Source organism: Engystomops pustulosus, chromosome 1 (genome assembly GCF_040894005.1).
Source record: "Engystomops pustulosus chromosome 1, aEngPut4.maternal, whole genome shotgun sequence".
Lineage (NCBI taxonomy): Eukaryota > Metazoa > Chordata > Amphibia > Anura > Leptodactylidae > Engystomops > Engystomops pustulosus.
In genome coordinates this window covers 213,814,276-213,954,549 of record NC_092411.1, presented here as the reverse complement: position 1 = coordinate 213,954,549, position 140,274 = coordinate 213,814,276, and the positions used below count along the sequence as shown (strand labels likewise).

General features: G+C 39.3%; 1 protein-coding gene across 4 annotated transcripts; it reads left to right on the top strand.

Moving 5' to 3' along the window:
* Positions 1-32,252: 32,252 nt before the first annotated feature.
* On the top strand, positions 32,253-126,312 carry PRDM5 (PR/SET domain 5). Of its 4 annotated transcripts, none has more exons than XM_072119335.1 (17): positions 32,253-32,340; positions 32,448-32,553; positions 34,834-34,917; positions 43,963-44,085; positions 51,357-51,543; positions 52,239-52,413; positions 55,464-55,556; positions 55,904-56,022; positions 61,331-61,410; positions 68,395-68,479; positions 68,934-69,091; positions 73,834-73,927; positions 78,912-79,072; positions 79,743-79,836; positions 100,788-100,873; positions 124,348-124,452; positions 125,247-126,312. In XM_072119335.1, the coding sequence occupies exons 2-17, from the start codon at positions 32,461-32,463 to the stop codon at positions 125,409-125,411; spliced, it is 1,902 nt and encodes a 633-aa protein (XP_071975436.1). In that variant the 5' UTR covers positions 32,253-32,340; positions 32,448-32,460; the 3' UTR covers positions 125,412-126,312. The 4 variants fall into 4 exon arrangements, with proteins under 4 accessions (XP_071975436.1, XP_071975439.1, XP_071975438.1 ...); XM_072119337.1 differs by having other exon boundaries at positions 32,259-32,340; positions 32,451-32,553; XM_072119338.1 differs by lacking the exon at positions 55,464-55,556.
* The last annotated feature ends 13,962 nt before the right edge of the window (positions 126,313-140,274 follow it).

The window sequence follows — 140,274 nt, the reverse complement described above, 5'->3', positions numbered from 1 at the left end:
GGTTAAACTGATTATGAATTGGGGAAAGAGAAGGAGCCACAGGGAACCCCACAGGAATAACACCCTGGCAGAGGAGGGAAGGAGAAGGGGCAGATGGAGACCGCTTAACCCCTGCTGCATCTCCCTGCATTAACCCCCAGCAGCCCATACCTCTGAGATCGGAGCTCTCTGACACGCTGAAGACAAGTTTCCTGGGAAGTGTAGCTGGCTTCAACTGTGCACAGGTCTGTCTCCTGCTGGTTATTTTTAGATACTGCATTTGATCCTGCGCCTTATACTCCAGTGCGCCTTATATATGAACCTAGATGTCTTAGCAGGCATTTATTAGAGGTGCGCCTTAAACTCCGGTGCGCCTTATAGGCCGAAAAATACAGTAGTAGTATTCTATATACTGAGATAAAAAATAAAACAGGGTAAGTATATGTAAAGGGGATTTCAAGATTGTCTTTGATATAGATCTCTCTATATATCATAAAGGATCATTTCAGAGTTTTCCCATTAAATGGGTCAAGACTCCATTAACGTTCCTGCTGGAGTTATATGACCTTCTGAATATCTAACGCCGCGGGTGCAGAATCAGGGACTGTACTCTATAAAATCCTTTGGATACCCCTCTTATGCCTTCTCGGGACATCTCCATTCCTCCCCTCTTTTCCTTGTCCTTTCATCCACCCCCTCTGTCCTGCTTCCCTTCTCTCTTATATCCAGAGGCTAACTATTTGTATAGGTTGTTGGTCAAGATTTATGGTATAATGTTTATAATGTTACTGCATGTGAGGATCTGATTGCTGATGCTTATGCCAACAAATCTCATCTTGTTTACTAGACAACTTGTTGATGTTACATCATTATGTTGCCATTACTGTGTTCTTTTGTACAACATATGCTAAATAAAGCTTAGACAAAAAAAGAAAAGAAATATTGATGACCTATAATGAGGCAACAAACAGCGTACATTTTTTTCTGTTTTGTGTTACTAAAAATGTTTTAAAAAGTTTTTCAAAATTAGAAATGATCAAGTTTTTAGGCAGATAGTTTGCTCCTGATGTCCATTGCGTTTATGGTGATTTCCTGTTGTGACCTTGATTCCGTTCCTGACTTCGTTCCTCTGCTGCCAGCCCTGACCTTCTGCTCCTCTACTGACTACAATCCCGTGCTGCCTGTCCTCACCTCCTGCCTGTCCTCCGCTACGATTCTGATTTACGACTCTGTACTTCGCCTTGGCCGTCACCGCGGACAAAGTTGCCCCTGTGGAGCGACCTGGTGATACCACACCACATCAAACCTCTGAATGCTTTAAATGTTCTGACTTGTTCCAAAATACCCTTTAAATGTATGGCAAATCAGGGAGACATAGATTGCCTGCTCTGATAGTTGTAATAAATTTGTGCATAAGGGGCCCCCAAAACTTCATAGTATCATTGTTTATACGGTTGTAAAAAGACACATGTCCATCAAGTTCAACCAAGGAAGGGATTGGATAAGGAAGGGATTTAGGGGGAAAAATTCTCTATAAGATAACCATCATCTGGAACAACTTACCACCATATTTTTTGTATGGACCATTCATATATTTATATAAATTAATCATGTCCCCTCATAATTGTCTCTTTTCCAGACTAAATAAATCTAGTTGTTTTAATCTTTCCTCATAGCTCATTATTTTATGTGGCTCTTCGTTGAACCCTCTCCAGTTCCAGACTATCCTTTTTATTGACCGGTGCCCAGAACTGGACAGCATATTCCAGGTGGGGCTGAACCACTGCCTTGTACAGTAGTAATATTACATCCCTATCCCGAGAGTCCACACCACTTTTGATACATGACAAGATCTTGGCTTTAGAGGCAGCTGATTGACAGTACATGCTGTTATTTAATTTATGATCTACCAGTACCCCAGGTCCTTCTCAACAAGGGACAAATTTTCCCTTTAGATTATTAGCTCCAGGTGCATAACATTAGATTTATCCACATTCAACCTCATTTGCCAAGTGGATGACCAAACACTCAGTTTGTCCCAGTCATCCTGCAGCCTATGAACATCTTCCATAGACTGTATTACACTACACAGCTTGGTGTCATCACATCTTGCTGTAATTCCTACCTCTATATCATTAATAAATATATTAAATAGTAGTGGGCGGAGCACAGAACCCTGGGGTACACCACTCATAACTGGTGACCATTCCGAGTAGGAATCATTGACCACAACTCTCTGGATACGATCCTTTAGCCAGTTTTCAATCCAATTGCAAATGATTCCTGCCAAACCACTAGACCTAAGTTTACCCATCAGGCGTCTACATAACTAAGCTTGGGGCCCGTGAATTGCTCTTGACACACAGGAAAAGTCTCCTCATCAAATCACTGGCCTCAGCGTTGATAAGTCAGTAATAAATATAATTTTGGTTAACTGGGAACCCACTTTAACCCACTACTGACTAAACACTATACAAGTATACAAGTGATACTTCTAAACATACAGGAAGATAAACCATGTTCCAACATTTTCAGCCCGGCTTAGATCAGTGTCAAAACTAATGATTTGGAGTTTAATAATCCACTATTGAGCCAGCTACACATTTTTCCTGTATTTGAGGCATGTCTCATTTTTACCTGTCTGACGCCCAGATGTGTCCTAAGTGCAAGGCTAAGTAAATGCTTCCTTTAAATAGCTGGGGGTAAACTTGACCCTTTTTAGTGCACAATTTCTAACTTTTGATGATGCAAGATTTAATATTTCCTTTGTAGAGTTGGATGTTAGTAATAATGAATTTTCTCTAAGTATGGCAAGAGCATACAGAGAAATGTATATATTGTGTCAGTATTGACAGCATTATAAATTTATCAGGTTTACCAAACAATTCCATATCCTGTAATGAAAGAGGAAAACATTATCCTGTTCTGCTACGAAATATTGCTGCTGACCTGCAGAGTCAATTCCTAATACTATGTAATCTCTGCTGTTGAGAATGACCCTCCTGTTATTATAATGGATTAAATAGCAGAGGGTTTTGCAGGTACACCTGGTTGGAATATGTGTCTTGAGACCTTAAAGTGAAAGGTTACATATTTATATTGACTTATTTCTAAATTCTGTAAACACACAATTGCCATTCCTGCTTTCTGAAACCAAGTCTGCCCACTGACCACAATGAGGCATCTCAACTGACAGAATCCCAGATGGACTCTTCAAGACTAAGGTCATGCACAGAGGCCATGTAAGCCTTTGTGATCATGTTCTTGAAAAAACATATTTGCAGAGGATAGCACATTTATATGTTGTTTATACTGCAAGAAAATCTCTAGAATTCACATGTGTAAAACTTTCCCATGATTTTCCTAAACTAATCTTTAACAGATTTTATGCTAAGACATATGAACCCAAAGGCAAAAAGATAACCTAAATACAAAGGGGGTGATTATGTGCCAGTTACAGGCATAGAAAAGTCATGGTTTTATGAACTAATCTGTGACAGTTTATGATTTTAGGAAAAGGTCACATGTAACAAAAATGCTGCTGAATGTCTGCAAGGTTTCTTTAGTAAAATGAATGTAACAAACTTCTACTGGAATTGGGTGTTTTATGCTGTTTTATCCAAGAATACATAACATACTACATGTTTACACCTGCAGAGCAGAGAACTTTGGGCTAGTGGGCTATATATCAAGACCCCATTTAATTCCTTAAAGACCCTTCTTCATTTTTGCCTTTCCATTTTTCTCCCCCACTTTCAAAATTCTGTTACTTTTTTATATTTCTGTGTACAGAGATGTACAGGGTGTTGTTTTCTACAAAAGAAATTGTACTTCCTAGTGATGGTATTTATTATTCCATCCCACGTACTGGAAAGCTGGAAAAATCCAAATGTGATAAAATTAAAAAAAAAAACAACACATTTTGGACCTTGTTTTTAACAGCTTTAACTGTACACTCCAAATGACACATGCCCTTTATTCTTTGGGTCTGTATGATCACAAGGATACCAAGTTTGTATAGGTTTTATAATGGTATTAGTATGTTATTAGTAGGCCAATAACGTTTTCATACTTCAGTGTACATAACTGTATAAGGTGTATAAGTTTGAAGAATGAGATCACATTTTCATTACTACCATTTTGGGAACTACCACACCATAATGTTGGGGAACGTCATATAAACAATAAAACATTATAGGAGTTGGAATAATAACAAAATTTGTCAGAGTAAGTACAATTCCCCCATAGGGTCATCCATGTTATTCTTAACCTAGTAAAGTTTCTCTTCAGTCTGTAGCAGCTGCGGGTCATGTGACCCACAAACAGCAGGAATTGGGACTTCCTGTGACATTTCATGTCCTGCAGACCTTCGACAGATCAAGGGGTCCATGCACTAAAAATACTTCCCCCTCTGTGAACACCATTCACGCCAGCCACGCTCGCCATTATTACCACTAAAATGTGTGAGGTGTTGGTGGAGAAGTTGTGCATACACTCTGCAGGACATGGAATTCAGTGGGGGAGACATAACCTATATGAAAAGTGACCCTGGAAAGGCGGTGTGGGTTAGGGGGAACAGTTTGTGCATCAATAGTCAATGCTCCAAAATATTAAAGAATTTGGTACATTGAACTAGACCAACTAATAGAAGGCTTGAAAGTCTTATATTGTGCCAGATTTATAATAAAACATTAGACACATTGATAAATGCAGCAGTAGATTGGTCTAGTCCTACTCTGCATGGATCTAATGAACAACTACCGTATATACTCGTGTATAAGCCGAGTTTTTCAGCACAAAAAATGTGCTGAAAATCCTACACTCGGCTTATACACGAGTCAATAGGCAGCCCAGCACTTAAAAAAAAAAAAAAAACTTATATACTCACCCTCCGGTGGCCCCGATGTCCGCGCTGCTCAACCAATGTCCACGCGGGTCCTCTTCTGTCTTCTATCTTCCTCTGTCTTCTGTCTTCTGCAGTGCACCGCCATGTTCTTCTCCGGCCGTTGCATAGTATGACGTCAGCACCGGCCGCGTCATACTATGCGCCTGCCGCCTGGGAAACATGGCGGTGCGCTGCGGAAGACAGAAGACAGAGGAAGATAGAAGATAGAAGAGGACCCGCACGGACATCGGGGGAGCAGCGCGGACATCGGGGCCACCGGAGGGTGAGTATATAAGTTTTTTTTTTTTTGTTAGTGCTGGGCAGGCTGTATACTACTGGGGGCTGGCTGTATACTTAAGGGGGCAGGCTGGGCTGGCTGTATACTTAAGGGGGCATGCTGGGCTGGTTGTATACTTAAGGGGGCAGGCTGGGCAGGCTGTATACTTAAGGGGGCAGGCTGGGCAGGCTGTATACTTAAGGGGGCAGGCTGGGCTGGCTGTATACTTAAGGGGACACCCTGGGCTGGCTGTATACTTAAGGGGGCAGGCTGGGCTGGCTGTATACTACTGGGGGCAAGCTGGGCTGGCTGTATACTACTGGGGGCAGGCTGGGCAGGTTGTATACTACTGGGGGCAGGCTGGGCTGGCTGTATACTACTGGGGGCAGGCTGGGCAGGTTGTATACTACTGGGGGCAGGCTGGGCAGGCTGTATACTTAATGGGGCAGGCTGGGCTGGCTGTATAGTACTGGGGACAGGCTGGGCTGGCTGTATACTACTGGGGGCAGGCTGGGCTGGCTGTATACTACTGGAGGCAGGCTGGCTATATACTGGGAGGCTGTGACCAATGCATTTCCCACCCTCGGCTTATACTCGAGTCAATAGGTTTTCCCAGTTTTTGGTTGTAAAATTAGGGGTCTCGGCTTATACTCGGGTCAGCTTATACTCGAGTATATATGGTAAATAAAAAAGTTATAATTTCATTTTAATTATAGAATGAACATTTTAAGTACAAACGTTCCCAATAGTAATAATGGAATTGTTTCTTATAACTCAAATAACATAGGAATATTCTACATAGTTGATTTCTAAAAATACATTACTGTAAATACATTAATGGTAAAAACAAGTTTCTAATTTGGCTATGTGGAGTGACAAATGTTACATAAATTTTGACTTTTGACATGTGAAAGGAAAAATTTCATTCTGGCGCTTCAGGACCTTTGGAGGACCTGAATGGTCCTAAAATGCCTCTTTTGTACATGTGTTCCCGCGAGTGTGAACAGATGTATGAGGATTTATGGGTGAAGGCCCTTCTCAGTATAAAATTTGGTGTGTAGTTTAGGTGGCCATGGTCCCCTTGAAGGCTTGGGCCCAGGGCTTCCGCCCCCAACCACCTATATTATATTTCACTACTGTTTCTCACGTAGATCTCACTTCTATCTACTATATATCTATGTCTACCTCTCAGAATTCTCAACTGCCTGATAAGTATGACGATAATCATCCCTTCACATACAGCTCTTTATCTTATACATTTTTCTGCATATTTATCTTATCTATCTATATTTACCTATCATCTATTTAGATCTATCTATCTACTGTCAATATATCTATTTATACCTATCTATGTAATGATCTTCCCTGTACCACTCCACCGGCTTACATACACTCACCAGCCACTTTATTAGGTACACCATGCTAGTAACAGGTTGGAACCCCTTTTGCCTTCAGAACTGCCTCAATTCTTCGTGGCATAGATTCATCAAGGTGCTGGAAGCATTCCTCAGAGATTTTGGTCCATATTGACATGATGGCATCACACAGTTGCCGCAGATTTGTCGGCTGAACATCCATGATGCGAATCTCCCGTTCCACCACATCCCAAAGATGCTCTATTGGATTGAGATCTGGTGACTGTGGAGGCCATTTGAGTACAGTGAACTCATTGTCATGTTCAAGAAACCAGTCTGAGATGATTCCAGCTTTATGACATGGCGCATTATCCTGCTGAAAGTAGCCATCAGATGTTGGGTACATTGTGGTCATAAAGGGATGGACATGGTCAGTAACAATACTCAGGTAGGCTGTGGCGTTGCAACGATGCTCAATTGGTACCAAGGGGCCCAAAGAGTGCCAAGAAAATATTCCCCACACCATGACACCACCACCACCAGACTGAACCGTTGATACAAGGCAGGATGGATCCATGCTTTCATGTTGTTGACGCCAAATTCTGACCCTACCATCCGAATGTCGCAGCAGAAATCGAGACTCATCAGACCAGGCAATGTTTTTCCAATCTTCTACTGTCCAATTTCGATGAGCTTGTGCAAATTGTAGCCTCAGTTTCCGGCTCTTAGCTGAAAGGAGTGGCACCCGGTGTGGTCTTCTGCTGCTGTAGCCCATCTGCCTCAAAGTTCGACGTACTGTGCGTTCAGAGATGCTCTTCTGCCTACTTTGGTTGTAACGGGTGACTCACTGTTGCCTTTCTATCAGCTCGAACCAGTCTGCCCATTCTCCTCTGACCTCTGGCATCAAAAAGGCATTTCCGCCCACAGAACTGCCGCTCACTGGATGTTTTTTCTTTGTCGGACAATTCTCTGTAAACCCTAGAGATGGTTGTGCGTGAAAATCCCAGTAGATCAGCAGTTTCTGAAATACTCAGACCAGCCCTTCTGGCACCAACAACCATGCCACGTTCAAAGGCACTCAAATCCCCTTTCTTCCCCATATTGATGCTCGGTTTGAACTGCAAGAGATTGTCTTGACCATGTCTACATGCCTAAATGCACTGAGTTGCCGCCATGTGATTGGCTGATTAGAAATTAAGTGTTAACAAGCAGTTGGACAGGTGTACCTAATAGAGTGGCCGGTGAGTGTATATTCATGTATATTCCATGTTCCTTCAAATCAAATAAGTAACTAGAATATTCTTCAATCTTGTCAGCTTGTTCTTATACAGCAGTTAAAGTTATGTATAGCAACGGAATTAGACATTTCTCTGCTGTGCCAGATTAATCATTGTGTTTGATGCTGGATGATTAATCTGGTGCAGAATAAAACTAGTGAGTTTTGCAGAAACACCCCCTTTTACTGAGGATACACCCCTTTTTCGTGTGCCTAAAACAGCATTTTAGGTGTAATTTACTCCAGTTTTCTGTTGTAGACAGATTGACAATGACATTGACACTGACATTATTGACAAAATTGTCAAGCAATGTGAAACACTGTAACATTTTAGAAGCAGCATAATAAGTTGCATCACATCATAATAACTTTGGACCATTGTTCTATAAACCCAATACAAGATACAGTAGGCCACTAGAACCTGCTGACTAAACAAGCTTCCAATGTATCTACAAACAACTCATATACATTCAAACAAAGCTGCAATGTGTAATAATGCTGAAGGCTTCATCCTATACTTGGACTCTGATAAGGGACAATAAAAATCATTAAGAAGCTTTCAACGAGGCAAGGACACAAGCATTAATATGCAAAGCTAAGGGATCAAGTTCTGCATTAAGCTCATGATGTAAATCTAGTATCATTGTGTCAGCGGATAATGGTAAAGAATATCCTTTATGACATCCTAATTAGTTGGAATAGTTTTTCCAGTCTATATCCAGATCCCGGTGGTAATCTCTCTACCCTAAAAGTAATAAAGGATCATTTTTAGTCATGAATGCCTGAGATAATTTCTACCAATAATGGTGGTAAATCATGAAACGTGCCAAATGTAAAGATTTAGAGAGTATGCTGGTGACATTGTCATTGATCTGACTATGTGGCTTTATGCTGCAGTTCATAGACAGAAATTTAATGGGTTTTATTTTTTTTATCTGGAAGCAATAGGGCCCAACTCACACTGCAGTTCATGGGATTTGCTTTGTAACCATCCTTCTATGGGTTACACTAAAGCTACACATACAAACATTCTGGCCAAGATTTATCAAAAGCACAAAGTGCAGTTTGCCTCACAAATGTGCAGGCTGAGCCGGATTATTGAATATTGGTGACGGTCTTCAATTATTTGGCGCTCCCTGCACTGCTCGGGAAGTGTACACCATCTTATTTTTGGTGCACCTTTATCATACAGTGTGTGACACAATTCTGTCAAGTTGCTGTATTAAATGTGTCACAAACCCCTACTAAGCATTAACACGCCTCTTTTAGTGCACATTTTTCTTTCTTAAATAAATGTGCAAGCTCCCGAGCCATTCTTTTTAGTGCAAAGTACGACAGAAAAGTGGTGCAGCCAGTTTATATTTAGATAGAATCCTTCAGAATTTTTTCTTTTTTTTTTCAGTTTTGTTAAAGTTTGTGGGGAAAATGCATGAAGACTGCTGTTTTAGTAGATCCATAAGTGCACTACACCAAGTAACGTCAGTTTAGAGTAGAATGGTGACTATAGTAATTACGCTAGAGACTATAGTAAATACAATGGACCGGGTTATGATGCCTTCTTCCCTCTTCTGCCATACTCTCTGCTCCATCGAGCCCAAAATGCAGTGCAAACAGAGAACACTTTGGAAATGGGGCTTTTATATCCCTTATCCACCAGAAAACTGCAAAACCAGAATTGTAGTAGACGGCTTACAATATTACACCAATGTATATGTTGCTGTACAGAGACACAATTCATGCAGGGTAAGCTTGCTATACAGGTGGTCCCCTACTTAAGGACACCCGACTTATAGACAACCCATAGTTACAGACAGACCCCTCTGACCTCTGGTGAATCTTTCTGAATGCTTTAATATAGTCCCAGGCTGCAATGATCAGCTGTAAGGTGTCTGTAATGAAGCTTTATTGATAATCCTTGGTCCCATTAGAGCAAAGAATGTTTAAACTCCAATTGTAACTGGGGCCAAAATTTTTTGATCTGGATCTACAATTATAAAATATACAGTTTCGACTTACATACAAATTCAACTTAAGAACAAACCTCCGGACCCTATCTTGTACGTAACCCAGGGACTGCCTGTAATTTAACTTTTCATGCAACTCAATTCAGTACTTTTGTCATTCAGTACCTATATGTCTAACAGATCATGTTCCACCAGTGGGAACTGCTAATTTTTCTTAAAGAAAGAAAGTTGAGCCCAAAGTACATTGTTTCATACTGTTTAGTGTATGAGAGCCATAACTTCACAATCTGATCCTGTTCTAGTGAAGTAGATAGTACTTGCAGATATTTCATTTGCCACTATACAGAGCACCAAGCCAATCACTTTGGATCCAGTTGGTCAAGTGTCAGTCCATCACAATCAGATATTGAGAGAATGGCCACATTTACTAAGCACTGTGTATAGTGCAGAGTGTGCCAGATTCATGATTTCTGGTGCAACACATTTCTGTCGGATTTTGGATGATAAAGATGGCGCATGGTTTGACTGTGCAACAGATCACCAATTTTAGTGCAGAAATTTGTGTCGCATGAAGAATAGGTGCAGCCGTGACACAAAACAGTTGTGTGCAGCACTTCTTAAATACCTGTGCAAGAAGTTTGTACTGAAGAAGAACGTGCAAAGTCAGACAGAAAATAGTACATGTGCCCAAATATCTTTAGTATTGGTCATCAATATAAAATTCTTTACAGTCCCTTCAATAGAGAGGTGGTTGCACACGTGTCACACACATTTACTTCTAGGCTTAGGGGCTTGGGAGGGTTCAATATCGAAATAATACTCTAAATAATCCAACATCTGGTAGACTGGATGTAGACTGCTGGACTCCGGCAAAGCACCACATAATGGATAAAGTCACAGAAAATTTGGAGGATTCTGAGAACAGCCCATTAAGTATGGGATAATAAGGTGTCGTAAATTATATTAGTGATATTAGTGACCTATGCTAAGGATAAAAAAAAACCTATAGGACCCAAACAACTCTTAAGTACTATAATAGATGAAATGGAGTGTATTTTTTTCATTTAACAGAAACAGTAAGTAAAAATTAAGCTTGTTGGAAATATAAATAGAGCCTCAGCTATGTCAAAATAATTCAAAATGTGTCATATAATCACATAGTAATGCGTCAGCATTAACTAAGCCTCCGACCCTCTGAATAACATAAAGCGGGTGGTCTTAACCCTCTTCACTGATGAAACTGATATAACACAATTTAATAAAACACCAGTACTGACATAGTACTACTAATAACACATGAAAACATTCTCACACAGGAAAGCTCTCAGTTCAATTACATTTAATAATAGCAAAATAATTAGTATTGCCCTTGGGAGTATGAACTTAGCAGAATTATGTACATTACTGTTATTGTTTTGTCTTCCTCATCTCACAGATTTATTTTGCCTTATAGGCTGCATAGATACGACACTGTTTTATCCATCTTTTAGTTTCTCAAACAGCTCCTGACTGTCCTGAAATTAAAACCCCCATGCAGCGTAAAGGAAGATTGGTTTTCACATAATTTGGTTATTAGATTTTTTTCCTCTCAGTAGTAACATTTTTTTACTGGTTACTAAGGTAACATTATTGCTTTAATTTGACCTTAATGTTCTCTTTTGTGTAGGATATTTAATATGTTGGCCAGCGGGTATCTGCTTTGATTAACAGTGGAGAGGATAGAACTGGCATATAAAATGAAGTGTTAATCTCAGGAATAAAAAGAAAAGGAGCAAAACCTTGGCTGAAGGGTTTGAAAGAATTTACTTGCTGGTGTGTTGTTACAGCACAATCGGTCTATATGCACTCCCTTTCAAGGTTATAAACCATTTGGAATGACCTATTCTGAAGAGCAGACAAACTAAGAAGAACAATATTAAGTCTAAGTTCATCACTAGTGCTGTCTGATACTCCCCTTATGGAAGAGAATTATACATAATACTTATGGTAAAAGCAGTGGCGTAACTTGATGCTGATGCGCCCCAGTGCAAAGTCTGTGTCAGGCCTCCCAACTATAATGTATGGTTCTTAGTACTAGTATTCTCATATAGGAAAGTGAGACCTTATGGACCCCCAAAACCTCTTGGGCCCGGTTGCGACCGCATCCTCTGCACCCCCTCAAGTTAGGCCTCTGGGTAAAAGGAAACTCCCTAATTATAAGTGTAGTTAATAAGTTCTGTTGCACTCTGGTGAGAACTTAGCACCATGTCTATTTAGGCAAAGCAAGACATATGCACAAGCTTTTGTGGATAGTGTTGCAGCCCTTTACTATTCAAGTGAATGGAATTAAAGCAAACCTGCCACCTGCCACTAGAGGTCTTGTGTCTTAGGTGTCTTGCTGTAGAGGGGGATCCTCAGGAGCATTGAATGGTCTTTTACATATACTCCCAAGACAGAGTCACTGTCAGTGTGCGGTAAACTAAAGAACTGAGAGCATAGGGGTTAATAGTATATAGAAGTGGTGGCATGTGGCTTATATCATGAATGAAATGGGGGCAGGTATGTTATTAGTCTATACAAATTAGGGACAGGGCTTTCATAATGTTTAGGATGGGACCTTTGAGAGTTTAACCCCTTAAGGACGCAGGGTTTTTCCGCTCATTTCTCGCTCTCCAACTTCAAAAATCCATAACTTTTTCATTTTTACGTGTACAGACCTGTGTGAGGGCTTATTTTGTGCGTAACAAATTTTACTTTCCCGTAATGTTATTTATTTTAACATGCCGTGTACTGCGAAGCTGAAAAAAAATTCCAAATGTGGAAAAATTGAAAAAAAAAACGCACGTCACGTTCTTGTGGGCTCAGTTTTTTCGACTTTGACTGTGCACTCAAAATAACACCTCAGCTTTATTCTTTGGTTCGGTGCAATCGCGGTGATACCAAATTTATATAGGTTTTATTGTGTTTTAATACATTTTCAAAAATTAAACGAATGTGTACAAAAAAGAAAAAAAAATTTTTGCCATCTTCTGACGCTAATAACTTTTTCACACTTTGGTGCACGGAGATGTGTGAGGTGTCATTTTTTGCGAAATGAGGCGACGTTTTCATTGCTACCATTTTGAGGTCTGTGCGACTTTTTATTTCATTTTTTATGTGATGTAAAAAGGTGTAAAAGTCGCATTTCGGACATTTGGGCGCCATTTCCCGCCTCGGAGGTCACCGCCGTCCGTAACCGTTTTTATATTTTGATAGATCGGCCATTTTGGGACGCGGAGATACCTAATATGTTTTTGATTTTTACTGTTTATTATGTTTTATATGAGTTCTAGGAAAGGGGGGTGATTTGAATTTTTAATATTTTATTAATTTTTTTTATTTTTTAAACTTTTTTTTTCTTTTTTTTTCCACTATTTCATAGACCATCTAGGGTACATTAACCCTAGATGGTCAGATCGCTCCTACCATATACTGCAATACTTCTGTATTGCAATATATGGCATTTTTGCAGGTCATTCATTACAATGAGCCACTCATTGTAACGAATCTGCAGAAGCCATGTAGCCTCGTGTCAAAAGAAGACCCGAGGCTACCATGGCAACCGATCGCCGCCCCCCGATGACGTTATTAGCGGTGGGGGTTTTCTGCAAAATGCAAAAACCCCCACCTTTGTATGAAGAGGACTCAGCCCGTGAGCCCTCTTTATACACTCCTTATACCTCTGCGCTACGGCGCAGAGCGTTAAGGGGTTAAAGGATATAGGAGTAGGAGAACAGGTGGTAGTAGTCTACAGAAGTGTGGACACAGGAAAAGGGTCTGTGTCAGGGCTGTTGAATCGGAGTTGTGGAGTTTGAAACGGAGATCATTTGGGTTGAGTCAGAGTTGGAATAAAATAGACCGACTCAGACTCCAAAAATATATTTAATAAATTATTAGTTCAGTCCAATATGTGTTGAATATTTTTACATCACAATTTGGAGATATTATGGAATGTCCTATAAATGTCTGTTCTATTAATGATCTAAGGATATAGGCTTTTAGTTAAGATGAATATGGGATAGGGCCTAACTTGCTGATCAGTGCTGAGACCCCCACAGATCGTGAAAACAAGGAGTGAACGCGGCACTCAGCAATTTACGTCAGCTCCATAGAGATTAATGGAGCAGAACAGTCTGCTTCATTACTCTGACGGAGTGATCTGTGGGGGTCTCAACACTGAAACCCCCACTGATCAGCAAGTTAGGCCCTATCCTGTGGAAAGGGCCTAACTTTAGTTTGTGGGAAAACCCCTTTAAGGCAGGATTGTGTAGTGTGTGATCTCTCTGTATACTGCTTTATGTTTTAGTTTTCTTTTCCTGTTTGTAGAGGGTAGCTGCTCTGATTGATACTATATTTTACATAGAATATGAGGGAAAAATATTTTCTAACATCTTAAATTCAGAAATATAGAAACACACACATGAAAAAGTAATATGGTTATATAAGCCACGTCCTATGTTATCTACCACTGCTGGAGTGTGCAGCATTATGATTGAGCTGTTCCTAGAGAAAAGTCTGATATTAAAAGTTCAACTGTTCATCAAAACTGACTGTTCATGAGGCAATTCCTGTGTATCTGGAAATTGTTAGAGATGTTGCCAGTGTGGTTACTCCATTGCCACCAACCCAAGTAGGTGTAGAGAGGCTAGCCTTAAAATAATTAGGTCAGACTTGATGTCTTCTATGAAGGAGGATCTGATAAATAAACAAATATTATCTTTGTGGAAAACAGCTTTATTTCACATAGTGTTTTGCATAATTACAATTTATTAAGGTTATATTTCATTAATATTTTTTAACATGATGGTCATAAAAAGCCTTATTATTACTGTAAATTTATCACTTAAATATGCCTCATGTATACGGGAGTTGGACTCGAAGTCTTAGTTAGGGAAATTGAGGAGTTGGAGTCGAAGGTATGGCTTACCGCCTCCACAGCCCTGCTTGGCATAAAAGGGGAGGACACAGGAAATATGTCTTAGTATATAAGAGGAGGTCACACAGGAAAGGTGTCAAATTCCTCCTACACATTTCAGAAGGACAACACTAGAGGCTTAGTATTAACCTGCACTGGAATTCTGGCTTTAAAAAGTAGCAAAACTGGGAAGTTTGTGACTTTTTCGGCTCCCTTGTGACTTTTCTTTTGCTTGTTTACACCAGTCAATACAGTTTTGGAAAGTGAGTTTATTTAGCCCATTTAGTTTCAATAATTCGTATTGGTTTTAACAAATAACAAATAACAATGGTAAATGTAAGCACTACAGAGACGTCATGCAACATGTTAGAGGAGCTACAAAATCTGATTAGCCATATTTTTTTGGACATTTTAAAACGTAAAGAAACTCTGGTAAAGGGGCGCAATCCATGGGGAGACATCTAAGATCAGATTACAGTTCATAAACTTGGTGTATTTCTAAGTAAACGCAATCTTAAACAAAACCGATGTCAAAAAGTCTCATAATAATAAATCCCCCCGTTGATTCTTGGTAGATTAGCAATGTCTACTTAATGCATTTCTATGTTTTCATCTCAGTCTTCATAAGTCATAATAAGTTAGGGCAAATGTAATTGCTTCAAGTTGTATAACATTAAAAATTTATACAGAAGAAATTCAACATAGTAATAATATCAAAGTTGTTCAATGGACAATGAAAGTGATTAAAGGAAAACATGACTCACCTGCGTCTGTTCAATGTTACATCTCAGAATGATAAGCCTGATTCTTTCTAACATTCAGACTGCCCCTGAGTAATGTGGCTAAACCATCACTTATTATTAAAAACATTTGGTGACCTTCTACTTTCTCATGAGAGATATCGTCTAGACCTTGACACAGTGGCACGGAAATCTATATTGTTATAAAACAGACATTCTCCTGTATGTAGATGCAGAATATTGTAACTGGCTATGGCTTCAGATGAGTGTTTGTTAAAATCATTCCACATGTAAATGTACATATCTTACAATAAATTTACCAATGTTTTGCCACCATAGATGTCATTTAACTATCAGGGTCAGGATTAGGCAAAGACTGTAAAGAAATTTGACAAGTATCCCAAAGTGAATATACACTTTATATGAGAAGGGAAATTTCTTCCAGAGATCTGTCATTGTAAAGAGAATTTGTGTTTGTTCTCTTTATACAAATTAGCTTTTTATGAGTTTGTGAGCTTTTTATGAGTTCACATATTCTCCTGTCTGCAAAAAATGCCATTCATTGTGTAAATTCACAGTTCTGGATGCTTCTGGGCAGCATACAAGACTGGAACAAATGCACCAGCAGAAATGACAACACTTCTGGTGCACAGGGAAGCTGATTTGTAAGAAGTTAAACACTGGATTTTCACAAAAATGGAGGGTAAGATATGACAAGAAAGCTAATAAAGTGCCTCCCATGCCCTCATCATCTACCGCTTGAACAACAGCAACATTCTTCTTTGTGGTCTCTGAGCTAACTCTCTAATACCCCTCCAAACAATCCACAATTCTGCTGCCTGGAAAAACCATCTCTCTTCTTGCTTCTTCTCTACCTCTCCTCTCTTCCAGTTGAATTCAGACTAAAATATTAACCATGACTTACAAAGATGTCCACAGCCTGTCCTCTCCATATATCTCTGACCTTTACAGCCACACATAATATCTGATCCACACAAGACCTTCTGCTTCACTCTTTTCCAACCTACTCTTCTCACAACCGTCTCCAGGACTTCTGTGCATCCTCTATACCCTGAAACTCTGTACCAAAATGTGTGAGATGGTCCCCACCTTTCAAACGTAAACGTAAAATCCATTTATTTAGGACTGACAATGCAATAACTGTACTGCTATGCTCCCTCAACTTATGTATCAAACTACCCTCCGCTATAGACTATGAATTATCTCCCACCACTCCCATAGACATTGAATTGAGTGGCAGGACATGCATCCATGTTTTCTAGAGAGCTGGGAGTCCCTGTCTTGTGATTGGTCCAAGCTGTTGTACCCTGTCCAATCAGCTAGTTTAGAAAAGGGCCTACTCTGATTTTTGTGACACGCACAGTCAGCTCATACTTGTGGCTGTGAGAACCACATGTGAAACAACTGCTAGCTTATGTCCAAAAACAATGGGGGATATTTATTAATCTGTCTACAAAAGAATTATGTCATGATTTGCACTAAAAAAACTGCCTGTGCCATATTTGTAAATGTTTTTTAGGGTCTTCTACGACTAGTACGAAAAAAGGCAAGGCCTAAAAATAATGCTAACCTGACAGAATTTTGTTCCAGTTTACTGGCTTAAAGCCGACAAATAGGCGGTTCAAACTACGACTAGACAGTCTTATACTATGACAGGTTATCATCCAGCATCAGAGACTTATATGAGCAGCATAATACTGTCAAGTCTAACTGTGCACTTTCTTACCTGACAACACATTTTTTAATAAATCTTCCCCAATGTTTCAGTGTGTGAGGCCTATAATCAGCATTTGCAAACTTACCGGAATTTGTCACAGAAGAATGGGGTCAAGGCCACAGTGGGAGAAGTAAGATTTGGTTTTCCACACAAAATGTGATTTAGAGTGATGAGTGCATGAGTAGATCAAGTTGTCCCTTCACCATGACCAATTAAAGGACATCTACCACCAGGATGAAGGTGGGATGATAAACTAAGCACACTTACATGCTGGTGTGTGTCCCCTCTGTCAGGATCCGCTGTTCTTTTAGATACATAAGCCCATCAGGCTAATTTGCATAATTTTTACAACTTTTTTCATCTAAGCCTACAAGTGCTATGTTAATCTGTAATAAGTATGTCCCGTGGAGGTGGAGGTTTTTAGCATGAATCCTGTTCCTACAAAAGAATAAACGATTATTTTTCATTCATTCTTCAACCTAGAAATATGCTAAAAACATAGAAACATATATATCACAAAAGAAAATTCTGTTAAAGGGCTTTAAGGTATATTTACATATATACACAATATAGAGCCTTAAAATCTTTTAAATGAACTTTTCAGCAAATTTTCAGGGACAATAAAGCAAATTTGGGTTGAAATAACTACATAACATGAAGAAATATTTTGGGATCCATATTAGTTTAAATTACAGATGTAAATTTATCAATATCATCCAAAACCTCCTGAGTATAGTTGAACCAGTGAATTGCACATTTCATCATGATATCACAATGTATTATTGGTGTTTTTACATAAGACTGCAACAAACCTGAACTGAAATGATAAATTACACATTCAGCTCTGTGGCATCTGTAGTTCTAACCAGAGAATTAAGAGAAATATCCTTTGATGTCAAAATATCAATTATCCACATTTTGAACTATTCAAGTGTAATATGTTGCGTAAGTCATGATTACATCTGAAAGATGTTCAACAACGCATAACAAAGATATTTTTCTACTTAATCAAGTAACGTAGAGAACCAACACATTGTGTCTGTCTTTGTGCCACTGAGCTATTTTTATAGTGACCAAAGGCAAGTGTAATTGTTTCAGAAAGTAGATTATGGCTTTGATTTTATTAAGAGACCTCAAAGTTCAGCAGTAGGGATCTGACATGTGGTTTGTGTTGAGGTCATGTCAGTATGATTTGTTCTGGGTCTTTACTTGTTTGTAGAAGGGTGGAGAAATTGTTGAGGAAATCTACAATTTGATGACATAGAAAATGCAATGTTTTATTGCTTCTGTAAATCTCGATTCTGAATTGGATTGGCAAGCCTGGCACCACTTAGGCTTTACTCACATATTCTTTTGTAAAGAATATCTATGGACATATTTATTGATGTGCCCCTCACTTCAAGAAGGAGCTTGTGTCATTGTATGAATTTACGTGACTGTTCCAACTGCCCTAATAAAGTGGGATAATTTATGCACAAAATTCATTTTTGGACGAGGATTTGCGGAGCCCTAGTTCTTGGCAACACATTAGGGTTAGTCAGCTTAGAAAAAAGACAACAGAGGGGCACTTTACAAGTACCTAAACAGGCAGTACAAGGATCTCTCCAAAGATCTTTTTATACTTGGACAAAGGGGCATCCTCTACGCCTAGAGGAAAGGAGGTTCTACCATCGCCATAAACAAAGGTTCTTTACTGTAAGAGCAGTGAAACTGTGGACCTCTCTGTTGCAGGAGGTTGAAATGGCAGATAATATGAACACATTCAAGAGGGGCCTTGATGCTTTTCTGGAGAGCAATAATATCACCTCTTATGAGAACTAAACTTTCTGTAAACAGTTTCCATTGATACAGGGAGTTATTCTGATTGCCATATGATATACTTTTATAATTGATATATACACATAGAGGATATATACGAGCATCTAGAGTACATACAGTAAGTAACTACTACAGTAAGACTCCATCTGCAGTTCTTTGACTGAAGTTTTACTAAAACTCAGGAAAATTATGAATGCCCTCCATTACGTATATACCAAATATATATTCTCCAATTACCCAAATATATCTTCTCCATTTACCCAAATATATCTTCTCCATTTACCCATGAGATGCCAACAGAGCTTTGTTTTGGCTTCTGACAGGTTTATATATTTTGACCTGCTTTTTTTACAATATAAGAAATACAAAAAAATGAAAAAAATATTATTATCAAGAGAATGATGATATCAATAATCTGATGAGATATAATAATAATGAGATATGACAATAAAAATTTGTTATTTCATGAACATTTTATTCACTGGTTCACTTAAAGGGAACGTGTCACCAGGAGACCCATTTTTTGCACTCCCCAAGTCCCCACAGAGCATAGTACATACACTGCCAAAGTGTTTTGTATTAAAAATTGGTTTTACAGAAAAGATATGTTATATTGTACCTTTCATTAGCATCTGCTGTGTGACTTGGGCTGGAAAGGAGCAGTTCCCCCCACCCTTGGGGAACAGCTCCTCCATATGACCTTTTCAAATATATGAAAACACCCATCACTTGGCTTAGCGACGCCCCCTGCTCCTCCCGAGTGTGGGGAGTTATTCATATATATGAAAAGGTCACATGTTTCCCAAGGGTGGGGGGGAACTGCTCCTTTCCAGCCCCTCCCATTAGGCAACTGTCTAGTCACACAGCAGATGCTAATGAAAGGAACAATAAAACATATATTTTTTTCTGTAAAACCAATTTTTAATACAAAAACACTTTGGCAGCGTGTGTACTATGCTCTGTGGGGACTGTGGGAGTGGGAGTGCTAAAAATGGGTCTCCAGGTGACAGGTTCCCTTTAAACTCAGGAGGTTGTGGCTAATATTGATGTTTTTTCCGTTTTCTTTTATATTCCTTTATTTAGCTCTAAATTATTATAGAATATGTTTCCACCATATTACAAATATTATAATAATAATTATATAAACTAGCTGACCTGCAACATTGAGTATTGTACAATATGGTATTAATAATTTACATGGAAACTATGGTTCATACTTTTGCATTGCATTAAACTTCTCTATGCAAAGTATTTATATAGAAGACATTAAAAGAAGATAAAAACAAACATTAAAGGAACAAAAATGTGAATTTGATTTGATAAAATGAGTGTTTGCCCATTGACACAGTTGCCCCTATCATTTGCAATTAGTAGGGCAGAAAAGAAAAATCCAATCTCTATCAGTAAAAAGTAATCACGTCCCTTTTCTGATCTAAACTGTGAAGACATGGCTGGACTCCAGAGTTATCAATCAAGTCTGTTGATCTTATTTATGACACATCTGTTTCTTATGCTTTCTTTGTTGTTTTGACCTGATAAGAAGCTACAGATTTCCTGTTTTCTTTCTTCAAGTTTGTTTAGATAACATTATTTTATTTGTGCCTTACTTCAAGTTATAATAGGTATAATCTTCATGTTTACATTTAAATAAAAACCTGTTTTTCATTGAGAAATAATTATTTTATGTCATTATTATTATTTGAATTCAATTCAATTTTTAAAAATAGTGTTATGTGAAATCGTTATTTTTAGATGTGTGGAGGGATACACATATTCTAACAAATTGTCCCATTAGAGTCAGATTTGGCCACTTACCCTTACCACCACCACTATGCTGCTGCACGCTCATTTTAAGGTATTGGTTTTGTGCCCCCATGATGAATTGTGATGTCCTCATGTTCCCCTGACACTAATCCTTTGGAGGTTATTTATCATACGCCAGTACTTGTGCTCCAGCCTCTTGATGTATCTGGCAGGGTTTATCTCACCGCCAGACTACAGCGAGTGTGCAGGCACGGGGACAGGAACGCCCCAGGCCAGCCCACTCCCGGAGAGCCACGCCCACCCCTGGCCGGCTGCGCCCCCCTCCCCTTTCCCCACGTCCCTCCACACCGCCTTTGGCATGAAGGTGGTGGATTGGGGAAAATAATCGCAAGTTTTAATAATAAGCTTGCATTTGTGATTATTTAAGTCTATTATTTTATTGACATCGCACAGAAGTCCTGATAAGTATCCCCCTTTATTTTTATGAAGAAATGTATTATATAAAGCTATTTTTCATATTTTTAAAAATAGTTTTAAATTGGCATGTTTTCAATATAGGTGGTAAGGTATTTCTTATATACCAGATCACATGCATTTTATATGTATGTAAATGAGGGTATAAGCGGTTATATGTGAAGCATACACTAAGTGGTTATAAGTGGCTTACACACAAAGTGGTTGTATGTGACGCTCACTATGTTCCAAATTATTATGCTAAAGATATTTTTCTCTGATTTTCCTAAATGGTCAATGCAAATGACAGTCAGTATAATAAAAGTCATTACATTTTATTGAACAAAGCTTCCAATGATAACAGTATATCCTTTAAAATTAAAAAACTCAAAATGCACAGTTCCAAAGTGAAAATGGTCATTTGTTGAATGTGCAGCATTAGAAGCCCACATTGACTGAAATCAAAAGCTCTTTCAATTCAAAACATCCTAACAGGCCAAGTTACATGTAACATAGGGCCCTTCAATGATATCACATTCACAGTTCTTTCATCAATTGAACTTGTGGGTTATTGGAAAGTTTCTGCTTGAATTTCATTGCATGATGTCATAATATTCTCCCAGAGCTGCTGGTTGGATGTGCGTTGCCTCCTACCCCCATAGATCTTTTGCTTGGCGACACTCCAAAGATTCTTTATAGAGTTGAGGTCAGGAGAAGATGGTGGCCACACCTTGAGATGCTCTCCTTTTATGCCCATAGCAGCCAATAACACAGGGGTATCTCTGCAGCATGAGGTGGTGCATTGCCCTGCATGAAGATGGTTTTGCTCCAGAAGGCACGGTTTTTCTTTTTGTACCATGGAAGAAAGTGGTCAGTCAGAAACTTTATATTCTTTGCCGAGGTAATTGTCACACCTTTAGGTATCCTAAAGGGGCCTACCAGTTCTCCCCCCATGATTATGGCCCAAACATGACTCCACCACCTCCTTGCTGATGTCACAGTGTTGTTGGGACATGGAGGCCATCCACCAACCATCCACTACTCTGGACCATTCAGGGTTGCAGTAAACAAGACTGTTTGAAAATTAGTCTTCATGTATGTCTAGGCCCACTGCTACCGTTTCTGCTTTTGAGCACTGGTGGCCAAATAGTAGGTTTATGCACCACAGCAAGTATTTTAACTATCCTATACCTTGATGTTGTCGGCACTCCAGAGGCACCAGCATCTGTTTGCTGGTTTGTAATGGCATTTTATCAGCTGCTCTCTTACAGTAATGCTGCAAATTAAACAAATGGCCATTTTTAGTTCTTCACAACCTATAAAATGTTTTTAAACTCTGCTGTGCACAATACTTTGGAACTGCATTTTGAGGTTTTTTTAAATTAAGAATATACTGTTATCATTGGGAGTTTTTTTTTATAAAAGTCTATTTGTACTCTAATGGGTGATTACTTTTATTATACTGACTTAATTAGCATCGACCATTTAGGAAAATCATAGATAAATAGCATTTGCATAATAATTTGGAATCGGGTGTAGATATAGGGGCACATTGACTTACCCGGTCCCTGCGCAATCCCCGGTCCGGAATGTCCGATGATAATGCACTCTGCCGCTATTCATGTAGATCGTGAGCCCGATATTCTGCATGTGTTGCTTCCCTGCTCAGGTCTGCCGGAGTTCACCATTTTCTTCCCGATGCATGGAAGTGCATGGCTTGTGACACAATTTCAAAGTTAAATCCTAAGTCCGAATCAGTCGGATTGCGCCCCCCCCCAGATATGTTCGCATGAAAGCCAGCGCCAAGCCGCCAAAATCCGATCACGTGCGCCAAAATCCTTTGCTATATGCACCGGGGATCGGAAATTGTCTGACTATCCGACCAAAGTGCGGCCGCAGGACCCTTAGTAAATGAGCCAGAAGTCCAGGTTCCATGGTCGGGCTCAACCACAATTGGCGCCGGCATTGAGTGCAGGTGTTAACCCTTTGAAAGCCACCAGCAAGTCCACTGGTGGATCATTGGATTGTTGATCTTAGAAAATGTAATGGGGAATGCTGAAAAAATGGTGGTACACACATGACGCTGGTATTTAAATACAACTGTATGCTTTGCAGGTGACATTTAAAGGGTTACCACAAGTGATCAGTGCCAGCACCTATTGCAGGTGTCACTGGTGGTTGTTCAGATTCGGGTACCCGAACTGAACTTATTGTTCAATGTTTGGTCGGTCTATGCAAAACGGAACCTGAACAGGACTGTTCATCACTAATTATGAGGATACAAATAACCTCAAGATATTAAAATGGTAAATTTCTGCCTGTTTGCCACACCAACTGGTCACTGCTATACACACTTCACACAGCTACATACACTGGACTCTGCTACACACACTGAGTTCTGTTACATACACGGGTAACTAATATGTACATGCACATACACACAGGAACACTGACGGGCACTGCTATACACAGAAACACACAAACCTCTTCTTCTTACCCTGTCCCACCTTCTTCTCTGACCCATTCATGACAGCATGAGGACCTTGAGTAATGTAGGAAGCATGTCATCAGTCACATGCATCTGACATCACTTCAGGTCCTATGTGTTACAGTTGGGACGCTGCTAGGAGAGGGAGTGAGGAATTCTGGTGCTCTGCTCTCTGGGAGACCATGAGAAGTGATATGTCAGCACCTCCATTCTCCATTACAGCGGTTAGGATGGTCTGGCAGTGCTGGATGCTGACCTATAACACTAAAAGATGCAGGTACTATTAAGTAAGATTTTGTCTTGCTTAAAAGTCTGAAAAATACAGTCTCTATGTAGTAATCTTAATTCTGGAAAGGTATTTATGTTGTAGGTTTGGTTCTGGAGCTTTATCTATGGAGCAATCTTGATTGTTGTAATGCAGCTATGTAATAATCTTGGTTGTGAAACTAAATCTATTTAGTAAGGTAGGCTCCATTGCTATAGTAAGATAGTTTTGGGTACTTTAGTACATATTAGTAAGGGAACAAAAAAACATCTGTTTCAAATCCCACCCAAGTCAACATCTGCAAAGAGTTTGTATATTCTCTCCGTGTTTGAGTGGGTTTCCTCCAGGTACTCCGGTTTCCTCCCACACTCCAAAACATACTGTTAGGTTGTTTAGATTGTGAGCCCCATGGGGACAGGAACCAATTTGACATGCTTTGTGCAGTGCTGCGTAATCTGTGTCCGCTATATAAATAAAGAGTTATTATTATTATTATTATTATTATTAAAGAGGTTGGCACAACCTCATAATGTCAAGTATCCAATGGCAAAGACAATTATGGGTAACCAGAGATATAGAATAAGAAAAAGCAAGTTGTGCTCAGCGTGAAAGGATGATCCAAATATTTTTATACAATTCTTTTGTTTCTTCTAGTGCACTATACTTTGCAATTTTATTTTATATGCAGTTATGTAGCTCATACATAATAAATAGGAATTACCGTGTATACTTGAGTATAAGTCGACCCGAGTATAAGCCGAGACCACTAATTTAACCCCCAAAACTGGGAAAACCTATTGACATCGAGTATAAGCCGAGAGTGGGAAATGCATTGGTCACAGCCTCCCAGCATAAAGCCAGCAAGCCCCCAGTAGTATATAGCCAGCCCCCAGTAGTATACAGCCAGCCAGCCCCCTGTAGTATACAGCCAGCCTGCCCCTGTAGTATACAGCCAGCCTGCCACTGTAGTATACAGCCATCCTGCCCCCTGTAGTATGCAGCCAGCCCAGCCTGCCCCCAGTAGTATACAGCCAGCGCAGCCTGCCCCCAGTAGTATACAGCCAGCCAGCCTGCCCCCTGTGGTATACAGCCAGCCCAGCTTGCCCCCAGTAGTATACAGCCAGCCCAGCCAGCCCCCAGTAGTATACAGCCAGCCCAGCCTGCCCCCAGTAGTATACAGCCTGCTCAGCCTGCCCCCAGTAGTATACAGCTAGCCCAGCCTGCCCCAAGTAGTATACAGCTAGCGCAGCCTGCCCCCAGTAGTATACAGCTGGCGCAGCTTGCCCCCAGTAGTATACAACTAGCGCAGCCTGTCCGCTTGTAGAATACAGCTAGCGCAGCCTGCCCCCTTGTAGAATATACCCTGCCAGCCAGCACTTGAAAAAATAATAAACTTATAAACTCACCCTCCGGCCGCCCCGATGGTCAGCTCGGCTCCCGATGTCGGCGTGGCTCCTCTTCTATCTTCTGTATCAGCCAGCTGGGCGCGGACATGACATCTCCCGACCGGCAGGCGCATAGTATGACTCAGCAGCGGCCGCGTCATAGTATGCGCCTGCTGGAAGATAACATGGCCGCCCCCAGCCGGCTGTTACAGAAGATAGAAGAGGAGCCGCGGGGAAGAAAGAAGCGGAGACGCGCCGACATCGGGAGCCGCATTGACCATCGGGCCGCCGTGAGTGAGTATATAAGTTTATTATTTTTTATTGACTGGTGTATAAGCCGAAGTGAAGTTTTTCAGCACATTTTTGTGCTGAAAAACTCGGCTTATACACGCGTATATACGGTATAGATATGGCTGATACATCTTGTCATGGGTGCTCGCACGACCCACATCTCGGGTCACGGGTCCACCGATGTCTTAGAGAAAGATTGTCTTATGCACTGTGCAAGTATTCTGAATTCCCATTGTGATCCCGGTTCTGTCATTGACTCTGATTCTGTGCTGCCCATCTTGACCTTCTGCTATGTCGCGACTCTAGTGCTGCCTGTCTCAACCTTCTGCCTGTCCGTGATCATGATCTTACTTTACAACTTTGTACTACACCTTGGCCGCCACCACGGGCAGTTGTGCCTGGGAGCGACCTGGTGGCACAACGCCGCAGCAAGTCCAACGCGCTTTGTGGCAAGTTCTGGTGAAAACCAGATGCCACTTAGACTCTGCTCCCAGGACATAGGACAGGGAGGTAAAAAGCCAGGCAAAGTAACAGAGACGGTTTTGCGCAGTCCTGTGCTTTGTCTAGCCATACGGCAAGAGAAAGCACGGTAGTACTTCTCCTATTCTGCAAATATGGAAAGATCACATTACTACCTACCACATCTATGCTAGATAAATGGGAACAATTCAGACTACTAATCCTATCTTGTACATGTGGACACAGCACAGTACTAATATTCTCGTCCTGTTTATATGGAAATAGCACAGTGCAACTACTCAGCAACTGGTGGGTATACAGTATATAGGAGACTTTTCTTTTTATATCTGCAATCATGGACAACAATTTTTAAACTAAAATGTAAGGCCTCTGACTGGTTTCTTACTTACAGTAGGGTCAGGGAGTAAGAGTACTCCTTAAGGAGACTTTGCCAAGGTCGTATTGCAGTTATGTGGCGACTTATAACCATTGATGCTCCATACGTGGATTCACATAATATCATTAAGATTCCTTGAAGCCATGCTTTATGGTAACAGAGCTGCCTTACAAGATAGCAAAGGTAGCGTGTGTTTTTTCCTTGTTTCTTCTTATAAAAAATTATTTGCATATTTGCTTATGTACTGTGAATATTTACTATAAGAAGTGCTGAGCACTGACCTTACCCAGTACTTACCACTGTATGATTACTGAATGGTAGTAACATTGCTACACCTGGGTTGGGAGGCCTGCTCAGGTTGGTTCTGTCGGCTGCCCCTCCTCCCCCACCCCCCAAGCTTAAACTCTACCAACTTTGCTGGTCTAGATGGATGTAAGATTCATATAATGTTGGTTTAGTGATGTTTACTCTTATAGAAAATGTACTGGGATTAATTATAGACTCCTATCTGTACGTCTCTATAAAATAATGTTAAGATCATTTTTCTAATGACTTAAAAGCACTTACCTTTAAAGTCACTATAAGTTTACAGGTTTTCTTGTGTGAAATGACATTCCAGAGTCATAATTGTTTAAATTACTTTGCTGAGTGGTTTTGATAACATGTTATTCACATCACATCTTTGACCACTATGAGAAGTCCATTTTATGTTCACAAACGTAATGTGCAGACAACACAGTGAAAAGAACATTGCGCTTTCATTGCCTATAATATGAGAGCTTGATATAGGAGCGGTATGGATTGCACTTTGGCTCTTCACATATCATTTCTTTAATATCTTATTTAAGAATGTTGAATGGGCTACTTCAGATGATGAACCCATGCTTTATCCCATAAAAAATGCCTTTCAGAAAGAAAAACATTATTTTGTATTAATCTCCAAATGCTCTGGATTACTATGGTTTTCTCTTACAGTTTTGATGAGAGACAAAGAATTGTGGTGAAAACTACAAAAGCCTACAACAGGTAAATCATTTTTAATGAGACACAGCTTACCGAGTCATTTTCTGTATATTGCTATGGAGCCTTAGATGAGAAATGTCTAAAAATTGTGTGTAATGGCCTAAAATACCATTTGGGCAGGAGGTTACTGTTATCCAAATGCATTTTGAGATGTATTTGTAGAATCAATAATTTTCAATTGTGGTGTAGCTAGAAGAGAGTGCAAAACCTTAGCAAATATCAAAATGGGGTGAGACCATTGTGAGACATTTGTACGGCAGAAAACTGACATAACTACAATGATAAATCCCCCAATGTATAAATGTGTGAGTCAGGGTTTCACCCAACAGTTATCTAATATGTTTATAGGTTGTCCATGGAGAAAAGCTCGTATGTCCCTATGGTACTTCTGATATACAAGCCATGTGACTGGCAGGAAGTTCTAGTTGCTTTATCCAATGGCTGGCCTTAATGGACCAATGGAGAATGAAGGATGTGAAGTCCCCTGGAAAATGGAAGTACATCCTGCGGATGGATCCGGGTCCAAAGCCAGAAGTACTGGGGTTTCATGAGAACTGGGAGCCAGAGAAGGGTTAGTATGTCTTCTTTTTTTTTTCTTACACCGAACCTGGTCACCTAGTGGTTTTCCATATTCATAGAAAAGCTTTTTAAATTATGGGATTAACTTGGGCGAAACTTGCTATAATCAATGGTCCCATATCAGCTACATTTGGAGATATTTATCATACGTAAGTGCTTGTGAGGCAGTGTATGATGGAAGCCCCATCCCTCGGTCAAACCCAAACGGTCAAAACTAAAAAACAAAAAGTTTTTCACAAAAATCATGTGACCGTTCAAGATGAACGTTCGCATGGTCTAGCTCGTGCGCAAGTATACCGGACCCATTTCGCCCCCTTGGCGTGGAGCTGGCATAAAGGGTTTAAAATAATAACCCTCATCCACAAAGCTCTGTATAATGCTGCACCCCCCTACCTCTCCTCTCTTATCTCAGTCTATCGCCCAACTCGTGCTCTTAGATCCGCCAGTGATCTTAGATTAACCTCTACCCTAGTGCGGACCTCCCACTTGCGTCTCCAAGACTTCTCTAGCCTCCAAAGTTTCAAACTCTTTCAAACTTTTTTTTTTACTAACCCGTAATCTGTCATGTTCTATTATATTTGTCCCTTATGATTTGTAAAGCTATGGAATATGATGGCGCTATATAGATAAAGATTATTATTATTATAATTAAAATGCCTGCCAGTTCACAAGGCATTGTGATTATTTAAGGGCTTCGTGTGAAAGGGGCCTAAGTGATAGGACACCTGGTATAGAACATTGGGGCTGGTTCAATAGAAGATTTGGTGTCATGACACTGAAGCAATGTCTGGGAATTTTATGAGATTAATATTGTAAATTATTTTCTTATACTACAGTATTGGCACCTTAGCAAATAACTATTATGCAATTCCCTTTTTATATCAGCCAAGGAGGCTCACTTTGTGGTATACGTAAACCTCTACTTTTAGAAAAGTAATGGAAACCAGAAAACCTGTAGAAATCATTTAAATTCTGAAAATGCATGTTTCATCTTTAGTTGGAAAAATGCACATACCTACATTTATCTAGTGTCATTTTGTTCTTGCCTGTGGCTGCTCCAAGTTGAAAGGGGAACAGCAGTGAAATTCTGTATAGAAGAGCGATGATATCCTCTGATTAATCAGAGACATCTTTAGATGTGATGGCGGACTGACAGCATTCTGCACTATATCTTACATAGCCCAATTACATATGTTTTGCGTATGTGTCTTTAATCAATCAGGTGGTTTGGTAAGTTTACACTGCAGGATACATTTCAAAAGGATCCCATGATGATTTTAGTTTGATACAATTAAAGTCTATAGAAAATGTGCTCTAATCTTGGATGGAAGTAATGTACCACTGATAAATGCTTTTGCTGTCTCATCTTTGTGCTATGTGGGCTAATTCCACAATGCTGTAGTACAGAAGAAGATTATTGAAAATGTCTGTTAACATTAAAGCTGCAGTGTTGCATATGTTTACAGCTGCTGTTTGTTTTTTGTTTTAAACTTTACTCTTTGTTTACGTAAGAGTCCAATGAGCGGTCTCACTCAATTATTAGCAGCTTTGGGTGCATAAGTATACATGTACATATGGCTGCCCATCAATAAGTCTGGTAGCCTATTGGAATCCTATAACCAGAAAGGGCAGAGATATAAAAAAATGTCAATTCTGATAGGACTACAAACAAACCTCCTTCTGCTCTATAAGATACTGCTGGCAGACCAGACTGCTTGTTCAATGGAAGTAAAGACAAAAATGACAGAAGGTGTAAATGAAAGTATAAACAAGTCACACATGGACAATGGACTAATGAGTTTAATGTCTAGAGTATAGATATCAAATATATCTTCACTTATCATTATTGTTTCATCTGACCAGGTTATTGCTCTGTAATGTTTTACATTGTTTGTTTATGTTCCCAATGATCCTTACAGAATATGGTGAAGGTATATACATAAAGATTTACTGTATAGTCACTAATAACCAGGACAAGGGGGCATCTAGACAGTGGTTCTTTACTGTAAGAGCAGTGAGACTATGGAACTCTCTGTTGCAAGAGGTTGTTATGGTGGACTCTATGTACATGTTCAAGAGAGGCCTGGATGACTTTCTGGAGAGAAAAAATATCATGTTATGGGAAGAAAACTTTTTGATAATTTGTTAAAGATTTTTTCCCCTAATTTGAGCCAGTTTGGTATCAGCCTTGTAGGTTTTTTTTCTTCCAGATTAACACATTAGGATTCATAAGTACGTAATCATCTAAGCATTGCATCTGGTCCTCAATGCATTTGACAGGGTTAACTTTCTACATTATGTGCATTAAACCTTCTAAACAAAAGTATGTTTAACAAGTCTAATAGAAGTTGGGGGTGGAAGGAGTTTCCAGTGTTTAGCAATGTTTGTACTGGCTGCCAACAAAGAGGTGTTATAGAGCAGGGTGGGATGGCTTCTGTATTAAAGAAGCATAGCCCTGATCCTATTTTTCTAACACTATGTAGTGCAATTTAATTGAAAATAAATGGTTAACATCAGAATTAGTGAATACAGTATGTCCCTTTCACTCTCAAAATGTACTATTTACATTATATCTTGAAGGATACATAATTTTTATAAATGAAAAAAAGTATTACTATTAATGGCGCAGCCAGACAGATACATATCATGTGACTGTATTAATCATCATATATATATAATTTCTTCAGCTTCCTTCCTGTAAAAAATAAATTAATAAAAAATTAAAAGTATTCATAATGTCTTCCATTAGACAGAACAATAATGTTTCTCACATCAAAGTATTTGCAATACACATAAATACTGATTATTTAATGCTATCCATCAAATCATAGACTGTAAGCTCTTGTGGGCAGGGCCCTGATTCTTATTGTTTAATATGACTTAATCATTACTCTGTAATGTCTAGTTTTATTTGTATATGTACCTCATGATCTATAAAATGCTGCAGAATATGATGGCGCTAGATTAATATAGATTTATTCTTACTTTTTATTATATTTTGATCTAGTATTCCTTCTGATCATGGCCAGAAAATGTGCACAATTATAAGTAAAAACTGATACTGAAAATGGTGTAATAATAAATAATAATAAGGTGCCAGTGTATGAGTTTAGAAATCATCACATCATAGATGTGCACTAATGCCCCTTTCACATTTGCATTTTTACACCCCATACAAGTCTATGTAGTTTTTGCTAGGATTCAGCTTTTTTGTGTGTTTACAATGCATTTTCAATGTGGTTTTCATGCGCATAAAAACACAAGTAAAAAAGACACATGACTGTGGTCTATCTTTTGTATGGCAATTGATCAGTAAAAAACGCATTGCACTTGCATTGGAGTTGCATGTCTCAGGGTGAAATGCATTTCTGATGCGTCTCCATGTACGGTGCGTTTCTCATGAGCGTGATTTGCTGAGATGCGTATGTCTGCCAAAACCCATTGAATACAATGGCCCAGATTTGCTATTGGTGTGTCACTGAGTGCAGTTTGCCTCACTATTGTGCAGCGAGTGACACATTTATGAAGACCGGAGCTCGGTATTCATGAATGTGGCGAGCGCTGCCCGCGTCGAAGTGCAGGAAGTTAGTGCACCAGATTTTTTCTGGTGCGATCAGTTCAAGGGGCGTGCATCATATTTCTGTCGGACTTGCTGACATAAATGCGCCGTGCATAAACGCACTGGAACACCGCTTTCTGTGCATGGGATTGTGTGGCGACGTGCGCAGACACTTCATAAATACATGTGAACCAGTTTGCACACGTATTTATGTGAAGTCTACTTCAGAAGTCATATTAAATCTGGCCCAATGATCAGTGGGCAGTGCGTGTTCTGCACTTCAAAAACACGAACAGAACTCGCGCATGAAGAGCACAAGTGTAAAAGTGGCCAGAGAACATTCTTAGAATGGTGATTTAAGTTAAGTCCATTTTCACATTGAAGTATTCTACTCAGCGACAATAAGATAAGAATACTAAGTACATTAGATGTGCACATCTCTCCACTGTAGCATTACGTCTGCATGATCCGTTCCTAATTTTGCTGCAGTGTGAATGCAGCCGTAACACAGCTATGAATGAAACATTTGCTTCCTCTAGGTTAGCTGGAGGGCGTGTCCTAGCCTCTGGTAGCCCGCCCCCTCCTGCCAGAGGAATGCCGGGAGTTGTAGTTTGGAGAGTGTGAGGAGGGGGAAGGAGCCACACGTCACTACAGGCTGCAGCCTAGGAATGCAGGCATGAAACCCAGAATGAGAAGGCAACTACACAGATAAGTAATAAAATGCAGACAAGCACACTTCTGTAGCGTTACCAGTGACAACCTGAATCACATGTTTTATTAAGTTTTTGTTAATTGTGCCCTGAATTCTTCTTCACATAGCAGAGCCATAAAGATGCTGGGCATGTATGTGCCAGACAGATTCTCTCTCAAGTCTTCCCAAGTCCAAGACGGGATGGGGATATACACCAGCAGGAGAGTGAAAAAGGTTCGTGTCCTTATGAAATCCTGGGAGGGCAGCACAGGGAGGTACCCTGGTGTCACTACTCAGCTTGTGAGCAGCTGCCACATCTACACTCAGAGGAGGCTGCCTCCTGGATATACCTCAGTGTATCAGGGGAATGCATCCCTAGATCGTAAGCTCTTGTGCGCAGGCTCCTAGTAAAGCTCCTTGCCGTATACTTACACATAGAGGTCATCAGGTTACACTTTTATGTTACACTTTGGCTATTGGCTGACACTGGCCACACATAGAAGATCCCAAACAATGCAATTAAAATCTGAGGTTTCGTCACACCATTACCTTTTACATGCACATTTGCTGCAGAGTTTTCTTCATCAGTGTCAGTTTATATCGGACTTCACTCGTGTAGTTTGTCTACAAGAAGCAGCAGCGCAATTCTCTGAGGTACCGCCAGAAATGGGGGCTTGTTTAGCACTGACATATTGTCTAAAAGGATGAGCGCATCTATTCGTTCATCCATTTTTCTAGAGGCAACTTGAATCTCAATCTTTTTCCGATTTGCTGTGGACAAATCTTTGTCATGGAGAATCTGTGTTTTAGAGGACTAGAGATAATTAGATACCAACTTTCAGGACAATTGGAGCAACATCGGTTTGGATTTGATCGATTCGGATATGAACCTAATTTTTTGAAAAAGTTGTCAAAGATTGCTCATCTGTAATCCCCTATATAATCCCAGCGCATACCCTGTGCATTGCAAATATGAGAGATGACTACTTGTTCAGGATAAATTTAAAACTCCGAAGTACGGTAGTTGTCCAGGCTTAATTAATTAAAGGGGTTGTCCAGGCTTTAAAGGAAATCAAAATCAAACATGTTCCCAAAGCCCCTCTGTGCTGCAGGTACAGATTCCCCCTCTTCTCCCGCAGTACTTCCCCATTACTCTGCCTGATGTAATCTCACTGTAGTAGTGATGGGAATTATATCTCTTCTTAGTGAGCTGGCTCATTTGGCTCTGCTCACTTAGAAGAGCCGGCTCTTCTGGCTCCTGAACGGCCAGTGTGTGGCCAATCAATTACCCCACTCCACTTTTAACCCGATTGTATCGAGTGAAAGGGGGCGTGGTGAGCCGGTTAGGAGAGGAGTTAAGTGAGCCATCGGCTCACTGACAAGAGCCGGCTCCAATCGTTCACAAACAAAAGCCGGCTCTTAGAGACGGCTCGTTTGTGAAGGACACATCACTGCACTGCAGCACAGGAAGTTTCAGCACTCAGTGGCAGGGGGGAAGTGCTCCTTGCACACTGCAACAGACTGTGAATCTGCAGCACGGAGGGGCCCTTTTAACACCCCCGTGAGCACTTCTGGGTTAATTTAAAATTGATTTTATATGGAAGGAGGCTATGGATGACAAATATAAGATTGCTGAAGATTGATTTCCCTCAATAATGGACTATTGAACATAGTTCAGTTTACCCTTTTCTTTTTACAGACTCCCAGATTCACATAGTTAGTGGTTAAAACAAGATATAACACTTTCTGTATGTTGGAAAAAATAAAACTGTTAATAAAATATATATCATAGAAAATGCCTTTAGGCTTCATTCACACATACACATGGGAATCAGACTGGAATTTCTTATCACTTAGTGAAAGGCAGATTAAATGTATCGATGGCCTTATGCTGCCCAGAAATAGTTTCCTCGCATATTCCCTACAGTAATAATGCTCTGCCCATGTAACCTTTAGTCTTTATACTGTCCAAAATTTGTACAATTGGCCCATAATTAGGAAGAATAAAAATACTCGGTTCCTGCCATCATATGCTCCGAGGTTTAGCCTTGAGGCTTTTTTCCAGCCTTTGACCTGAGTTTTTGTGACCTGAGGCAGCGCAGTCACATCCTCACTTCACCTGAACAATTGTTCTCCTACATCATCAGCTACAACCCTGATCTATAGTGTATGACAAAGGCAGAGCAGACAATCAAAGATCGCTATAGTTATCTATCTGATGTCTGGGGAAGATGTCCCTGGGGTTCAGTGGACACAAGCTATTATTTCTCCTATATGTGACTCCTGGTGCAGCAGTGTTTACTAGTCTACATTATAGTGGTGTTGACACTGGCATTTACTATATATTGTCATCTCCTAGCACAGAACAATGGCATAAAAGGACCTCTAATGTCACAGCAGGTCTTATACTCACACTGCAGTCCTAATCCAGGAATGACATTTTGACAAATATATATAATACAGATAAACATTTTGTAAAACATACTCACTTTGTCTTCTTTCCTTTATTATTAGGGGGAGAAGTTTGGACCGTTTGCTGGAGAAAAGCGGATTCCAAGTGAAGTGGATGAAATCATGGATAACAGATTAATGTGGGAGGTAGGGGCATAAAACACTTTTTCCCTTTTTTCCCTTTTCCAGATTGAGAAGATTCCATAGTATTTAAAGGAAATCTACCATTAGTTTTTATGTATTGTGAACCAAACATACCTTGAGAACATACCTTGAGAATGCTGTAGCTACAATGATGCAGAAACATATCTTGTTTAATCCCTGATCCGAGTGGTTTTGTTTAAAAAAACAATTATAAAATTCAGGACCTTGGAAAAGCTGGGTTACAAGCTGGATGACTCATACACAGCAGCTAGGGATGGTGCAGTGATTGATTATTTCTGCCTGTCAGGGACAACACATTGAATACATGGTTCTCTGGAGCAGAGCATAACTAGGGTAAGAGGAGAAGTGCCATAGCTGCCAGAGGAGCTACAAAGCCTCATTATCATAATGTATTATTGTTTTTTTTCAGCAAAACCACTCACTGTACAAAAGCAAATGGTAGATTTCCTTTAATCAGGCTCAGAAAACAAAATTCATCATGATAAACCAGTGACACTTACTTATAGATCAAGGCAATGTGACTGTGGTAATCTTCTTATATATATCATCCATGCCCTCCTTCCAGCTAAAAATAAACTTTTATAATTATGCCAATTTAAAAAAAATATATATTTTAGAAGGATGGAGACTATGATTAATGGCATGCAGCTCCTCGCAGCTGCGCACCCTTGTCTGAGAAGTTGGCCACTGTTCCGAAGCCGGAGCCACAATGTGTAGAACTCCGGCTTCTAGGACGAGGACGCGCAGCTACGAGGAGCTGCACACCGAAGATCTCAGATTAGGAAGATCAAAAAGGCTACTGGGGCGTCAGTAGCTGTTTTACAAAATTTACATATTATGGCAATAAAGATTTTAAAAAGATAGTGGGGATGTGAGGATTAGCTCAAAAAGGGCTATCCTCATGTCCCATACATCCACCTACCACCCAATCTACCTTTATCGGTAAGCACTTTATTATTGTATGTATAACATATGGAGATGTTTACATACATTTGTACTACTTATGCACTTTATTGTATATGAATTTTTCATGAAATAACAATGTATGTTTATGATCTCAACTGCACTTGCACTTTAAGGATACACCGCCTTATCTGCATTGCACACCATGTTTCCTTTATATACCCTGTGTGGTTCACTTGTCAAATTGCTTGAAAAAGGTGTCCAACACCAAAACGTCGCTACCCGTTTCAATAAAAATCACTCACGTTTGATTTGAACCTTGGAGTGCTGCCTGCTTTTTCCATTCGTTGACTACAAACCAGGATCAAGCCAAAATCCTTGGAGGCATTGCACCCCTCCTTCTCAGGAGTCACTTTACTGTGCGGACTTGAACTTTTTCCATTTTACCTTTATAGGTAGATTCGTGGTGGTAGGTTCCCTTTAAAGAGAACCCGTCATGCAAAATAACCCCCTAAACTAAATATATTTTCATAAACTGCCATTAGAAAGCATTGCCTCTATCCCTTTATTGTCCCTCTACATGCCTGTAAACTTAAGCAATGAGGTCCTAAAGCTGTATGCAAATAACCTGTGAAATGTCCAATGAGTCATTAGCATATTCAAGCTGTCCAGCTTATGCATGAGTGGGAGGTACAGCCACACCCCCAATGCTTGACTGACAGTTGCTCCATGTAATGGCTGCTCCATGTGCTTGTTGGTGGCCACGCCTCCTGCAGCCTGTGTGTGTATGAGAAAGATACAACAGCTCCAGGATGCAGCCATGTTATAGCAGAACATGTCAGGTACTTGTGTAGCTGATGTCTGTGTCTCTCACCTGTATATTAGGAGGATGCAGCATGTCAGCAGATGCAGCACAGACACTAGCAATGCTTTACTATACATTACACACAGACATGAGCAGGGGGAGGAGAGGGGAGGGGGAACAGGGGTGACATCACTGCCTCTGACCATGTGACCAGCCTCATTTACATAATAAAGAATAGATGATTTTACAATGATTAATGTATGAATTGACTAGATAAAGGCTGTGATGGATCCTTGTGAGCTGCTCCAACAGGTAGAGGTGACAGGACAAGTGGCAGAGACCTGATGACAGGTGTCCTTTAAGTAACCAGAATGGCTGCCATAGGTGTAACTTCCAGGGTAGCAACATTTTACTTAGATGAACTTAATTTTATTACAGAGCTGTGGATATCAATTATCCCTTCGCTTCAGGTACATATTTTGTAATATTCCTGAACTATGTAGTATACATTATTCTTGTGGCATGACTGTTAGTATTGTAACATTATTGAGTAGATCATCTCCTTACTGTGACGTGTGTGTGGTTAATACCTTTGTACTGTGACATCACGGTGTATCTCTGTGTCTTTATTAGTACAGTATCTCAGTGTCTTATTCATCTCTATACTATGACATCACTGTGTATTATGCATATGATGTGACTATTCTGGGTTTATTCACTATGTACTATGACATCACTGTGTATTATCTATATGATGTGACACTACTTGGTTTATTCACTATGTACTATGACATCACTGTGTATTATCCATATAATGTGAGTATTCTGGGTTTATTCACTATGTACTATGACATCACTGTGTATTATCCATATGATGTGACACTATTGGGTTTATTCACTATGTACTATGACAGTGATGGCGAACCTTTTAGACACCGAGTGCCCAAACTGCAACCAAACCCCACATATTTTTCGCAAAGTGCCAATGCGACAAATTAACCAACAACTTATTACTCCCTGCTCTTTCACAGGTTTAAATTGTATAGGCACCGGAGGACACCAATAGAGTAGAAAGAAGGAGAAGAAGTTTGGATTATCATTGTAGCTTCCTTCTAGGGTTCTGGGCTGCCTGGGACTGCAAGAGGCCTTGAGCCCTGTCTGACAAACTCTACCCTGGGGTGATGTCAAGGGTGCCCATAGAGAGGGCTCTGAGTGCCACCTCTGGCACCCGTGCCATAGGTTCGCCACCACTGTACTATGTCATCACTGTGTAGTATCCATATGATATGACACTTCTGGGTTTATTCACTATGTACTTTGACATCACTGTGTAGTATCCACATGATATGACACTATTGGGTTTATTCACTATGTACTATGATATCACTGTGTATTATCCACATGATATGACACTATTGGGTTTATTCACTATGTACTATGACATCACTGTGTATTATGCATATGATATGACACTATTGGGTTTATGTACTATGACATCACTATGTATTATCCATATGATATGACACTATTGGGTTTATTCACTATATACCATGACGTCACTATGTGCATTCTCTAGGACTTTTTTAATGTGCTGAAAGCCTCATGCTGTCTTTGCATCTCCAAATATTGCTCTAAGCCCCATGGTTGGTAATTACGCCCTGATGGCAGTATTACATGATAAATCCAGATACCTTTCCTGTTTCGATTCTTATGCACCCTCTTTGCTTTGTTTAAAATAAGTCAATATAATTTGCAAGTTTTGTATATTTATAGGGGTATTCCAGGAATCAGCATAATTCATATGCAAATGCATACTCAAAATATAAGCTAATGTGTAATTAGTTGTTATTTAAAATTTTGCTCCCCTTAGCAGAAATTCCTGATGACATAGACTGTAATGAAGAAACAAAATGCTTCTGGCCCTTTAATCAGTCCGTTAATTTCCTCCGCGCGGTCCGTCGCAGAACAGAAGATGGCCGCTGGTCACCTGTCCACATCACATGTCCTGCACCTGCCTGGGTAGGTCATGTGATCACCACTATATATGGCTGTAGTCGGTTGGTTGCAGCGCATCCAGTATGGGCAGTGTTTTGGTGATGGCAGTTACACATCATTACTATGGTAACAGAGCAAGAAAACCTGTTACATCATCACTGGGAGCAGAGCCTGAGAGGTAGGAGGAGTTACTGAGAACTAAAGGATCATGGGACTTGTTTTTTCCAGTGGCGGCCATCTTGGTGATAACTCCACCTACTTTAGAGAGGACATAAAATGTTGTGAATCATAAAATCAAACTATTTAAGCTCCATTTTGTGACTAATGACATTGAGTATTGTTGTATTCATTTATTTATAGCATCATGGGTTTTTGTGTCAGACGTTCATATTCCCGGAATACCCCTTTAATCCTTTTCTGAAAAATGTTGTTGCTTCTTACAGTGAGGATAAGATTATTGTTATTTTTATTTTCATGACATTGTACCTGAACATATATTATTTCAGGAGAAAATGAGATCTAATATGGTCAACTTTCACTTAATCTCTCATAATATTGATTTTATTAAATTATTCCAGAGAGAATGAGATTTTCTTTCTCTCAGGGAATCTAGATTCTCCACCAGCATTAAGACCTACTTAGGGTAATTTCACGGTAGCTCTGTTCAAACAAGCAATCATTTCCAGTTTTACACTAAGTAAATATTGTAGAGGAGGAAACATGTACTGTAGTCAACTATAGTATCATAGAATAGAAATTTGTTTATCCCATCGGGAAATAATTTTGTACTGTTCAGCTCCGTGCTAGAGATCTGTTTCAGATTACATTGAACACAAATTTACACAAACAACATAGCATTTACGTAATAGGTGCTAGGTGGGTGCTACCTAGCAATAACAAATGCGTTGGGGGGGGGGGGGTGTTGATGCGCCTAGTACAACGCCTTTTCCTGGATTCAATTGTTTTTGGGATGAATTAATCGCGGAATCTTATAGCGACTCGTCTGGCGGGAGAGGTTACTTAGAGGGCTCTGCATGTGGAGGACTGTGATCTGTAGCAGGTGTGAGTTGCATAGTATAATGGTCTTAAATTTGGCTAGGCTTCTGTTATGCCATAGGGACACAGCGGTACCCCTACTGGCACTGGGTTTCAAAAAAAATTATCTGGCCTATTTGTCTCATTTCCTTTGATGCCTTCTCCCCAGGAGATGACAGTGAAGAAGATTATTTTCGCAATTGTTGATAGGTAGAACATGTGCAGTAACAGCCTGTGGAGCTACAGCCTGCAGGGGCTTTGGTAACACCCACCAGAGCCCTTCTAGCTAATTAGCATAATTTTACATGTTGATTTTATACATCTAAGAAGATTACCACTGTCACAATGCCTGGACCTATAATTAAGTGTTCCTGGTTAATCCATGCTTGCTTTTGATGGTAGATTTCCTTTCAATTCCAAAATCAATTAATACCAAAATCAATTAAAAATGTCCTTCCTTCTAATACTACTACTACTGAAGCATGTTTCTGATATAGAGGGAGAGATGAGCAGCTACAAGACATGGCTTACCCAGGTGACTGGTAACAGAAGATAGTCAGGTTCTCCCCATAGCCCTTCAACAGCTAAATAAGGCCATAGGTATCACTGGGCATCTTAATGCCCTGTCAGTATGCAGCTTATAACAATATACATACACATGAAGATACCCTAAAAGTTAACTATACATTTACCTCTGTCAGCACACTTTCCATGTTCTCTAATAGCAGCTTTATGCAGTACATCGGTGCTATATATAGAATAATGACTATATAAAGTATATATGGAAATCCTGCCTCCATGAAGCATATACTTGTAGTGTGGAGTAAGTACATCGGACTAGTTTTATCTTTGTAAAAAAAGATTAATATTGTTTATATAAGCACATAATGGGGGTCATTTACTAAGGGCCCGATTTGCGGTTTCCCGACATGTTACCCGAATATTTCCGATTTGCGCCGATTTTCCCTGAATTGCCCCGGGATTTTGGCGCACACGATCGGATTGTGGCACATTGGCGCTGGCATGCATGCGGCGGAAATCGGGGGGCGTGGCCGAACGAAAACCCAATGGAAAAACCACCGCATTTTTTTAAAAAATGTGTCGCGGGACTCGCGCTTACCTTCCCTAGGAATAGGACGGTGAACTTCAGTGCATTCTGGCGGGCCTCGACGGACTTCAGCGCAGCAGCGACACCTGGTGGACGTCGGAGGAACTACCTTAGTGAATCCCGGCCGGACCCGAATCCACCGCAGAGAACGCGCCGGTGGATCGCGAATGGACCAGGTAATTAAATCTGCCCCAATGTGTCCAGCGGGAGGATCAAACAACATATGACTAGGCCTGCACCTGTTTGTTTCTTGTATCTGTAATGTTGATATTGCAAGTCACATTTTTGGTATTCTAAGATGCTTCAACTCATGGTTATTTCTTCTTCTTTGATGTGTGCCAGATGCAACAAAAAGCTTAAAACCAGAGCTTAGAGTTTACCCATCTACTCTAACTATCCATTTATGTTATGGCTTATATGATTATTGTTTCAGTTGAAAAAAATGAATTCCGCTAGCGTGATATGAATATTTGATTTGTATTCTTTCCTGTATTATTAAAAAATGTTCCTCTTGAGTAAGGCTTGAAGTGAGTTTGTTCTTGTGGGATTTACCAGCCCGAATGAAGAACTGGTGAACTGACCTCATCATATATAGGTCAGAAACTGTACCTATACACGAAGCAAGTTGTCAAAATAAATGTGCCAATGTTCAACTAATCCTTTTGGCACTAATAACTTTTCCATTCTTTGCTATACCGAGCAGTGGGTGGTGTCATTTTTTGTGACTTTTGATGCCGTTTTCAATGCTTCTATTTTTAGGACTGTAGGACCTTTAATCACTTTTTATAGAATTTTGTATATTTTTCAAAATGGGGAAAAAAGTGTCATTTTCAACTTTGGGTGCTATTTTCCATTAAGGGGTTAAGCGCAGTGAAAAACCGTTATTATATTTTGATAGATCGGGCATTTTCGGACGCTGCAATAACTAATGTGTTTATAATTTTTACTGTTTATTTATAGTTTGTCTGAGTGATCCCACCATATACTGCATTACAGTATGGCAGTGTGACATGTTCTCCTATACACATGTGAGAGACATAGACATTAGCTAAACAAGTACCTGACATGTTCTCCTATACACATGTGTGAAATACAGCATCAACATCATTATACAGGCTGTCAGTCAAGCACTGGGGGTGTGGCTGTGCCTCCCACTCATGAATAAGCTGGACAGCTGAATATGATAATGATTATTTGGATATCTCTCAGGTCATTTGCATACACTATTAGTGCTTGATTGCTTAATTATATAGGCAGGTAGAGGGACAATAAAGAGATAGGCAACACTTTCTAATGGAAGTTTATGAATATATATTAAGTTAATATATTAATTAGCCTGACAGGTTCTCTTTAAAGCTTATGCAAAAATTATTTCCATTATAAAAGTAAGTTTGCTCCCCAAACGCATTGATAATTACCAGGTGACAGGGTCCCAGGTGCTAGATGGTGCAGGGATGTTTCTGGACATAATTCACTATTCTTTCTCTGCTCCTTTCACTGAATGTGGGCAATGTATTCAACATGGGGTTTCTAGGTATCTGTATTTGGTTGGTCAGTTTGTATCAATTTGGCTGATCTAGTCATTTAGACACATGTTCTGTCTTCTGGATCTTCATTGGGACACCCTACCCATCATCAGGGATCCCCAAGTGCAGTGATTGTAAACCTTTTAGAGACCGAGTGCCCAAACTAATACCAATACCACAGAGTGCTACCATGGCAATTTAAACAGTAACTTATTTCTTCCAGCTTTGTCACAGCTTTCAATTGTATTAGCATCCAGTGGACACCAACAATATAGTAGCTTGGGAGGAAGAATCGCAGGGGCTTGAAGAAGGCGCCGCAGTGATGGTCTAGCCCTGTCAACACCTCCTTCCTCCCCCTTAACATCAGGCAGCCAAGGATGAGCCACTTTAAAATAGGGCAGAGCCCAAGCACATCCTGAACTTCTTTGGTTCTTTCTGGGGACTTCTGTGCTGGGTGACATCCTAAATGCCCAATGAGAGGGCTCCAAGTGCCCACACTGGAACTAGTGCCATAGGTTCGCCACCACTGCCCTAGTGCAATCTTTTAGGCCCAATCATGCCTTGTACTTTTAAAGCGGGGGGTATGCATACATTAAAATCTGGCCATATTTAAAGGTCGTTTTAGCAGCAATTATACTGTTTCTTTATGCACTAAAAACTGTTCCGATTAGTGCATGCTCATACACAATGGCCCACATTTACTTAGGACTTTGCATCTATTTTCTGGCGGACATTGCACATTCTTGTCAGTGCAAACTGCTTCCATATGTATTTAAGAAGTGCCTGCGCAACATTAGTGTCGCATGGAACCATTTTGTGGCGCAGCTGCGCTTTTCTTCACGCAACACAAATTTCTCCACTGCTAGAGAGGCATTCCGGTCAGACAGTGCAACACATTTATGATGCAAAAACCGACAGAAGTGTGTTGCATGCCCTATCTTAAAGGTGCACCAAAAAAAAGTTTGTGCACTCTGTCGGGGCAATATTTCCGATTTGCGCCGATTTTCCCTGAATTGCCCCGGGATTTTGGCGCACGCGATCGGATTGTGGCGCATCGGCGCTGGCATGCACGCGATGGAAATCGGGGGGCGTGGCCGAACGAAAGCCCGACAGATTCGGAAAAACCACCGCATTTAAAACAAAAAATGTGTCGCAGAGCTTGCACTTACCTTCACTCAGCCCGGCTCGGTGTATTCCAGTGCGTTCCGATGCTCTCCAGCGCAGCAGCGCCACCTGGTGGACGTCGGAGGTACTGCCTTAATAAATCCCGGCTGGACCCGAATCCAGCGCAGAGAACGCGCCGCTGGATCGCGAATGGACCGGGTAAGTAAATCTGCCCCATTAAGTGAATACTTTTAAAAGCTCTTTTTTTTTGCAGTCTGACGCAGATGAAGTATGAGTAGTGAAGATGTGCTCATGTAGAGGTCCCTAAGGTTTTTATGTAACTTCTTTTCAATACAAAGTGGTTTTGTTTGTCTAATTGAAGAACATAAACCCTTACTTCTGAAATAACCAAATGAGGTCCATATTCTCACGGTGTATCCAAGTGCCATGCAAATTGTAAATAAGTCCTTTAGGAGTTGAGAACATAGTTTGTTTTGTCTATAGTTTTTCCATTTTTTCTTTTTTGAAGGAAATTCTATTTTTCTCCTCAGGTCCGGGGCAACAAAGGAGAAGTACTGTATATTTTAGATGCCACAAATCCACGCCATTCCAATTGGTTACGCTTTGTCCATGAGGCACCGTCCCAGGAGCAAAAGAACTTGGCAGCTATTCAGGTTACTTTTCCTGAACTTGTTGACACAATTGTGTGCATTCTTTCAGTAGCTTGAGAGATATCCTATAGTATTACTACACTGAGTTACAGGTCAATGTTGGAGAGAGGTTATAAATGTAACACTGAGAATATCCTCATTATTTTCTAGGAAATATGCAAATACGTTTTTCAGGATGAGACAAGCTACCTTGTAAGCCCCCTCAACACCAAGCATGACTTTCATGAAGTGTAATAAAATGATGCAGTATATCTATTCCATAGCATATTCCCAACGGTAGACAGAACTGTTTTTTATTGTGGTTGGATCTCGTCAGTACTGTCCTGCATAACATGATTAAGCTTCCCGAAACTCATGCTTGATGTTAGTAGGGCTGTCTTACAAGTTATCCAAAAGGGCAATGTTTTCCATATCCCATCCTGTAAATGTATTTGTATATTTCCCAGAATCCCCTAGTGGAGCATCCATGACTGTAAGTCTCCACACTCCTGTAAGGCGTCGTCCTTAATTGGCAAAGGAGAGCTCTTACTTCCCCAACATTGAGGGATATTTATCACTGCTGCTATGCCAGTTTTCGGTAGTTCAGTAATTCTGCCCGGAAGGACAAATGGGTCTTAGCCTCTTGATGTATGTGTGATGGCACACAGGGGCATGGCTGCTATCTTATGACGGCACAAAAGCAGCGGCGTATGATAAATCTCCCCCATTATATTCTATTCAGTTGGTGTCAGCAGGTGTCTGATTGTACTATATATATATTTGGCTTGTTTTAGACTAGCATATTTACAATCCTTAATAAATTTAATTTTTTGGCATTGTACCCCTTCAATATTCCACCAGTTTACATTCATTAATATTATTTCTGTATGGCAAAACAGATTCAAATACACAACAAATTGGACACACATTGGCATGTTCCCTTAAAGGGAACCTACCACCACAAATCTACCTATAAATGTAGATCGGGTGGTAGGTGGATCAATGGGACGTGAGGATAGCCCTTTTAAGGGCTAATCCTCACGTCCCCACACTTTTTTGTTAACTTTTATTAGACTTTTATGCAAATTTACTTATGCGGCTACTGTGGCGTGGAGTAGCCGCATCTGAGGTTACACGAGGCGGCTACTCCATGCCCCGCTAGCCTCTTTTCCCCTCCTACTCACCATCTTCGGCCCTCGTCCGGCAATCCTACCGTCTGTGCATGCGCAGAAGAGCAGGCCCGCTATAATATAAAGCATCCACATTTTTTTTGTTAATTCCACTATATTAGGAAGTTTTTCAATATCAATATCTGATCGGTGAGAGACTGACACCTGCCTCCCGCACTCATCTATTTGGAAATGTGTTTGGCCCCCACTGAACGGTTCATGGAGATGCAAGGATGTGGTTTTGTGTTCTGTGTAATAGCTGTGCAACATTACTACGCCCTAGGCTCACTAAGGAGCCCAGCAAAGAGCAAGATGCTTCTAGTTCTGTGCACTGTGTTTTGTCAGACTTCAGTGTGGGATCTTAGTGATGGTGTCTCTTCGAAAATGAATGGACATCTTGTTTAGACCAAATTTCCTTTTTGAATATCGTTTCTATTAATTACTAGTGTTCTTACAGGAAATATATCCACAAAATCAAGCATGATGAACCAAGAACACCTACTCACAAATCCAGACACTGTGACTGTGCTTATCTCCTTATATTTGTTATCCATGACCGCCTTTCTTCTAAAATCAACTTTTAAAATTATGCCAATGAGCCTGAGGGGCTCTGGGGGGCATTGCAAGACTGATACACTGTGTTACAGAGTGCCAGGAATACTCCCCCCTCCCCACTGTGTGCCGAAACTTCCTCTGCTGCCCTGAGAATACAGAGGCAGAGGTAGGGTGAAGTGCTGATGGAGAGGAGGAAGGGTTAAACAGTGTAACAACTTGTGAAGCTAGACTGCAGAGTGGCTCTGGTTATACCCCCAGAGCCATGTGGGCTCATTAGCACAATTTTAAAAGTTGATATTAGAAGGAAGGAGGCCATGGATAACAAATATAAGAAGATCACCACAGTCACAGTGCCGGGATCTATGAGTAAGTGCCCCTGATTTATCATGCTTAATTTTGATGGTAGATTTTAATGTGTATTGATATTGATAAATGTTACATACAATTTCATCTGTAGGCCATGCACCTAGTTGGCTACTTTACACAGCAACTGTCATCTAAGCTTCCTTTGTGCTCTTCTATTATATGTACATACTTTAAATAATAATTATGCAAGCATTTAGAATATTTAATATTTAAAGGGAACCTGTCACCACATTTTCACAAGTACAGTAAGGGATAGGTTCACATAGAGCTCTATTAACGAATAGACACCATTTTTTTGCATTAGAAATTGATCCCCTTACACCCCTATAAATCAGCTGTATGTCATATTACCTGGCATCAGAGGTGGGTGTCCTCCCGATGTCCCATGCCTCTTCTCAGCATGCCATTTGCCATGCCTCTATTGACTTCTACTCCTCCCCTCCCTCCATGGAGGCATGTTGTGATTTAATGTGATCAGATACATACAAGGGGTAGACATTACAAATGTAACAGGACCATAGATGATGTCATCATGGCCGTATGACTTTAAGTGCCAAATGATGTAACAGAGTTGTCTCTCAATGTTCTACACAGAAGAATATTATAACACTGTCAATCAGGGACAAGGAGGCTGGGAACTGCAAGTAAATAATAATAATGTGTGACTCACAGAGTGATATGCAACTCTCCCCAATGTGAGTGCATCAAAGTTTACAAACTGATTTTTGTAATATTGCAGCCATGAAAAGGAACATTTAGACATAAGGGTAATGCTTTTTAGTCATAGTTTTTAATTAAGTATTTATTTTGAATGGGTTCATTTACATGACATGTTCTCTTTAAAGGACACCTGTCATCAGGTCTGTGTCACTAGTCCTGTCACCACTACCTGTTGGAGCAGCTCACAAGGATCCCATCCCAGCCTTTATCTAGTTATTTCATACATTATTCATTGTAAAATCATCTATTCTTTATTATGTAAATGAGGCTGGTCACATGGTCAGAGGCAGTGATGTCACCCCTGTTACCCCTGCCCTCTCCTCCCCCTGCTCATGTCTGTGTGTAATGTATAGTAAAGCATAGCTAGTGTGTGTATGTCATCTGCTGACATGCTGCATCCTCCTAATACACATGTGAGAGACACAGACATCAGCTACACATGAATCTGACATGTTCTGCTGTAACATGGCTGCATCCTGGAGCTGCTGTATCTCTCCTAAACACACACACACACATGCACACACAGGCTGCAGGGGGCGTGGCCACCAGCACCAGGAAGCACATCATTATACAGCCTCACATCATTATACAGGCTGTCAGTCATACACTGGGGGTTTGGCTGTGCCTCCCACTCATGAATAGAGTGGACAGCTTGAATATGCTAATGCTTCATTGGACATTTCACAGGTCATTTGCATACAGCTTTAGGACATCATTGCTTAGGTTTACAGGCATGTAGAGGGACAATGAAGGGATAGAGGCAATGCTCTCTAATGGCAGTTTATGAAAATATATTTAGTTTAGGGGGGTTATTTTGCATGACGGGTTCTCTTTAAGATAGATTTTGAATGTGGGAAGATGTTGTGCAACATATTTAACCAACTTGGAAAATCTCTGGTTTATACAATACTTGCAGTCTGCCTCCATGTTTATATAAAATCTTGTCACCCTAATGTTATATAACCATACTATCACAGAATAGCAGACAGAATTGAAAGAACTCTTACAACTTGAGAGGGCACTCGATAAGCTACTTATTTGAATTTCCATATTACTGAACTGTTTGGTGAACACAGCAAATCTAGTAAATTCTTTGTAACTACAAAGGGAAGATTAAATTGTAACAGAACACAAATTGTAAATTGGAGATAGAATTTGTGTCAAGGATACACTGAGGACAGAATTAGGCTGTGTGCTTGATGTTTTTCTTTTAAACTATACAAAATCCAGCTTTTAAAGGTTATCACAAATATGAAGGAACCATTTCTCAGCGCTTTGTTTGATAGTATTAACGTCAGCTAAGTGAAGACATTGATTGAAAATAAAGTCAAATTAAAGGGAATCTGTCAGCAGTTTTGACCCTACAAAGCTGCGTACAGTGTTGGGTAGCAGTGCTGGAAATCTGTGTACCCGAATACCTTTCAAAAATGTATCACATATGAATCCTGCTACTAATAATATATAAAGGAGAGTTGTATAGCCTGTACTGTGCAGCAGTATACAGAAGATATCTCACACATTAGTACATCAGAGTGCAATAGGCAGGCAGCTTGGTGGAAGAAATCAACTGTGGGAGCAATAATTAGAGAATGGAATACATACAAGACCACTGATAATCTCACTTGATCAGGGGTTCTGCACAAGATCTCACCCCGTGGTATCAAAATGATCACAAGAATGATGAGAAAAAATCCCAGATCCACACAGGGGGATCTAGTGAATGATCTGAATAAAGCTGGGACCAACGTAACCCACGTCGCCCCCAGGGACTCAGATACTTCAGTGCCAGATGTGTCCCCCTGCTTCAGCCAGTACATATCCAGGCCCATCTGTAGTTTGCTAGAGAGCATTTGGATGTTCCAGAAGAGTATTGGGACAATGTCATATGGTCAGATAAAACCAAAGTCGGACTGTTTGGTAGAAACACAACTCTTCGTGTTTGGAGGAGAGTGAATGCGGCACTGTGGTGGCACTGTCCCCACACCTTCGCACTTGCTGCAGCCGGCAAATTTTCACATGTGAAAATCTGCCGGCCGCGTTTATTTCTACGCCAGGCAGAACTGCACGGGACCTCTCAGCCTCTTGATGTATGGCACTGTGCAAGAGCAGCGGCAGGGCTATCACACGCCTGCGCACGAGCACCGGCATATGATAACTACGCCCCTGATAGCTGTTAGCAACATGATAAAAATGTTTACTTGTGAGCAACATATAAAGTTTTTGAATCTAAAATGCAGGTGTCGGAGAATTTTAACCATTTAAGGACGCCCATTTCTATTTTTTACTCCCGACCGCTCCAAATTTTTTTTGTATGAGCACTTGTTTTTCAAAGAACAAATTTGGAATATATACAAAGAATATAAATCTACAGATGCAAATTTTTGCAAAATTTTGCTGGGGATAAAAATTATTTTACGGTGTACAAAATATCTGGTGACCCTCAAAAAATGTACTTGTTTAACTGTCTGAAGAGATGGTTCACTTTCATTAAAAATAAAAGCTAAACTCCAATCTGTTAGTCTTCTGGCTTCCACTAATATTAGTAAATTATTTAATTAAATGTGTAGACTACATCTTTAAAGAATGCAGTGGTCACAATACATTCCACGTCCAGGTAGCTTTCCTTTTAGGCAAGTATTTCATGTATTTACTTTATTTTGGTTGTTTTTAGGTTACGCTCTAAACTGCATGGTTGCAAGTCTTGTTATGCATAGAAAACAGGGAGATTTGCCGAGACAGCAGATAATATGTATGACATACTTTAGGCTCTATCAGTGCTCGGCATGCATGAAATTCATCTTTCACTCTGTCTTAGTAATGTGCTAACCAGAGCTATGATTGATGAATGTTGGGAATCTCACTGTATGAAGTTAAGCACAAACATATTGACGGCTTCCATGCACCTTAACATACTTGACAAAAGGTGGTTTAAACCACAGCATAGTTTCTTCATTGTCATGTTGCTGGACGTGAACTTTCCATTGTTATCTAAAATTCTAAGTATGTTTTATTGTTTGAATAGAATTAAAGGCAAATATGGCAAACATCTAGTTATGCATTCACGTCTAAGTAATTGTACAAACCATAAACAAAGACTGCCTCAAACTCGTGTGTGTGCAGTCACAGTGAGATTACGCTTCTACTCCACACACGGTTACATCTATACAACAGGGTAACATCATTTATGGATAATTGTCTTGTGACTAAGACCTAGATGTACGTAGCATGTTGCAATGTACTGCAGTAGATTGTGGTACATTTACTGTGTTGTGGACATTAGTTCAGTTAATGGAATTTTAAAGTACCTCTTGATGGTAAATGTAAATTAGCACTATAGCTGTGATTTAGAATACTATCAGTATGCAGCAAGTGACAAAGTGTTCCCCATTGTAACAAGTAACTTTAATAGTTTTCACATTGTAATTTTAGCCATTTATTAATTGAGATTGATGTATTTTGACCTATTGGTTTGTGACCGCTTCATGGTTTGAAAGGTTATATTTATAATTCTACATTGCATAGACATCTATGAATATTACTGCTTTTGGTAAAATTGCTATATAAGAATTTATTTAACCACTTTCTGACCAGTAATTAAAAGGCTTTAAAGGTAGTTTCATACGAAACAAGTTGTGGATAAGACCTAACTTCCTGATCAGTGGGGGTCTGAGTGATAGGAACTTCACAGATCACAAAAACTGGGTTCTATGGGGTACCCCAATCAGACTTCTCGTTACTCCACGAGATGACTGGAGAAGCCTGTTTATCTCTGTGGAGCTGACAGAGATTGCGGAGCGACGACGAATCTGTCACCAAATGTTACAATGGTGTTCTACTTGATATTTAGCTAATGATTTTATCATTTGTGTGCAGGCGACTTTCGTTATGGATAGAATGTAGTTTAAAATTCATTAGATCACCAAATGTTTCAGTTTATTAGTTATTCACACACAGTGAAAGTGCACTATAGGGACAAAATGGATATCAGAATAAATCACATCAATGGACATCACAGAATAAAAGTGGGGCATTTTGGCACAAGGTCTGCATTTTTGGCATACAAATCATGCTGTAATTTACACTGGGATGTTAAATTGTGGCACAAGGGGTTAGTGAATTAGCGCACACCCGAAAATGTTTAGAATGGTCTCCACATTCATGATGGTGAAGTAGAACTCCATAGACAAGCTTTATGCAGTTACACCAAAAACAGTGTTGGGAAACTAGAAGCGCTGGAAAAGTGTCCAGATTACAAAACTGCACCCCAAATTCTGCACCCAAAAAAGAAAAGGCGTGAGTGTCGGAAAAGGACAAATTGTGGCACTGACATTTTGTAAATAAGGCGCTACAAGCACAGCAAGGGAAAGTCATTAGTAATAGCCCCTAATGTGACATATGTTGGTATGTTATAGCTACAGGCCTTTTACTTGAGCTTTATGTAACTTCTGACTGGTATTTTTTCCTTTTGTTAAATGGTTATTTTAGGAAGGAGAGAACATATTCTATTTGGCTGTTGATGACATAGACACAGACACTGAACTACTTATTGGCTACCTAGACAGTGATATGGAAGAAGCTGAAGAAGAGACCAAAGAAGTTGTAAATGTGGTCACCAAAGAAGAAGAAGAAAATGTTAAAGAAGTTAAGCAGTCTGAGGAGAAAAGTGAAACAGGTTAATGTTACTGTTGTCTGCTCTACCATCTACTATCAAAATCCATCATGATAAACCAGGGACACTTACTCATAAATCCAGACACTGTGACTGTGGTAATCTTCTTATATTTGTTATCCATGGCCTCCTTCCTTTTAAAATCAACTTTAAAATTGTTCTTATGTTGAAGCGCTTTAGGAGTGTTACCAGAACCCATCTATGCTGTAGATTCACAGGCTTTTACACTGTGTAGGAGCACTTCCCCCTCCCATTGTGTGCTGAAACTTCCTCTACTGCAGTGAGAATACTTCAGACTGTGGGAGGGGAAAGTGCTGAGAGAGCATAGAGAGTGGGCAAGACATGCTCTTAAACAGTGTAACAGCTTGGTAACACCCCCAGAGCCCTTCTGGCTCATTAGCATAATTTTAATAGAGGGTTTTAGAAGGAAGGAGGCCATGGATACGAAATATAATAATATTACCACAGTCACAGTGCCTGGATCTGTGAGTAAGCGTCCCTGGTTTATTATGATGGATTTTGATGGTAGATTTCCCTTAGTGGTAGGCCTATATGTGAAGTATTTGTCCATGCCCCTGCTTTATTTTAACACCGATGACCTATCCACTGGATTCACATCATGGATATAAAACTGCATTTGATATGTACCTACGTACTAAGTATACTTATGTCATATACCTTTCTTTTTAACGTTCTAGAGCACAACCATTGTAAAGATGATCACGACTGCCCACTTTGTGAGTCCAGTTTTCCAAGTCAAGAAATACTAGCCGAACACCTTCAAGCTTTGCATCAAAAGCCAAGTGAAGAAAAGGAGTTCAAGTGTCGAAACTGTGGGAAGAAGTTTCCAGTAAAACAAGCTCTCCAACGACAGTATGTAGTTGAGATTTTCTTTTTAGTCCTGGAGGCTTTCAATGTAAACAGATACTGACCCTATATAACAACTGGTGCAAAAGAGTGAACTGTTGCCCCTAGTAACCAGTCACGCTGAAGTCGTCACTTTTCTAGTGACCTGATTGGTTGCTTTGGCAGTAGTTCAATTTTCATTTGCACTGCTTTATATTAGTAACCCTATTGTGTCCAGTGATACTGACCTCATTCTGTCTCTCTGTTTCCTTTTTGTCTGGTGTTCGGTGGGTTATTGCTTTGGATTCTGATTTAATCTGGGTTCACACCAGTTATGTAAGTTATTTTATGCCTCTACTGGGCACAACAAATTGTTCAATTAAACCAAGGTTACAATTATTGCCATAGGAAACTATGCGATCAGTTTGTTATGTAGTGTGAGATTTTTATGCCACACTAGATGTTATAGACTAAAGAGCCGGAGTAATGTGATGTGAACATCGTCTAAATCCAGCATTTACTCATAGAACAAGGCACCGTGACTGTAGTAATCTTATTTTTGTTATCCATGGCCTTCTTCCTTCTAAAACCATCTTCACAGGCTATTACACTGAGCAAGGTGTACTTCCCCCCCTCCCACTATGTGCTGAAACATCCTGCTGCTGTGAGATTACATTGCACATGATTTAAATTTGTAATGATTGTAGCTTGATATCTTTAATGTTACAATTGAAAAACTTTACAGTGCACAGTCCCACACTACTTTGTGCTATAGTATCACTCCTATACTACTTAGATTACTTGCACATCTCTCGATAGATACCTAAAACACAGATCATCTTTGTAGCTGAGGACAAGGTCCCTTACTAGGAACTATTGCCGATTTTTGGGTACCAGTTCTACCGGGTGGATAATTTTTTGCTGAGAGAAATAGAATGCACTCTGCCATGATTCACTAAGATCGTGCCCCCGATTTCTGTCGTGTGAAAATCGGCGCGATTGCGCCAAAAATCGATCGCGTGCGCCACAATCCTGTGAAATACAGCGCAAAACGGAAAAATTCGGGAAAAACCCGACGGATTCGTGGCTGCGGACCCTTAGTAAATGTGCCCCATTGTCTTGAATCTTAAATCCCACATACAGTCTGAATCAGTCAAATCGTCCGATGGGCTACCCCCTGATTTCTGTCACCTGAAAGCCAGCGCAGCTGCGCCACAATCCGCGATCCGCGGACCCCATAGTAAATAAGCCCCACTCTTTTAGCTACAACACACATCCCTCTTGCTCAGAGAATGCCCCATACAATTAATAACTGTGGTTATGGCACATACCGTATTTTCCGGACTATAAGGCGCACTTAAAAGCCTTGGATTTCCGTGGAAATCCAAAGTGCGCCTTATAGTCCGGTGCGCCCTATGTATGGCGCTGGGCAGCGGACCATACTTACATAGGTCCCCGCTACCGGAGACCGGAGACAGCAGATCTCCAGCGGGAACTGCAGACCACACGGCACAAACAACTTCTGCCGCGTGGTCTGCAGTTCCCGCTGGAGATCTGCTGTCTCCGGTAGCGGGGACCTATGTAAGTATGGTCCGCTGCCCTCCTCCACCTCCCCCTCACCTTCCCCGCTCACCTTCCCCGCGTTCCCCGTCGCGTCTCGGCGTTGCGTCCCTCGGGTCTCCGCCACGCCCCCGGACCTCCGCCACGCCCCCGGACCCCGCGCCTTATAGTCCGATGCGCCTTATATATGTAATTATTACATATATAAGGCGCATCGGACTAATGCGCCTTATAGTCCGGTGCGCCGTACAGGGTGAAAAATACGGTATGTAAGTTTTTTTTGGTCACAAATTGTATAGGAATTTCTTAATTCATTTTCATGAATCTTCCCCCATTCTTTTCTCTTTGCTATATAGAGAATAGACATTCTTGAATTTTTTTACTAAATGCAAAAGTAAGTGCCTATTACATAGCTACTTCCATAAGGTGCAGAGGGTTTACTTCCCTACAGCTCTCCGTATCTCTCTGCAGTTACAGCAGGTAGAAGATGAATACCTGCAGTTCTATACATCTACAGCAGCACCACAAGACCCTACTGAAATGTATTCACTGATAAGCCTGACCCTCAGTGCAAGAGCTGCTTTGTTTTACACTCTCCACGGGTGCTGACAGATTTGGGTAGAGAACCCCCATTTTACATTAATATATGGTATTTAATTCAAATATTTGCATGCAATGGGGGAGATTTATCATTGCCTGTTTTCTGGCGTAGAAGTAGTGAAAGAATCGCAAATTCTGACACAGTGCAAGAATTTGCGATTCTTACAGCGACAACGCCATCTGGGCGTGGAGGGGGCATAGAGGCGTTCAGGCACCATGCCTGCGTAATTTTGAAAAACCTGTGCAGGTTTTTACACAAAACTACGCCAGGTTGGCGTAAGCCTCTTGATGTATCCCGCAGGACTCCACCAATACAAGACAACGGGGATAATTGTAACAGACAGTTTACCAAACTAGTACAGAAAGTATTATATCTCATTATATTTACCACTTACTGAAAGTATCTATAACCTGCCTGCTATCAACTGAGACCAATCACATACAATTCAAAATGTTTTTTCTTCTAGTTCATAATCTACAAATTGTGCAATGCAATAATTGCCACCTCATTTTTAACTATAGTTTCCACTGCCTATATGGGGTTTCCCGACATCAAAACTCATGGATTCACTTTCCTTTCATTGGAGATCTGACAGCTGGAACCACAACTTCTGCAGTTCCTTCTACATTTTCTTCTTTGTGGTTTTCGATTAGTTACTGTGCTGGTATCATAGCTTTAAAGGGAATGTGTTCCAAGTCACATAACCATGTGGTATTGTAGGACAACTTTCCTTTAGGGAAACATACTTTTTATAAGAAAATCTTTGGTTTTAATGCAGAGGAATTTTTATTCCTATAGATGACCCAAGAGCTGATCCTTTAAATGTTTCCAAGGCTCATCTTTTATTTAACTGTTTGACGGTCAATCAATATGCAGCGTTTTGCTGGGATGTTCTAAACTGTTCTCTTTTCTTTAGTGTACTTCAGTGCTCAGAAAGTATCATCTCCGGAGACACTTCAGGGAGTTATCAGTGTTCCGTTTGCAATACCTTCTTCGGCTCAGCGTTGAGGTTTTGTGTTTGAATTACTGAACCGCTGTCTAATTTCTGGCTTCCCTTTTTGCATGCCTGCTTTCAAGCTTCTTCTTGTTCTTTTTTGACATCTAACCAAGAAAAAGAAGTTCCTCCTTACCTCCTACTTAGGTAATGCACGTGTTAGCTTGTGTTCATGATATAGAGGCAGTGGTCTCTTACCTGTGACTCTATAACTGTTGGATTGTCACCACCCCCAACACACCTGGATTTGTGGTCGTACAACAGTCAGAGAGCACTGGTTATAGATCACAGCTGTAAGGCATGCTCATATTTATTCAATCCTTTACATATCTATTGTAAATCTGCTATTTTCTTCATTACAGCTTTGACCAACACAAAGAGGCTTGTAAAGGAGATGTGAGATTTATATGCAAGTCTGACAGTTGTGGGAAGAAATTTAGAAGCAAAGACGCCCTGAAAAAGCATAAAGAAAACGTGCACGGTATGTTCTCTAATCAAAAGAGCATACGATCTTTGTACACATAATTTCATGATAGAATTCTGTCTTATGGAATGACATGATAAACTTATTCTGCTTTCTGTCATTGGGATTTTTTTATAGCAACTTACTATAGCCCTCTTGCATTGTACATGTATGTTAACTAAGTGGCTGATCATAGTTAGTCTCCAGCTTGGGAATTCTATAGAACAGAGATAATAAGTGGGAAAACCCATCAGCAAGTGTTGTGCCATCAACAAGGGCAAGGGCAAACAGTGGAGGGCCCCGGAACAGGAACTTGAATGGTTTCTCGCTTTCCAATAGATGGTCATAACTTAACACCCCCACTCCCATCCAATCTCCATGAATTATGTTGGTCAAACTATCATTAATTTGAATCTACCTGGTATCTAAACCTGGTATATCCTACCATTCAAGTTTGTAATAGCTGGATGAACTGGAGTGGAGATGGTCAAGTAGCCTGGCCTAGAGGAGGGGTCCTGCTGCTCGTGCCACAGGGAGAACCATTGAGAACCAAAAAGCTAAAATTGTAGAAGGTGGTATAAGTAGAGATAGGTGGTAGGTGCTCATTGTAGCCAGAGAGGATCAAAGTGGGCGGTGAATAGTGTCCAGCAGCAAAGTCTTACAGTAGAGATCACAGCGTTGGTACAAAACAAAGGAGATCTCCAATACCGATGGTGCTTGAAAGATCCTTGTTTATTATTGTATATGGAATAAAAGCACTACGTGTTTTGAGTTAGTACAGAAGTCTTCCTCAGATGGCAATCAAAGTCCGACAAAGACTTCTGTGCAAGATCATAACATGTAGTGTTATTATACCATATACAATAATAAGATCTTTTAAACGCCAAATGTGTTGAAGATCTCCTTTACAAGTATCTAATCGTCCATCTTTTTTTAACCTTTTAAAATTGTAGAAAGAAAAATATACCGAACAATACTTTGCTTGTTGTCCTGACAAGTATTTGGCAACTTTAAGCCTAAATTAAAGGAAAGATCACAATTTGGGCAGCAGTTAGCATTTTTCTTGGCAATGTTTTTCCAACTTTCTGCCTGGCTCCTGTTAGAAGTTCATCGATAAATATAGTGGTATTTTTGTTTTTTTGTTAGATAAAGTATTTTATGTGGTTCATTTGATTTCAGTAGCCAGAGGGATCAGAAATGGGAGGTGATATTCAATACACTCTGAAAGTCTTTGCAAGCTTGAAACCGGAAAATCAGCTAATCAACCAGTTCTGCTAACTGAAAACCAGCTGAGTTAAGAAAAATAATCAGATGTTACTCTGAATCCCGTAGCATATGGCTGCTTTCCTGCTCAAAATAGCGCTTTGTGAACTGATCATGCTTTGACATCTGCAAATGTTTTGAAAGTACGATACGTTGCTTACACTTGATCCATGTCTGGTCCTTTTTTTACATTTATAAAGCTTTTAAGCACTATTTGACAAAGGGAAATGTAATCGCCAACACCACTGGGACCCTGGAAAAAAGAGGACAATGACCACCAAATATCCAGGGAAATGACACATCTGTCTTAGAATTGCACTTTAAATTTACTGAAACCAGCCGACTATAGGATTGACAGAACTATTAGTTATTTTGGGGTCTTCTAAGTTAATATTCTCTTTAAAGGGAGAATATTAACTAAAAAAATCTCTCAAGTACGTTATAAATGTTTCTTTTTTTAGTGCTTCCTCTTTCATGTTAAAACTTGTTCAGGTTCTTATAAAAATCACCTCCAATTATGTAATATGCAAATGAACTAAGAAGAGTTACTTTTTTACCTAAGATGAGGAGGCTGAAGAGGGACTTCAGACACCCCTTCTACGGTTCTGGCATCTTTGTAAAGACGAGAATCACATCTTTCAAAGTACATCAGGTTTGTGGTTCTGTAAGCTACAGAACTAGACATATAGGTAGGACATAGTTGGAAAGTACCGTATATACTTGTGTATAAGCCGAGTTTTTCAGCACAAAAAATGTGCTTAAAAACCTCACCTCGACTTATACACAAGTCAATTAAAAAAGAATAAACGTAATACTCACCCTCCCCTGACATCATCAGCGGCGACACCGCCGCATCATGGTGTGCGCCGGCCGGCAGATGACATGGAAGCGACTCTGCCGGCTATTACAGGAAAGAGAAGAAAGGAGAGGAAGCCGCACCGAGGATTGGGAGCCGCATCGAGGATCGAGGGTAAGTGAGTATCGTCGGAGGGTGAGTATTAAGTTTATTTTTTTTATGTGCTTGGCATACAGGAGGCAGGCTGTATACTATATGGGGCTGGCTGGCTGTATGCTACATGAGGCTGGCTGTATACTACATGAGGCTGGTTGTATACTACAGGGGGCTGGCTGTATACTACATCGAGCTGGCTGTATACTACAGGGAGCTGGCTGGCTGGATACTACAGGGGGCTGGTTAGCTGTATACTACAGGAAGCTGGCCAGGCTGTATACTACAGGGGGCTGTCAGGCTGTAAACTACAGGGGGCTATCAGGCTGTAAACTACAGGGGGTTGGCTGGCTGTAAACTACAGGGGGCTGGCAGGCTGTAAACTACAGGGGGTTGGCTGGCTGTAAACTACATGGGGGCTGGCAGGCTGTAAACTACAGGGGGCTGGCAGGCTGTAAACTACAGGGGGCTGGCAGGCTGTAAACTACAGGGGGCTGGCAGGCTGTAAACTACAGGGGGCTGGCAGGCTGTAAACTACAAGGGGCTGGCAGGCTGTAAACTACAGGGGGCTGGCAGGCTGTAAACTACAGGGGGCTGGCAGGCTGTAAACTACAGGGGGCTGGAAGGCTGTAAACTATAGGGGGTTGGAAAGCTGTAAACTACAGGGGGCTGGAAGGCTGTAAACTATAGAGGGTTGGAAGGCTGTATACTACAGGGGCTGGCTGGCTGTATACTACATAGGGGCTGGCTGGCTGTATACTACACCCTTTGCTTATACTCGAGTCAATAGGTTTTCCCAGTTTTTGGTGGTAAAATTAGGGGTCTTGGCTTATATTTGGGCCGGCTTATACTCGAGTATATACGGTAGATGTTTTTCTGCAGCCTGCATTCCCAACTATGATGCTGTTCAAGAAGACAAGATTATTAAAGGGGTTATCCGGTTATAAAAAATTAGGACCAGACTGGGGTGGCTATTTAAAAATAATAAACATGTACTTACCTCCTCCAGCGCCGCCGATCTCCTGCTCCGCAGTCCGTTTGATCCGTGCCCCTGTTTGTTTACAGGGGCACAGAAGCCGCGCACACGGAGCTTCTGGCCGGCAATGTGGCCGGCTTCTTCCCATCCGTCCTCATCTCTCAGCTTTGTAAGCGCTGGGAGATGGTGTCGGATGGGAGCTTCCGGCCGCCAGGAAGCTCCCTGTGCACCCTTGTAAAGAAACCGGCGCACAGATGAGACGGACCATGGCGCAGGACATCAGGGGAGACTTAACTGATAGGTCAGACTTCATTTAGCTGGGTTTTAGAGTCCCCAAACCTTTTTACTTTGGTTACCACGTTCCAGAGATGCTGAAGGGGGACTATGGCAGGAGACATGATTCCACTAGGATCTCTGCTGCATGCCCACTGCACACAGTGAAGCAACGTGTACTGACCATGACATCTCTGTGCTCAGTGTGCATTTGCCATGGGTCCAAGCAGAATCAAGTGACTACAATCCGCTGCCTTTTGCCCCCTGGAATCTTGGTAATTGGTGACCTCTGTAATGTGGTAACCAGCACAAGTAGGGTGAGATATAATAGGATACGATGCCTTTCAGCAATAAGGTATGCTGGTGGTTTAGGGTCCCCAATCCTGTTGACAGGTTTTTTTCTGAATGGAAAAAGATATCAGCACAGCAAACTATAGTGATCAATGGGAACCTGTCAATATCTGAATTTGTACAAAATTCACAACAAACAATTGTGAATAAATATTCCTTCCTTCAATGAAATTTACACTGTCAATGTATAATACCAATCTATGTTGACACCACAATAGTCTAAACTGCGGTGGGGGAGGGGGGATATTTCTGTCTTTATTGGTTCCAAAGGGACAACAATGATCAGTACTACTGACATATAAAGTATTATACATATAGAAGGCTTTTAGAACCTGAAGTAACAAATTTGCATATTTGCAATGTTCTGCACAAAGAAGACAATAGAATTCTATGATAAGAATAATATAAACCTGACAGCAGTATTATATTGTCCTTACCATAGACAGCATAAAATATTAACAGCCTTCCTCTTTTCCACTATTTATATGGCTTATGTATCATGCCAGTGCCCTTGTCTGAAAAATAGTTGGAAAGTAAGACAATCATTATTTTGAAGGGGTTCACATACATAGCATATAAACAATCAAAAATAACAACAGAAACTTAAAGACCCAAAAGTGGACTGAACTGGCACAAGTGAAAGAAGGACTCTGACTGTCAGGGCTAACAATATATGAGGGAAGCGTTGTCGGAATCCGTCAAATTGTCCGACGGCCCGCCTCTCCATTTGTGTCGCGTGAAACCGGCGTGATGCGCCAAAATCTAATTGCGTGCGCCAAAAATCCCTGTTAAATGCAGCGCAAAACGGAAATCGACGGGAAACCTGACAAAAATGCGGTCCCCGGACCCTTAGTAAATTAGCCGCATTGTGTAGAGGTGCCATAGTCGCATAATAATTGCACATTTTTCCAGAGTTCAAGAATTTGCGATTAATTGGGTTCTTTTATGCTAGAAAACTGGCTTAGAAGTGATAAATTCCCCCTTATGTGAGAGATGTGTGGAAGTTTGTGGACAACTTTGTCATGTTATCTTGTTCAACTGGATTGTTGTGGAACGGGTAGGAAGTTAGGAGCTGTCAGAAAGCAGACATCTCGAGAGAGATAGAGGGATTAGCCGGGCAGCAGAGAGAAGTATGGATTGGTGTACTGTTAGAGAGCAATGCTAAATATAATATACCACACTCAAATGGATATGTTGTATAGTAATGCTCCATAGTAAAATCCATATGATGATATACTTAAAGGGAACCTGTCATCAGAAAGTGGCCTAAAAACTACTACCAGTATACTGTCTAGAAGCTTTACACCTTACATATCATGTTTCTTTCATATCCATGGAATAGCTCCATTATTCAGAAAATCAACTTTGAAGTAAAATGTTAACTAGTAGTGTCACTATAAACATGATTAACATGACGTGTCTTCTTTTTTGAACTTCATTTAGTACAGATATAGCTCTTTCTCAGTACTTCTACTATTATTCCTTGCACTTAAAGCATGTTTATTTTATTCTAGGAAATTCCAAGAAGAGGTTGATGTGCACAGTCTGTAACAAAAAGTGTTCATCATCAGTAAACCTTCAAGAGCATCGAAAGGTTAGTGTGTACAGTTATTTGAAAATACAATAATGTCCCATTTTTAATTCTTGTAGCTTTAATTATAAAAATCTGAGAGCATCTGTTTTACATAATGAAAAAATAGTAATAATAATAATTCTTTATTTATATAGAGCACACAGAGTAACATATGATCAGTTCAACAACCCCAAGTAAACAGTTGACTTGCTCCGACTTCAGCTGTTTCAGTACAGGTTACCTTGGCCACAGGTGCAGCAGAAATGCAATTCAAAAAGCAGTTTCATCCATTTAAAAATTAACATGTAGCACAGCATATTGGAGAATAAACGGGCATAAAAGTAAGCAAGGCTACGCGTTTCGGTATAGACCTTGTTCATCGACTCCTAGCATCTGGAAACTGCTTTTTTAATTCCACATCTGTTTAACATGACAAAATTTGGCTTTGGCTTTCTGTTTCTACGAAGATCAACATTTTTCTCCATGGGTTCCGTAAAGAATCACTCAACCCCTTACCAAAAAAATACAGTATAGAACATGGACGTAGTCTCATATAGTTAAGCACTTTGACTGCTGCTGTGTAAATTCACAGCCCATTAGATGATTCTTCCGAAAAAAATACAATACCATAGCCATATTACTAGATTCAGTGTCGTAAACAGGTTTTGTAAGGTGACACAATGGGGCACTACTAAGGGTCCAAACGCCGCACTTTCGTCGGGTTTGCCGAATTTTTCCGTTGTGCGATGAATTGTCCCGGGATTTTGGCACACGCGATTGGATTTTGGCGCATCAACGCCGGCTTGCACGCGAGAGAAATCAGGGCGTGGCCGTGACGGATTCGGGAAAACCGCAGAATTTAAAAAACGATATGTGTCGCAAGATCAAGCACTCACATGCACCAGGAAGAAGAAGGTGAACTCCGGTGGACCTCAGCGCAGCAGCGACGCCTGCTGGAAATTGGACGCACGGACGTTAGTGAATCGCGCCGGACCGGAATCCTCGTCTGACACCACACCGCAGGGTCGCGACAGGACAGGGTAAGTAAATCTGCCCCATTGGGTAGTTAAGATTGAGAACATACTGATTAGACCTGGACATGTTTGTAAATCAAACCACATTCTAATTGAGCTTCAATGTCATCCTTCATTGTAAGTTCTTACAAAGCCGTCACCTGAGCATTGATAAGGCGGTGTACGTGGGGTGTATGTGGGGTCCAATCAATGAATTGTAGCTTTGATGCTGCCTAACCCTTTCATTGCTAGGGACTTACCCTAAACAACCCATATGTAATAAAACAATTTCCCATGGTAAATTTCCCAAGGTTGACCTTTTTATCTCATCCCTGAATTCTGTTAGCATCTATATGTGTAAAGGAAATCCAAATGAGGTCATTTCAGTGATTTTCTGTTAAAGAGCCTCTGTTTTAACAACTTTGACTTTCAGGTCTATCATATGTCATGAAAAAATATTTTGACTCAAAATAATGGAAAATACAAGCAATTAACTCTTACAGGATTCAGCCCTTTATCATTTTCGTGTTTCAGTTTTTTACTTCCCACATTCAAAAAGCCATAACTTTTTCATTTTTCCATTTACAGAGATATATGAGGTCTTGTTATCTGTAGGGCTAATTATGTGGCGATAATAAGCCCAGACAAAATTTTTTTGGTCTCTGTGACAATTGGATTTTAAAAATTTTGGATTGTCATAAGAACCAGGATTAACAATAAATCTTCATTACAGACACCTGTGATAACTGTTATAGCTGTTTATTGTAGCCTAAGGCTAAAGTACAGTAAATTACCAATTTCCAGAGGTCTGTATGTAACTAGGGGTCGTCTGTAAGTCAGGTGTTCTTAAGTAGGGGACCGCCTGTACTAGGAAGCTTTTAGCATTTTGTCGAGTTTAGATGACATACTGATTTGAAATTTGTCATGTAGGAGCAGCGTTAGGCTGTATTCAAACAACCGCCGCAAGCTTGCAGCCATACATACGTCTACCATAGATGGCAATATGCGCCCGTACCGCTCCGTACACGGGGAAAAGATAGGACATGTCTTATCTTTCCCTGTTTAACGGCGCTGTTCGTCATGCATTGCTATGGAGAGGGGAAGGGTCAACCCTCCTCCTCTCCATCGCGGCGAATGTATGCCCTCTTGACTGCGGCCCGGCGGGCATATGTTCGTGTGCATGTAGCCTTAGAATACTATCTGCGTGGCAAATCATTTACTGTAGAAGATTTTGTTTTCAAATATTAGGATATGATAGAGTGTTTATGATACTCATGGAATTTTCTGTATCAGGAAAGAGCCATCATTCCTGCCATAAAGTATTATAATATAACATTAGTTGAGTAGCAGACATTATTAATCCTATTTAGTATTCTTTTAGCACACTGTTGCAATAATTTGGTTATCTGATTCTTGCTAATGGCTTCCTACACAGTTAAAATTAGTATTTATGCAAGGCACAGGGAATTGTTTCCAGAAGTCATGATTCTTTGTAATTTGTGGGAAACTGGCTCACTTTAAAGGACATCTACCACCAGGATCAAGGACTGTAAACCAAGGACACTGATATACTGGTGTATGACCCCTCTTGTAGGATCTGCTGTTCTCTAGGCTTCCTTTGCCCTTATTTTTCAGATTTTTTTTTTTTTTATCATTCTTTATTGTTAAGATGATTCAATAATGGTGTACATACAGTTTATAACATTTATAGTTACATAGAAGTCGAAAAACATAGAACTACTTACCTCGGCCCCGCTTCATCTTTAGCATCTCTTAACTTGAATTCACACCTCTCGCGTTACGTCACTTTGTTCTTTAATGCTCCCATTATGGGAGAGAGAGAGAGGGATGGTTCAGGGGCGTCTATAATTAGCAGCCCGGAGCATTGGACATCCTGTCGCTGTGCTCTGTGCTGCTAATTATAACTTTCTTTTCTAGGTGAACCCCCCCATGTCAAGACAGCGCTGGGATGAAGATGAAGAGGAGCACAGGTGAATGTTTTTAGTTTTTTTGTTTTTTGACTGGATTATTACCTTTAAGACAAAAAGGCTTTAAAATTATGCAAATGAGTTTGAGCATTTCCAGGCTCCATTAACACCTATGAAGCCCCTTCAGACTAATTCAAACTTAATCATAAAATAATAAACTTTCAAATCCAGTTTTGTTTAATATAATTTAGTTTAGTCTTTTGTAACACCAAATCTCAAAAAAGCAACAGCTTTTACTCCAATTAAAATTGAAATTTATATATGTTTATATATATATATATATATATATATATATATATATATATATATATATATATATATACACTCACCGGCCACTTTATTAGGTACACCTGTCCAACTGCTCGTTAACACTTAATTTCTAATCAGCCAATCACATGGCGGCAACTCAGTGCATTTAGGCATGTAGACATGGTCAAGACAATCTCCTGCAGTTCAAACTGAGCATCAGTATGGGGAAGAAAGGTGATTTGAGTGCCTTTGAACGTGGCATGGGTGTTGGTGCCAGAAGGGCTGGTCTGAGTATTTCAGAAACTGCTGATCTACTGGGATTTTCACGCACAACCATCTCTAGGGTTTACAGAGAATGGTCAGAAAAAGAAAAAACATCCAGTGAGTGGCAGTTCTGTGGGCGGAAATGCCTTGTTGATGCCAGAGGTCAGAGGAGAATGGGCAGACTGGTTCGAGCTGATAGAAAGGAAACAGTGACTCAAATTGCCACCCGTTACAACCAAGGTATGCAGAAGAGCATCTCTGAACGCACAGTACGTTGAACTTTGAGGCAGATTGGCTACAGCAGCAGAAGATCACACCGGGTGCCACTCCTTTCAGCTAAGAACAGGAAACTGAGGCTACAATTTGCACAAGCTCATCGAAATTGGACAGTAGAAGATTGGAAAAACGTTGCCTGGTCTGATGAGTCTCGATTTCTGCTGTGACATTCGGATGGTAGGGTCAGAATTTGGCGTCAACAACATGAAAGCATGGATCCATCCTGCCTTGTATCAACAGTTCAGTCTGGTGGTGGTGGTGTCATGGTGTGGGGAATTCTTTGGGCCCCTTGGTACCAATTGAGCATTGTTGCAACGCCACAGCCTACCTGAGTATTGTTGCTGACCATGTCCATCCCTTTATGACCACAATGTACCCAACATCTGATGGCCACTTTCAGCAGGATAATGCGCCATGTCATAAAGCTGGAATCATCTCAGACTGGTTTCTTGAACATGACAATGAGTTCACTGTACTCAAATGGCCTCCACAGTCACCAGATCTCAATCCAATAGAGCATCTTTGGGATGTGGTGGAACGGGAGATTCGCATCATGGATGTGCAGCCGACAAATCTGCGGCAACTGTGTGATGCCATCATGTCAATATGGACCAAAATCTCTGAGGAATGCTTCCAGCACCTTGTTGAATCTATGCCACGAAGAATTGAGGCAGTTCTGAAGGCAAAAGGGGGTCCAACCCGTTACTAGCATGGTGTACCTAATAAAGTGGCCAATGAGTGTATGTGTATATATATATATATATATATATATATATATTATATATAAAACTGACCCAAACCTTCACATTTGTTAGTCTCTATATGAAATCATGGGCATATTTAGAAAGAGCCTCTTCAACCTGTTAAAGGTGACCTAATACTTTTACAATTATTCACATTATGCAACGTTCCTATTAGTTCATAGAAAGGCAAATTTTTTCAGATTTGTAATGAGATCCTCTGATTACAATTGTGTGCCTTCAAATTGTGCGTAGCAAATTGTGGCCTTTACTGGAGTTTCCTGTGTCAGGCCCACAGTGCTGCCAGATGTGGGAACAAAGCTTTAGTAAATGATGTACCCAAGAGTGTTACATTTCTTTTTATCCAATTTCCACTATTTACTTTGACTCAACATCCCACTTCACAGTGTTATCCACAGAAGTAAACAGACCACTAGGCTCTCCAATTGGTTTAATTATACTTGTCTTTGATAAGAAAGGCGACACATTTTAGTGTTTATTAACCATATGAAACCAGGATGGTTTATGTGTCGGTGTCATCACTTGATTAATGTTCCATTTTCTTGGAAAGTGGTTTTATGTAACACACAAAAGGCCATAATTTATTTTTCATTTTATGCTAATTTGCTGGAATTTGCTTTTTTTTAGTCTTTTTATACTTCTCTACTTTTTATTCAGCTCTGGGAATGTGAGATAAGGGATCCCATAAAACGATTGTATATTATGTAGGACCGTTGCACTGATAAACCTGCATGTAAGCTGTTGAATATTGCTATGCTATGTTTATAGAAATTAAATGGATTAAAAAGAAATCCTATTACCTTAAACTACGAGTGTCTCTAGTACGTACATTTTTGAATATACAGAATGTGCTGTCATTATGTTGCTAAAGTTCTTAGGAGCCTACACTTATGAAGGAGGAAATAAAAAGGTCTTATCACCGTATTTTTAATTTTAAAAAAATGTATTTTATTTTTATGCTATTTAGATAAACTGCACCCTAAGATTCAGTATTGCCTTAAAGAATGTATCAGATTTTATCAATCCCTAAATGAACTTTCAGTCATTTTGCCCTTTTCAACACACACTTATCCTGTCTATAGCAATCTAAAATCGGTGGAGTTCTGTAGGTGCAGTTAAATTCATATTAATGTGAATAGGATCTGAGCTGCAGTTAATGTTGCTGGATACTACATAGTGAACAGAGCTGGACTTCTGTTTTTCTGTGTGCATGAAACAGTTGATTGTCGGGTGTCTGTTTCTCATACCCCAAACAAACTAATATTCATAACCCATCCAAAGTAGGAAGGTCTACAATGTCCTATGTGGTAGTGGACCCGCTGGACCACTACCACATCTAAGTGGCACCTGGTTTTCACCAGAGCCAGGTGCAAAGCGGGTTGGACTTACTGCGGCGTGGTACCACTAGGTTGCTCCACAGGTGCGACTTTGTCTGTAGTGACAGCCAAGGTGTAGTACAGAGTCGAAAGGCAAAACTCGTGGTCTGGGACAGGCAGGAGCTCGAGACAGGCAGCTCAGGATCAGAGTCGGGTCACAACAGGAAATCAGTATAAATGCACAGGGCAAGGAACACAGGCTTAGAAGCACAAAGATCTGGCAGGGGACACAGGAAAGGGCAGGACATTTAACAGAAAGGGCAATTATCGGCGCACTGGTCCTTTAAATCTCCGGGGGAAAAAAAACGGAAAACCACTCAGCACAGGGATTAACCAAGATATGATCCTGCATCAGTGTAGCTACAGCATTCTCTAGGTATGTTTGCTTCATACTACATCAAATCAAATGATAGCTTTCCTTTAATCCTTTGTGCATTTAAGAAAAAATGAATCTGGCTTTTTATGTTTCTTTTGGAGTAATGGCTTCTTCCTGGCAGAGTTATTTTTCAGACCATGTAGATACAGTACTTGCTTCACTGTGGATAATGATACTCTTACCACCTTCAGCCAGCTTCTTCATGAGGTCTTTTGATTTTTTTTTTTGGGATGATATGAACAAATATATACTAAACAATATTGTGAAGTTTTTGTATCAGTTCTTGATGATCTGAAGGATCTCTGCGTGCTGTTATTCAATTCTTTACTTCCAGGGGATAGAAATCTGTCAGGTACATGGCTTGTTACAGGACACAGCTCTGATAACTGTAGGGTGTATCCATCACATTACCAGGACATATTGTTACCCTATTCCTATTACATGATAGCAAGCAGAGATCTTGTATATCTTGTATGTATTTAGAAAGCATACAAGACAATTACCTTTTCATTATACCATAAATGCCTCTGTGTTCTATCTAAGCAACCTTTGTATAGTTAGTATTCTGATTTCACATTTGTTTGAGGAAGCCTCCGTCATATGATATATCAGATCAGAGTTTAGAGAGGAATGTCCGATGCTTAATTCTTGCAGAGTGAGAACAGTCACATTTTTAATTATCGTTAAACACTCGTTTTACAGGTTCATGAGATCTATGAATGTCAGGATTGTGACAAGAAATTTATCTCAGCTAACCAGCTCAGACGGCATATGATAACTCATTCAGGTAAAGCCACCCTCCCCCTTCATTCTTATTGCCTTGTGATTTGCTATGAATCTATTGCTTTATCAGGGGATGTATATTTCGTGTGTATTAATAGAGATGACAATTCTGTATTTTGGAAGATTTTTACTTTTGTGTTATCCAATAAATGCAAAGCACATCTTCCAACTTATAATCTTGTTGTAAGTAGTCTTTGAAGTCATTCTCTTTTGATTTAAGCTAGTTAATGCGATGTCGGGTTTGGGAAGATTATTGTGAAGAATGTGCCAGTGTCTCGATATTCCATCCGTTATGAACCATCAAGTTAAAAAGGGCATAAGATGCTTTTCTAATTGGTTAATCTTAATTGGACTGACTTAAATGCAACAGTCTCTCTGGAACGGACTCTGTTTGCCTTTCATCTTCTACCTCCTTTTGCATGAACAACAGATTAAATGTCCCCAATCATTTTCTGCAGAGAAGCGCCCCTACACCTGCGAGGTTTGCTGTAAGTCCTTCAAACGACTGGATCAAGTGACCGCACACAAAATAATACACAGCGAGGACAAACCTTACCAGTGCAAACTCTGCGGGAAAGGCTTTGCACATAGAAATGTTTACAAGAATCACAAAAAGGTAATTTCCATTCTTAATATACTGAAATGTAAGCAGATAATAGATTGCATGTGTCATCTAACACACATTTTATGGAAGGATAATGGCGAGTATCAGTCCTATATTCTTTGCTAATAAATAGACACCAACACTAACATTTGCTTTAATTTATTGAAAAACAGTTAGATTTATTTGATGTTACTATTTAGTCACTCAGTTATTGAGATTATCTTAGACCTCATGCATTCATATTGTATACTAAGACGTAAAAGGGCTCCCATACTTCAACATGGGTCCTGTATTATACCTCCTGCATGCCTTTTTGTCACGGTTGCTCCTGCGACTCATGTCCCAGGTTGCAGGTGCATTCGTGCCCCTCTTTGTGCCCCAGTGTTCGCCCTGGTTCACTCATCTGTCCGCGCTCCTGCTCTGCTTCAAGCAGTTTGGCTCGCCCATCCACCAGAAGCAGAGCAGGATCTGAAGATTTAAAGGGCCAGCACACTTTTAATTGGTTGGCCTATCCCGGACTTCTAATAAGGCCTAACCTCTCCCTTCAAACCCAGTCGGATCTTTTTGCTTGAGAAAGCGTTACCTGCTTGTATGATTCCTGTTGTGACCTCTTGCTATGTTCCTGACTTTGATTCTTTGCCGCCTGTCCTGACCTACCGCTACGTCCTGGCCTACCGCTACGTCCTGACCTTCTTCCTGACAATGACTCCTTCCTGCCGATTTTGTACCTCGCCTTAGCTGCCACTGCAGGCAAAGTCGCGCCTGCGGAGCGACCTGGTGGTACCACGCCGCAGCAAGTCCAACCTGCTTTGCGGTGGGCTGTGTTGAAAACCGAGTGCCACTACGCTCCCAGGTGTCGGCTCTGTCAGCGGTGGTCCAGTGAAACCACTACCCCTGGTCCCTGACACTTTCCTTATACACAGACATATGGGGGGATATTTATCATGGCTTCTATGCAAGAAAATTGGCGTTGAAGCCCTGAAATAATCACAGTTTGTCATTGAACCGCCAGCAGTTGTGATTATTTCCCCCTATTTGCCATCTCCATGCCAAGAGGCCATTGAGCGACGTGAGGATGGGTGCGGCTGAGGAGTGTACCAGCCAGGGGCATTCCTTTTACAAGTGACTGTTCACTTGCATTTATTTCTACTCCAGGTCCTACCAAAATAAACAGTTTGCAAGAGGAAGGAGCCATATGATAAATCCCTCAATGTAGTTTATGATGGATCCTGTAGAATACTTAACAGAGGAAGAATTTTAGGATGGTCCCTTCATATGCCAGATGTATATTCTGTAGGTTTTCTTGTGGAAAATATCCCATACCCACCTGTCAGGTTCTGTTCTGCTGCTTCCAGGAGCATTAAAGGAGGCTTTTCATAGTTAGCTTTTGGGCAGCTCATGACAATGATACCTTGGTGGAAATGGACAGGATAATAGCTGGAAAAAACAAAGACATTTCATGTTCAGTGATGTGTGCCCTAGATAGATGAGTAGCTTCTTATTTAAACCATACAATAAAAGATGGATATTATGAAATCCTCCTCCAAATATTGGTGTGTTCACATAGAAAGTAGAGTAGTTGCAGCAGATGATTTGTTGTGATGTCACTGGCTGTCTGCGGGATGTGGGTTGGACAGCGGGGTGGATATTGAGTGCAGGGGAGGCGTGCATAATTAGTGAATGGTGGAGCCATAAGGCGCTCAGGTGACGTGAGCCTCAGGCTCATTTATATAATTTTCTAAAGTTCTTTTCTCTGGAGTACTAATGTTCTATAACTATCCAAAACAGTGCCACCGTGAGCTAAAGGTAACAAGCAGGCTTTTTTAAGGACAGTTCACCATCAGTAATGGTAGATGTCCTTTAATGGCAGTTATTGCATAGTCAAATACACCAGATTAATGTCAATGGATACGTGTGCTGTATGTGGATAAAATAACAGCTTACATGTTTCTTATGTAATTGATGTAGTTCATATGTAATTGATGGAAACAGAGTGATGTGTATGATACCCCAATATACTCCAAGTGTTAACACCGCATCTAACTATTTTTTATTATAATGCACAATGTCTTGTGAATTCTGAACATATTTGTGCAAGTGTAACTATTTAAATACAGGGCAGTCTATGAATAGTTGTCAAGTACTCAAAGTAATCAAAGTATTAGATGGATTACTGAAAATACACCAGTACTGTAAGGGCTCATTCACACAGAAGAGCTGCATACACTTATGTGGCAGTGAACAGAGGCCGTACACCTGCAATGCTTCATCAGAATCCACATTAGTGGATATTTTCGCCGCTGGGACAGGTATTTAACTGGGAATTGTGTTTCACGCGATCAGATTGTGGGGCGGCTGTACTGGCTTTCATGCGACAGAAATCAGGGAGCGGGCCGTCGGACGTTCTGACTGATTCGGACTGAGTTCAGGATTTAACTTTCAAATTGTCTCGCAAGCCCAAGCACTTACATGCACCACGAAGAAGAAGGTGAACTCCGGCGGACCTGAGCGGGGAAGTGACACATGCAGGATATCAGGCCCATGAATGACCCTTCAGGAATGTACAGTAATCCATTATGTAAGCACTAAGATAAAAAATACTAAACGTTATGTCACGAGGAACGGGTGAGCTTTATCAAGTATATTTTCAAGTATATTTTCTAGACCTCTGCTTACTGTCATTCTATTGTAGGCTTCATTGTTTACTTCCTGTGGATAAAATCCTGGTCATGTGATGTCACAATCAGCAGATTATAACACACAGCACTGCTTACACTCAGGGATATAAACAAACCGTGCACCTGTGTGACATCACATGATCATGGACAGATTTCTATTCACTGGAAGCAAACAATGAATTTTCATGTGGAATGACAGCAAGCAGAGATCTATTCCATGGGAAATTGATACAGAATGTATATTGGAAAATTGTATAGCGTTTCATCATACAAACAATAACATTTATTTGTGGATATGGGACAACCCTTTCAGCAATGGTTGCAAGTGCTGCTGTACCAATTCAAACTGAAACATGAAACATGCTTACAGATGTGTCATTTTTGGACACTGAAGTGTAAGGAAATAAAATAGCAGGAGGTTGTGAGGTTTCACAAATTTGGTTAGGATAATGAAAGGGATTTTAAAGAGGACCTGTCTCCCAAGAAAAAAGCACTAGGAGCTGCTTACTAAAGCGCTACCCCATTTTTAGCGGTTATAAACTGCTAGCTGTATCGGAACCCTCCAATAAAGCTAGCAGACACTGCAGAGCAGTACAGTAGGAATGTCGGACCGAGCTCACAGTGGTCCAGCGTATTCATGATGGGGCGGGACTAGGAGGCGGTGACTGACGCATGAAGCCCAGTCACCGCCAGCCTATGATGTGGGAGGGGCGGTCCGGGGAAGAAGCAGCGCCTTGGACCACCCCTTCTTGAATACGCCGGACTGCTGTGAGGTCAGTCTTGCGTTCTTATTGTACTGTGCTGCAACCTCTAATAGCTTTATCGGAGGGTTGCGATAAAGCTAGAAGTTTAGCACTGCTAAAAATGGGGTAGCGCTAGGAGCTGCTTTCTTTAGTAAGGTCCTCTTTAATCTACAGATGTATGTGTTACTCTATTACCATCAGTAATAACTAGCACCATGTCAGTGGCATTAGTGTTTCTCTTGGCATATTTCTAGATGGCACTTTAATAAAGCTCTCGTTATTCTTTGATCACGGCATTTTCTTAGTTTCCCACACCTAGTAATGCAGAACTTCCCAGGCTTTCTAATAAGTGGACCGTTGCAGAGGGTCAATGCAGCCAAGCGCTTACAGCTAATGATAATTGTTTTCTTCTGTAGCCTTTATGTCTCTATCTGTCTACTGCTTTTTGCAGTCCACTTACTACACATGTAGCAGCTGTGCAAAGAGCACTGGCTAAAGTGATGTGGGTAGTTTCCTTCCTGGTATGTAGAATTCTACCTTTGTCTGAGATATGTTATGGCATAAAAGGTTGCTATCTGTCAGTGACGTCTGTACGCCATATGGAAGAGAATTACAGGACAATTCCTTCTTTCTGTATGTAGTTGTCATAAATCACGTATCTGCAGGTATTCTTTCACCTGCATTAGCCTGCTGGAAAGTGCGCACTTATATTCACTCTTTGTGAATGCATGTATTGAATACTGTTCCATCATGTGATGATTGATACCTACATAGAAATATGTAATTCATATATCCATAGTTGTAAAACCGTGTCAGTAGGACTGCTTTTTTATATAGTATATTTCTATATAGGGCCACATTTATAAGGACAATTATGGCATACAAATTTCTTCCTAAATAGATAACTAGACTGATATAATAAAGATGTATGAGCAACATTTAAAATACAAGTAAATAAGTTGTGAAGACTTTAATGTATATTTTTCCTGTAACTTCCTATCACAAAATGAAATCCATAGCTATTGTTGTAAAAAGCTTAATTGTATTATATCATTATTTACCAGCAACTTGCCGATAATTGCATGTCCTATGTATTTTTCTTTGTTAATTGAAGAATTCTGTGGGAAATTTAAGAAGGGCCAAGTTATTATAATCATTAAGATTCCTTATGCAACATCTAGAAGATTATGAAATGTTTCCGGAACCTTTCTATAGACTCTCCAAATCCCATTTTACGGGGTTTGCTTGTTGCCACTGTTATCGCTGTATCTAGGCTTAATTAATTTGCGTGATCTTTTTACCCAGACCCTTCTTCTTTCTACCCTTTTTACAGACGCATTCAGAGGAGAGACCATTCCAGTGTGAGGAATGTAAGGCTTTGTTCCGCACTCCCTTCTCACTGCAAAGGCACCTGCTAATACACAACAGTAAGTGCTAATTTAAGGGCAAAAGGACAGCATTCATTTACATGTGTATATCTCCTTTTCTTTTAACCTAATAGGAATTGCTCTCTTCTATTACCCCATATATTAGTGAAAGTAAAAAGATTAATTACATAGAATAACAATGTGGCGTAAATTGGTAGGCTTTAACTAAAGACATGGTTGCAGGGCAGAGAATACACAGACCTTTCCCCCTTATTCTCTTCAATTCTGGTATTTCCTTTAGTTAGGGAATGCACATTGCATATCTTGGGATGTGCGCTTCATTCAGCTGTGTCACTATAACAATAGAGGAAACACATCACAAATAAGCTGTAAGTGATACCTTTAGGGTCAGCTATTCTCTATTTAGTTTGACCTATGCAGCCACAGGTTTTGCAACAATATTATATTGTGTGTAATTTGATAGCCATCATTATGGAGAAAAGACCATTTTTTTAGAGGGAACTTTTCAGCTCGGTCACTTATATACTACATAATAAGCATGCTTTTTTTTTTTTATAGAAAATCTGTGGTCTGAACACAAATAAATCTTCATTCTAATTCATATGCAAATTAGTATTTAGGTACATGATGGATGTGGCTGCAAGTTACGCTGCATATTATTTTTTCCAGTTTGACTAAGACCGGTCGTACACAAAGGAGTTGGAAAAGATATATAATATGCTGGCATTAAGTGCGCCAGTGTGCCCATTCAGTGTGGAGGTGGCATAAGTGGGGAAATAGACGCAACTCCTGGCTGTTTGCTGAAAGTTTGCAGGTTATGGCAGGCTTTTGTGCAATACGTAGTAGCCACGTTGCCCCCTACCCAGCATCCTCCATGCCGCCTTAGTGCCCCGCTCCGCAGCCACTCCAGCATCCACAGTGCGACCACAGTGTCCCTCCAGCTACCACATTGCTTCACTCAGCATCCTCCAATCCTGGCAGCCACAGTGACCCTAGTGCCCCCCTGAAGCCACCCCCCCCCCACTCAGCATCTTCTGCGCCCCCATAGTGTCACCCCAGCAGCCCCAGTGCTCCCCAACAGCCCCAGTGCTCCCCAGCAGCCCCAGTGCTCCCAGTGCCTTACCAGCACCACAATTTCCGCAGCAGTAATTTTCTGTGCTGTGCTGCAGCACTGTACATGCTGGCTCTTAGAGGAGTGTTCCCAAGAAGACAAGATTCTTAAATATATTCAGGATAACAAAATAACACATTGTTTAATTCACTGTTATTAACAAAAATACATATATATAATTCCAACCTGCCTCTATCCGTAATGGTGTTTACAATTTTGGTTGCTTCCGGATCTGACTATAAACTGATTCTTCTCATGAATAGCTTCTCTCGTCAACACACTGCAGTGGTCTCTACCTCCTGCATCCTGCATTACCAGACCATCTCAGACAAAGGCACTTCCTGCCAGTAAGCAGCAGTGTGCAGATACTCTACAAGCTACAGATAAGATAAGATCACATCTGGTAGGGAGGCATATAGCTGAGCGGACATAGTAGAGCGGTGTGTGTTATGGGTGAATTAGCAAAATATGTCATTGTGTGTAATATCCATCTTGTGAATATCTTCATCTCTCATCTCTCTCATCTCTCTTTTCTATGTGTAATATACTAGTAGACTGTTCAGAAGCTAAATAAAAGTGTAGACTAACCCTGTACCCTGATAATCTAAGCACATTGTCAGCACACAGCATCTCATAGCACAAAAGAAACATGAAGTGTCTGCTTAGAGAGTCCCCTCCTACATTCTGGAGTTTTACACTGGCCATCACTGAGTTACAGGAGCTAAAACAGCAATAAAACTGAGTAAAATTTTAAAGTAAGGGGGTTATAAACGATCGTAGAAACATCACTAGGGGATTAAAATTTTAGAACTTTCTTTCATGGGCCCTTTAAGCCGACACACTTAATGATGTCAACACAACATGTGTGCCGACTTCAGAGCCGGCGCATACTGCGGGCGCATAGTGGAGCAAAGAAGAAGACTGCTGGTGTTGCTCCAGGAGAGGGAGGAAAGGTAAATACTGGAGGTACCCTGCCTCTATTCTGCACTCCCGACGAGCGCAACAAAGGGGCTGGTAGCCAGAGCTGCTATCATCCCTGCCTCCTCATCCTGCCGCAGTCTTTTTTCAAATCATGAGGAGTGCCTGTGATTTCCCTTCCGGCCCTGCGTGTACCCAGGTATGAGCAGAGCCAGAGGGGAGATCACAGGTGCTGCGCATGCGCGTGATTGATGGTAAGGAGGCAGGGGTTACTTGATGAGGTGGCATTGACTGTGGCTGCCTGCTTGCCTGCTGTTCCCCAAACCCCACTCCCTAACTAGTAGCTGTATTTAAATTACTTTATTTTTCTGGATAAAAGAAGTGTTGGCCCTTTATAAAGACATGTGCAGAAAACATTCAAAAGCCCATTTGGTGGTTTATTTGCGATTCACCTGGTGACAGGTTTCCTTTAAGGCCGTTGCCTTGTACTTTTTGACACTCTTGTGATAGGGACTACTTATATTATGGCATAGCATGAAGGTGTGTTGTAAATACTTATTAATCTCCACCTAAAAATATAAGCATTAAACCACTGATAACAAATACTAAGAACCTCAACAATAAGAAGTAAAATGCAATGAGGGAGCATCCCTTGTCTTTAGTGGGGTGCAGTTGTGTTTTATCATAAATCATTCTATCCTATAGCCTTTTAATGCTTGATCTTGTCAAGGTCTAAGTACATACTAAAATATTTGATATGGACTGTGTCTGATGGCAAGGCCAAAGCATCACCGTGATCAGGCACATAGAAACAATATGAGAAACTATGCTCTTAAATGTTGTGTTTCCCCACATTCCAGCAACAGCTGAGACTTCACATTCGGGAATAGAAACTATCATCTACCCACTGAAGGATGGGGTACAAAGCAGTTAACATATCTGTGCAAAATAGTAGTATTAAAATATTATTTTTTGCAGTTATATAGAGATTTTATCACTAAAATGAATGTTGGTCTTTATATAGGTGCTCATATATTAAATCACATATTGCATATTTTATCAATACTTATAATATAAGAATATACGTAGTATAGTATAAGAATATACGTAGTATAATATAAGAATATAGTATAAGAATAAAATCTCTTCAGTGCTCTATACAGATAATTTGAAACAAATAGTACACTAGTAATATTTCATGCGTCTTCCTTTGAAACAGTCCTTTGTAGTCTTGATAGCTTTCAGCCAAGCTGTATTTTGCTATGACAATAAATATTATAGATATTATGTTCTAGTCCATATTGAGCAATGCATTCGCCTTCTGCCTTTAAAAAGAAGAAAGTATGTAAAATATTATAGTTTTCATTAGATTCCTAATAATAGCACAGGAAGACATCTTATTTATATCCTGGTGAGATCAAGAAGAAGTCTTGATGAATAGACCTATAAACATCCTATATAGTCTAGGCAAACCACACATTTATTATGTTGGCTCCACTGATGATGAAGGAAACGAAGATGTCTTCTATCTCCGACACAAAACAAATCCTCCATTGGACACTTCACAAACAGAGAACAGACATCTTTTTCCAATTGGCCACTATCATCCATCTGTACTCCATTAAGGTACATGTGGTTACGTTACCCAAGTTCTTCTTCTCTATAGATCTGTTAAATTATTGCAAATTATCCCATTTTGGTTCAAAACAGATCACATATTAGCTACATCACAAAGCTAAAGAATACAAAGTTCTATCACTTTGCTGACATGTTATCAAAATATTTACATGGGGCTTTAGCTGATAATTAACTATTTAGGCAGATGCCAGCAATTCCAAGTAGCAGGAGTAAATGAATGGCGCGTGACTATGTAACACATCACTAAAGTGAAAGCCTAAAGAGACAGGTATTTGACAGTAATATTAGTTGTATTGAAGGCCATGTTTGGAGAAGAATAATTTGGATGAATCGGCAAATAATCTCAAAGGCACCCGACTTCCTAGACATAAGATATAGAAAAATATCAACTATATCACTTTCAAGATGCCCAATTTCATTACTTGAAGATTAAACTTATTTCAGAATTACCTGTCTCTTCTTTTCCATAACACATAAGGGGAGATGTATCAAGTGCTGTTGCATTGTGAGCACGCGGTAAATGTATTTCCACGGGGTATACAAAGAGGCTACGGCCTATAACAGGTTCTGCCTATCCTAGAATTGTGGTATAATCGGCAGTAGCAGCGCGCAAAGGTTATAGCTAGTGTATTGGCATGTGGCATCTCGTGGCATGTAGTTAGCGTAGGGGGATAATTGTGCCTGAGGATTGATTTCCAACGATCCTGTGACCAGATTTTTAGAAATAAACCTAATGAAAGGTTCTCATAGCACTAAACTAACTCTTACCTGCACTGATTTTAGCTAAAAAATGCATAGTTCCTATCTTTAGCAAAATACCTGGCACCCAGCCAAAGAAGCAGCATTTCCAAAGGGTGAGTGTTATTCATCTGGGAAGTCTGTCAGTGCTGTGCACTGCCAAAGGGAGTGGGGATGAGCATCATGTCAGGAGACATGAGCTGAGAGAAACACTGCCTTTTATGAATAACACACATTCTTGGAACTCGCAGCTTATGAAATTCATTTTCTGGGAATAGGAACTATGGATTTTGTTTAGCTAAAACGGTGTGGGCAAGAATTAGTATTGTGCTATGAGAACCTGTTAATAGGTTTATTAGTGAAAAGCTGGTGACAGGTTCCTTTTAATATCCATTCTTGGGGGATAATGCAGACTAGACTGAATGACAGTTACCAAATCTGTAGTGCTAGAATTGGTAGGTCAGCCGATAAATATAGTATAAAATACACTCCATAAATAGCTCAAACTTTAAATATTATTCTTATCTGTTGGCTATTTCATCATAATTGAGTTTATAATATTTTCACAGTGTTGTGAAGTTAATTCCGTATTAACTTTTCTCTTGTCTTATTTCCAAGGTGAACGTACTTTTAAGTGTGATCATTGTGATGCAACGTTTAAAAGGAAAGACACATTGAATGTCCATATACAAGTGGTACATGATGGGCATAAGAAATATAAGTGCGACCTTTGTGACAAAGCTTTTGTGACTCCATCAGTACTAAAGAGCCACAAAAAAGTAAGTATATGCTTTGTTGCAAATTGCTGCTTTTAACAATAATTAGTATGATCAAATGTTAAAGGGATTTTTCAGGGAAGAAAAAGGAAGCGTATTCACCCTTATTCACCATGACTCCTAGTCTCCTCAAGATAAAGGTGCAATGTTATTTTAATTAGAATATATACATTTAGCTATAAAGTTTCATTGGCCGATATATTCAGTTGTTGGTACATTGGCTACATATGGGCTGTAATAATCCTAAATTACCTCTGTTTGCTGCTATCCAGCAGACAGTCTGATCAGCTTGTAGTATTTTGGAATAATAAAGTTCCTTTTCATCTGCATTTATGTGACATCCCTAATTTTGAATTTCATCAAAACCAAGGATGATATACAAAAATAATAGAAATAATTTGATTGATAGATAATGTAGAAGAGTTATTTCCCTATACATTGCAAAATCTTGTACATACCCTGGGGACTGCCTGTACTAGGCTTTTCGGTGCAAATTTCCAAGGCATAATTATTGTTACTCAAGAAAAATCGAACCCAAAAAGTTCAAATAGAGAGATAGTAGCAGACAGAGCTTTGCACTGGATGACGTGATTATTATTTATGTGCTGTACAGTATGTCCTGCTAAGTGCTTTTTATGAATTTAAGTTATTTTAATGAAATTAATTCTTGTAGACTCACACAGGAGAAAAAGAGAAAATTTGTCCGTATTGTGGGCAGAAGTTTGCAAGCAATGGGACCCTTAGAGTTCATATACGGAGCCATACAGGTATGAAAATCTGTATTGTCCTGGAGGGACAATAAACATTCATATAGAATTATTTTAGCGAACTAGTTTTATGTGTTATTGATTGCAACATTTATAGGATAATTATAGTGCCAAAGAGGATACTCTAAACGCCTCCCATTGTGCTCTCTGTGGCTCTATATTGGTTAATAAGGGTCACGTGATGACTGCTCTACATCTGCTACTTTCTTTCATGTGCTTATGGCCACATTCCTATTTCCCAGACCCTGGTAACTGTACCTATGTCCAGCCGAGGAGAGACTATGGCATCACTGTTATTTTGTCTCCTTGAATTCTGATTCCTGTTTTTATATATGAATGTGTTATTCGTGGGAGAAAGTAAATATATTGGATAATAAAATAACTTTTTTTAAATTAATTTTTAACCTTGTAAACAACAATCTTTAGGACCATCTTTTCATCATTTTATCATAATTGTCTATTGCTGCAGCAGCTGCATCCAGTGTTTGGTTCAAACATGGATGCAGCTGCTGCCAAAATAAACTTTAATATCTTAATATGCAAATTTCTTTCAGAGGCTACTAGGAGTAGCCCGAGACAGCACGGGGGGGAAGGCTACTCTACACCCTCAGAAGTCCTTTTATAGCCACCGCCCTGCTTGCCTTTTCAAATGTATTGCACATTCTCCGGCACTAACAGAGCTATGCACAAGCACAGTGGCTTATGTTCCTGTGCCAGACATGCATCTCTATCCTGAGTTCGGCACTTGCACAGTAGCTCAGAGTCTTCGGGTGGCGGCCACCGGCATCTGAGAAAACTATAGGATAGATTGGCGTGTCCGGCAGAGGAAGAGGAGCGACTGCTCTTGCGCATAGCACTGTTAGTGCAGGAGACATGCGAAAATGCCCCACGCCCCAGTAGGCCCTGAAAGAAATTTGCATATTAAGGTTTTAAAGTTTATTTTGGCAGCAGCTGCATCCAAGTTTAAACCAAAAACCGGATGCAGCTGCTGCAGCAATAGACAATGTGCTCTGATTGGTTTCCATGGGCAACTAGAACATTTTTACCTCAAAAACTTGATGATAAACCTGCCCCAATATGTATTGGGAACTACTTCAAAAAACTGTTTTCCAACGGTAGATATCCTTTAAGCACCAGTCTTAATACATGTCCCCCAGTGTGTATTGATTGATAATTTTGTGTGAAAATAATATGAAGAGGTGCAAAGTCCTTTCATAGATTTTGTCTTATTGGTTTTACATAATTTTCAAACCTGCTAGTAATAACCTGCAAACAAGCCAAACCTTGATTCCTCATACAAAGCAAAGGTCATTGCAGTTACCTCCAGAAATTTTACAAAAAAGTTATAAACTAGATACACAAGAAAACGGTACAAAATTCACCAAAGGTTTTTGAGCAATAAGTTAATTAAATACTGTAACCCCCACTGAGTAGAGCTCAGAATGCTACTAATGTGTGTAGTAGTTATTTATAATTTTTTTTAGAATAATAATAATTCCTTTATTAATTTGTTACATTTATTTGTTCATTGAATTTCTGCAATCAACGTATTCTTGTATCTTTGTTATCATAGAGTATTAATATCACCACTAAGTTAAATTACAGAAATCGTTCACAAAAGCTGCCACCTCTAGTTGACTATACATGGCATTTCTGCTTATTATCATCCTCACATATTCCCCACAAGCCTTTCATCTCTTTTATCTGAAAATATGCTATCAGCACTTTTGTGGTACCCTGCTTCTTGTTAAGGCTGAGTCTCCTTCGTGCTAGATCTAGCATTGCCTCAATCATGCAAACACTTACAGAATGACAACAATTTTTTCAATTGGTTTATCTACCCAGCACAACTCTACGGAATTACCCATGGGTCTGTTTCATTTGACATTACCTCTTATATAATTCCCCAAACTGATGTCAAACATTATGTAACTAGTGGTATTTTCTACACTTTTTGTTAGACATATCTTCTTTTTTGAAAAAGTCTTCAAAATATTACATTGCCAACAATTCTTGATAAGAAAAATTAATTTTTCACAGTCAATGTTTTATTTGTTTAATCTATAAATATAGCTTCCATTCATTAGATGCAGCTTTAATAAACAATTGTATGCATAATGGGACATCTCTGTGGGAAATACTTTATGATAATTAGATTCTTCTAAGTAATAGGAGTAAAACTAGCTTTACAAGCAGAAGCACATTATCAACAAAGTGGCTGAGGATGTCTTATAATTGAAGTCATTTGTTTTAAAGATGGATTTTCATGTGGAAAATTGTGCTACAGTTTTATTAAACTGGAATGGAAAACCTATTTATGCCTAACACGCACATTGGTACAGGAAAATGGATCTATTATGGAGATGGCCAATTTAGAGAATAAGAATACAAAATGCAGGTTTAAGTGTGTAATGGAGTAAACAAACATGGACAGGGAGGAGGAACTCCGGCTCAAAAGTAAACTTCAATCCAGGTAGGTAAAATCGAAGAGACTTTTATTGGAGATATACAAAGAATGTGATAAAACGGATTGGCATGGGTAGTGGGAAGGGTCCCTGGAATGCCTACGCGTTTCGGATAAACTCTGTATCCTTATTCATGGCTAGTGAAGGTCAGAATGACTAACTATATATATGGACATCAGAAGGGTCACACCCGCACCGAGGGCCAATCAGCTCGAAGGTGAGGGAGTGATCCGGAAACATTAAAACTTGTTAACAAACTTGTTTACAAAAACGTGTTTACAAAACTTGTTTACAAACCATCACATACATTTTTAAGATAAGAACATAGTTATGCATCATATTGTAAAGAGAGCAAAATACATGTTGATTACATGATAATAAATTCATTGCAGTTTATATCTGACAGATTACATCCAAACGTTTGTTTAAACCATTGGGAACCATGGGAAGAGGATTTTCTGTTTTCAGCCGATAACCCGTTTCTCTCCCATATCAAGTGGTATGGTCGTTATATAGATGACCTGCTCTTGGTATGGGAGGGAGCGGAGGATCAAGCTGAGGACTTTGTCAGATTCATAAATAATAATAATATGAACCTTAAATTTACCTGGTCCTTGAACTCCCATACTATGCATTTTCTGGACATTTCGCTTTGGAGTGGTGATATGGTTAAAATCACTCCATATGTAAAACCCACTTCCACTAACTCCATTCTGGAAGCCACCTCATGTCACCCCCCACATGTCATCAAAAACATCCCTGTTGGTGAACTGATTAGGTTTAAACGTAATTGTACAAATCCCTCCGATTTTTTTGATTACCAGTCAGCGAGTACAAAAAGACTTGCAGCAACGAGGTTATCCATCATGGATGCTTCATAGGGCATCTAATATAGTTGATAACTTTCCCAGAACTGATCTGTTACAGACCAGTAAAAAAAGAAAAAATAAGAGTCATAATACCAATAAATCTGATGCCCACATTACCTTCTCCACCTCGTACAGTGACCAATATCCACAAATTGTAAAGATCATTAAAGAAATACTTACCCCTATTACAGACAGATGATTCTATCCCCAGTTTTTCCAGCAACAGTATTCGATTTGTTTCCAAAAAGGCACATACATTAGGAAATATTCTGTCACCTAGCCTATTTACTTCAAAAAATGACATCAAAAGGAACCACTGGTTTTCCACAACAGGTTTTTTCAAATGTGGTCATAATAAATGCACTTGTTGCAATCATGCTACTCCAGCACGGTTTTTTCAGTCTATGTGTACACAGCAGAAGTACAATATTCATAGTTACATAAACTGTAATACGAAATATGTTGTGTACATTATATACTGTGAAACCTGCAGAGTCCAATACGTAGGTTGTACGAGCGGTGCCCTAAAAACACGCATCAGGAGACATCTCTCTGACGCTAAAAACAAAGATATAGTTAACGTTTCCATGGCATCAAAACATTTTCGCACCGTCCATGGTGGTGACTGCAGTTCCTTTTCGTGCCTTGGCATAGAAAGGATCTCCAGTTCGCCGCGTGGAGGTGACCGGAAAAAGAAGATGTTCAACAGGGAAACATACTGGATTTTCTGTCTGGAAACTCGGGTTCCCAATGGTTTAAACAAACGTTTGGATGTAATCTGTCAGATATAAACTGCAATGAATTTATTATCATGTAATCAACATGTATTTTGCTCTCTTTACAATATGATGCATAACTATGTTCTTATCTTAAAAATGTATGTGATGGTTTGTAAACAAGTTTTGTAAACAAGTTTGTTAACAAGTTTTAATGTTTCCGGATCACTCCCTCACCTTCGAGCTGATTGGCCCTCGGTACGGGTGTGACCCTTCTGATGTCCATATATATAGTTAGTCATTCTGACCTTCTCTAGCCATGAATAAGGATACAGAGTTTATCCGAAACGCGTAGGCATTCCAGGGACCCTTCCCACTACCCATGCCAATCCGTTTTATCATGTTGTTTGTATATCTTCAATAAAAGTCTCTTCGATTTTACCTACCTGGATTGAAGTTTACTTTTGAGCCGGAGTTCCACCTCCCTTTCCTTGATTAAGTGCATCCTGTGGAGCGGGCGATATCCGAGCTTGAGTTCACTTCTCCACTAATCCACTGTGTCCCAGGTGAGCTGACAGAACTGTTTCTTTGTATAAACAAACATGGAATGTACAGCACAATAATGAATAGGCCTAAAAACCTTTAAATAAAGCTTCACATTACTTTAGCATTTCCCAAAAATCTGATTAGTCTCCCCTCTTCCCTATCCTTCATGTTATTTAGTGCAGAGAATGTCAATAAGTTAGGGGTGGTCATTTAAAGGAAACCTTCAAAATGGTCATTTTGACCTAAACATACCTTTACCTTGGGGTATGTAAGCTGATGCTGGAGGTGGTCTTGTAAAGGCAGATAAATCCGCATCTGAGCTTGGTCACGATCATAAGAATGCACGCAAATTGCGTGTGTGAAACTGCTCCCCCCACCCTCCCTCCCTTGCTCCCGAGAGCTGGTGACGTCACTGAGCTCTCGGAAAGCTGTGGCGCATTCGCACTGTATCTGTATGCACTGTATGTATGCACTTTGTATTGCGGCCATGCAAAATTAAGATACAGTGCACATGCGCCAGCGCTTTCCGAGAGCTTGGTGACGTCACCAGCTCTCGGGAGCAAGGAAGGGAGGGTGGGGGGAGCAGTTTCACACACGCTAGCCGCGTGCATTATTATGAACGTGACCAAACGCAGAGTGTCCTGTGTCAGGGCAGAGGTGCACCGAATGGGGTCATTTGATTAGTGTAAAAATCGATATTTTTTTTTTTTGGCAAAACTGCGGATTTATCAGCCTTAACAAGACCCCCTGCAGCATTAGCTTACTTAACCCAAGGTAAAGGTATGTTTAGGTCAGAATGACCATTTTGAAGTGGTAGGTTTCCTTTAAGTATTCTTCAAGTAGGCAGGGAGAGTTAGGGGGGAAGGATTAGCAACAGGAGTCACTTACGCTTACCCCCGACCACACCTGACAGTGAGTATATGGAGAAAAACACCAGAAAACACATATAGCACCTATATTACAGTGCCTAACGTGTGCAGTCTGCATAAACACTTGTTGGTTACAATGACTCTAATAACATACAGTTTTTAGTAACACCCTACACAATGTAACTCATGACATTTCATTACTTGTGTATTGATTTGCGTTTCATTTGTTTCCTTTAGCACTTTGTGTGCATAACTATACATTGGTGTGAATGTTCTCTGGGTAAAGTTGTCCCTGTAACACTGGAGCCTACCTGTTCATACTTTGATACTTAATATAGGTATTAATTAAAGACTATATGGGAATTTAACTTGCTTTGTCTGCCACTTTTCCAGCTGGTAAGACATGTAAAATGATTTTTACAATAGAAAATGGTTATGACCACCGGTAGTGGTGTAAATTTAAAAAAAGGCATGTTTGTTATTGACTAATAATTATAGGGATCAGAGGTTGACTTTAGGCTGGACTTAGTTGTTTAACTTTAACATCATACAGAATTAAAGGGCAAATATTTGATATGGTTTGTATAGGGAAAAGTTATACAAACTCTTTTATACAAAAGACATCTAGAAAACCGTTAGGTATTAATACAGAAAGTAGATTGGAAAATTGTATAACTTTTCCTTACAAAAATAATATCAAATATATGCTAAAGGGGACAACCCTGTATTCACATGGTGATAACCGCCGCAGTCAGTGCTGGCACCAATGGTAGAAGCTAACCTGTTAGGTCCTGCAGAGGACCCTGACAGCAACCACCTAACAGCGCTTTACCTAGGTACCACCATTTTTGAATGCAGATGGGTGCCACACTGTCATCGGAGGGTGCCAATCTGGTAGAGGCTCCCATATAGAAGCAGTACAATATATATCAATAAAGTTGTATTACAGTGTATTGTATGAGCCCCTTGGGGGGCGGAAATTAAAAAAAAAAACGAAGTTAAAAAAAATATATATAAAAACCTTAAAATATCACCCCCTTTCTGTGCAACACATATAAAAATAAATAAGTAAAATAATAAACATGTTATATATCCCTCATGTCCCAAGATGTCCAATCTATCAATATATAAAAGCAATGATTTGAGGAGGTGAACCCTGTAACGCAAAATAGTGCCGAAACCAAATATAAATCTTTGATGGGGTGAATTTGATGTGAAAGCATGAACAGCACTCCAGCACTCTACAACGCTGCCCAAGACAAGGTAGCAAAGGCAGTTTTTTGGAAGAAGAAAACCATATTTTTCATGTAACCTCTTTATCATTGCTAGTAATGTATTTATTGGAGGGCTGATTTCACAGTTGAAGATTAAAGTTAAAAGTTTAAAGAAACTTGCTACTTTACATTAGACGGGTTTCTTTAACACAGCCTGACAAATTACACCATTAACCACAAATTCTGTCATCGCTGTGTAGTGTTAGTGGATTAATTACTGTATCTTCAGTTTATTGCTACATGACATCGTACATTTCTTGCCTGGGGCCACAGAGCGGTGTTGGCGTGCCTGGCTCTACCATTTGGAATCTCAAAGTAACATTGTTACAATGTATCAAGCAACGAGACACAAGATTAATGGCAGTCTATGCTTTCCTTGTTGGGATATGACATGTGCCTCTTTTTTGGCAGTAGAGTTTTTATAAGGAATTTGACTTTTCACTATAGTTTATATTAAAACCTGTCTCTGTTTATTCAGGACTAGGCAGGGACAAGCTTGTGTAGTCTCATTAATCATCAATTTATTAATGGGAAACCTCACAAACGTGCAAGTCTCTCATGAATATCTCCTAGGCTCAATCAGTTTTCGATAGGATGTAATGTACACAGATGTGGTTTAACATAGAGGTGAGGACTTGAGTGATTATTTCCTGATGTTCTCTCCACTCACAGATTTGAGAGATGGTCACTAGAAAGAAGGAAATGTAAACGTATGTATTGTGTAATTGATTGTGTATTTAAGCAAACTTTGCTGTTTATGTGCTGATATCCTGTGTAATCAGCCGGAATTATGAAGTCACTTTTGTCCCTGTCCTTAGTTTAGATAGCAAATAATTAAAAATGTATGTGCGCATCTTGCTGTATGTATGCATGTCATTCATCAGTTCTGATTATATCTAGGGATTTTCTGCTCTGTAGCAATGGTAATTGGATTAAAATCTTCAAGGAACTCTTTGTAAATTGGTTATATGAATGCTTCTCAAACTCCAGCATATACAGTACTGTGCAAAATTATAGGCAGGTCTGGGAAAAATGCAGCAAAGTATCAAAGTAAGAACACTTTTACTAATAGAACTGTAAATAGTATTCTTTTATCAAATAACAAAATGTAAAGTGAATGAATGAAAAAGAAATATAATTCAAACCAATATGTGGGGAGTTATTCATGTTATACTTACCTTGAACACAGTTTTTAAGGAACTCAGTAGGAAGGTTGTTCAAAACATCTTGGAGAACCAATCACAGATCTTCTGTGGCTACAGACAGTCCAGTCTAAGATTATGAAATAATGGCTCTGTTAATTTGCTGAGGTAATCTGACAAAATTTTACCCCATGCTTCCAGAATCTCCACACATTTGATCAGCTTGATATGCACTTATTGTGTACCATACAGTAAAGCTGCTTCCACAACAGCTAAATGGCGTTGAGATCTGGTGACTGGGCTGGCCATTACATATGGAATACCAGCCGCCTGCTTCTGCCCTAAATAGTTAATGCATAAGTTGCAGGTGAGCTTTGGGGGGTCATTGTCCTATTGTAGGATTAAATTCGCTCCAATCAAGCACTGTCCACAGGGTATGACATGACATTGCAAAATGGAGTGATAGCCTTCATTATTCAAAATGCCTTTGACCTTGAACATATATCCCACTTTACCAGCACCAAAGCATTCCCAGACCTTCACATTACCTCCACCATGCTTGACAGATGGTGTCATCTTTTCAGTTGTTCTACATCTTGCAAATGTTCTTCTTTATGATCCAAACACCCCCAAATTCACCAAAGAATGCAGTGTATAGTATGAGCAATCAGACCCTAGAGGGTCTGAAATAATAGTAAAAAGAAATTTAGAAAATATCTTAAAAAAATATTTTAATTCTTTTTTAAAAAGTAAAAGTTTACATCACCCCCCTTTCCCTAAAACACATCTAAAAATAAACAATAAAAATCATAAACATGTTAGGTATCGCCACATCCCAAAATGCCAGTTCTATTAAAATATTAAAAAGATTATTCCCGACCGTAAACACTGTAATGGAAAATAGCGGCCAAATTTCTGAATCGCTTTGTTTCCATCCATGAATATTTGAATAAAAGTGATTAAACAGTCATTTGATATACGTTAATACACCTACATTAAGGCTACATGTACACTGACGTATGACTGGGCGGGCATATGTCAGCCGCTATGGAGGGGAGGCCCATAACACAGGGAAAGATAGGACATCGGCACCGTATCACTCCATGCAGCCATTGGCGGTCTATGGGGGATGTATTTACGACCCAAGCTTGTGGCTGTACATACGTCCCCCTATGGTCATGTGCATGGAGCCTAATAATGTATAGAGCATGTTTATGATGCATTTAATGTTAGCTGCAGTGAAAGAAAATGAGCTTTTCTTTCAAAAATAAGGAAATTTCAAAGTGCCCCAAACTTTTGAGCGGTAGTATATCTAACCAGAAAGTCTTGCTAAATTTAGTTGAAGCACTCACAAACTATTTCACCGTATCCATCCCACCTCCTACTTATATCGACCTCCTCTCAACATTCAGGTCCTGATACATAAGATTATTCTGATTCATATCACAAGTAAGAGGTTTGAAGGACCTTTGGTGATGTAACTAGCCGGATACAATACAGTATAAAATATGCAATACAATAACAGAGATTTAGAGTAAAATAAGTGTCATGTAGAGAAATGATGTATAAATGTACTATACAGCATGACTGTGTGTGTTTGTCTGTATAACAAAGTGTGTGATTGTGTGTTTATGTATGAGCTGTTTGTTTATGAAGCAGTGCTATGTGTGTGTGTATGTAGCAGAGCTGTGTCATCTGTATGTGTACAGTATACAGCAGTGGAGTGTGTATTTATATGTGTATAGATATGTCGCTGAGCATTGCTTGTGTAAACACTCTAATCGATCTTTGAAAATCAATAAAGGAGGCACTCAAAAAATTGCTAAAATTACTTCACTGACAATGCTTTACCGTAGTTGTCTAAATCTAGGGCGTCTTATCGTTCTAACATGTAGTGCAGATTAACTGTATATAGGGTAGTTTATTAAAAAAAAAAAGTTTAAAAAATGCACATATTACCCAGAGGTTGAAATAACACTTGTACACATATCATAGAAATAAACACAGGCTGCTGCTCATGTATGTCTGGGATATGTTATGTACATAAAGTGCAGCAAAACCAGATATTCTTAATCGCTTTTAAAAATGGCTGCAAGTAATGTAAGAAATGTATTTTTTTTGTTAAAGAATACGTTTTCAATGTAAATTTGAAAACATCTACACTATGTCATGTTATTTCTGATTGTGTTTACACGGTAGGTTTCATTGCTACTTCTGAGTGCAGACGCATCATGGTCAGTGGGCCAGAATTATTAAAGTGTTTGCGACAGTTTTCTGTCTGACTTGCACTGAAAAGAACTTGAAACCTCTTGCACATGTATTTATACAGTGTCTGCTTCAGTTTTGTGTCGCGGCTGCACTGTGTCCGACAAAAAAATTGTGAACCAAAAGGCGAGTTACTGCTTAGTCGGAGTATGCAACACATTTATTACTGATGTGCGCCACAATTCTGTCTGCACCAAAATTCTGCAGCATGAACAAAGTGCACCAAAAAAAATGGTGCACACTTCAAGAGCACTGCAGGGGGCGCCGAATTCATGAAGAACACACTCTGTACACTCCACAGGCAAACTGCACATAGTACAGACTACACTAGTTTTGATTAATATGGGCCCGTGTTCTTTCCTCTCTAGGCATTATCTTTCACATTGTCACCACCTTTTACTCCATTAAACTACCATCCCCCTCAGTTGGAGTTTGAAATGTCCTTTCTAGAATTCCCTCTTTTGTGTGAAATCTCATTGGTTAACCTATAAAAAAGAGGAGCCAGAAACAAAAATTGTTTGACCTCAGATGTCAACAGACTGATGGGAGAATCGATCACTGTAGTTATGTCAATTTTCCAGCAATACAAAAGTCTCCAATCCAATTCAGACATTAACACTAGCAATGAGTGGACTTGTACAAATTTGGGTTCAGCTGAACCGAATTTGAAAAACCTGTTTGAACCCGGACCTCAGCCAGTAACACCCACGATCCCTGTTCCGCTGGCAGGTTATTGCTGGTTCATTGCCACTACGATTTACAAGCCACTGGTGACTTTGGCAAAGACAGTTAAAGAGTTAATTTCTACTGGCAGCGATCACTGGCGTTAATGGCAGGGAGGTTAGTTTGAGCCGAAACCTGCCTGGAATTTCTAATGAGGTTCGGTGTAGGGCTGGGGAGGCCTGAAGTTTGCGGTTCGGGTCTGCTCATCACTAATTAACACCTCATATGCCACATTTAAAAGGCAGTATATGTCCCTATGTTAAATCTGACATACAAAAGGCTCCAAAGACAGTCTATAATACTGGTGCCAGAAGCCTGCCTAATGATACATCCCCTCCTATCTTTCATGCTATGCAAACCTTCGCATCTGTTTTAAACATCATAGTAATGTTATGTAGTTGTTCAAGTAATTGCTACAAGATCAGTGAAAATGCTCTTAAAGATGGCACAGGTAGTGTTGTATGTAGCGCTATCCTTCCCGTCATATTGGATAAAACTGCTAATGGAGGCAATAAACATTGAATGCAGATGTGAACATAACATAAAGAACACATTACTATAATTGTTTTACACGTAAATGTATAAGCACATGTACATGTTTATAAAACATACATTGTCTCATTTGTTTGTTGTTGATTTATATTGATAGATACAGAACCTTTGAAGATAGTTGTTCTTAAAAACCAGATATAAGATGGTTTATGCTTTTCAGCTGTTGCAAGACAACAACTCCCAGCACATCAGTGTAGTTTTGTAGAAGAGTCCAGGTTTGGATCCCTACAGTTAAAAAAAAGTTTTCATCTTGAAAAGTTCAACCTCTTGAAAAAAAGACAGAGAAATATGTTAGCCATTTATAGTTAGGATGGTTACCCATCAATAATCATGGGATTTTTTTAATTAAAAATGTAAACTAGATTTTATGTAACATGGCAAATCTGAAGTTTTCCAACTGCATAAAAAGCAGATAAAAATGCAGTATATCTGTCCAGCCTACATATACTTTCTTTGTCTTCTATTACATCTGGTGTTTGTTATTGGTTACTGTATGTCACTGTACAAAGTACAGTATCTGCAGATATTTAGTGTCATCAGCTGACCCAGACAGTTATCTTTTGCCCTGTGTCTCAGCACATCCATTCTGACATCATCTGCCCCAGTCACTGTCTATAGCAGGTCTCAATTACAATCAGTCATTGACTACGGCCAAATAAAACCCATTTATTAGAACAAAATGACTGGTGGTGACTAGACAGCATCAGGAATGGGGGATGATAAGATAATTTTGGACTTGCTATACAGAAAACTTACCACTTGCATAAAATGTAGCCTGATGGAAAACCAATAAACTAAAATAAAAATTCTAAATGAAAATCTGGATTATTTACAATGATATATATGTTCTTATGGAAAATAATAATGGGTAAGGATTTCAGCATTGTCTACAAGTGTTAAGATTACACATTTTTTATGCCACTTTGTATGTCCTTCTTGCATTTCAAAGAAGAGAGAAGCACATTGTTCAGAGTAGATACCACCGCATGGGTAATAGGTTACAGATTGAGAACATGAGGATTGCAGTCATTTCCTTAGGTTTTTACATAGGTGAATAAAACCCCATTGTAACACTTTATGCCTCTTCAAAAAAAAATACCAAGATATATGTGTTATGCATTTGCTTTCATAAAGGTTTCAAGCTGTGGCGAGAAACCTTATCCATGATGTTTTCGGGTCCTTTGGGTCCATACCTTTGTGTACCATATGTATACTGTATATAGTGATGACAAGTTGTAAATTATATGATGATATGTTATCACCAGAGGTATTGCACTTAGGGGCTGTTGCTCATATTTCTTGCATGAATCCACCTCAACACTTCATAGTTAATTTATGTCAGTGCTATGTCAACACAGATAGTGTGCAAAATTGACATTATACACTTGTCTGGGACTATAGGTTTCCAAGATGTTATCTACTATGTGTGCCTTTTAATGAAGGTATCTATGAAATCAAATATTCTAAAATACTTCAAACCACATTGTACCACACATGATATGCCACAGACTTGTTATTTATAGAGACAGTACCACACAGAATCTCTGACACGTAAGACTTATATGTTTATTATTTTATGATTAGTTTTATTGCTATTTTAGTGGGGTTTACAGCTGTAATCTTTCCCTAAGTGATTACAGGCGGTCCCCTACTTAAGAACACTCGACTTACATACGACCCCTAGTTACAAACGGACCTCTGGATATTGGTAATTTATTGTACTTTAGTCCTAGGCTACAATAATCAGCTGTAACAGTTATCAAATGTGTCTGTAATGAAGCTTTATTGTTAATATTGATTCTTATGACGACCCAACATTTATAAAATCCAATTGTCACAGAGACCAAAAAAGTTCTGGCTGGGATTACAATGATAAAATATACAGTACCGACTTACATACAAACTCAACTTAAGAACAAACCTACAGACCCTATCTTGTATGTAACCCGGAACTGCCTGTATATTCCAAATAAATGAGATACATTTCCCCACTTTTTTATTATTATTATCTTTGTTGTACAGACCGTCCCAGGGTTGCGTGTAAGAAAAGTTTGGTAGGTTTGTGCTTACGTTTGATTTGTATGTCAGTCAGAACAGGTGTATTTTGTATTTTTGACAATTTAATTTTGAAAATTTTGAGCTGTCATGGGAAGAAAGATTATAAAATAGTTTCATTGCAGACACCTCTGATAATTCTCAAGCTGAGAATGCAGTAAACCTACAGCTTCCAGAGATCTTCACCTGAGGTCACAGTGGGCAGAGAGATCTGTCTGTAACTAGGGGTTGTCTGTATGTTGGTTTTCTTAGGTCAGGGACCGTCTGTATTTGTTTTCTTACATTAACATTTTAATAGATCATATAATAATATTAAATACAGTCAATAAAACCTGCAGATGTATCATTGAAGGGGTATTTCAGGATTATGCATAATTTATATTCAAATGGGTCATTAAAATATAAGCTAATATATAATTAGCTGTTGTTTCAAATTTTTCTCATCTTAGCAGAAATATGTTGTGGGCATACATTGTAATGAAGAACTAAAATGCTACTGGCCCTTTAATCAGTCCACTGATTTTGTCCCTGTGGAGGAGACACAGAACAGAACAAGGCCGCTGGTCACACGTCCTGCACCTGCCTGGGCAGGTCATGTGATGATCATTATGTTTGGCTTTAGTCAGTTGCTTGCAGTGAGGTCATGTTCAGTGATGACTTTTATACACATCATAACTACTATGGTAATAGAGCAGGACAATCTGTTAGGTGACCATTTGGAGCAAAGCATAAGAGGGCGCAGCTGTTGCTGAGAACTGAGATGTCATGGGACTTGTAGTATCTTGTAGATAACTCTGTCTACTAAAGAAAACCTATGTGAATCATAAAAGCAAACTATTTAATCTCTGTTGTTTGATAAATGGCATTGAGTTTTGTTGTATTCATTTATTTATAGCATTTTGGATTTTTGTAGCAGATTTTCCAGAATACCCCTTTAAGTACATTTTTATTTGTCTTTATTTTCTTTTGGTGTGGGGAGCTTTTTATTTTAATAAAATCATTTCATCTTAAAGGGAACCTGTCACCAGGGACCTCATTTTCACTAAAGACAGATTCCAGAAGCCCATCACACCTGTAGTGCAAATATGCCTTGCTGCCTTTTCTAAGCATTAGCATTACAATATAATTGTTATTTTATAACTTACCTTGAACCCTGACAAATTCCTCTGTTAGGTCACAGGGGTTGGGCTTTGGTTTGGATGCATTTCAAAAAACAACATTTATATACATAAATATATATAAATGTTTAAATGATTATATAAAACAAATATTATACATACAGATGTAGCCATCCTTAACTTGAATCTGGTATCAAATTGCACACACAAAAAAAAACTATTACAATAATGGAAAAGATCAAATCAAGTGGATGTACCAACTTTGCAATTTACACAGGATAGGGTGAGTGTACACTATGATTGGTGAGTGTTCACCTGCTGGAACCTCCCACCGATTCCAATCACGTGACCCTCAGTAATCCAGAGAAAGGGGGCTCTGTTCTTACTAATGGGCGGAACAGCAGAACGAACACTTATCCTTCCGCTCTTTTCATTAGTAGTGTCAGATATTGAAGAACACATCACTCTGCTATCTCCGGCACTCACTATCTCCGGCAATATCCAACACCTGTATATAATGAAACGGATTGCTGGGGTTGCCATTTTCATGATAAAGTGGGTCCCACCTTGGCGTTCGGCTCGTTATCCCCTATTCTGAGTGGTGGTAATAACTTTCTGTAATTGGCGCAATTACAATACGGGTGGCTGCAACTTTGTATTAAACTGGTTAAACGGTAACTAAAAACAAAAACCTAAGTGTATATTTATTGAGTAGACTAGTAAGCCAAAATCATTACCAAGCATCAGAAATCAAAATAATGTATTTTAAGCCATTTACATATTTTATTAAATGTCATATTTTATGATATTGAGATTTAGAGTGTTGTAAGAGTCTACGTAAATCTTATTTTATATGTCATTCATATCGATTGCCCATGACTGGAGAGATGAAATGCATGTTTAGGTATGGGAGAGTGTGTTGAGTAGTTTGGTAACATCCGGGTAAAAGTTCTCTTTGGCTATAACTGTGAAATGTCCAGGGGTGTATGTAGTGTGATCAAAGCTAAGGCTTATCACAGGGAGCACATGACTATTGAGTTACTATATCTCTCCTCACTGGCATTTGATGAAAGATGTTAAAGATGTGGCTATTATTCCCCATTAACTGTGTGATTCATATCAGAAAGACATTTATAATAGTTTTCAGACCCAAGTAACACGTGGTCCCTGTTTTCATTTAATAAGATAACATTTTTCATCTGACCACTCTCCGTTGCTTTCAATCCTTGTTTATGTCAGTAGCGGGTAAACAAAGCTTGATGATCCCTCTTATATGAACACATGCTGCTCCTCTGAAGGTCTTACTAATTTGCTGGAGACATGTGCGGAAGCAGGGCATGTGGCTTTACTAGTAAGATGTAGAATGTCTAATTCAGAACACAGAATCCCATGTCATGGCCTCTTTTGTAAAATATTTAACATAAGTGTTGTTGGATGATTAATAGGTTTTTGACCAGGTAACTTTTCTTCATCTACGAGAAGAGCCTTTCTTTCCTGAAGTGTCTTTCAGGCTTGTTAGCCTTCAAAGACTTATAAGGTCAGCCGTGGTGAGACACTAAATCCATTATAGTTTCTCTTCCTCTGTCTCCTCACATCACCCTTTTACTCCCAGCATGGAGCCATCCCACTTTCTTGTCTGCAAGTTAGATACAGGGCGAAAAAATGTTTGACTCGCTTGGTATCTTGATGCTTTGCAGTCCTGTTCAAGCAAAGATGGATAAAGAAAAGCAGTTTATTGGCTATACTTTTACAATTAGAAATACTACAATTTGGAGTGTCTCCGACTCACTGTGTTAATATTTGCTATATAAAATAAACTTACCATCGATTAGCACTTACTTAGCAGTGTCTAATATAATGCTTGTTTTATATTCAGCCATATGCAGCATGTCCGCTAAGTATAAACAGACTAGAATTGTTTGGATTGTTGCAAATGGGTCCACCCTGCTGCTGAGGTGGTCACGAAGCAGTCCAAAGGTAGTAGAAGAGATAGATTCCAGACAATTAGATAGCAATTGCTGACGCATCTGATCCGTTTTCTAGTAGAAAGTCTTATTGTGTTAACGTTGCTGTCAGTGGCAGAAGAAGCAGCTGGAGACAATGGGATATCTCTACAGGAAGCCAGCTGTTTTTCCGAAAGTCGGATAACATTTACATATGTATCTGCATCCATATGTTTTATATATATATATATATATGTGTGTGTGTGTTTAATAATGTATATATGTATCTAATTGTCTATTTCCATTACCCTGCCACACAAAATTCACACTATTGGTTAAAACGCTTTAGTCAAATATAGGAAGCTGTGTGAGTGTTTTACTGCTCTATAGTGTCTTTTATGCTGCTGCTGTCTTTCGGAAAGTGCTACGGAGGGAAATAAGAGAAGGACCCGCTTTTGCTCCATATGTAGTTACATCATAGCAGCTACTTTCTCTCCACACGCTGAGCGACAACTGACCCGGAGAGCCTCTAACGGCCAAACTGATGTAACAAATATAGAGCTTCCTCCTAGTACATAGATTTTTATTGTGCAGTGACTGGGGTGGATCAGACAGATAAGGCTTATATTGATGGTCCTCTAATGTTTATATATGCACTTTATATATTATGCCCAATATTTCCCAACTAACATAGGCACCGTGCAAAGATACGCTACAGCTCTAAAGAAAATGAAGGTGTACAAGCTCGTAGCACACAGCCCAATCTTATTCATTGACCAATTGGCCAATAATAATGGTTTAATTTTTTTTCCCAATTTTTTTTTTTTATGTTTATACATAAACATGCGGAATACATTCATATAGTTATATGCCGTGAACCTTAGTAAAGCAGCTCAGTGTTGGATTAAGATCTATATTGGGTGATGTAATGAAAACCGTTTAGTGACCAACTGCTTCTATCCCCATCCTCTGCTTAGACTAATTAAGAGAGACAATTCTTTCTGCCCATCATCAGTTCTTATTCCAACAGATTCTTTGTCTGTAGGTTTTCAGGCACATGAGACTTTTTGAGATGGTCTTGAATTGATAACAAACACATAGTAGCGTGGGAGAGAAACCACTGTATTCACTAGGCAAGTGACTGAAATCCCATTTGTAGACTAGAAAGAGCATGTGAAACTCCCTGAAATGAGTGTTCAGTTCATGAGAAACCATATAACTGATTGAACACACATCCCCCATCAAACATCTATTGCAAAGACACTTGAGAAATGCAACCTAATTGATGCTCTACCTCAGATTCCACCATCTCGTTAGTAAATTCTATTGATTTTTATAAATTTAAAAGTGAGATGTGGTGACGTTAATTTCACAAAATTGTACATCATAATATATAAATACTGTACTAACCCAGCAAATCATGATTGAAAATGCTGTATTTTATTCAAGTTCTCTAAAAATAAACACTTGTGACTTTAGTTTTGCAACAATATCACAGTATTAGATTAAATTAGTTTCATTAGAAGGGGGAGTTCTTAACTGAATTGAAGCTAAAGTTGCATCATCCCAAGAAGCCAGGAGTCTTCTTGGGATGATGCAACAAGGTTTTCACACCTGGATTTGGGGATCCTCTGCCATTCTTCTTTCCAGATCCTCTCCAGTTCGCTCCAGTTGGATGACGAACTTTTGTGAAAGCCATTTTAAAGTCTATCCAGAGATGCTCAATTGCGTTTAGGTCAGGGCTCTGGCTGCGCCAGTCAAGAACGAAGAAACTGTAGGGATATACTAGTACTACTGGTTTAATGGACGGGGAAAGTGCATTTAGGGAAGCAAGCAGAAGAAGACTAGTAAAGTACTCCATGTAAAATCTCATCTAGTCCCTGAAATGTAAATGGATATTTATACTGTTAAAATTGAGCTTAAAGTTAGTAGGGGTCTATCACTAATCCATGTGATAATTACTTTGCAATAAAAAATGTCTGAAACATTTCAGGAAAAAGTGGTACACAGTCTTATGCAACGGGTGAATATAGATTTTGTCTGTGTTATCAAAGTTATTTGAAGACTATACAGAGCACCAGCATGTGCCACATAATGTTCAAATATAGCAGCTTTGACTATTGTTCCATTCATAATCCTAAGGATAGGCCATTAACGTAAATATACCATTTGTGAACCAAACATACCTTGTGAATGCTATAGCTACACTGATACAGAAACATATCTTGTTTAATCCCTGAACCGAGTGGTTTTGCTCAAAAACACAATTATAAAATTCAGGACATTGGGAAAGCTGGGTGCCGTACATAAAAGAGCTGCCTGAACTGTCCAGACAGGACTAATCAACCTGAGCTGAATGACTCATACACAGCAGCTGGGGGATGGTTCATCAATTGATTACTTCACTATGGTAAGAGGAGAAGCAACGGGGCAGCCAGAGGAATGACAGAGCCTCATTATCATAATTTTATAGTTGTTTTTTTCAGCGAAACCACTCAGTTCACGGATTACTGTATATACTTGAGTATAAGCCGACCTGAGTATTAGCCAATGTACTTAATTTTACCACCAAAAACTGGGAAATCCTTATGACTCGAGTGTAAGCCAAAGGTGGGAAATTGATCACAGTCTCCCCAGTATATAGCCGGCCAGCCCCTGTATATAGCCATCCAGCACTCAGTAGTATATAGGTAGCCCCCTGTAGTATACAGCCAGCTCCCTGTAGTAAACAGCCAGCCAGCCCCCTGTAGTATATAGCCAGCCAACCTCCTGTAATGCATAGCCAGCCAGCCTCCTGTAGTATATAGCCAGCCAACCCCCTGTAGTATATAGCTAGCTTCCTGTAGTATATAGCCAGCCCCCTGTAGTATATAACTAGCTCCCTGTAGTATATAGCAAGCTCCCTGTAGTGTATAGCTCGCTCCCTGTAGTATATAGCCAGCCCCCTGTAGTATATAACCAGCCCCCTCTAGTATACAGCAAACCAGCTCCCTTTAGCATATAGCTAGCTCTCTTAAGTATATAGACTGCCAGCCAGCCCCCTTTAGTACATAGCCTGCCAGCCCCCTTAAGTATATAGCCTTCCAGCCCACAGTATGGCCAGCGCATAAAAAAAAATCAATGGAGTTCTCATATTTTTTATATACCCAGCGTAGTTACAGCATTCTCAAGAAGTGTTTGGTTCACAATGCATGAAAACGAATGGTAGATTTCTTTTAATAATTCTTTATAATATTATAACTTTTAATAACCAGAAAACTCCTTTTAAGTGTGTGGTCCAATTAAACTTGGAAAATATACTGTCTCTTAAATATCTTTTCGTGAAACACCAGATTTCTGTACATGTATAAAAATAAACATTTCTTATTATTTATTTCCAAAAAATGCCATATGAAATGAAACCATATAACATCATAGATATTTTTTCAATATAAAGACATAAAATCAAAGACCTGTTTGCATCGTTTTGCGAATAATCAGGTATGACAATACTATAAATCACCGTCATAGTTGAGATTGGAAATTCCCAGGTGCCTGCTTTTGTCAGAGCATTCCTTGACCTTTCTAGATTCCATCCAACAATTTGTGTGTATCAGGAATTGACATTCAAGGTCTCACACTGTGCAGGGGTTATCCAGATCTGAGCCGTGGGACATAAACACCTTAGATTGGATAAATAGTACTTTGAACCACTCTTCAGGTCTACTGACATTCTTGTTGGTACTGCCTGGAACTGCTTAACCCATCCATTTTAAGCTTTAAAGGAAGTACCGTAACATGCTGCCACTTAGAGCCGCAAGTGGGTACAAATCTGCATGAAGCTATGGTTATAGATAATCTGTTCTCCTAAAAGCGTAGCTCTAGAATTTATGGATTTTATGATTCTATGTATAAGACTATATAGGAATATTGTAAGTTAAATATATAGCGCTGGAGGAAAAATTAATTATCGTAATTAAATGTGATGTCTCCAATCCAGATGGCAACAATGTTCAACAGATGTGTAGAGATATTAGCACTCTTTAAGAATGAAGTATATCAAAGCATCAAATAAAAAAATATCCCTACTAGCCACAACAAAATGCGTCATAATTCACTCCTTTACTAGACTGTCATATTTGCCTAGCATATCACTGCATGCATTCATATGTTGTTAGAAAACATCAGGCGATGGGGAGAGGAGCTTTGATCCAGCCCAGCATGTAGCCAGTGTGTTCTTTTGTTCTTTATGTGAAGTTTTTAAAAGCTCAGATCTCGGCTCTCTTTTTCTCTCTTTTCGTAAATGAACATGAACCTCAGGCTGGAAGAATGTGCCTCCTTTGACATGGTCATGCTGTGCCTTCCTGATGTGTCAGGGCAGTGTTTTCTATCCAAGGGCTGCATATGGTAATTATGATGCTTATCTTGTTTGCAGGTGAGCGCCCCTACCAGTGCCCTTACTGTGACAAAGCCTTCAGTAAGAATGACGGATTAAAAATGCACATTCGGACGCACACAAGGGTAAGTCCTTATTCATAAGATTTATCAAAACAATATGTATACACTAATGTATAAATATTTATATTTCACCATTGTACTTTAAACTTTCAATCATATAACATATTTTATAATGTTATCTACATAGAAGTTCATACTATTTCTGCTCAGTGCATCACATTTTTTAAGTTTTATCAATACATTTAAAATTTTTAGCACCAAGAATTTAGATGTTTTTGACAATTAGTAGCAGGTCTCCCAGATCATCACATCAACCACTATTGATCACTGCCATGGGAGTCTAGTTGGGGCTTTAAGGGTTAGATTACCCAGCAGAAGCCAGTATCCCTGACTTGCTCAAGTGTGGAAAAGTGTCAGGACTTGTGAGGTCATCAACATGTGATCGGAGCATGTGGGAGAGCTCAACAGTGAGAGCAATGGTGGCTGAAGGACCTGTGACAATGTCACCACCTTGTAGACAATCATTGGAGGAGATTTATCACAAGTGTCTGAGAGAAAAACTTATGGCAACCAGTCACAACCCAGCTTTCATTTTAGAAACTACTGTGGGAAAATAAAATCTGCCGTGAGCAATTAGGACAGGTTTGCTCTCAGACAATTCTGATAAATCTCCTCCATGTTCATGTAGACAATCCCTTTCATTGTCCTGCAAGCAGAGACCTCAAATACAATGAAAAATTGATATGGAAATTATATTATAGTAGCAGTAGCTCCTGGCGTTGCTCAGGATAGTAAATAACTTCTCCTAGCTATAATAAAATAAAATGGGTTAACAATGAATATTTTATATGTATCTATCCCTCTCTTTTTCTGGATGTCTCTGTCTTTCTCTGTCTGTCTATGACTGTCTTTGTCTGTGTATGACTGTTTTTGTCTCTCTGTACCTGACTATCACTGACTCTGCCTCTCTGTACTAGCTGTCTGACTGTCTCTGTGTCTGAACTTTTTTGTCTCTGTCTCTCTGTACTTGACTATCACTCTGTACTTAACTATCTCTCTGTTCTGTCTTTGACTGTCTCTGACTGTCTCTGAATTTGTCTCTGACTCCCTCTCTGTACCCGACTCTTTCTCTGTGTACTTGACTGTCTCTCACTGTCTCTGTGTACTTGACTGTCTCTCACTGTCTGTGTACTTGACTGTCTTTCACTGTCTCTCAGTACCTTGACTATCTCTTACTGTCTCTCTGTATTTGAATGTCTCTCTGTACTTGACTATCTCTCACTGCCTCTCCCTGTACTTGACTGTCTCTCTGTACTTGACTGTCATCCATACTGTCTCTGACTGTCTCTTATTGTATTTGTCTCTGACCGTCTTTGTCTCTGACTCTTGTCTCACGGTATAAAATATTCAAAGAGAAAAAGAGGTGTGCCAATAGACAAAATTATGTAAAAAAGTGATAAATCTTTATTTCAACAATAGAAAAACTCCATCAAGGAATGAAGGACAAGTTAAAAACAATTAAAAAACATACATGAGTCAAAATGTTTGGCACAACCAGGTAAGGTTCACCAAACAAACACCTCCTCCGTACAGTGGAACCTGGCCCCTAGTATGATACAATTACAATAGAAGGATGAATGAGGCCCAAGCTGTCTAATGACCCTGAACAGATGAAGATAAATCTGCCATAACAATCATAGTGCGGCTATAGAATAAATGGGTAAGTATACATTACGAGTCAGTGGTCAGCAGGCAGGCATCAGTACAATAAGTCAACAGGGCGGCTCAGCAGTAATGGAGGACGTGGAGGACTCCCCACGCGTTCCGTCTCCCAAGTGGAGACTTCCTCAGGGGTGAAAGTCAGAAAGAAAGGCACTGCTTAGATTCGAACTCAGGATCTCCTGTTTACTAGACAGGCGCTTTAACCAACTAAGCCACAGCGCCTTGTGATAAGTCCACTATTTTATAGCTTGCTTTGTGTGCTGACATTTACCTTGTTTTGGTGGTTGTGCATGGTCCACTCTGTGTATAGTATTACGGATTGTCTCTCGGTACCCGACTCTGTCTCTCACTGTCTCTCTATACTTGACTGTTTTCACTGTCTCTCTGTACTTGACTGTATCTCACTGTCTCCCTCTCTGTACTTGACTGTCTCTCTCTGTACTTGGCTGTCTCTCACTGTCTCTCTGTACTTGACTGTCTCTATCTGTCTCTCTGTACTTGACTGTCTCTTTGCTTGACTGTCTTTCACTGTCTCTCTGTACTTAACTGTATTTCACTGTCTCGCTGTACTTGACTGTCTCTAGCTGTCTCTTTGCACTTGACTGTCTGTACGGCTGTGCAAATTTTGCTGATAATTTGCTGTAAATGCAACGGTGTAGATTCCTTTAGCGGATATACATCCATACACACACATACACTCAGTATTATATATTAGATTATCCAATGAATTATCTTTATTTGATAAAACTATCATTCCACTTTAATTTTCATTTACCTAAAGTGAACACATTTTGTTTTTAAAGTCCAAAATGGATAAATTGTATATATGTCTCTACGTAGCACAGTGTGGTGCACAATAGAGATAATATTTATCCTATAGATTTCTAGCTAGAAGATCCATCCTGTGAGCACATGATAAGACGGCTAATTTGCCATGAAAGCCATAAAAACAATTGAATCATCAAAGTACTAAAAATGTTTTTGCTCCAGTGATTTGATTAAATGAGGTATAAAGATATCCAGTAACATCATACCAAATATGCAAGCTTGTTTTCATTCGCTACCACAAAATCATATTGTAAAATGTGTCAAGCCAGATTATATCCACAGAACAAATTAACTAATTTGTAGAAATGAAAAATGTAATTGATGTCAGACACAATTCTGAAATGCATTGCCTCCAAGTTAGTTTATTGAGTTGAACAAGAACTTGAAAAATATCCTGATATATCTTTTCTGCAATGTTAGAAGGTGTTAGATGTAGAGACCGTGGTAGTTGTACTCAACAGTGGGACAACCTGGTAATTTGTAACCGTGGAAGTGCAATATTTTCTACTACGACTTTCACAGTTTCTGATTTCGGTCACTGTATGACTTATATAAAACCATCTCATACATCTCACACAGCAGTTCTGAATTGCTTGGAAGTTAAAATGAAAACAGCAGCAAAAAAAGGACAGGGCCATGGTGAAGTTGCTGGTGATGCAGCCTCCACTCCCCTAGTTTTTCAAGTTATATTTCAGAACTCTTTGAGTTCTTTGAGTCCTCCATAATAGGAGCTCCCTTTATGTAGATGATCAGTATTAAAGCTCATTTGCTACTGTTAAAAGGAAGAAATATTGTATATTGTAGAAATATTTTCTGTACATTCTGGAGTGTCCATTTTGCAACTTATCTCTCATAGATTTAGATATAAGCTGGCAGGCCACCACACAACTGATTGGTGTTGTACTCCCTTTATTCTAAAGGTAGGCCATTCATTTTAAGTCCTCTTGGTGCTCCGCCCCGCACTTCTACAGCCTGGAGTTCGGCTAATAATGCTCCACAACGTAATAGCGAGCTCCAATAAAAGGGTGTTAACCTTTTAAATGAGGTGGTCAAGGCAAACACGGCATTTAAATGCTTGAAGAAATGCCTTGCTCAATTGGCGCCCCCTGCCCCCCAGCTTTTTGGGGGTTGCCAATCGTTGTTATGGCAACCCTGGGGTCTGAGCTAAGACCACAGGGCTGACCATAATATATGCCTGTACGGTCTGGGACAGGACCTTACAGGCAGTGTGTCAGCCTATGCATTAGCATATGCATCAGCATCAGTCATATCCTTAATGACCCATACAATAAAAAAAAATCACCAATAAACCTGGACGATGAACGGCCTAAAAAAATGCTAAGGGTTTATGTACACAGCTCTATAATAGATTCATACGAGAGCTGTCTATTTAGTGCCAAGGAAGAGATTGGATAAAATTATACCATACTCGTAAAGAAAATGACTTGTATAGAGAATCCAATATTATAAAATACACATAGTTGAGAGAACCTGGAACAGATTTTGTATTGGGGCCCAGCAATTTCAGGTTACATCAGTGGCAGCCACTTCTTTAACTGTAGACAGGACAGAGAGGATAATAATTGTAGATAACATCTGAAAATGTGAAATGTGGAGTCTGAGTTGGTAACCATTTTGCTGGAGTCGGAGTCATGGTATATGGGATGAAAGTGACCTTTATGTAGATGATCAGTATAGCTCCTTTGCTAATGTTAAAAGGAAAATGGCACTTTGAAGGAATACCCACTCTAATATTAGAACTGCAATAGTGATCAGGAAAACAGAGCTGTGAAGTTGGAGTCAGTCACCATTTTGGCGTTGCTAGAGTCAGAGTTAGGGGTTGGAGTCGGAAGTTTGGCTCAAAAACTTCACAGCCCTGATCCACATAAGTAATGACAGTGACCAACAGTAGCCACTACTAACAATTTGGTATCACAGCTTATCTGCTCACCCTCCCTGCATTGAGCATGCCTAGAAGACACTCCATAGACATCAATGTGTTGGCTTCAGTCAACTGGTGCTTATGGCCATGAGGCAGCTTCTACTACTACTACTACTTTGAATGTTGCAATATATTGCTGTATACATAAGAATACAATACAAACTTACAGTAAATCCTAAAAGTACAGGTCACTGGATTGAAACAGATGCATATTAAGAAAGCAATGAATTTAACACAATGGGGCAGATTTATCAAGCAGTCTGAAAGTCAGAATATTTCCAATTGCCCATGGCAACCAATCACAGCTCCCCTTTAAAATATTCATGAGCACTGGTGAAATGGAAGCTGAGCTGTGATTGGTTGCCGTGGGCAACTGGAAATATTCTGACTTTCAGACTGCTTGATAAATCTGCCCCAATGTATGTACAGGCCCTGTAGAAATATTTTCTGTACATTCTGGAGTGTTCATTTTGCAATTTTGCAGCTTATCTCTTATAGATTTAAATATAAGCTGGCAGGCCACCACACAACTGATTGGTGTTGTACTCTCTCTATTATAAAGGTAGGCCATTCATTTTAAGTCCTCTTGGTGCTCCGCCCCGCACTACTACAGCCTGGAGTTCGGCTAATAATGCTCCACAACGTAATAGTAATAGTGAGCTCCAATCAAAGAGTGTTGTTAACCTTTTAAATGAGCTGGTCAAGGCAAATTCAGCATTTAGTTAAAAGAAAATAGCAATGCAAATATTATAGATTACATTCCCCACATTAGGTTTTATTCTGCAAAATAAGTCAAAAGTTAACAAACATTTGGAAATGTGGTATCGCCATAATCATACTGACCCAAAGAATAACTATAACATGTTACTTAGTGTATACAGAGAACAGCAAAAAAAATCTAAATTCAATTACAGAATTGATGTTTTTTCAACAAACTCTTCCCCCACAAAAAAGTGAATATATTTTCAGCTATAGGACATAACCGCCCCAAAGTATTACCATTGAAAAATGCATCTTATCCCACAAAAAATAAGCTTTTACATGACAATATTAACAAAAAAATCTAATATTTTATAGCTCACGAACGTTCATGGCATCACACTCGCAAGTGTGGAACCGGCCTCAGAAAGTCTTGTGACATCACAATAAAATATCCAGAGATTTTAAAAATTATGGGGTGGTAAAACTAAATGCAAAACTTATCAACTGAAATTTACCACTTACGTGAAGTTCATCATGTGACAAAGAAACAATCTCAAAATCACTTTGGTTAGTTAAAGTGTTCAAAAGTTATAACCATGTAAAGCGACAAAAAATTACAAAAAATGGGGCTGAGCTTTCAGCTATAAACCGGCTGTGTCCTGAAGGAGTTAAAGGGGGTTTCCATGAATTCAAGATAAAAAGTTAAAAAAATTACACATGCCCCACACCGGCTTCCAGTTTCTGCATACTTCCGGTTTGCGGTCCTGCATCTGATCAAAAATTCTGGAGGTCCCATGACCCACTAGACACCCACCCTCATACTAGGGGAAAGCACCGGAATTGAAGTCCCCTGGAAATAGGAAGTAATGTACTGTGTCTGAGGCAGACACTAATTGGATCGAGCTAGCCCTGTAACCTCCTGGAACATGCAGTCTACCCTATAACCAGAAGTACCTGAGCAGCACAGGAACAGAGAGCTGGAGCAGGTTAAGTATGTTCTTTAAAAGTAATACAGGAATATAAAAAACTTGAGTATTTTCTTGCTCTATGGAACCAAAATATCATTGCCAGAAATAGTTATTTATTACTTTGAAAGCTTACAGTTAATCATTCCACCATAACCTTATCTAACACGCTAGGACCATGAGGTGGCAGCCAAATGGTCTACCAGGACAAGGATGGAAACTTTACCTGAATATACAAACACCTTACAGATGTTTCCTTGTTAGGAATTTAACCCACTGCCCTGGTGCTTCAAGGTTGACATGCTAAACACTCTGCCACTGTGAACCCCCAAGAAGAACCCTGTATACATAATAAAGTGGCTAGATCTGCACTTGTTTATCATGTTACTATACAGAAACCTTGAGGATCATGCTCATGCATTATGCACATTACCTATATTCATAAGATTGCCTAAATCTGAATTCAAGAACAGGGAATGAGGAAATACCTTGAAAAGATTTTCTTTCCTATGTAATAAAATGTATGCACAACATATTTTCTGCATTGAAATACATGGGAAACCTGCCCAAGTCATATTGCCCATGGGAATCAGAGAATTGTGCCCCCGTTTTCCCAAGGATCCAGTGAGGTGTATTTTTGTCTTTTATTTCCTTGGTAATTGGTAGTAAATTGGTAGTAATTGGTATTAAAATATTTAATAATTTTAAAATATTAAATAATAAAAATAATAAATAAGAACTTTGAATGGACTTAGAAAATGCGCAAATGCATTTTCTCAGAAAAATGGCCTTGTGCTGGAAGGAAGAAAGCTCCTTTTTAAAGACACACGTTCTACTCATAAGTAGCTGCTTGTGTACTCCTGGAAATGTTTTGTTAGGTTAGGATACATGCGGACGGCCGTGTCCTCACAATTCATTTGTCATTTCATAGATGATACCACTTACAGGGGTCAGCTCTAAGATGACTCTTAACATATTTCCTAATTTTATGAGGTCTAAATAAATGAAAATCTTAAATTGTAATAATATTAGCCGGACATCAAATATTGAATATCTGGAATTGAATGATGCTGAAAGTAGCATCTGAACTTCCCATCACTGGAGAATAATGTGTACAAATGTACCAGTGTTTTCCCTGTATAATCTTTTGTAAGGGCCACATTTTTTCTGTTACATAAAAAAGTAATCGACTCCGTTTCTTTTGGCTTCCTTACAATGTCATGTTATGTCAAAGGGCAGAGAAAAGCACATCCTCTGAAACCACAGTCTGTATCAGTTCTTGCTAATGTGAAGTACCTTAACTTAAATCTTGTCATATGCTCTTGCCCCTCACGGATGACCCTCAATCTGTTTAGTGCTCAGGGGGTCTCGAAGTTCCTGGCTGGAATGGGAAGAGAGTTTCTGAGTTTCTGCTCCATAGATAAGTTATTTCCTATTCTATTACCTTAAACACAAAGCCTTGGCTTGTTTCAAACAGACATATTTGTAGTCTTTATCCTGGGGAATAGAGCCTAAATCTAATTATCTTCTTTTTGAACATTATCCCATCTGTTTATGTGATGAAAAACACATTCTGGGACAGTGTGGTCATTTTTTAACACCATAAACTTTATTAGTTGTTTTCATTTACCCAGTTTTATTATTTTTCCCACCAACTGATAATCGAAATGGAGGATCTTCATGAATAGCATAAGCTTATAAACATAAGTTATTATATTTATTAAGAAACTAAGATTTAATTTTACTGCAATATTGTATCATTGTGTGTTTGACTGTGAGAAAGCAAGGGCCAGCCTCCTTATATGAAGCCTTTGTTGCAGACTAGTTTGCAGGATGTTCTTTAACGTTTATGATATTTGTTAATTTTGGGCACAACTGTAGAATAATGCACTAACTTTTTGATTGTTCAAGGGGCTTCAGCCAAGATTTTCATATCATTTTTGCCCCAGGATGTATAAAAATAACAAATAATTATAATTCCTTTATTTATATAGCGCACACAGATTACGCAGCGCTGCACAGAGCTTGCCAAATCGGTCAACAAACTAGCTATACTTACCTCTCCCTGGCTCTCCGGTCCAGAGCAGCACCACCTGCCTCTGTTTTTATACAGCCACATGCATGTTTTCGTCTTATACTGATTGTAGCTGTGTAAGCCACTGGCTGTAGCCTAAATAACTTTAACCCATATCTTTCCATTTTCCTATTTTTAAAATTCCAAGCAATTTCTTGTGTAGCAGTGCCAGTACAAATGGATAGAAAAGTCTATATGCATTCTTATCTGCATACAATCTTTTCAGGTTTCTGAAAATATATGAAAGCATTTTTCTACATTATCATTGTCTTTGTTGTATGGCATTGGTCAAGAAAATACAAGTTTGCCAAGTTACCAATTTGTAATATAGTTTTCACTTGACCACTTCAGAGTTATTTTAGGGTAACAAGAATCTGTTCTTACTTGTTTAGTAGTACATTAAATATTTTACATTGACATTGGCTCAGCTATACCCTTTCTCTTTTATATTTGTGTAATATCATTTTGTTTTTACAGTATTTAAAGGAAATCTACCAAAAGTTCAAGGATAGTAAACCAAGCCCACTTACATCCGGAGGTGTCCCCCTATTTCAGGATCTGCTCTTCTTTCAGCTTCTTATGCCCAGGTTTTAATTTAAAAAAAGGCTTTGAAAATATGCAGATGCATTAACACCTATGGAGCTTTGAGCCTCTCATGCTCATTTGCATAATTTTAAAAGCCTTTTTTTTTCACAAGCCAGCACATACGAAGCTAAAAGAAGAACAGATCCTGCCAGAGGAGACACACACCAGGATTTAAGTGTGCTTGGTTTACTATCCTTGATCCTGGTGGTAGATGTCCTTTAATGCATAAAATAAGATTTAAAATAAAGAAATACATTTCTGGTACATGTTACTTACACTACTATTTTGGCTGAAATTAGCATCACACAGTTTCAAGCAATTTGAGGGCATTTAATATATTTAGAAAAAATATAAATGGAAAACTTGAAACAAAATGTACGCTTAGTGGTTATATGTACAGTGTAGTCATATGCCCTGATAAGGCGGGTGTTTGTTAAAGGGACTCTACTAGCAGTTTTGGCCATACATAGCTGCAGCCACTGCTAAGTAGCAGCACAAGGAAGTTGCGGAACCATGTCTTAATTTGTTAGTCGCTTAGGACTGTGAAAAATTAATTTATTTTCCAGGATTGTTGCTGGACTTGGAGCACAGGGGGAGTGCCCTCAGTGTTCTTTGATCTCTAAATGGAAACTGCTCCCCAACTTATCTTTTTGTGAGAGGTAGAAGCTGTGCTTTGTTCAGGGAAGAGATTTCACACAAGATCGGTGCCTAAGTGCGTAGAACTTCTGCTTTGCAGTGCTGGGGTCCTGGGTTCTAATCTCTCCCAGGTCATCATCTGCAAAGAGTTTGTATGTTCTCTCCGTGTTTGCGTGGGTTTCCTCCGGTTTCCTCCCACACTCCAAAAACATACTGTTAGGTTGTTTAGATTGTGTGCCCCATTGGGGACAGGGACCAGTTAGCCATGCTTTGTGCAGTGCTGCGTAATCTGTAGGCGCTATATAAATAAAGAATTATTATTATTATTATTGGGCCAAGTTCACAGATGCAAAAATGAAATCTAAATGCATTTTTCACAGTTCTGCTACTGACACACAAAAGTATGGTTACACAGATATCCCGATTCAATATCCAACACTGCCTGCATTTTGGTATGCTCTAGTTAAATCATTGTATAGTCACATTAACACACTCTTGTTACTCCCAAGGAAAAGGTATCCATTATGATTTAACCCTAAACTTTTGTAAAAACTTTTTCCACAGCCAAGGCAAACTATTAGAAATGTGTAGGATGGGCAGACCCAGCTTACTATTTATTTTAACTATCACCATGATGGAGACTTTCCTTCCAATGTATCTACCTACTAACGATACATCATTCTATCCTAATTTGCATTGTATTTAGCTTTTTCTACTCCCTGGTTGTGATACATGGACATTGAGAAGGAAGTTTTTTAATACAAACCACAAACTTTTACTTCTTTAAATGGAACATAACTTTTATATTGAGGTCCAATAATATACTGTACAGGTTATCAAAGAACTGTGAAAATATTTAAAATATAGTACAAGCAAAACTTAGTATATTCTGTTGCTATATGTCATCCATAGTCCCCATGCTAGCCTAGGTCTATATAAATTAGCAGTAACTAAGTACAGCTGAAAAGGAATTCCACTGTTTGATTTAGGTCCAGCAGCTGCCTAATAGTGCACACAGTAGGGAACCCGGAACAGATCTGGATGGCTCTTCAGTAAGTAGAAAAGAAGTGTTGAGTGAGGACCACCCTAAGCAACTAGGAGGATCATTGCCAGCAATTTCTCTATTGCAATTACACACTTGCCAATCGATATAAAAGCTATGGTAAAGTAACATAAAAAACAGAGGTCTTGGAATATTCCATGTGTGATCTCATGAAAGTGATATTCAGTGTCACGACCTTTTAGCTCCTTCTTGGTTTCTGCTCAGCACGAGATGCTCACTGCTTGACCTCCGTAAATATGGACATCGCTTGTATATAATATGAGTACCTCTTCATAATAACTCCAGTATTATATTTAGTCTACTTAGAAGAATAATGTTTATGTCTAGATAATGTAATTAGTTGAGTCTTTTATCTCTTCTTCGTTTGTATATCCTCCTCAAGTGTCAGGTTGATGTTTGCAAAGTCCAATAAACACTGTTTGTAGTCTTTTGAATTTATGAAAAAGTGTATTATAAACTAAGTATTGTACAACAAATACAACAAATATATACACTGAGTAAAGTTATATCTTGTTGTTTTACATCCTCTTGCAAATTGGCCACAAAAGAGTAAAATCCTTGTTTTATCAAGACTGGTGAGACCTTATGGGCATAAGTTACTTTGGCCGACTTGGGTTTTAGAAGTTATTTACTTTGATGTTGCATATAAAGGTTTTTTTCACAAAGAACTTTTACTCCCAAATATTCCTTTCCCATGAACGGGGAGAGAAGAGCAAAGCACTGGCAAATACTTATGGTGGCAACTGATTATCACTGAGAACAAAAGATTCAACTTGAATGTTCAATACACACTAAATTGTCAGCCAGTCCATTTCTTCTTTAGATCACATGGGTATCGCATAGGGGATCCCCTCTCAGAACTCTACTTTTAAAGGTCTTTAAACTCTATTCGGATATATAGGCCCACATTTACTAAGGGCCGTGCTCCAGTTTTCTGTAGGACTTTTCATGTTCTTTTCAGTGCAAACTTATTTCACTTTTCCCTTCTATTCCCATAAATGTACATTGTGTTATATTCCCTCAAAGGGTGCGTGTCCTGCTTGGCTGACCTCTCCTGTCTAATCCTTCCCATGCCTCTATGGTGACTTCTCTAATTTCATGTGATCAGATACATACATGGGGTAGATGTTGGAGATGTAATAGGACCTTAGATGACATCACCCTGGCCACATGACTTTAAGTGTCCAATGATGTTACATAAGTTTTCTTTCTCAATGTTCCATACAGCAACATCATAGCACTGAGACCTGTAAATCAGGAACAAGGAGCCAGGACAATGCAGTAACAACTAAATATGCAGGCCCTCATTGGACTCACTTAGTTTCATTGGACTTATACCACATAAGTTGCATACAAGTTTACAAACTAATTTTTTAAAATTGCAGCCTTGAAAAGGAACCATTTAGGGATACAAGGAATGCTTTGTAATAGTTTTTAGTTAATAATAATAATTCTTTATTTATATGACGCACACAGATTGCGCAGTGCTTTACAGAGCTTGCCAAATCTTTAAACATTTTTCTACATAAATGTACGTTGTGTTATATTCCCTCAAAGGGTGCGTGTCCTGCTTGGCTGACCTCTCCCGTCTAATCCTTCCCATGCCTCTATGGTGACTTCTCTAATTTCATGTGATCAGATACATACATGGGGTAGATGTTGGAGATGTAATAGGACCTTAGATGACATCACCCTGGCCACATGACTTTAAGTGTCCAATGATGCTACATAAGTTTTCTTTCTCAATGTTCCATACAGCAACATCATAGCACTGAGACCTGTAAATCAGGAACAAGGAGGCAGGACAATGCAGTAACAACTAAATATGCAGGCCCTCATTGGACTCACTTAGTTTCATTGGACTTATACCACATAAGTTGCATACAAGTTTACAAACTGATTTTTTAAAATTGCAGCCTTGAAAAGGAACCATTTAGGGATACAAGGAATGCTTTGTAATAGTTTTTAGTTAATAATAATAATTCTTTATTTATATGACGCACACAGATTGCACAGTGCTTTACAGAGCTTGCCAAATCTTTAAACATTTTTCTACATATAGTATTTGGAATGCAGTAATATAAATATATTGTTGTTGGTTAATATACAGTAAAATATTAAAAGTAGACTCAGAATGTTACTGTCCGCTTGCTTTGAATAGAAATGCTGTAATGCTATGATATTGACCCTTTACATCTCATGTCAGGTAACTGCTAGGCTGGAACATGGCTAGGTTTAGGTTTGTATTGTCCAAGTGACAGATCCCTGTATGGCCAGGAATGACAGCTTGTGACTCCAGTACAATGAAGAGGCACCATTTGAATTGATGCCTGTTTATGGTATTGCCAGAGCAAATTGTTCTATAAAGGACCGTAGAGAAGCATAGTTGTATACTCAAAGGAAACCAGAAGGAGGGGTGGGCTTTTCACACTCTTATTAACATAGACCCCACAGAAGAGAGAGCCCAATAAACTCTACTAGTATACGACCAATGTTAAGGCATGCATTAAAATGAGCTTCACTGTGATTGTTTCTTTTACTCTCCACTTATGTGTAAATGACTTCTTATTAATCCCATAATAAAAAGGGTGTGGAACAAGTTACAGTAATATATCTAAAAGAACAAGTTAACATTTTTATTCAAAATGCACGGTAGCTTCCAAAGCTATTTAAGATTTTACTTGGTGAAATAGATTAGAATTTATATGGGAAAACCAAGCTCTGGTTTCTCTGATGTCTCTTTATGTTTTAAAGGGTCACTTTTAAACAAAAAGAGATGCAAAGCAGAGTAGAAAAACTGAACCCTGAATTCTGGCAAAGTAGGCATAGCTATGATTGGCCAGAGGTGTCGCCCTGGCGGATCCTAGCCCCATGGCCAATCATAGCCATGCCTACTTGTCCAGGGGCGTCATTTTGCCAGATTGGCTCTTTGGCCACCAGTCCGTCAATATGTCTGGGTCACACAGGTCACAAATTTTGAATCCACTCATCTCTAGTAATTTAGGACTTCAGTCCAACAAATATTCTCCTCTACTCACTAGTATTATATCAAGCAAAATATTACAGAGCATTGGTCTGTCTGAATATTCCTACTAAGTTTTAATGAATCACAGAACTATTTAACATGTTTTCAATATTGTTCAAGAAAATTGCTACGTACCTTTCCTTGTTATGGTAGCATTTTACCAGAAAATTATTTCTTTATACAGACTAATTCTTTTCATGTAAAAAAATGATTAACCTGAGGATTAAAAGAGTTTTGCATAGTGTAGGCCATTAATATGACGCTGATGAGGGTGCGACACCATCATGTCTATAGTGAGGAGACATGAAATGCAGTTACTTTGATCCTAGCCTAGGTGTATGACTGTAACATGCTACAAATCTTTGCCTGTCAGGAACATTGTATCATGCTGTCTTTATGGAGGATCTCTGGCCTTTACATTGGCCCTTTACATGAACTCCTGTGTATGGTATGTCTTAAACTCATTTTTAGACTTTAAAGCATTTTTAGGATTTGCTTTAGTTACTAATTGGTTTATACACTTTGACCATAAGTCACACTCACTGAATTTATGTTCCGTGCAGAACTAAATTATATCACCTAGTTCTCCCAATAAGAAGTGACAAGTACATTTAGATGTTTCCCCTGTGTTTCCTCAAAAGTCATTTTCATTGACCGGGAAAGTAGCGTTTAGAGCAGATCAGAAAAACTGTGTCATACGATATATAATTGTACAATAAATCGGTAAATATTTTCCCATATATCTACTACATACTGAACTACAAAACAATTACCAGAATAATGAAGCCACAATTCTACTAGTGGTCCACACAATTTGAACCTACTCATGAAGTCAGTCATCTGTCACTAGACTCCTATTCCTATAGGTGAATTACAAAGACCATTTTAGACCTTATGAGTTATATGTCATATGTGTGCAAGGATATGACAAGATCTGTATGGTTGAGGACCTGCAAAATAATTTCAAATGGACGGCCAAGGATAACTGGCTCTACTGTGGGTGTAAACAAGTGTTAGAATAAACTTTCATGTTTACATTTAGCATTTGAACTAATAACGGGAACTTCTAAATATTATTTGTTATATTGTATAAACAGTGTGCATCACATGTCTTGAAAAGTGTTCTTAATCTGGTGTGTATCGGCTCTTAATACATCTTAATGTGCTATAGTTAACAAGGGGTGTATGGTTCTCTCAAGGTGTAATAACGCCATGGTAAATGCATCAAATCTGCTAGAAATCTCTGGCCGCACCTTTCTTCCAGAAAATATTCTTGTTTGGAGCAGCTTTTTTCCTGGTCACTAGGCAGAACCATGATCAAAGTGAAAGACAGCTGACAACAATGTACTTTATACTGTATGTTGGCGCTTCTGTGAATGACTCTTTCTCTACAAACAGCTGAGCTGCAGATGTGGACTGTTATATGCATAAAGATCATAGTCTGCTTTGTATGATGTGTGGATCTGAATGTTGATAGATGTAGATTTATTAGAGGGTCCTATAGATGTACATTGGGGCTCATATTTGTGTCTAAGAACTTATGCTGCAATAGCAATGACAGCTTTTAACCCCTTTCATCTGTGCCCTTCACATCCTTGTATACCATCAATTTAATAATAGATTGTGATCCCCATGGGTACAGGGACTGATCTGGCAAGCTCTGTTCAGCGCTGCGTAATCTGTGTGCGCGATATACATAAAGGAATTCTTTATTATTATTATTAGTTTTATTATTATTATTATTATATCTGAATCTAATGCAAAGAAAATTACAATATATTTGATATAAAAGTTGAAAGTATTGAGACAAGTTATTATCTGTTAAAGGAAAAAATTACCCCCTTTTATATAAGTAAATTTTTATCTGCTATTTTATGATTTGTTTTTATGTTTCCATGCTTAACTTTGTTTCCTTTTTATGGATACAATAGATGTAATGGAGCAATAAGGAGTTTTATAAACAGAAAAGGCTTTGTGCGTTTTATATTTTTCACGCATAATCATAAAAAAATGTGACCCCCATTAACTCCTGGCAGCTATGATCTTCACAGCTTAGTCACAGGTAGCAGCAGGGGTTGTTTTACCTACTGTGCAGAGTTAATAGAAAGCAGCAATGGGCAGCAGGGGCAGTTCATGACTTTAAGGCAGAGAAATGTTAAACTGTTATGTTATTCTCATATATTTAGATGCATAATGTTGATGTCACTGCATAATTTATATACATTTGTTTTATGTATTCATATTTGGTATATTTTACTGTAATTTCTAGGTGGGAATATTAACACCAATTGGTGAAACAATGTAATTTTCTCCTAACTCGGCAGGAATTTAATACTGTTTTCATTCCTAACACGGCTATCACTGCAGTTGTTTGATTTTATCCATGCTGGAAAGAAAGGATGCACAGTATTAAATGGATGTCACTACATCACCACCCCAGGTGTTACCAGATAGCATGAAGCATGTATTATTCTTTCTGCCATCTGTGTACACTTTACCCCCTGCGCTGATATTGGTTCACATATATTATCTGGGATTTTTCTCATAGCAGTTAAAGACATATCTGGTTTCTTATGTAAAGCCATACAGTATACAAATAGATAGTTTCACATTAAAGATTTTTTTTGAAAGTCGTAACATGAAAAAAGGTTTACGTGGTACATAGAAAGGAACAGAACCCAGAGGCTGCTGTTACATGGGCTCTAGCGACTAGAAAGAACATTTGGCTATACCTCCTGACCACCAGCAATGGGATAGTTGCCTATGAATATCCTTATTTAAAGGGTCTAGTCTCATCTTTGCCAGTCATTAGTTTGCAGTTTTGGGCAGGAGAGCAGACATCAGATCCCAAATGAAACTCAAATAGCGGACATATCACAGCCCCATTGACTTCTATTATACCCCATTTACAGTGAGCACACCATGTTTCATTGTGCTGTTATCGATTATTGTTGCAAAAGATAGGTCAATTCATACGCCTCCACAGATTTGTGACATGGCCTCTCAGAGACTCACCTCAATTTCCGTTCCACCAAACCAAAAACAGGGGGCCCAAAATTTGCCTGGTTTGCCCCCCACTTTTGCACACGTCTGTGTAGCTTTACATCTTCTTTTATTGACTCAGGGATTCCCCTCAGAAGGATATTATTTTGCCTAAAGTGATCTTCTAGCTCCATTATTTTAAGCTATATAATTTTTTTCTATTGAGCTTGGGCAGCTTCTATTACAACAATACAAGTTTAGTTAACCTGTTAATGCTGCTGCCAAATACGGTGGCATTTAAACAGCACTGGTAAATGGGCGCTGCCATTTTGAGGAAGATCTATGACGTCTTGGGTAGTTACGATCCTCTACAAAATGTCAGAGTGAATTCCGGCAAGTATGTGGCGGTGCCATATTGATTTAAATGCTTCCAGGTCCGCTCAACATTAGTGGTGAGTAGTCAATCAGGAGACAGGTGACCATAGCGACTGATATCAAAAGAAAGGTCCTATGGAGCATCCTAGCTGATTATTAAATGTGTTGAAATAGAATGTTATAATGTGATAATTAATAATAATAGAACTTTAGTGGATACTGACTGCTGCTGAAACCTTCGATAAAAATAACTACCCTGGGGTCGGCAATGCACTCCACATGCTATATTATTTAGCATTAACTCCTTTCCATTTGTTTGACTAGCATAGTTTTCTCTGCAGGTTCTAAAGGTGCTCTGTACTGGTGCCGATAGCTCCTAGCCACACACTACTGTTTCCTTAAAGAGGACCTGTCACCACAAATAAGTGCCCCCATCCAAACATACCTACTAAATCAACCCCCGTCCCTTTCTAAAGCTGCCCATTTCATAACTCTGTCTTTAATCAAACTCCACTAATTGTCCCTTAAGCATATGACACATAACATGCTTATAGGTCCGATCGATGGACCAGTGGTCCGGCTTATTGATTAGGGGGCTGCCCAGGCACTTCTCTTTCTTCACAGGCCGCCACTCCCCCGGGGCTCCAATTTTCACTCTGGCGCAGTAAGTCCCTGCTAGTGCCGAGAACATGAAGCCAGTAGCGCTTGCACAATCGATGCCGGCGATGCTGCCAGCTTCAATCAAAGGAGACGTCAGTGGGGCGGCGCATGCACAGTTAGTCCTGGCGAGCACTGAGAGCAGGTAGCTGGCAGCACTTGCGCACTGGGTGCCACCATCACCGGCATCTAGTGCATATGGTAAGAACTGGAGCCTGGGGGAGTGGCACCTGTGAAGAAAGAGGAGTGCCTGCACGGCGCCTTAATGAATAAGCCAGATTGCTGGTCCGTCGATCGGACCTTTAAGTATTTTATGTGTCATATGCTTAAGAGACGATTAGTGAAGTTTGATTAAAGCCAGGGTTATGAAATGGGCAGCTATAGAAAGGGGCTCGGGAGTAGATTTAGTAGGGTATGTTTGGATGGATTTGTGATGATAGGTCCTCTTTAAGACACACCACATACCACATTGGGAGCACTGTCCACTCCTCCACATGCCTGGCAGTGCTTACTTAGCCCTATCTAGTTATTAGAACCCTAAAACCATGCTATATTACATATAAAACTGGTGGCAACTATGGTGTTTGAAGTTGCTTCTTGAAGGTCTGACATCTACAAGTGCTTCTCAATAAATGATAAATTATATTAAAGTTATTTTTTTCAATAATTCAATTCAAAAAGTGAAACTCGTTTATTCATTAGAAATTGAGCTAACTTTTTCAAGTATTTATTTATGTTAATGTTGATGATTGTGGCTTACAACCAAGGGAAACCAAAAATCAGTATCTCAGGAAATTAGCATTATTAATCCAAAACACCAGCAAAGGCTTCCTTAGCATTTTAAATGGCCCTTATTCTTGTTCAGTAGGTGACACAATAATGGGGAAGACTGATAACTTGACAGATGTCCACGAGGCAGGCATTGGCACACTCCACAAGGAGGGTAAGCCACAAAGGTCATTGCTAAAGAAGCTGGTGGTTCACCAAGTGCTGTATCAAAGCATGTTAATGGAAGGTAGAGTGAAAAATGTGAACATACAACCAGGACAACCGCAGCCTTGATAGGATTGTTAAAAAAAAAGTTCATTAAAAAATTTGGCGGAGATTCACAAGGAGTGGACTTTATTTTAAATTGAATTACTGAAAAAAAAACTGTTTGCATATATTTTAATTTATTGAGAAGCACATGTACGTCCCTGTTGCACCACTTCATCCTATGTTGGCTTTTTCTGAGCCCTGCCTGGTTAGACCATTTAGTCCACATGCAGTAACCAGATGAAAGTGGAGCAGAGTAGATTTGGCAGTGGTCGTATTTAGGCATTTTCCTCTTTCCAGCTTATTCACACATAAGAGTATCTAGGGCAGCACATGATTAATCCACTGATATCAAGCACATGCCTGTATTTGATCCCATAAAAATGCAACAAACTTTTCAAAGGAAAAGCCATATGTTGAATGGTAGGCAAAGGGTGTCCATGTGCAGTCCATAACTTTCACTTACCCAATAACTTGAATGAAAGTCCTAGGTCTCCAAAGGCTCATGGACCCACTGCCCAAGAAAAAATACAGCCATCTGATGACATCCATTAAAGCTAATAGATGAATGTTGTCTCTGGAAAACACAGACAGAACATTTTAATGATAAATGTGTGAATTCTCTTAGAGTAGACAGAAACTTTAGTATCTAAGATAAAAGCAGTGGATGTATATTAGTAGATTTTTATCATTCCATGTTTATTATACATGTACTTTATCGACAGAACATTTCATCCATAGAAATATTCTCTAAATACCTTATGTTGTCTAGTAAGGTAAATGGCTAATTGAGCGCACGTTATGTGCATGTTTATTTAGGAAGTGAATTTGCTACTGTGTATTCTATACCTTTCAGCAGTCATTTCACCACGAAGTCCCTGCTGTGTGCCACTGTGTTATGTCAATTGATGTCTTATCTGTGAAAGAATGTTTGGGACGGGGAAAGCATATGGCAGGAGTACAACATATTCTGTGTAGTCCCTTGTTTTTAAGCAGAGATGCTGAGCTGTGAGATACTTATTTTGGATACATATATATTTTTTCAAAAAATAATTTCTGATACATAATGCTATAATACCTAGTTCTTTGAATTACCTGAGGTTTAAGAAGTAAATAGGGTATTATTGAATTGTTTTTCTGGCAGGTTGTTGATCCATGTTATAGCAAAATCAAGAATAATGACATATAAAACACATTTTCCTATAATATAGTATTTTACATTATTATACAGGCATGTTCAGAAAAATTCTAAGATTTTAAAACAGACGTGTTGGTAAAAAACAATCTTGTCAGTGGATATATCTGGCACTATAGCAAAGCTCCCTTTATTTAAAGCATAACTAGACTTTAACAAACGTTACTGTATCAGTAGTAATGATAGTAAACTTTGTAATAAACTTTCTTATAGAAATGTTTTTCCTCTGCCTTTCTTCCTTATTTAAGCAGTTTGTGTAAATCAGCTTTCTGTCCTGTACTCCACTGACTCAACTGATACTCTGCTCCTTACAGGGGTAAGAAGAGTAGAACCAAAGTAGAATGATTCTGCTATACTATAAAAATAATAAAACAAAATTTTTATAATCCCGTTCTATTAATTCCTGCAATAAAAAACCTATCTTCAAAGGTTCTCTTATGCTTTAACTCTGGAGGAGCTGCAAAAATGTTAATGATGATGTAATGACTCTTGTATTTGGGTCACCAAAACATAACTGAGGTAAATACTTCAGTTGTGTTCCTGTATTTAAATGAATAATGGCAATAATCTTGAGCTGCACAATCATTTTAGGAATATGTGTGTACAACATCTCATCCCAGTCCTTTTGTATTCTTCCTACTGTGCACTGGCTTATGGTGGCCTTCATGTCAGGTTACCACTACTTCTACACATAAACCTTAAAGGGGTTGTCCACTTTCAGAAAATATTTGATATGGTTTGTGGAGTGAAAAGTTATACAGTTTCCCAGTATATTTTCTGTATCCAGTCCTCGTGGTTTTCTCGATCTCTGTTTGCTGTACTGCTATAGGAAATTTCTAGGTTTCCTTCCAGTAAATAGAAATCTGTCCATGGTCTTTTGATGGACATGGTGATGCCTGAACTGTTAATATCACACAGAGTAATCTGAGCCACGTGATACTAACACCAAATAAGTTAATGCAAATTAAAGGAAATCTACTATTAAAATTGAGCATGATAAACCAGGGACACCTACTCATAGATCCAGGCACTGTGACTGTAGTAATCGTCTTATTTTTGTTAACCATGAACTTCTTCCTTCTAAAATCAACTTTTAAAATTATGCTAAGCTAATGAACCACAGATTCTCTGGGGGGCCTTACCTGAGCACTTCCTTGCCGTAGCTTTACATGCTATTTGTTATAGTGTGCAAGGAGCACTTCCCACCCCAACTTTCTGCTGCTGTGAGATTATATCAAGCAGAGAGAGGAGGGAAAGTGACAAAGGACCAGGGGAGATGGTGAGGTGTGCTCATGCACAGTGTAGCAGCCTTTGGAACCATAGCATGGAGGGGCTTTTGTGAGGACAAAACCCCCCTTCCCCCAGATACCTTCTGGATTTTTATTACAATTTGAAAAGTTGATTTTAGAAGTAAGTAGGTCATGGAAAAAAAGAAGATTACCATAGTCATGGTGCCGGAATATATGGGTAAGTGTCCCTAGTTTATCATACTAGATTTCGATGGTAGATTTCCTTTAAAGATATTCTATGAACTTTTCAATTTATCCCCTATCCACAGTGAAAAGAGGTGCTGTAAATATGTAAGTGCCCTTAGTACTGAATGTAGCAGCACTATTGCTTGGCTGGCCACTTCACCCATTGGTTCTCTAGATCGGCTTTTTATAGGGGATAATGATGTAACCACTGCTTAATTGGTGGGCAATCACTAACTCCATTCTATGTATGAGAAAATACACATAAGGGTAATGGAAGTGGAGAATGCTGTTTTTGTATTGAGCACCCCTCTAATAATACTGTACACAAAAATTATCTTTATTATACACCATGTTCCTTATACCGTATTCGGGAAAAGTAAAACATGCAAACTGTGACTGCTCCTCTGCCTTAGTGATCTAGTTAAAAGGAGGAAAAACTTTTGTACATATGCCAGCATGTAAAACTAAATATTCTATTTATTTAGCTAAATTCCACATTTCTGCAGAAAAATAGTAGAAGTGCCAGAAATTGATGACAAGCATGTCCAGGCCTTATTTTGCTAATATTTTGACTTCATAAATTAAGATATATTTTACATATTTTTTATCATGTGCTCCAATGAAGAGAATGATTGTAGGAGACAGAATCCCATCTGTGTGACTTTTTAGTACAGAGTAAAGGAAGGAAGCTTTAAACCCTTTAGGGATACAGAGATCGGTGTGGAAACATAAACTAGTTGTAAGGAAACGTGTTCCTATGGTCAGTCTTCATAAGCTGTAAAACTACATTTCATGTTTTTTCAGTGATGAGTTCTGTCCTGTGCCAACAAGGGAAAATACATCATCTCTATGTCCAATAAAAACAAAGAACTTAAGTTACGTTCCTGTATTTTATAAAATAGTTCTATTTAGGGTCTAGACATATCCCATAAGGTTTTTTGACATTTTGTAGAAAACCATGGTTTTACTGCATTTAATACATAGTTATTATATGCACATATTTCACAATCCCTTATTTAGTGATTATTTATAATCACAAAACATTATGCTTGTAAGTCATCAAAGCTGACAATAAAGTGAAGCTGAAAGAAAGTCCCTTTATGGGAATTACGGGGAAAAAAAATTGCAGACAAATTTTTCATAAAAATGCAAAGACTGCTTTATAACGCACAAAACTCATATTTAGGCTCTTTCAGAGAACCATGGTCTTCTATGAATAATAGACCTGCAGTAGACAGATTTCATGGACCGACCACAGTAAAGAGGATAGGACTCCGTACATCATGGTGGTATATGCAGTAATGGTTTATAATATAGGTGGTTTGGGCGGTAGCCCGGGGGCCAAGCTGGTGGGCCACCCACCAAATTTTGTACGGAGAAGGACCTTCATCCATGAAATCCTCATATATCTGTTCCTACTCTCAGTACGCATGTACAAAAAAAACCTTTTCAGGAAGTCCTGAAACCACAGTTTGAAATCAGGCAGAAGGGATGTATCCTCCATTCTTCATGAAGATTGATTCTAGTACTATACGTGGAAAGTGTATCCCAGACGTGTAGAGGCTATAATATTAATACAGCCCAGGACCCGTGGGAGTCCTAAACGGCCCTGGCTATATGATACAAGGAGTCTCTACTTCTATACAAATTTTAAGCTGAATAATCTTCCTTCTTTCACTCACGCCATTCCCCTACTACAATATATATATTAAGATTTTCCCTGCCTTAACATGTCAGTCTACACATCTGTCAAAGCAAGAACCTATATAAGACTGCACTGTTTATAATATAGGATTGTATTGCCTAACTGTATTATCCTTCTAGGTCACAGGGAGGTCCTCAAGAAGCTGATATGTTTTCTATGTATTGCTCACATTTCAGGAAATTATTTTAATCTTTTTCTAATGCATTCGATGTATATTTTGAAGTGCTTATGGGATGATGAACGATGAGCCTGGTGTATACAAGAATAATGAGCTGAAAAGACAGTGGTGTGGATTACTGCCCTTTTTTTTCTATGATTTATGGTTTGCAGAGTGTTAAACAAGCATATCTTATATCACATACTTATGTCATCGAAACATGGCTGAAGAAAGTTCCTATAATGAGTTTTTGGTGGAACTGTAAAAATTCAGTGGAAGGGTTGTATTTTTACTCTATTCTCCTTCTATGAGTCCCTGAGAGGGAATAAAATCCATACGATCAGGAAAGTAGGTTCTTTAACAATATAAGAGGCCTTTGTATAACTTAATTTTATATCTTGCCATTAAATTTAGGAAAAGCCGTATCAATGCACAGAATGTAACAAGGCTTTCAGCCAAAAGCGGGGACTTGATGAGCACATGAGGACACACACAGGAGAGAAACCATTCCAATGTGATGTAAGTTTTTTAGTTTGTTTTTCATTGTAGTATTTCATTAATATGTATTATAGAGTGCCGCTTCATAGTATATAGCTTCACAATCACAATCTTTCATACTACCAGTTATGAATTGATGAGAAAATAAAAATATATACCAGCTTTCACAGGTGTTCCCGAGACCCATATCTCGGGTCGCAGGTTCACCCGTGCCCCACGCAAGTGTCGCGCCTGCGCCTCTCGCCGTTCCTTCTCCTGATTCTCCGGCCGTACGCATGTGCCGGCTTCAGAAGATTTAAAGGACCAGCGCGTCATTAATTGCCGCTGCCCATTTCCCAGATTTCCATATAAACCAGCCTCTCCCTGCACACTCTGCCGGATCTTTGTGCCCTAGAGAAAGCTTGTTCCTATGCCCTGCAGTATTATTGTGATTTCCTGCCTGTCCCTGACTACAATTATGATCAACGTCTGTGTACCTCGCCTTGGCTGCCACAGCGGACAAAGTCGCACCTGAGGGACAACGTCCTCAGGACAAGTCCAACCTGCTTTGGGCGGGCTTACGTTTTGGTCCCATGTGTCAGCTTACATCATCATCTGCAGTGGTCCCGTAGGCTCTAGGCTTATACTTGAGTCAATAGGTTTTCAGTTTTTTTTGTGGTAAAATTAAGGGCCTTGGATTATACTCAAGTATATACGGTATGTTTTTACTCAGTAATGTCTTATTTTCTATCCCCAGTTATGTGTAAAGCACTGCAGAATATGATGGCTAAATATTAATGTATTATTATATTATGCCATCATTTATTTTTTTTTAGGTATGTGACCTATCATTCTCGCTCAAAAAAATGTTGATCCGACACAAGCTGACTCATAACCCTAACCGTCCTATGGCAGAATGCCAGCTGTGCCACAAAAAGTTTACTAGAAATGACTACCTCAAGGTGCATATGGAGAATGTACATGGAGAAACCGACAGTTAACTTGTAGCTCCCAGAACTTGTATCATGAAATTTGATGTTCTACAACAGACTCACATGTTTCTGGACCAGTATGATGATATTACACTGCTGTATGGCTCTTGTTTTATAATGGACATCTATGTTCTCTTATCGGCTCCACCATGCCTTCAAAAATACCTGAAACCCTGGCAGAGAAGAAAAACATCAGGCAAATGTAAACTGAACCATTATGCTTGTGAAGTTGTTTAAAAGGGTAAATAATGGCACTTTATATACTTTTTTATGCAAATGTTTCTGTTTTGCATATTTGGTACGTTAATGCTATTTTCTAAAATGCTATTAGAAGTAATGTTATATAATAGAATCTAAAGATGCTGTCAGAAAATGCATTTGTTCTGTTTGCATTATTGGGAGAAAAGGGATGGAAAATGCTTGAAAATTCCTTAGTTTATTATTGTTTGAAACAGACCTTTATACATAGGATACAAATAGAGCTAAACTCTGTGTGTTATAATGTGAAGCATTCTCACCGGCAAGACCTGGGTCAGTCACAACTTTTTGTGGATTAAGTAACATCTTATTATTACGATATACTATAGGTGTTTACTATGTATTGCTTTTTAAATGTGTTTTGTCTCTCTATAATTATTTGATATATTTAAAACATAATCCTTTTTTACACTTTTTTACTCTTTGAATATTGTTTTTTCGATTTTTAATGCTTGTGCAATATAATGCTCTGACCAGAGATATCTTTGTTATCTGAATGTGTATTGAGTTTTTTTCTTTTTAAGATTAATGTAAGGTCACAAAAAGGAATATAATTGAAGATTATAATAATTAGAATTCTAATAACATAAAATGTGTGTACATGATCTGTTGTAGGGGACACATCTGGGCATTATGTTGTTGCCTTTTGTAATAAAATGTCAATTAAGATCATAACAAAGTTTTCCTGAGGTTTTCCTGTTTCGCAATTCATACTGTTAGAACAAACAAGCGGTTCATGTTGAGTCTGTGGTGCACAGATACAGAACACAGATCAAGAGTACACATGGCGGAATTAGCCCTTGCGTAAATCATTGCTGATATGTACCATGCAGCCTTGAACATGACATACATATGTTGTTCATGTAATTGATAGTTGTCCTGTCTGCTTTGTTAAAGCAAATCCAGGCAATGCAGCTATCGTCATAAATGTTTGGGAATTACTGCGGCCCCATGTGTTCTTCTGCTGAAAGAGCAGACATTTTGAAAAGACAAGCATTTAAATTAAAGGTCTTGTCCGCTTTCAGCAAATGTGAACTTTCAGCAGTTGTCAGTGATGTGCACTGACAACTGATAGATAAAGGTACCTCATAAAGTGTCTCATGACTTACCGTAACTCTTTACAGACAGTCACTGAATAGTCTGATCAAAAATCTGTATAATCAAGGGAAATACGCTCTGGGTATTATTCACCAGCCACCTTATCTGTCTGAGGTAGAAGACCTCGGAAGGCTTTCAGTTACACCATTCACTGTAGGAGAAAGAAGCAGAAAAAAGAGATACTGCTTTACACAATACAATGTTTACTATTATCACTTGTTCTTCATTCTGAAATTAGCTCCAAAGGTTTAGTTGTTTTTTAAATAAAGCAAATGTATGAAACTGATGTAACCATAGTTCCGAAGAATCAACAATTAATTATTTCGAAAATGAATATGATTCATAATATAGTTTAGGGGATAAACTAAACTCTGCATGGAAAATTTGCCTTTGATTGTAACTCATGCTCATTGTTAAGGGCGCTGCCTTTCACGTTTGCACTGAGGCAAAGTTCTCTTATACCATCCTGCAAAAAGTATTTTCTTATTTCCTTCTCTTTACATAGTTTTCTGAAATATTTTTTTTTTACTGTAAAGAAGAGCTCTGGGAATTCAGTAGACCACAGTCCACTGTTTTGTGTATTAAGGTGCATTCTACTGTATACAGGAAGTTGCTTGCAGATCAGTAAAAATGTGTTGTATAAAATTAAAGGGGTTATCCGGGTTTAAAAAATTTCTTATGGCCGGGCTGGGGAGGGCTAGTTAAACATAATAAACATGTACTTACCTCCTCTGGCGCCGCTGATGTCCCGCGCCGCGGTCCCTTAGATCCGTGCCCCTGTTTGTTTACAGGGGCACGGAAGTTGCGCACAGGGAGCTTCCGGTCCACGATGTGGACGGCTCCTCCCATCCGTCCCTATCTCTCAGCGTTGTAAGCGCTGGGAGATGGTGCGCATGGGAGCTTCCGGCCGGCCGGAAGCTCCCTGTGCGCACTTGTAATGAAACCGGCGCACAGAGAATACCGGCCGTGGCGCGGGACATCGGCAGCACCGGAGGAGGTAAGTACATGTTTATTGTGTTTAAATAGCCCTCCCCAGCCCGGCCAGAAGAAATTTTTTAAACCCGGACAACCCCTTTAAAGTAAAAGAATATTAATAGGTAATTGTGAAAAGTTTTGTGCCAGTAACCACTACATGGCAGAAGACAACTGCCTAGCCCTTGCAAAAAGTGATCATGTAAAAATAACTATCCTCAGTCATCTCAATTACAATGACCTTTTTCTATGTTTGTATTTTTGTGAACATTCTATTGTACATAAGGTTGTATGTAAATATACACATACAGGTGTCCTGTTATCTAATCCTACACAGTCTTGTAAATGCTTTATTCAATACCTCTTTGTGACTGAAATTATATGTGGTCTCTGAACAAGACCACACTGGCACAACATTTGCACAGGTGTACCATGCAAGAGGAAGATAATCAGCCTGGGAGTTATAGCCTTATATAACCTTATAATCACCAGCTTCTGTTATTATAGTTGGCCAAAAACAATGTAAGTAAAATGGATATTATTATTTAATGAGGATTTTATAAATATTTCATTATGTATTAGTCATAAATTGTAATATATTAGAATTATACAGTGTGGTTTAGTGAGCAGCATTTTAAAAATGTTACAATCTTTATACATTAAACATTTATAACATAGTAAAACAGTCATATAACTAAGACCAGATTTATTTAACTGCTGTATAGTACACGTACATGTTGCAAACAGATGGTAGGATAGTGTAATTACATTGGGGCACAGATCTGAGGAGAAGCTGCAAATCAACTCACATGCAAATATAAAGATCCAATATCCATCATTTATGCAAAGCAAACATGTGCTAGAACCTTCTAGTTTTTAGATGGATGTGGAAATAGCTAAATATTTAAATTCTGTAATTAAACTAATATACATATCTTTTAATGAATTAGTTGTATAACTGGTCAGAATTGTATATGCAGTGCATAAATATTTTGTAAACATTATTTTGTACTTTAGGAGAAACCGACTTCTTTCTAAGGATTTCTTCGGACCACATACAGTATATTTTAGATTTAGACCTGCTGCATATTCTGCAGCACTTCTAACCTACTTGTTTCCTCCTCTGATCCTCCACTCCCGGTGATGTTATCCGGCTCTTGAAGCAGTCGTGGGGGTAGGGGATGAGGCGGTAGCGGACAAGTTAGAAGCACTGTGGGGGGTCCTGCAGTTAGAGCCTGAAGAGGCTCCAGTAAAGCCCCTGGAGCCCTTCATGATAATTTATTTAAAGGAAGTCAACCATTTAAAAAAAATTTAAAAACACTACAGATACCTACTCTCCTCTTCATTCTTGTCGTGGCTAATCTTGACACACCGGATCACCTAGATAAAAAGCAGGCCAGATTGCAGAGATGCGATGTCCGGCACTCCAGGCTGATAATCATTCACGCCTCCTGCGTGACTTCCCCTCTCCAACATGGCATGTGTTGTGTTTTTTCACTTTTTTTAAATGGTTTATTTCCTTTAACATTAAACTCTTTTTATTTACAAAGAAACACCCGCTATTATCTTTCATGCTTTCATGCTTTGTAGAGGTTACATGATGTGGTAGATCTCCTTTAAAAAAAATTACATGCAAATCATGTATGCAGGGCATTTTGAGTTTCTTAAAATGTATTTCTTAATTTCATATCCTTAACTTATTTATCAGCACTCATCTCATTCATTGATTTTGTTGAATAGCCATTGACTCACTGCATGATTCAAATGGATTGAAATCTGGAGACTCTATAGTCAATTGAAAGACTTTTATTCTGTGCTCCCCTGTCAATTTTGTTTGGACTTTTAGTAAAGTTGAGTACCCACAGTGGTGCTGCTTCGGGGTGAAAGCACCACCATAAAACAAATATTTAAATATGAAGGAGTTGTGTTCTTTTCCATACCGATAACGAACAAGATTCCAGACACAATTGTACTGGCTCATTTTAAGTCAATATTTGTTTACCTTTTAAAATCCTAAAAATATTTGTATATGTTATGATGCTTATTTTGCACTAAGGCAGCAGCACTGTGGGTAATTTCATTAATTAACCAATGATAAGTGAGAAGGGTGAGGTAGCGCATGAGAACCCTGTACATATCACAGTTTAGAAGCATTTAGGGTTGTTGTACCTCAACCCTCACAACACCATTTGGTAAGTGTTTGGTTCTGTTTTATGGGTTGGAATACTTTTAGCTACTAAAACCTGCTGTCTATAACATTTTCTTATTCTCTGTAACCGTTTTGTTCCAACCACAGCCAAGTGTTGACCCTCAAGCAGATACCAGACCAGGCAGAACAGCTGAGACATGAATACAGAGAAAATGAAATGTGTTTTCTGGGCCAAAATGACTGATAATTAAAGGAATTGGTGGAGGTCTAACACCCAGCACCCTCTCAAATTATTTCTCTCCAGAGCAGATACAGAGTAACCCTGCATTCACATGACTATGCCTGCCGCACCATAGCATAGCGCCTGGTAGAGGGGGAGGAGGTGAGCGCTGCTCACCCCCGCCCCTCTCCATAGTGATGTATGGCGCACCGTACAGCTCCTATATGGTGCCGTGCGCCAATTGCCGTCTATGGGGGATGTATATACAGCGTGTCTATGAGGGACGTATATATAGCGTGTATACACGGCCATGTGAATGTAGCCTAACAAGAAGCGGAACTAGTTTACTGCAGAATAGCTACCATTTATTTAAATTCTCTGGTGAATCGGTTCAGCCACTACACAGCTGTATGTTTTCTGTTCCATTCTCTGTTAATAAGCTAAGGCGAACATTAAATCTGTGGGGGTTATAGGTGCTGGATCCTCACCAATGTTATTTTGAGGACCGTTTCCTGGGAGAAGTAATGAATATTTTTAGTCCAACAGGGCAGCCTTCTGGCTAACCAACATGTAGAAATGTACATGTACAAAAGGGGCCTGTGTTTTCCCATTAATTGAGGGGAATATACTGAGTGATCATGATAGCCGTAGGGATCTCTGAACTGGCGTAGGCCACCAGCTGATTCCCCTAATATGTGTTCTGTATTCCCTCACATATATCATTCACTTAAGCTTACAAAAATATGCTTCAATTTGCAATAAGTTTTGTTATGTCTCATTAACATGTAAAATTTTTAAGGAATGATGATTCCGTCTTTCTGCTGTGAACCGTGTTTGGAGAAAATAAATGGAGAGAACTGTGGATGAAAGTGGGAGTTTGGGATAATGTGACAAGATAAGAGCTTCTCAAGAGTTTATGTAAGGTGATGAGTTATTTTATAGAACAATATGAGCTTCATTAGTTTTTCCAAATATAAACACATGACAAAGCAGTGATAATAGTCATGTAAACACAGAATTCAAAGTAAGTAATCTTCACATAGCCACGTGCGGGGAAGATAGAGAATGGGGGAAGTACCGCTATGCAAAATCTGTATAAATTCAGGAATTCAAGTGGGAATTCCTCATTACTGTGATGCCAAGGTCAAATTCCCTTCACTAGCTCTATGTTATCAAATATGATGAGTATATTAAATCTTCGCTTTGTTAAAGCATGTATTTGTTAAAGAAAGGATGCACACTTTCTTATGCATTTCAGTTTCATCCTTTAGTCATAAGTAACCTCAATCCCCTTAGGCCCCTTTCACACGACCGTATATGGCAGCAACATGCCAGCCATACGAACAACACACTTTGGTTCGGTGAGAACACCATAAAAAATACAGAGCATGCGCTATCTTATGCCGGAAATGCGGTGTGGCTTCACATCTTCATATGGCAAGGGGAGGGGTGAGGAGTGCTCCCCCTCCCCTTCTACAGCTGAACGTATGCTACACCGTGGTCCCTGGCCAGGCATACCATATGTGTGTGTGAAAGGGGCCTTTTATCAGTGGGCATGCATAGATAGATGTCAATCTTTCTTCCTCCTTTACATCTGAGTAGAAAAAGACCAAAGAATAAATGACAATTTATACTGAATCTTTTCGTTTAAACCACCTTCTGATGAGATCCTCCTGTTCAGTAAGCAGACTTTGGGCCATCCTCCTCACCTATGGGCTGGCTGTTCTACCATCACCATAGACAGGGATTGTGAGACTGTGAAACCTTCTGCCACTAGATGTTATTATGTCTAATGATGTTCAACAGAGGCCTGGATTCATTTCTAGAGAATTTTGTTAAACTTATAGGTTTGACTTCACGGATGTGCATCTTTTCCACCCTTATCTACTATGGTACCACCTCTCCCAGGCATTATATTGTATTAGGACCTTTGTTAGAGAAATTCACTGTGATTTCCATTATACTTGTATACATTATATAATTTCTGTTAATTATGCTGTTTGCAAGATATTCCCATTTTGGTCCTTATGCTAATGAGGCATGTGGTGCAGCAGAGGTGTGTCCTCTGCACCCAGAGCACTGCTATTCATGCCTAAACCTCTCTACCAAAATTCACCTTATGCTTCTCACCAAATAAGTCTCCTGCCTAACTTAAACAAAGGGTAATGGTCTAGGAAGAAATAGATGTGCTCTTGGTGCCTCATCAATAGGCACCTTTAAAGAGAAATATCTCAGAAATGCTATAATTTAGCAAAATCATAAAATCAGGGTTAAATTCGCTACAAAATGTTGTCAGAAGATTAGTATGCTTAAGAAAAATACAATAGATTTGGGGTTTCTCAGTCGCTCTATCCTAATGTTATTTCTCTGCCACACATTTCATTAGTTAGATGCAACAAAAACCTGCATAGAAATGTTATGCCTAGTGCTCTAGTATCTAGGACAGTGGTTTCTATATAACATGATGAGGTAGTGTCTTTATATATGTACTCATAACAGGTTTCCATGAGTTGTTGCAAAATGTGAATCAAATAGTCAAAAATTAAATATTCAAGGTACAGCTTTCCCCTGTCTATGTTATGCTGGGTGCATACGGGAAAGGAATGTGTCACCTATACTTGTCCTACCATTAAAGACAAATGCATAAATAAACCTTAGTTTTTTATAATTTTTTAAAATTTCCTTTTCGGTTTAAATTTTGTTATTAATCATAGGGCAAGTCTTCTTATCTCATCCACTGTTACCATCATTCAGAGATTAACTCGACAGTAGCCACATGGAAAATATGATCCAGTAGACAACAGATGTTCACTTGATGTCTATAAGAGAGATTTCCAGGCATGCTCTGTGACCCGTACAGAGGTCACTATGAAGGGAGGGAGAGTAGATAAGCTGTGAACATCATCTATGATGTGGATCCTATTATAGAGGTGTCATCTTTTACATCTTCTACAGGCAGTCCCCGGGTTACATACAAGATAGGTTCCATAGGTTTGTTCTTAAGTTGAATTTGTATGTAAATCAAAACTGTATATTTTATAATTGTAGTTCCGGAAAAAATGTTATTTCTCCCAGTGACAATTGGAGTTTCAAATTTTTTTTGCTGTAATAGGACCAAATATTATCAATAAAGCTTCATTAGAGACATTTTACAGCTGGGACTATAGTAAAGCACCCAGAGAGCTTCACTAGAGGTCACAGGGGGCAGAGGGTTCAGTCTTTAAATAGGGGTCGTCTGTAAGTTGGGTGTCCTCAAGTAGGGGACCGCCTGTATTTCTAATCTCAATGAAAGGGAGATGCTGCAGGGAAGTGATCTCTACCTGAGGAAATGGAAAATGAAAATATTATCACCAGTAAAACAATATAATAATTAGATTTAGTAGAGTGTGGTTCACTAGAGTTTTCTCTTAAGATATTGTTCTGGGCCTTCACGTGTTGCCTTTTATTTCAGCTTTATACCTAAATTGTTATTCATGGTGACTTTGTCTAACAGTGTTAATGATGTCAACTAAAAGCGCTCAAACACCTTTCAATGTGTTAATTATGGTTGTGCTTTCACATGGTCCAAGGTGTTGCTGTCACCTTTTCAAAAATATCAGAAATGTGTTGTGCTTTTTATAAGGCTACAATCTAAGGCTGTAATGTAAACTGTTAAAGAATAACTTATTGTCGCCTATAGCTCCATTAATATCGTTCATTCTATTTCGAATTACAATCCAAAGTAACTTAAAAGAAAACACTTGCATATCCCTTTTCATGTTTGGTGAAAAATGCAATTGACACTTTTTATACTTTAAAAATCATTGTTCAACATGTGGTATAAATTACATAAATTATATAATAGCTTTATTCTTGGGTCAGTACAATTGTGGAGACTTTTGCATTGTATAAAAAAAGGTTTTAATGTCTCAACATTTTAAGAACCATAATGCTTTTTTTAACCCATAATAGTATAAATCATTTTTTCATATTTATTTTTTTCCCATGATGCGAACCTGTCACCAGGAATTTTATTTTTAGCTGGTGACAGGTTCTGTGCGCTCTGCTACAAGGGAAGATAAGAAGGAAGAGGAGCCGCTGGCAGCATCAGGGAGCGTCAGAAGGTGAGTATGTAAGTTTTTTATACACTGCAGGGTTGCAGGGCATTTCATTAAGGGGCCTGCAGGACATTTCAATGGGGGGGTTGCAGGGCATTTCATTAATAGGGGGATGCAGAGCATTTCATTATTTGGGGGCCTACAATGGGTATTTCATTATTTGTGGGGCTGCTGTAGGGAATTTCATTACTGGGGGGGACTGCAGCAGGGCATTTCATTACCGTTGGAGACTACTGGATATCACATTACTCAGGGAGGCTGTGATCAATGCATTTACCACGCTAGGCTTATACATGAGTTAATACCTTTTTCCCAGTTATTTGTGGTAAAATTGGCGGCCTAGGCTCATACTGGGGTCGGCTTATTCTCAAGTATATACGTACATATATAAACTATATATATACATATATATACTATACACTCACCGGCCACTTTATTAGGTACACCATGCTAGTAACGGGTTGGACCCCTTTTGCCTTCAGAACTGCCTCAATTCTTCGTGGCATAGATTCAACAAGGTGCTGAAAGCATTCCTCAGAGATTTTGGTCCATATTGACATGATGGCATCACACAGTTGCCGCAGATTTGTCAGCTGCACATCCATGATGCGAATCTCCCGTTCCACCACATCCCAAAGATGCTCTATTGGATTGAGATCTGGTGACTGTGGAGGCCATTTGAGTACAGTGAACTCATTGTCATGTTCAAGAAACCAGTCTGAGATGATTCCAGCTTTATGACATGGCGCATTATCCTGCTGAAAGTAGCCATCAGATGTTGGGTACATTGTGGTCATAAAGGGATGGACATGGTCAGCAACAATACTCAGGTAGGCTGTGGCGTTGCAACGATGCTCAATTGGTACCAAGAGTGCCAAGAAAATATTCCCCACACCATGACACCACCAGCCTGAACCGTTGATACAAGGCAGGATGGATCCATGCTTTCATGTTGTTGACGCCAAATTCTGACCCTACCCTCCGAATGTCGCAGCAGAAATCGAGACTCATCAGACCAGGCAACGTTTTTCCAATCTTCTACTGTCCAATTTCGATGAGCTTGTGCAAATTGTAGCCTCAGTTTCCTGTTCTTAGCTGAAAGGAGTGGCACCCAGTGTGGTCTTCTGCTGCTGTAGCCCATCTGCCTCAAAGTTCGACGTACTGTGCGTTCAGAGATGCTCTTCTGCCTACCTTGACTGCGGTAAGATTCTTATATTTACTATATATGGCCTCCTTCCTTTAAAAATCATCTTAAGATTGTGCCAATATTATTGCCTGAAGGGATGTTACCAAAGCCCCTCCATGCTGTAGCTTCACAGACTGTTACACTGTGCAGCATAACTTCACCTACCCACTGTGTGAGATTGCATCAGGCAGAACAATGGGTAAGTGCCGTGAGGAAGCATGGGGGAGGGTGAGACAGTGTAACAGCATGTGAAGCTACAGCATGGAGACGCTGTGGTAGCACTTTTCAGAGCCCTCCTGGCTCATTAGCATAATTTGAAAAGATGATTTTAGTATAAAGGAGGCCATAACAAATATAAGAAGATTACCACAGCGCCTGGATCTATAAGTATGTGTCCCTGAATTATCATGCTTGATTTTCATGTTAGATTTCCTTTTAGGTGCATTAACTTACCACTGGAAATACTTATATTTAAATGCTTGCCGCTTTTCGGTCTTCTACATGACTATATAGTTTGATTTCTATAGCCTGGATGGCCTGCTACAATGCCGCGGGGGGAAATGCTAGGGGTGTGATATTAAAACCAGATAGCACCATCCTATTATATTATTTAGCACCTCTGAGGACCCATCCAAATGCAAATGATGGGATGCAGAAACACGTTAGGTGTAATTGAAAATATATATCAAGATTAGGCCACTGATAATCACCAGCGCCTACATATAGGTCTATAGCAGCTACCATTAGCACTTTATAATAGACCTTCTGTGGCTCGCACAATCGGGGCAGTGCAATACAATTCCCATAAAGGGCCTGTCCCTGAAATAGGACAACTGTACTAGTCCAAGTTGCTGGCCAATGCCTGAAAAGTTAAGTTGTTCATATATTCACACATTTAGGACTTGTCTTACACGTTTTTAAATCAAACGTTTTTGAAATATAGCCTGGAAGAGTAGTTATTTCTTATACATTTGATTCATCTCCTAGATGAACAAAGTGAGTACAATACAACCATACACTATAACACTATACAAAAAGCCAAAAATATGTGGAGGATGCATCGGCATTGTCACAATGTATCCAAAGCTCCTTCTTTAAATATCTTCAAAAATATTCAATAAGGAAACATTTCAAAGATGAGGTTTTTTTTACGATTATTCACATTTTGTGTAAAATCAGGATCAGTAAACAAATTGTAAGAGGATCATTCTCCCATAACTAAAAGCCTTTTCATACTGATACCTATCTCTGTTTTACTTTCCTTAGTTTGTGCATGGAACACATACATCAAATATCTAGAACTCCTTCCTCTGTTTTGAGGGCATGTTTACTATATGTGATTACCAACGTCTTCTCCTAGATGATAATCTGTAATCTTTCCTACACATTGTTATTGTGCAAGTAACTCACCCATAGTGAATAGTGAAATGAATCAATGACAACTCCAACGCTGTGAAGTCTGATGTTACCATCAAAAGGTAAATTCCATGAACACTGTAAGTTATGATTGTTTAGCCCTCAAAAGACAGAAAAGTAACTGCCGTTTTTTAACAAGCTGGTGGAGTGCAATTCATGTGAGACTCGGCACATGTAGTCTAATATATGAAGCTGAGTGTATGTGTGTGTATGTCCGTTACAGGAGTGTGCACCATCGATTTACAATCACCAAACTTTGCAGAGCCACTCTCTGTGACTCAGGATATGTCATAGACCCGGTTTTAAACCGAAATATTCACCCTGTTCTTTCCAAGATACACTTATTAACCACCATATACAGGAGCCATTGTCTGCTGCTGCTGTGGCAGTTGGAAGTTGAGCAGCGATTGGCTGCTGTTCTGCCACAGATCATTAATATGAGCTCTGAACTTTGATGGGCAGTAGGGGAGATTTATCATTGATTATACAAGGCTTTTTGGCATAAAAAGTCGCATAGATGTTTTTATGCCATTTTTCATTGCTAAAAAGTTGCGTAGGAATATTTACGCCGTTTCACTATACTGACGTAAACATAGAACTACTGCTTGTGCAACACCGCGCAAAGCCAGATTTATGGCGTATGACTTTTAAAAAAGTCGCAAAAAAGTTGCATAGTCAATCCAGCCCCCTTCTGGTGTATGAGCTGCAAAATTTTTATGCATTTTGTGCTTTTTTTAAACTTTTTGAAAGAAAACAATCCCGACACAAGTAGAGCATAAGAACATTTATTAAAGGGACAAAGCCACTTTAATGAATCTGACGTGGAGCGAACTGTCCCAAGGAGCTGGCAAATAATAAATCTCCGCCATAAGTTTAAGACTGTTATATGTGAGATAATAAGGATTGAGACAGAGATATAGAGATACACAGATAGATAGATATAGATAGGCTTGAAAAAGGCCCCTTGGAGCCGAAACGTCGCTGTACTTTATTGTACCTGGAAACATGGAATAAAGAAAGAAGACTTTTTTTGCCAATTTACATTGGATGTTTTGGAGTGCTGCTTACTTTTCGTGTACTCGGTATACAGATAGATAGATATGAAATATTTTTTGTCAACCCATTCTATTTTGTTATAGATCAAAGAAGTCATTTACTATCCCAGGCAACCGCGGGAGCTACAGATAGTATCAAATATAACTCAATGCCATTATTTCTTTTTTAGGAATCAGCTGAAATCAGACTTCTGATTTAGACTAGACGGAGGCTTTTAGTGCATATAGGGAAGGCACTCACCTAGCAATGCACTATGATTTCATATAAATAAAGGAATTATTATTATTATTATTAGGCATCTGATGGTTGAATCAATAGGCATCTTTTGCTGCATTTTTGGCACTGTAGTAATTGGTAAAAGCTAATTTGTTCCATTAATGCCACGGATATGCTGTACATAAAAGGAAATACTGACACAAATCCCTTTCATAGCTTGGAAACAATATTTTATTTTAATAAGAGTTGTGTATCATGAGAAGTGTCTGCTGGGTGCCTCCACTTCATCAGCCACTCTCCCTTTATGATTATGAGGAGAAATCTATCATTTAAGGCAAAAAAAAAGAAAAAAAATATGGAAAATCAGACAATCCTCTCCTGCCTCTTTAATTTAGACTGTTAATCTGAAAAAGAAAAGCATTGTTAATTTTAATGAGGGAGTCTATCAGCATTTAATTGGGCCATTAAAACTACTGACTGGTGCCCTTTCAGTGAAGGTAACATTAGCTTTGGTTTCCTTCTGCTCTTTGTTATGTCAAGTTTGGGAGCCAGGGTGAACCTTAGAGTCCATGCAGGTGCCTTGCTGTGGTCATACACCGTAATTTAGCTGTATCATTAACCAAGTAATAGCCTGAATTTGCAGGGGTCATTTCTTAATGATAACTTAGTACTTTGTAATGGGTCTCATTTCCAGGCAAAATTACCTCAATTAATTTTAGTATTACCTTTACCCTCAGCCAGCTGTAAGTATTCTTACATTACCATATTTACAATTTTTAAAATTATGAAATGGTATGAAAAGTGCTCAACATTAAAAACACTGTGGGCACATTAATTAAATGACCTGCGCCAGTTTTCTGCCTTAGTCTGAGCAAAAGTGCATGTGCAAAGTGCCTGCACATGTATTTATGAAGTGTTTGCGCCTGTTTGGTGTCTATCCACCGCCACACTAGACTCTACATTTATAGGAGCGTTACGGTTCCTCACCGTGCACCATATTTATGGCTTAAGTCCAACAGAAATGTGGCGCAAGCCCTTTAAGCTGAGTGCACCAAAAAATACTGGCACCTGCAGGGTGCGCCGGATTATTGAAGACACTCTGCAGTTTGCCTGACTATTAATAAATGTGGCCCAGTGTGCCATAGGTCACTAGACCATGATTAAGTCAGCATGACGAAACGCGTAGGTCTGATGTGTGCCATTCCTTCATTGCTGTACGGTGGATTTTAAAGCTTGAAAGATAAAGAATAACTGATTTTATCGGCATCCCCCGTGAAGAGTGCTGGATTTGTTCTTGAATGTTTCACTCAGTGTGCCATAGGTGTTGGTAGGGTGTTATACTGCTAGGATAAATAACCTAAACTAGTATACAGTATGAATCTATTCTGATATAGCACACCCTAAGTAGGGTACATAACAATTGTTTAACGCCTTCTCAGATTAGTGCGGAAAGGTAAGGTCTGATAATTTCTCAACTCTTTTATATTTAACTGTCCACTGAGTATCTGAATGGTTGGCACATCCCCTAATGTAATGTAACCAACTAACACCTGCACCTAGCTAGTCTAGTATTAAATCCACTATTAAATTATTGCTGATGACCCCTATTAGATTACTAATATGTATCTCTGTGGCTACTCTGCTATTAGAATAACTGACTAATTAGCACCATCATGTTTCACCAGAGACCTGACTTCATCAAGAGTTTTGTAGCCCAAACCCCTCATGAAACCAGGTCTCTGGAGAAACATGTGGGGGCTAATTAGTTATTTTAATAGCAGAGTAGCCACAGAGATTAGATTCTATTCAATAATAGGGGTCATCAGCAGGAGAATACTAGATTATTAGGGCTCTTTCACAGTGCCCTTGTTTTTCACATCTGTACTTCAGTGATTTCAACGGATGCCTAACAAAGACAATGGGGGTCATTTACTAAGGGCCCGATTCGCGTTTTCCCGACGTGTTACCCGAATATTTCCGATTTGCGCCGCTTGTACATGAATTGCCCCGGGTTTTTGGCGCACGCGATCGGATTGTGGCGCATCGGGGCCGGCATGCGCGCGACAGAAATCGGGGGGGGCGTGGCCGAACGAAAACCCGACGTATTCGGAAAAACCGCCGCATTTAAAAACCGAAAATGTGTCGCTTGGGGAGCGCTCACCTTCACCTTCTATGGGATGGTGCATTCCGGGGCGTTAAGATTA

What these genes read in the sequence shown, in the direction of transcription:
- PRDM5 (XM_072119335.1), top strand. Translation starts at nt 32,461, where the DNA reads ATGCTGGGCATGTATGTGCCAGACAGATTCTCTCTCAAGTCTTCCCAA. An exon ending in AAACAAGCTCTCCAACGACA is followed by an intron (nt 52,414 to 55,463) that starts GTATGTAGTTGA and finishes TCTTTTCTTTAG; the next exon opens with TGTACTTCAGTGCTCAGAAA. An exon ending in TTTACAAGAATCACAAAAAG is followed by an intron (nt 69,092 to 73,833) that starts GTAATTTCCATT and finishes CCCTTTTTACAG; the next exon opens with ACGCATTCAGAGGAGAGACC.